The 115859-nt window shown below is 41.5% G+C and overlaps 7 protein-coding genes and 1 long non-coding RNA gene across 10 annotated transcripts; 3 read left to right on the top strand and 5 right to left on the bottom strand.

The window, feature by feature from the left end:
- Positions 1–6706: 6706 nt before the first annotated feature.
- Positions 6707–70010, top strand: LOC126507129 (seminal vesicle secretory protein 3A-like). Of its 3 annotated transcripts, XM_050151322.1 has the most exons (7): positions 6707–6724; positions 20604–20719; positions 61454–61787; positions 65823–65879; positions 67114–67619; positions 67851–68610; positions 69429–70010. In XM_050151322.1, exons 5-6 carry the CDS (start codon positions 67547–67549, stop codon positions 68570–68572), a joined length of 795 nt encoding a protein of 264 aa, XP_050007279.1. In that variant the 5' UTR covers positions 6707–6724; positions 20604–20719; positions 61454–61787; positions 65823–65879; positions 67114–67546; the 3' UTR covers positions 68573–68610; positions 69429–70010. The 3 variants fall into 3 exon arrangements, with proteins under 3 accessions (XP_050007279.1, XP_050007278.1, XP_050007280.1); XM_050151321.1 differs by having other exon boundaries at positions 67851–70010; XM_050151323.1 differs by lacking the exons at positions 6707–6724; positions 61454–61787 and having other exon boundaries at positions 20616–20719; positions 67851–70010.
- LOC126507132 (WAP four-disulfide core domain protein 15B-like) lies at positions 8500–9525 on the bottom strand. The gene is made up of 3 exons (XM_050151326.1): positions 9441–9525; positions 9149–9306; positions 8500–8623 (listed from the first exon to the last, which is right to left on the bottom strand). The coding sequence occupies exons 1-2, from the start codon at positions 9523–9525 to the stop codon at positions 9149–9151; spliced, it is 243 nt and encodes an 80-aa protein (XP_050007283.1). The 3' UTR covers positions 8500–8623.
- Positions 26974–28418, bottom strand: LOC126507128 (seminal vesicle secretory protein 2-like). Its single transcript, XM_050151320.1, has 2 exons — positions 28346–28418; positions 26974–28061 (listed from the first exon to the last, which is right to left on the bottom strand). The coding sequence occupies exons 1-2, from the start codon at positions 28416–28418 to the stop codon at positions 26974–26976; spliced, it is 1161 nt and encodes a 386-aa protein (XP_050007277.1).
- On the bottom strand, positions 42098–43321 carry LOC126506953 (seminal vesicle secretory protein 3A-like). Its single transcript, XM_050150971.1, has 2 exons — positions 43249–43321; positions 42098–43017 (listed from the first exon to the last, which is right to left on the bottom strand). Exons 1-2 carry the CDS (start codon positions 43319–43321, stop codon positions 42296–42298), a joined length of 795 nt encoding a protein of 264 aa, XP_050006928.1. The 3' UTR covers positions 42098–42295.
- On the bottom strand, positions 55775–58672 carry LOC126507133 (uncharacterized). The gene is made up of 3 exons (XR_007593426.1): positions 57688–58672; positions 56502–56820; positions 55775–55921 (listed from the first exon to the last, which is right to left on the bottom strand). It is a non-coding gene; the product is annotated as an uncharacterized lncRNA (long non-coding RNA).
- A 7094-nt stretch (positions 70011–77104) lies between the features above and the next one.
- On the top strand, positions 77105–78358 carry LOC126507131 (seminal vesicle secretory protein 6-like). Its single transcript, XM_050151325.1, has 2 exons — positions 77105–77595; positions 78045–78358. Exons 1-2 carry the CDS (start codon positions 77520–77522, stop codon positions 78356–78358), a joined length of 390 nt encoding a protein of 129 aa, XP_050007282.1. The 5' UTR covers positions 77105–77519.
- Positions 78359–87261: 8903 nt separating this feature from the next.
- LOC126507130 (seminal vesicle secretory protein 5-like) lies at positions 87262–89057 on the top strand. Its single transcript, XM_050151324.1, has 3 exons — positions 87262–87395; positions 87846–88244; positions 88930–89057. The coding sequence occupies exons 1-2, from the start codon at positions 87320–87322 to the stop codon at positions 88202–88204; spliced, it is 435 nt and encodes a 144-aa protein (XP_050007281.1). The 5' UTR covers positions 87262–87319; the 3' UTR covers positions 88205–88244; positions 88930–89057.
- A 7782-nt stretch (positions 89058–96839) lies between these two features.
- Slpi (secretory leukocyte peptidase inhibitor) lies at positions 96840–99206 on the bottom strand. The gene is made up of 4 exons (XM_050150636.1): positions 99007–99206; positions 98230–98391; positions 97615–97764; positions 96840–97057 (listed from the first exon to the last, which is right to left on the bottom strand). Exons 1-3 carry the CDS (start codon positions 99128–99130, stop codon positions 97616–97618), a joined length of 435 nt encoding a protein of 144 aa, XP_050006593.1. The 5' UTR covers positions 99131–99206; the 3' UTR covers positions 96840–97057; position 97615.
- Positions 99207–115859: the final 16653 nt, after the last annotated feature.

Genomic DNA, 115859 nt, shown 5'->3' with positions numbered 1-115859 from the left:
TTTCCAAGGTGGAAGGGAGATAATGTTCTTCTCTTAAGGGTCTAGCAGGGCTGGCCTGGCCTTTCCTAGTTTGTAAATTACGCTGTAGGTTCAGGAAGCAAGAAAGTTGCTGTTCAGAGCCTCGCGTCTCAGCTAGCCATCCCACCTCTCGTATCATGTAGCCAGAAAATTTGAAACACCACTTTTCCAAGTGCTGCTCAGGAGGCTTTCCTTTTGGTCCTATCCACACCATTGCAAAGACAAAGCAAGATAGTGCAATGGACTACTAGCATTATTCTTTCTAGGTTTATGGAAAATTTCATATGCACTATGGGATTTAACATGAAGGTTTATAAGTAATTTTGACATTTCCTCTGTTTCCACTGCCACTCGATACTAGAAACCTGGCTAACTATCTAGGTCTAGTGAGGTCATAGGTCTTGAGTTCTTGACCCAGCCTGGGCTACATAGCAAAAAACCAGTCGGGGAATGGGGGAAGGAAAAAAAAATAAACAAAAAGTAAACTCACAGGCAGCATATAATAGCAGCATATAAGTTAGCCTTGTGGGCTCTGGTAGGCAACCATGTTCCAGTGGATGGTCTTACATTCATTAGCATATGGGCAGTATAAATTTGACTCAGTGGGCTATTAAATACAAAAGGACGACTTGATGTCGGGAAGGGGTGGAGAGGTGGGGAAGTGGATCTGGAAGGAGTTAGGAGAAGGAGTGGGGTGAACATGATGGAAATTCAGTGTATAAAATTCTCAAAGAATAATAAAGTTATTTTATTAAAAAGATAAAACAAACCCCCAAACAAAACAAAAAGATGACAAAAACCCCACTCATATCTTTAATATGAAGATCAAAAGATAAATTTGTTAAAATGTAAACCTATATTAATTGGCTAAGGGATTTGTATGTAATATAAGAAAGCTTTAAATTATTGTATCAAAAATGCAAATAACAGATGCTTGTGGGGATTCAAAGATAAGGGACCCCTAAACGCTGTGGTCATGTAAATCTGTAGGACAAATTCTAATTGGTCACAATAATAAATTAGGGGGTGGAAACTGAAGGATCAGAGAAGCAGAGTGGCTAGCCACTAGAGAGTTTCTACTAATGCTCAGAGCGAAGGGGCAGTTCTGTCTCTACAAATTCTCATATTGAATGCTGTTTCTACAAAACCTCAGACTATATCCTCAGACTGCATCTGAGCTTCTGTCTCTTCTCGCTTTGTATTCCTCTCTTGGCCCAGCCATATCACTCCTGTCTCCACCTCCCTAGTGCTGGAATTAAAGGCATATAATCCCAAATGCTGGGATCACCTTTGTGTGAGCTCTGTTTCTCTTTCAGACAGATTGACTCTCACATAGCCCAGGATGGCCTTGAACTCGCAGATGTCCGGCTGCCTCTGTCTCCTGAGTGCTGGGATTAAAGGTGTGTGCCACCACTGGCTGGCCTCTATGGCAAACTAGTGGTTTAGCTCTCCACTCTGATCTTCAGGCAAACCTTATATGTCAGATCATAAACAAAATATCACTACATAAGTCAAGTCAGTTACTATAAGAATCAATGTGGAAGTTTCTCAGAAACTAAAAGTATATCTGTCACATGAACCGGACTTCCTCAGGAAATTGGATGCAATGGGGACTCATAACATGGAATAATTTACACCAAAAGACAGATGCTTCCCTGGGTGGTGGTGGCATAGACCTTTAATCCCAGCACTCAGGAGGCAGAGGTAGTGGGTCTCTGACTTCAAGGCCAACCTTGTCAATAGCTCGAATTCCAGAACAGCCAGGGAAATACTGAGAAACTCTGTCTTGGAAAAAAAAAATTAACAAAGCCAGATGCTTCATGGTTTTTCCTCATATGGGACTCTAGGTTAATTGTGTGTATGTGTAAAGTAGACAGAGGGCTGGGAGAGTGAGGGTGAGACCTGAAAGGAGACAAAACTGGGTGTGTTCAGGGTGGTATGGCTGTAGACCCCTATACCTTTCTCATTCCTATCTTCCAAGCTTCCATAACAGTTCACTGGGCTTTGAGCACTGAATGGCTTTTTGAATCTAAATTTTCAAAATTCTAATCCTTATCCAGAAAAAAAGAGGAGAAAGAAAGGGAGGGAATGATCATAAATTATAGGCTCAATATCCTTTGTTTATAGCTAGTATCCACTTATGATTGAGTACATACCATATTTACCTTTTTGGGTTTGGGTTACCTCACTCACAATAGCATTTTCTAATTCTACACATTTGCATGCAAAATTCAAGATGTCTTTTTTTTTTAACTGCTGAGTAGTACTCTAATGTGTAAATGTGCCACATTTTCTTTATCCATTCTTCAGTTGAGGGACATCTAGGTTGTTTCCAGGTTCTGACTATTACAAATGCTGCTATGAACATAGTTGAACAAATGCTTTTTAGTATGTTTGAGCATCTTTTGGGTATATGCCCAAGAGTGATATTGCTGGATCTTGAGGTAGGTTGATTCCCAATTTTCTGAGAAACTGCCATACTAATTTCCAAAGTGGTTGCACAAGTCTTCATTCCCACTGGCAATGGATGAGTGTTCCTCTTACTCCACATCCTCTCCAGCATAAGCTATCATTGGTGGTTTTGATCTTAGCCATTCTGACAGGTATAAGATGATATCTCAGAGTTGTTTTGATTTGCATTTCCCTGGTGGCTAAGGATGTTGAACATTTCCTTAAGTTCTTTTGGCCATTTGAGATTTTTCTGTTTTGAATTCTCTATTTAGTTCAGTATGCCATTTTTTAAATTGAGTTATTTAGAATTTTAATGTCGAATTTCTTGAGTTTGTTATATATTTTGGAGATCAGTCCTCTGTCTGATGTGGGGTTGGTGAAGATCTTTTCCCATTCATTAGGCTGCCTTTTTGTCTGATTGACTGTGTTCTTTGCTTTACAGACGTTTCTCAGTTTCAGGAGGTCCCATTTATTTATTGTGGCTCTCAGTGTCTGTGCTACTGGTGTTATATTTAGGAAGTGGTCTCCTGTGCCCATCCATTGAAGACTACTTTCCACTTTCTCTTCTATCAGGTTCAGTGTGGTCGGATTTATATTGAGGTCTTTAATCCATTTGGACTTGAGTTTTGTGTATGGGAATAGATATGAATCTATTTTCATTCTTCTACATGTTGACATCCAGTTATGCCAGCACCATTTGCTGAAGATACTTTCTTTTTTTTCTATTGTATAATTTTAGCTCCTTTGTCAAAAATCAGGTGTTCATAGGTGTGTGGATTAATATCCAGGTCTTCGATTTGATTCCATTGGTCAGCGTCTCTGTTTTTATGCCAATACCAAACTGTTTTCGTTACTGTAGCTCTGTAACAGAGGATGATAATGCCTCCCGAAGTTCCTTTATTGTACAGGATTGTTTTGGCTATCCTGGGTTGTTTTTCCATATGAAGTTGATTATTGTTCTTTCAACAATAATTTTTCACAATGTGAAGAATTGTGTTGGGATTTTGATGGGGATTGCATTGAATCTATAGTTTGCTTTTGGTAGGATTGCCATTTTTACTATGTTGATTCTACCAATCCAAGAGCATGGGAGATCTTTCCATTTTCTGATATCTTCTTCAGTTTCTTTCTTCCACGTTTTAAAGTTATTGTTGAATAGGGTTTTCACTTCTTTAGTTAGTGTTACCCCAAGATATTTTATGTTATTTGTGGCTACAGTGAAAGGCGATGTTTCTCTGATTTCCCTCTCAGCTTCTTTATCATTTGTGTATGGGAGGGCTACTGAGTTTTTTGAGTTGGTACCATATCCTGCCACATCACTGAAGGTATTTATCAGCTGTAGGAGTTCTCTGGTACAGTTTTGGGGTCACTTATATATTATCTGCAAATGATGAAAGTTTGACTTCTTCCTTCCCAGTCTGAATCCCCTTGATCTCCTTTTGCTGTCGTATTGCTATTGCTAAAACTTCAAGAACTAGGTTGAAGACATATGGAGAGAGTGGATAGCCTTGTCTTGTTCCTGATTTTAGTGGAATCACTTTGAGTTTCTCTCCATTTAGTTTGATGTTGGTTGTTGGCTTGCTGTATATTGCTTTTATTATATTTAGACATGTTCCTTGTATCCCTGATCTCTCCAAGACCTTTATCATGAAGGGGTGTTGAATTTTGCCAAATGCTTTTTCAGCATCTAATGAAACAATCATATGTTTTTTTCAGTTTATTTATATGATGATCAGTTGATAGATTTTCGTATGTTGAACCAGCCCCGTATCTCTGGGATGAAGCCGACTTAATCATGGTGCATGATTTTTTTGATGTGTTCTTGGATTCTATTTGCTAGTGTTTTACTGAATATTTTTGCATCCATGTTTATGAGTGAGATTGGTCTGCAATTCTCATTTTTGGTTGAGTCTTTATGTAGTTTTGGTATCAGGGTAACTGTAGCCTCATAAAAAGAGTTTGACAATGTTCCTTCTGTTTCGAACACTTTGAGGAGTATAGGTATTAACTCTTCTTTGAAGTTCTGGTAGACTTTTGCGCTAAAACCATCGGGCCTTGGGGTCTTTTTGGTTGGGAGGTTTTTGATGACATCTTCTGTTTCCTTGCAGTTTATAGGGCTATTTAAATTGCTCACCTGGTCTTGATTTAATTTTGGTATGTGGTATCTATCTAAAAAATTGTTCATTTCTTTTAAATTTTCCAATTATGTGGAGTCCAGATTTTTGTAGTATGACCTAATGATTCTCTGAATTTCCTCAGTGTCTGTTGTTATGTCCCCCTTTTCATTTTTGATTTTGTTAATTTTACTGCCTTTTGATTAGTTTGGACAAGGATTTTTCTATCTTGTTGATTTTCTCAAAGAACCATCTCTTTGTTTCATTGATTCTTTGTTTTGTTTTCTTTGTTTCTATTTTATTGATTTTAGCCCTCAATTTGATTATTTCCTGTCATCCACTCCTCCTGGGTGAGTCGGTTTCTTTTTGTTCTAGAGCTTTCAGGTGTGCTGTTAAGTCACTAATATGAGCTTTCTTGTTTTTTTTTTTTTTTTAATGTGGGCACTTAGTGCTATGAACGTTCCTCTTAGCACTGCTTTCTCCCGTAGGTTTGGAGATGTTGTGCCTCAGTATTGGAACAAGGTGTGTTTCAGAGTCCCACTAAGTTTGCAGGAGGATAGGAGGATTTGGGGGCAGGGTGTGTCAGTTTTTTTTATTTTAATCAATAATTTGTAACCAAATTTTTAAAAAAAGATGTTAAGTATCTGTAACCCATTGAATATAAATGACTAAAACTGATATATTTTTTCCTGTGAAAACAAAAGCGTAATTTTTTCCCAAACTGAATGCATCTTTGACTTTTATTTTAAAGCCAAAGCTTCCCAAAGTATACAGATTACTATCATTTAACATTTTTTTTATTTAAAGCAATATCAGGGCAGAAAAGGGTTAAGGTGGGAAGCTGCTGGCCAGCAGAAGAGACCTTGAGTGTTATCACAGTGAAGAACTTGGCTTAGGAAGAGAAGGAGGGGGAGCAGCACCGGTGCGCACAGAGTGTGTCCTTGGCTGCCAGTGTTTTTGAAAAACAATTTGTTAACTTCTCTGGTCACAAGCTCAGGTTTTCTGTTTCACAAATATGCAGTTTTGTTTTTTTTTTTTTAACCACAAGCAGTCAGTTCCCCACTGCCCCGTTCGTGTGAGCGTGTCTCCCTATAGTAGTCTCTCTGCCCAGCTGCGCATGCGCGCCCCCGAACCGTGGAGGGAGGTGGCCCAAAATCCTGGAACTGATCCAATAAACTGTTCAGGGGGATAGAGGCAGAGGCTCCCTGCCTCATCTCCTCTAGGCCAACAAAGGAAGTTAATAGACAAAAACAAACAATAATGACAGACAACCAGGTACCAGTACCACTTGAGCTTTTTAGAGACATGAACACATAAAACAGAACAACAATGTAGTTTAACAGTCAAAACACAGACCAAGACAAAGAGCTCTCATTCATACCTTTTTAAATCTCTAGATTCAGGGGCACACATTCTTTATATATTTTAAAAGCTGAAGGAATTGCTGTTTCCCTTCCTTAGTACCCTTAACCTTTAAAATGCCTATAAGTAAATGTACAAACTCTAAAAATTTACCCAGTTGTTGATTTCCTACTTTAGTACCTCTGGCTTTTCAAGTATTTTTAAACAAATGTACAAATAACGGTTTGTTATTTCCTTGACCCATAATTATCTTTACATTTAAACTCAAGTTACACTTTTTTAATTTACACCGTGCATTTACTCACTTTCACCTACATGGGCTCTTGAATCTGAATGTATTCTTTTAACCCACAGTGCCTACCATGAAAAGCCCCATGTCCAGCCCCATGTTGGGTGCCAGTTGTCAGAGCCTGCTCCAATCAAACCAGCCGGGGGTATGTGGGTAGGGGTATGAGGATTAAGGAAATGACCAACTGAAAGAAAGCACAGAATAGATTCGGGAGACTGGCAGCTTCCTCTGCACAGCCCCGAGTTTATTTCAGAAATTGCTTATATACAATAGCAGAACAAAGCCCAGCATAGACAGTCAGTATCTAACCATAGACCATTCCTGTCCTTGAGCAAGCAGTTTCAGTTTCTATCTCGATATTCCTAAGGTTTGGCATCAGCAGTATTCTTTCTACTAGAGAGTGTGTTTTCTCGTGGGCAAAATGCTTTTTCCTATGGACTTAGTTGGAACTTTCTCACAGCCCTCAAGGATACTGGACTAAATAGAGCAGGTAAGCTTGAACTAAAATGACTTTTCTAAAAGTCAGAATTGGCTTCAGATGGAAACTGAGCCACACGTGGGCTACCACATATGTGCTATGGATACTAGATCTGGGGAAGTGGATTTTGGCATCTTTGGAAAAACTCAGGTGGCTGTATCCTTACAGGTTTATTTCTAGTTCTTCTGTTCCCCCGTCACTGGTCTGGATGTGTTTTTGTGCCAGTACCATGTCCTGATTCTGTGGCTCTGTAGTTGCTTTCCTTTTCATCTCTATTTAATACATTTCTGCCCTGATCTTTAGTACTTCTTGCCACCCACTGCTTTGAGTTTAGCTTGTCATTGTTTGCCTTGGACCTTGAGGTTCAAGTTATTTATTTGAGGTTTTTCTTGTAATTTTTTGAAGGCAAGCGATGATAAATGTAAGTATTGTTAGAGCTGCCTTAGCTGTATTCCTGAGAGTCTCCTAAATGGTGCTTTAATTTAAATTTGACTGTTTGATGGTTTAAGTTTCTCACCCAATCTTCACAATGACTCACTGTATAAACTATAGTAGCTGCAAACTTGCCTTTGGAATTTCCTTAGCTGCTTTGTAAAGGTAAAGTTGCATTCCCATTTTTATTTTGTCCTATGAGCTCTTTTCTCCCTTATCTCTTTATTTAAGAATGTATTATTCAGTCCCCAAGTATGCTTTTTCTTGCTCTTGACTTCTAGTTTTGATGTGGGATTTCCCTCTGTGTGCTGTGATTACCATTAATGAATAAAGAAACTGCTTTGGACCTATAGCAGGGCAGAACTTAGGTAGGCAGGGAAAACTAAACTTAATGCTGGGAGAAAGAAGGAGGAGTTGGAAAGAAGCCATGTGTGGTAAGCCACAGCCATGTGGTGATACATAGAATAATAGAAATGAGTTAAATTAAGATGTAAGAGTTTGCCGGGCGGTGATGGCGCACGCCTTTAATCCCAGCACTCGGGAGGCAGAGGCAGGCGGATCTCTGGGAGTTCGAGGCCAGCCTGGTCTACAAGAGCTACTTTCGGGACCGGCACCAAAGCTACAGAGAAACCCTGTCTCGAACCCCCCCCCCCAAAAAGATGTAAGAGTTAGCAAACAAGAAGCTAGAGATAATGGGCCAAACAGTGATTGAATTATTACAGTTTCTGTGTGATTATTTTCGAGTCTAAGCCACCAGGCAGTGGGAACCAACAATTGGACTCCTCCAACATAGTTTCACTGATAATATACAAGAAATTGTTTTGATTACTTTTTATTTATTAAGTTTGTTTTGTGACCTATAATGTAGCCTGTTTTAGATAATTCTGCTGAGAACAAAGTCCACTGGGTGGAATATCCTATAGACATCCAAATTAAGTCTATTTGACCTACTGTATAGTTTAACTCTGCAGTTTCTTTTTGACTTTGAATTTGGATGACTTATCTCTTTTGACCAATTTTGTTTTAAAGTCTGATTTGTCAGATATCAGGTTCCCCTGTACCATTCTCACCGTGATGGGTAGCATTGTCAAACCGTGACCCCAGACACACCCTTCTTTCTTTATAGTTATGCGTTTTGTCACATCAATGGAGAGTATATAAGAATTCACCTATTTCTCTCATGAAATAAATTTTTCCTATGTTCTTCATAATTGAACTTCCTTTCTGTTTTGTGTACATTCTTTCAAGTATTTCTTGCAATGCTGTGTTGTAAACCTTTCTGGTTTCTAAAATCCCAGCCTAAGGTAGTTTTTATTCTTAATTGTACTGGAAAATAGACAAATACACAACTCTTTATTCCTTTGTTTTGTATTCATTAACAAATGCTTAACTCTTGGAAGGGCTTGTGAGGACCGAGGAAGAACTGGAGGCCAACTATCCTAGACTGAGACTGTACCAAATGCGTCTTCTCATTTTTGTCTAGAAAGAACAGAGATAAGATGAGATGCAAACTGTGCTGGGGACATGGTTCTGGGTCAGGGGTCACCATGACCTGACTCTTACCATGTGTTCTCTTTCCAGAACACTGAGATGTGCTGTCAGGGAGCTAGGGGCAGACAGACCATGAACGGCTCTACACAGCAAGTCAAGTAGGAAATTATAATTTCATAATCCCTTCATAATTTAAGGTTTAGTGGGAATGCTTTATTGCTATAAGCTATGAGAAGGGAAAACTGAACATAAGAAACATTCAGTGGCAGTTGAGGAACTTAGGGGTAATCTTATTCAGATGTTCTTAGTATGCTGGAAAGGGTGACACCCACCAATGCAATGGTAGCATATTTTCTGAGGAAGGGGGCAATCTCTGGACAGTCTTAATTAATTCAGATGCTCTGATTGCCACACTATCTAGAGGTAGAGACAGTTTGCAGTTCCCTACAAGGCAATGAACTCCACATGGGTTCTAGAAGAAGCATCAAGAATAACACGTCCGGGGTTGCTCACCTAATTCAAAGTATTCCATGGATCAGTACAGCGCTTCTGACAGTAGTAGAAGCAACACTTTTTGGCTCCCTTGCAGCTTATATCACGCTTGCATAGGGACAGGAGAACAAAAGGGCAGGAAAGATGAAACTCTGGGCAGTACCCGGGTTTGATTAAAGCTGTAGAAGAATACCACAAGGTGAGTCTCAGGAGCTGGTGAGCTGTGAATCATGCTTCAGGCATCAATGTCTCCATGGCTTCCTCAGAGGAAAGGCTTTCCTACCCAAGCAGACCCAGGATCACGGTGCCTTACCCCTGTTCCTCCTGAATATAGGCTGAGTCATATTACAGCAAAGAAGGATGGTCACTGCGAGTAGAGAGAGGCTAAGTGGCTTCATCTCCCAAGAAAGCTGTGCAGGTGAACGTGGAGGCCAGGGATGTTTATGTTAGATTCATGGAAGGAGTGCCATCAGAAGGACCTGTGGTTCACAGAGTAGGACAGCAGAATGAGCACCCCGATACAATGTCCTAGTGCCCGAGTGGACCGTCCTTTTCTCAGGGTATCACCAAGTTGGCCTTTCTGTCAGTCCTGCTTCCTGCAGGCCACTAGGAACCAATAAGAGTAAAATACTTCTTCTAGACTGTGCATCAGGATTGACCAATCCCTGGAGGGATGGCTCCATGGTTAAGAGCAGTGGCTGTTTGTTCTTCCAGAGGTCCTGAGTTCAATTTCTAGCAACCACGCTCACAATTATCTATATTGGGATCTGATACAATTTGGTGTGCAGATGTACATGCCGACAGAGCACTCATGCATTAAAAATACATAAATAAATATGTATTTATTTAGTACATAAGACTTTATGGCCAACCTTTCCTTCTTACTGAACTTGCAGAGAAACTGGAACCCCAGCCCTCCCAGCAACCTTCATTGAGGATGTTTTTGAAAGTTTACTTTCCACACATCAACATTTAAGCACCACCATGACATCACAAAAATTAAGGAGAATGGCTTTGCAGTATGATATTAGAGTTATTAAAAATCTCTATTTACATGGAACACAAGATTAACGTTTAATTTCTTAATTTCTTTTTTTTTAAAAAATCTTCATGAATGTGTAAAAATCGCAGTTGTTGAAAATATGAGATGTTTGTTATTTGTTTAGTTGGGAATCTACTTGTGTAGGCACTGACCAAAACATAGCTTTGTATAAAGAACAACAATAATAAAAAAAATGAAGTAAATCAACAGCAAAACAGTTTTATAGCTATGTCCAAGAGACTTAGAACCTAATGTGAAAGCAAAACCTCATCTTTTGAAAACTACTTATTTCTTATTTCTAATTGCGTGTGTGTGTGTGTGTGTGTGTGTGTGTGTGTATGAGCATGTAAGTGCAGGTGCCCAGGGAGGCAGAAAGAGGGTGTTGCATCCTCCAGAAGCTAGAGTTATAAGTGGTTGGGAACTGCTCTTTATACATGCTTGGAATCAAGTTCAGGTCCTCTGCTAGAGCAGTATGAACTCCCAACCATTGAGCCGTCTCTCGACTATATATTTTTTAACTGTAATTTGTGCTGCTGTCTTCAGTCTCTGGGTCACCTTGACATTGGTGACTTGTAGATTTCATTGTAAAGAAAACTTTTTAGTTGGTTTAATGTACCAAAATGTTAAAATGCCACTCTGGCCCAGAGGAGCTCATTTTTAAAAAGTCTGTTATTCCCTGCAGCTTTAAGATGCTCAAATATGGAAAAAGATGTTACATGGAAGGAAGCGACATTGTAATGTTGCTTTAAATTAATGTAAAAAACCTAAATAAAAACTTACCTTGTGAATCTTGTCATACTTAAAAATAGTGACAGGTTATGAACAAATAGTCTCCCCTCCAGGAACGTGTAGTTGGTTGAAACATTTAAATTAAGCTAGTGGTGTATTTCTTGTTAATAGAAAAGTTCGGAAATTATGATTAGTTCCCTATGAACTGTAGAATATGTGAAAAATCTGTGTATGACACAGGTTCATAATTCAATGATTTACTTTGATGGTTTCTACAACAACCCCAAATACAAAACTGTACTTTAGGATTAGAGATTTGGGAGCTGTTCCTTCACCATCACTCTGAGAATCCTGACAACCCACCTGAGGGAAAAACAAACACCGTTTTGGAAGTGTGGGGTTGAACTAAAGCTTTGCAAAGACACAAGAAGACAAAAGAATGTGAATCTCACCAAGCAAAGAGAGCTTTGTAGTGGTTTGCTTGTCATTTTCCCAGTTATGGTCACTTTTTAAAGCTTGGGCAGAGGACTCAGAAGGAACAGAGTGGCCAACCCTCGTGGTCTGAGAAGGAAGCCCCAGAACACACACTGTGGAAGAAAAGCATTGCAAAATTGTCCCCTGACCTCCACAGCTGTGTACCACCTGTCACACCACCAAATGCAAACCAAGAACTGAAAGCAGTATCTGGCTCCATGGTAGTTCTGAAGACCGGGAACTCGCAGCCTCTCTAGGGGAGGATTTTCTCCTCCTTCCCTCAAAGCTCCGACTCCCAGACATGGTCATTATTTTAACTGCTCAGCAGCTCTTAAAAACAGCTCTTCCCTCTGAACACGTCTTCAGTTCCCTTGACTCAGTTTTGGGTCTGTGAAGGTGGCACTATTCTGGGAATCCATCTTTTACCTCAGGTGCTTCAGGCAGTGAGCCCGAATGATGTCAAGAGGGTAGAGTGAGGATGAGATCCCCCCTGAATTTTTTGAAAATCTGGATAATTGCCTAGACATGTACATGTATGTCATGTATCTGTTGGTTCTCACATGTCATGCTTCTGTCTACACCTACATGCATGCTAAGGAAAGATCCAAGAAAACTATGCTAGCTCATCCATGACTGAACGTAACTGCAGCAAGACCATGATGTAAGACTTGGAAACTCGGGGCAGGGGAGACCCCTCAAGCTGGATATACAGGCAGGCACTCTCTGGAAAGGACTTAATAGCTCAGGAAGTTACAGCAAGCGTTGGCAAATAGGTACAGAGGGAGCAGTTCACAGGGAGGCAAGACAGCCTACAGAATGGAAGGAAGACTTTGCCAGCTACACATCTTTCAGGGGATTAATATCCAGAGCATAGAGAGAAGTAGAATAAGTTAAACATAAAAAGCCCTTTAGACCGATCCTCAAGAAAACCAGGACTAGGATTTCCTTAGTGAGGGTGTATAGATGAAGAAGGACTCCTCGCACTGCTGGTAGTAATAAAAATGAAACCAGACACTGTGGGAATGGGTGCTGTGCTGTGGGACAATGATCTTGTGTCCTGTAAAGATTTGTCATTTGTATTGCTTTAATAAAACACTGATTGGCCAGTAGCCAGGCAGGGAGTAGTGTAGATGGGCTACTAGGCAGGGGGATGAGAACAGGAGAATTCTGGGAAGAGGAAAGGTTGAGTCTGCAGTTGTAACCCAGATGCAGAGGAAGCAAGATGAGAATGCTTAGCTGATAAAAGGACCAGGCAGGACAGAAATCTCTGTCAACAGTGATGCATTTCCTCAAAAGCTAAAAATGGGACTATCTTGCAGTCCAGCTGTATCACCAACCATACCCCTTCTTATGTCCACTCTAAGCAATCTGAGTCAGCACACCACAGACACCTGTGTGTTGTTTATTGATGAGCCATTCAGAATAGCCGGAATATGGAGTCAGCCTAGGTGTCTATGGACAGATGTGTGGCAGGTTTTAGTCACACTTCAAAGAAGAATGGGATTATATCACTTGCAGAAAAGTGAGGCAGAATGGGGAGATGAGAATTATGGGACACCTCACTGGAGTTGAATGAGGCCTGTTATCAACTGAAGATCAAGAATCTTAGCATAACTTATAACATTTCTGGGAAGTTTGCCAGTGCAGAGGCAATGATCCTTTCACGCAAATATATTTTATGCTAAAATAGTAATGAACCAAACCATGCTTAAGGCCCAAGCGCTTGTGACCTATATGGCTTTATTCCTAAATAGTTTCTGGGATCCTCACAAGACTGTTGAGTTTACTCACAATAAAGCTGTCCTAAAGTCCATTGTCTCTGTGCAATGTTGTAATCCTGTCAGTTACACTGAGCAATCACCCTGTGATTCCATGGAACCTCTTTGAAAGCTGTGACCTCAAAACCCTCCAAAAATGTGCATGCTACTGAAAGGACTCTTGAAGAGCCCTTCTCATACCATTGGGCGGGTCTTCCTTTCAGAGTGATGTTCTTTCTCCTAGCCCTTAAAAACCTATGCTAAAATGTCCTTGAAATTTTTATTTTATTTTATATGTAAGTGCTTTAGCCTAGTGTGTGGATTACATCATGTACAAGGAGATTGAGGGAGGCATTGAACCCCCTGGAACTTGAGTTACAGATGGTGGTGAGACACTATGTTGGTGCTGGAAATCAAACCTGGGTCCTCTGCAAGAGCAGTAAGTACCTTTAACCACGAACATAGCTCTTCAGCCCCTTGGGGAAAAAATGTTTTTTTTTAACAAACCCCAACTCTGCTTCATACTGGCTTATACTGGAATTCTGTTCTGTGTCAAGACAAGGGTTCAGTTTCACCTGAGTCAAGGTCCGCCAAACACAGAAGGGGCCCCTCAGCTGTTGGAGGTGGCAGTGTGGAGCTGTGTCTCTGTCCTTGCTGCTGTCAGGGATGGGATGGGACCTGCAGAGCTCAAGCCAGACTCAAAAAGACAAAGACAGTGTTTTCTTTTGACAGAGAGCATCAGTAGGAAAATTTATCAAGCAGAAGAAAGAATGTGAGCTTCAAGACAGGTCATGTGGAATCAAGATTTAAAAAATGCACAAGACATAAAACTGGATGCGGGAAGAGACAGAACCCTTGAGGTTGGCAATGAGAGATGACTATGAGAAAGTACATTAACATACTTGCACGGGGAAGACAAAATGAAACTTGTTAATAGTGAGAACTCCATCATGGAGGTAGAAGGGACAGTTTTGCATTTATACCCTTCTCCCGTTCTCATTAGTATAAAATACATAGACAACAAACTGGGAATGAGGAGACTGTATTCAAATGATTCCGTCTCAGACTCATACATCTGTCTCCTGGGTGATTCATATGGTGTTAGCCTCTACATCAATGATAGATGGGCACATGTACTTCCTGCCTGAGTACCAGCTTGTATCACAGCTGCATGACAGCAGCAGTCAGTGTCAGTCTTGAGAGCCACAGAATTCCAATATGCTGCTAAATCAAGTTCAAAGCTCATGGGATTACTTCCTTTCTCCCCTTAGGATGAGCTACCTATGTCAGTCATGGCCTGAGGGTGTCCCCAGGACCACAGTGGCTGCAGTAGTCACAAACATAGGAATCATTTCTCACAGTCTGCAGGGAACTGTTGGACAAACTTCCTACTGAAAGACAATCTCAGATACTGCTAGAATATAAAGACTGGAATGCATACTTCTCCCATTCAAGGTGTGGGTGTAGGGTAGAGATCAATAACAATCAGGGAAACATGGCATTGCCTACTGGAGAAGATAAAATGCCAGAGACTGAATGTAAATATATGGACAGTATTGACTCCACAGCAATGGAAAATAATGTTCAATTTAGAAGAATCGAAATGAACTTCAAGAAAATTAAGAGAAATAATACTGAAATTTATTGGAGAAATTTAGCAGAGTGACTAAAGTAATGCTTTAAAATCCATAGAGAATTACCAAAGTTAGAAAATGTGGAATGATCTTGTGCTGCTGTGAGCATTGTTAGAACTGATCAATCCAAACAGTCTTTGAATTCACAGACAGGTTGCTGGAAAATACAGTCACCATGGAAGAAAGAGCCAAAAAGAAGAGGAATGCTTCCTCCAGACAACATGAAAGGGCAAATGTTTGTGTCAGCGGTATTCAGGAGAGAGCAGAGAAAATCATTTTGTTTTTAATCTTTTGAGGAAACAAGACCAGGAGACTTTGCAAAGCCGAGGAAAGATAAAAACGTCCAGGAGATCAAATTTCTTCTATCAGGGTTATTCTACACCATGAATTATTCTGATCAAAATTCTAAAGATCAAAGATAGAGAGGATATGAAGGCAGTGAGAGAACAGAGGAGTCAGCATAGAAGGAAATTCCAGTGGGAATGGTAGGCGACTTCCCAGAGGCATTGTTCTGGACAGGATGAGATACTTAACGTTTCCAAAGGGAGAAACATGCCAATCAAAAATACTCACCCCACAGACCTATCCTCAGTAAATGAAAGAGATGAAACACCTGTGCAGAAATAAAAACGGAAGGAGGTTGTCTCCTCAAGACCTGTTTTTCAAGAAAGGCTAAAAGGAGTTTGTGAAGCTGAACAAAAAGGTTGTTAATCAGTAATCAAAAATATCCAGTACTTAGAAGCAGACAAGCTAAAGGACAATAACAGAAACAAGAGAACTGAGGTGGCATCACAGAAAACAGACTAACCCACGCTGCCACGAGACAATAAGAGTATTAATATTGTAATGACCTTCCTGACTTGAGGAGCATTGGGCAATCCTTTGGGGGCCTGGATGGAGAAGAGCAGAGGAGGGAAGCATCCCTGGCCCCATCTGTATGTCAAATTTGGATGTCAGCCTTCTGTACCCTTGCACCAGGATTTACCCATAGAGAAGATGTAAGTATCTGAAATATGTACGTAGCATGCTGCTGTCAGTAGAGACCCAAGCAGATGATGCAGACATCTGAATTGAAGGCTGTAGAGTGAAGTCTGAAATGAGATGTGGCACCAGTATAGACAGAACTTAAATAGCGTACCAATCAATTACAACTGAGTCATGTATTAAGTATTAAACAGAAAACACTACAATGTATTAGTACGTTTTTCTCAAGTTCCCATGGAACAGTCTCCAAGAGAGGCCACACAAACACACCAATAAAGTTCAATCTGTTTACAAAGATTGAAATCATAAAGGTATCAATAAGAAAAGGAAGATCAGAAAATAAATAGGTAAACTAACATATGTTCAAATAATAAATTGTCAAAAACATAACTGACCAGAGAAAATGATTTGTAGCTGTGACTTGTGAAAGAGACTATTAACATAGCTCTAAAACTAAGGACAATGTGTGCCCGTGAGATGGCTCACTGGGTAAAGGCGCTTGCTGTGCAGACTTGAGGGCCTGAGTTTGATCTCCAGGCAAATCTATGAACTATCCAGCAGTCTGTTCCCCCACAAGAAAATCCATTCAGGAACTTTGCAGAGCAACCTCAGGCAGTGCAGGGCTCGATCTGAGCTCTTCCATCTACACAGTTTTAACTCCTGAAATGGGGATCAGGCTCTCCCCCGCTGGAGATTATGGGACTTTACTGAAGGTACTGTAGGATTATTATTGGGGAGAAGTAGCACCACTATGCAAGGGATTCTTGTTACTGTGGGAGTAATTATTTTGAAGGAGAAATCAAGGTTATGAGTCACTCTCCTAATGGAGTTTCTGTGGTAGAGACAGGACAGAGGCTTGCCCAATTAACTTTACTCTCAAAAGTGTAAACTAGAAATCAATTTCAGGGAGGTAGAGAGGAAATACTGAATTTGGTGCATCTGACGCCTTTTTACTCTAAATCTCTTGAATATGGATGCCCGTGAGCAGTCTGCTATGGACAGATTTTGGCATGACAGCACCAAAGTGACCTTGCTAAAGCAAAGTGGAAAGACCCTTGCACTGGATTATGGAAAGGACCTCATCTTATATTAATATGTCGTCGAGGACATGTCTGTGCTTTTTTATAGGAGGATGGTGAAACACAATAGCTTCTGGAATGTCTGGTCCAATGTATACAGCAGAAGGATGCCAGCCCTGTTGACATCACAACTGTTGATGACTCCATAGAAGAATTGAAGTTCCTGAATCTGTGTTTCTGACTTTCTTAATGCCATCATGCTGCAGTTTGAGAAGGGAAGGAAGATCATGGCTATTGTTGGTGATCCTAGCTTATTGATGGACTCACTATGCAACTTTCCAGACCTTATTTTAAAGGAACTGAAGTGTTAAGGTGTTTGAGACTGTAGGACTTTTATCTTTTTAATGTGAGATATTGGACTGACTAAGGAAGGGTGTGTTTTTAACAGTGATGTGTTTGTGTGTCAAGTTGACAAGGGGTCAGTTGTTTTGGCTGGTTTGATGTTTCAACTTGACACAAACTTGAGTCATCAGAGAAGAAGGAGCCTCAGTTGAGGAAATGCTTCCATGAGATCCAGCTGTAAGACATCTTCTCAATTAGCGATCAATGGGGCAGGGCCCAGCCCATCGTGGGTGGTGCCATCCCCGGGCTGGTGGTCCTGTGTTCTATAAGAAAGCAGGCTGAGCAAGCCTTGGGGAGCAAGCCAGCAAGCATCACCCCTTCATGGCTCTGCCTCAGCTCCTGCCTCCATATGCCTGCCTTGTCTAAGTTTCTGTCCTGACTTCCTTCAGGGATGAAAGGCAATGTGGAAGTGTCAGCCAACTTACTTTATGGTCATGGTGTTTCATCACAGCAATGGAAACCCTAACTAAGACATCGTGTCTATTAGTCTTTTGGATTTCAGAAAATCTCAGCATAGAACCATCTTCTGGACTTAAGTTCCCCTCTCAACTGAACATGCTCAGTCTTCAACTCACAAAGTTCAAGATTTCTTGAATCTCAGCAATGCCGTCTGTGAAAGAAGACCGGAGCCCAGGACATTTTCTGAACTTTGTAACTGAATTTCCTAGTGTCTTTGGTGGGCACATCTGGTTATAAGGGAACTTTTAAAGAGGAAATGACAGTGAGAGAAATCATGTATATGCTTCAGTTTAGGTTATGTAAAATGACATTTGAGTTATTCACAGTGAGTTGGCATTTATGTAGCAGATCCAAGTATCCAGGAGCAGGAGAAAACAAATATCACCCATCTGTATACCTTGCTTTCAGTTAGGAATTCAACATATTGGTATGCACCAGGACCTGGTCTTTCGTCTGTGGCAGGAAGCACCTTGCTCATTTATGGCTCCATAGTAAAACAACCACTGTTCAGCCTGGAGAAAACGCAAGCCACGCCACAGTCCCTGATTGGACTGAGGGAGGAAGAGGGTTCGTCACCTAGTCACATGGATCAGTTCACTCATTGGGAAGCACATCTATTGCAGAGGAGAGTGGGATATAAAAGCACTCACCCAGTGTTGATGATGGCAGTTCCCTGGCGACAGAGCCTTCTCTGATGAAGGACAAGCAGTGTGCTCCGAAGCTGATCAGGGGCCACCTCATCACATCAAAGATAAGATTGGCAGGTTTCCTCAGAGATAATGGTGAAAGCTTTGCCTAGTCTGAGTGTGTCTGTGGTAGTTTAGAGATTAGAACAAAGGTACAGATATGACTTCCTAACAAGGGTATATCTGATGGATTCAGGAGAGGGAGGGGAGGGGAAGTCACAGACAGACAGAGAAATAGAGAGGTTCCTTTGTGATAAGTTTTAAATCCCTGGTTAATGGGATTCTGCCACCACTGCTGATGTAATAAGCCAATCAAACCAAATTAATAAACCAGGCGGTGGTGACGCACGCCTTTAATCCCAGCACTCAGGAGGCAGAGGCAGGCGGATCTCTGTGAGTTCGAGACCAGCCTGGTCTACAGAGCTAGTTCCAGGACAGGCTCCAAAGCCACAGAGAAACCCTGTCTCGAAAAACCAAGATAAGTAAATAAATAAATAACCAAATTAATAAAACCAGGTATAACCTGAGCAAAGCACTCCTGGGTGACCCTCAGGAGGGTTCAAGAGGAATCACATGGCAAATATGGCTACCAAGCCTTAAGTAGCTTATAGGCGTGGTCTTGAACAGCCCCAAGGCTGACTTTTGGCAGGCTTTCTCAGAGATGGAGTTTGAAAAGGGCAGCTCCAGTGGAGACACTGCTTCAGGTGCTGAGGGTGGGTCTGGAAGGGGACTCTGAGCCACTTTGATCATGGCTCTGCTGGTCGGCTTAAGCACAGTAACCATTTAAGTGTATGTGTGTATACATACATATATATACATTACATATATATGTACATATGTGTATAATGTACACATATATGTGTATCTACATACAGACACGAACACATATATATGAAAACAACCTATGTTACCTTAATGTTCAAGGAACATCAAGCATTTAATGCAATAATGACTTCCATCTGTAGTGGTTGTTGGCTGTGGAATGATTCTTTGGAGCCCTTCACATGATCAGTTACCCAGATAAAAGAACATTATTCCAAAGAAGTCATTTCTGGGCCAGGTAACATGTAAAGGACCTAGCCGTTTCACAGAGTTGCTAGGAAGCCTGCCTGGAACCCATTGCGAAGAGAACAGGTTATAAATATGGAAAACTGGGTTAGAGGGAAGACTCAGCAGTTAAGAGCAGTGGCTGCTCTGCTCATCACCCTTATCAGGCACTCACAACTGCTTGTAACTCCAACTCCAAAGGGATTTGATGCCCTCTTCTGGCCTTCATATGTACCTGCATGCATATGCACATACATGTAAATAAATAAAAAACAATTTTTTTAAAAAAATAAGGAGACCAGTGTATGTAGACTCACTGTCAAAATCAGCCTGTACTGGTCCCTGTGTAGCTCCTCAGTGTTGTGGTAGGGAGGCTGCTTGTTGGTTCCCAGCTTCTCAGCCCCCAAATAATCACACTGAAACTATATTATTTCAAACAGTGCTTGGCTCATTAGCTCTAGCTTCTTAGTGGCTAACTCTTAACCCATTTCTATTAATCTGTGTATCACCATGTGGCTGTGGCTTACTGGGTAAGGTTCCATCCTGCGTCTTTCTCCGGTGGGGCTACATGGCTTCTCCCTGACTCCACCTCCTATCTCCCAGCATTCAGCTTAGTTTTCCCCCACCTTACTAAGTTTTGCTCTGTGCAGGCCCAAGACAGTTCTTTATTAACCAATGGTATTCACAGCATACAGGGAAATCCCACATCACCTCAGTGCTGTGTCTGTGCCCACAGATGCCATGTATTCCTTGGTCAAGATGCCAAGTGAGAGGTGTCCAAAGCAAGAACCATCGTTGCCGCTTCTCTTCAAGGTCAAACACAGCTAACTTTGTAATAAACATCTTGGAAATGAATGCTCACCACTTACCATGCCCCTATCTGTGCTAATACCTACGTCACAAATGCTCTTTAGACTGCCCAAGTCCTGATAGGAGTCGTCTTGCATGAGGCAATGCTGAAGGAAGCTGGGGGAGGGGTGGTGACAAGAATCCAGCTTTTCATCTCTGTGGCAATTTCCCCCAGGTGGACAGTTTTACTTTGAGAATCCAAGAAATGTAGTCTATAAACCCCTACACCCACTGAGCAAGTGATGCCTATGTTGTTTCCTTGACTACTGTGTCTATGTGGGAGCTGAACAAACCATATCTACCTCCTTCATTCATGCTTTCTTTTAGAAAAGCAAATAGAAAACTTAGAGGTGAATGGGAGGTGACATGCCTCTCTGTATTCCTTCATCCACAGGTAGCTCGGGCAGATGACTATGGGTCATTTTGTTGTTGCGCAGTGAGGAACAGAAGGGACACTGAAGAGCTCTGGGTCTGCTAACTGGGTGAAACGAACAAGAGAACACAACTAAGGTGAGTTTCTGGAGTGCCTTGTAAGATGCCTCCAAGTCTGTTGGGGTTTCGTTCTTTGCTTTGCCCTCTATCAACCGATATGCTATTCATTAGAGGCCTAGAGCTCTCTAGAGCTACTGAGTGTTTCTCTAAGACCAGATGCCATTTCTCCCTGGCTAGAGGATTCAGCCTCTCTGGAAACACTATGGGTTGATGATCTTGTCCAGATACTGAGGGAAACACAATAACTATTGTGAAGAAAATGTGAGTTGAAAAGCTAGTGTGGGGGCTGGAGAGATGGCTCAGTGGTTAAGAGTATTGCCTGCTCTTCCAAAGGTCCTGAGTTCAATTCCCAGCAACCACATGGTGGCTCACAACCATCTGTAAAGAGGTCTGGCGCCCTCTTCTGGCCTGCAGGCATACACACAGACAGAATATTGTATACATAATAAATAAATAAATATTAAAAAAAAACTTGCTCCTACAGCAGCTTTAAAAAAAAAAAAAGAAAAGCTAGTGTGGATACAGGGGAGGAGAATTCCTTACACATTGATGGTCTGAGTGTAAACTGTTGTAGCCAATGTGGAACTTAGTATGAAGGGGCCTCAGAAACCAGAAAGTTGAACTAATATATGATCTAATTTTGCCATGCGTTAGCATATACACAAAGGAATCAAAGCTATCATACCAGAGAGATGCCTACACACCCATGTTTACTGTTTGGATATTGTTAATCACCATAGCTAGGATATGGAGGAGCCTCGATACCACCTCCCCCATCAGATGAATGGTTAAAATCTGGTACATATGCACATAGGATTTTATTTGGATGTAAAGAACGAAATTATGTCATTTGCTGGAAATGGATGGAAATGGAAACTATCAAGTGAAATAAGCTGGAGCCAGAAAAACTAAATTTTATTATCCCAGTCTCTCCTCTTTGCGTGGATTCTTTGTAGGTGTATCACATTTCTCAAGGCATTCTTTTTTAATGCACAGTTGCAAGATTTATGCATGTGTTAGTGGCTGCTTCTGTATGAATGTGGAAGCCAGAAGACAACCCCTGCTGTTATTCAGAAAGGCCTTTGAGACAGGTGTTTTCAATACCTGAAGCTTACCAACTAGGCTAGGCCGGCTGTCTTGCAATCCGCAGGGACCTGTCTGCTTTAGCCTCTTACAGCACTGGGATTGCAAGTGAGCATCACCATGCTTGATAGTCTTACATGGGTGCTGGGGACTGAACTTAGATCTGCGTGTGTGTAAGGTACCTCATCTCTCAAGGAATTCTTTTCAAAAGGACACCAGCACTTGGGTCTGGTCACACATACCTGTAATCCTAATGAGATTGGGATGGGAGCATCACAAGTTCAAGGCTGGCCTAGGCAACATAGTAAGACCCACTTTCAGAAAAATGAGGGTCCTGTCAATAAAAATGGAAGGTCAAACTAGTCCTGTATCATTTTGTCTTCGATGGTTACATTTTTTATTTATAGTTAATTTTTTTTCATTCAATGTATTTTGATTGTTTTCCCTCTCCCAGTTCCTCTCAATTCTTCCCCATATCACATCCACCCAGCTTTAGGCTCTTTCTTTCTTTCTAAAGGTTTTATTTGCAAATATCATCACTAGCAAATAGCATCAAACATATATTTGTGGGTAAACTGTCAGTTCAAACTATTATAATTATAATATTATAATTATATATTATATTATAATTATAATATTATAATCTAACCTTGGCACCTGATAGCTCTCTCTCTCTCTCTCTCTCTCTCTCTCTCTCTCTCTCTCTCTCTCTCTCTCTCTCTCTCTCTCTCTCTCTCTCTCACACACACACACACACACACACACACACACACACCACTCTTGTTTCTGAGTGTGATGGCTCATCTTGGTTGTCAAATTTGACTACATCTGGAATCAACTAAAACTCAAGCAGCTGGGCATGCCTGTGGGATTTTCTTGATTGGATCATGTGTTGTGGAAAGATCCATTCTAAATCTGGGCCACACCATCTGGTGGCAGCCCACATAAAAGGACATGGAAGATGGAAACTTTTGCTTTTTGCTTGCTTGCCCTCTCTTTGCTGAGGCACCCTTTCACCAGTATTCTTTGGGATTTCAACATAGACTGAAGGCCAGCAGCTCTTTAGTAACCCCCTTGGACTCCAGTTCCATATCAGGAGATAGCCATTGTTAGACTTCTCAGACCACGGCCTCTCTCCCTGTCTCTCCCCTCTCACCTTATTCATTTTCTCAGTTTCTCAGTGGAGAACCCTGACTAGTGCACTGAATACACTGAGGCTGGCCTAGCATTCGCTACACAGCTGAGGTGAGGAAGATTTTGAGCTTCTGGTCCACTTGCCTCTATACTTCCTGAATGCTGGTATTGCAGGTGTATACATTAGGCTGCAAGCTGAACTTCAGGCCTCTTTCATGCTAAGAAGGCATTTTATCAGCTTAGTTATTCTCAGCCCCAGCTCTGGCTAGTATCTGTTCTTCTCACATGTGAAAATTTATTTATTTTACCCCCAAATTATCTACCTTTTAACAGCCTACTTTTAAAACTAAATATATTATTTATTATCACTTAAGTCATTATGATTAAATAGTAGTTGTAATTTTGTTGATTCTGGACATAATTATTTTCCATTTATAGATTGTGAAAATATATAAGTAATGTACTGTAGATGGAGGTTGCTCATTAGTTTCCTGGCTGCCCAGACCCAAAATAATTACACAGAAACTATATTGCAACACTGCTTGACCTATTAGCTTTAGCTTAGGCTTCTTATTAACTAACTCTTACATCTTAAATTAACCCATTTCTATTATTCTGTGTATTGCCACAAGGCTCATGGTTTACCGGTAAGGTTCTGGAGTCTGTCTCCTTCAGCAGCTACATGGCGTCTCCCTGACTCCACTTTCTTTTCTTCTCTATCTCTGCTTGGAATTCTTGCCTTGCTCTATTCTGCACTGCCATAAACCCAAAGCATATTATTAACCAGTGATTGATAAACATATTTAGAGCATCCAGAGGGGAATGCCACATCAATGTATTTTCGTAATAAAATTATGGAACAAATGCGGGATGAGTATGAACATTCCACAGCTCTTTTGGCTGCATTGGTTCACATCTTGTGGGTGGGACACAAGTTCAATCAGAAAGTGATTGACTGATCATTTGTGCCACCATTACACTAGTAGCCTTATCTTACCAGGCCAGTTTTGTTATTCTAGTTCATAGGTTTCACAGCTAGGTATAACAGTGTTGATGACTTTTCCTCCCTAGTAAGCACTGTGAGAGCTAGTCAATAGGACGAAGCTTCCAGATCAGTCTCAGCTTGATTTCTGTGTGTCCTATGACCCAGGTATGTAGTGTCTTCAGTGGTAGAGTCTTACTTTAACTTTATGGTAAGGGTAACTGTTGCGTCCCACCTCGACCAGCAAGGAAAACGCAACACCCGGAGCTCTTCTTGCAGCAGTTTACAGGACTTTATTCACTTTCTCTCTCTTCCCCCCCTCTACCCTCTCTCTTCTTTCCTCTCTTTGACCCCTCTCTCTCTCTCCCTCTCTCTCTCTTTCTCTTTGACCTCTCTCCCTGGGCAAACCTCTCCCAGCCCTTAAGTAGGCATGGGCTGCCAATCCTGAACTGCCAGGTGGGCACTGCCCATAGGTTCACGCATATGCAGGCAGCTGATAATCATTGCGTGATCATAGCATAGGTCAGACTTTAGCCATCTCAGGAGTTGATTATACATCTCCATCAGGTGTGACACCATGCAGCTCGCTACAGGTAACTAGAAGCAATGGCAATAGCTTGCAATGTTGGGGGTGCCATCCCCGTGGCTAACGGCTCAAAAAGATATAACCCATACCTGGAACAAGGCTTTTTATTTGATAGCCTTTTGTGTCTGAGTGAGGTATTGTTTCCGCTACATGTTAGCTCCCTATATCCATTCTGCTTCAAGACTTCAGCAGAATTCTTGTGTTTTTATCCAGAGAGATACCCAAACCCTTCAAATTTATAGCAAAGGAACCTCCCCCAATGCCTATTGAAGTGACTAAACCTTCCAGAATACAAGTGAAAATGTCTCTGTGGCTGTGGTAGCAGGGGCAAGTCTTATTAAATAACACTGTGTCCTTCTACTTTTTTCGTTAAGTATCAAATGTACTAGTAAGTGATCTGCCAGTCCATTTCCTGGCTGTGGGGCCATATAAGTGTTAAAGCCTTACTTGATTTGACAAAGTTAAAGCAATCGGAGGAAATGTTCCTCTATATAAATGGTAGACTTAAACTCAGAGAGAAAAACAATTTAAATTGAAAGTTGATATATTTCTTATATTGATTGTGAGTTGAACCTTTAATGGCTGAGCCAGCTCTCCAGCCTGAAAATCGATGTTTCTATAACAGAGTTGCAACTGGAAACCAACTTTTTTGGGCCAGTGAACTTTTAATTCTGGTGGTCAGTTTCTGAAGACCCGCTAGAAAAAGTTTTGAGGGATTTTAAAGTTGACTTTAGGCGGCTCACGGGGTGTCAGGCACAGCTCTGGTAGCTTTTTTTCTATGACCCAGACATCTACAGATGTGGATTTCATTGCTCTTTCCCCCAGTGCTACACAGTTGTCTCTTCTTTTTGAAACTGCCCACCAGGAGTGTTCCCAAACCCAGATATTAGCAGGAATCAGACGTCAGTAAACAAAGCAAGTGATGCAGAAAGTTCTCATTTTATTGGAAAGCAAGCATTTGAGGACGCTCCGTGGTTAGAAGTTATACAGAGAGCAAACGTGAAGAGAAGGTTGTACATGAACCAGAGATCTGGGACCATATTACAGGCGGCTTCTGGAAGGCGTCACAGACTTGACTCTGGCGAGGTGAGTCCTAGAAAGAGAAGGGGTAAACAAGGGCAGTCAGAAGTTATGAATGGGTGTCGGCCTCTTTCAGTTCTACCAGAACCAGTTTCTACAAATTAGGGTGCTCAGCCGCTAATGACTCCGACGGTCCTCAAGTGTGTCCGTGGCTTTTGTTGCTCTCCCTTTCTTAATGCAAACAGAGTAGTGAACACTGTCTCTCTGCCCAGGCTCAGGCTGCACTCCCAAGGTTGCAAATGTCTAGCAGTGACCTCTGTATACTTCCTACCTTGTGTTCACTTTTGAACTCGTCCTGTATCACAAACACAGATTTAAGAAGAGAACAACAACAGGAAAAAACCCTTTTACTTTGTTCTTGGAGACTCTCGTACTCATGTACGGTGTATTCTGATTGCTGCCAATCCTGCCATCTTCTCTCTTCTGTTCATCTTGATTAGCCCACTTCTCCCCACAAGTCTCCTTCTCACAATCATGTCTTTTTGTTTCGTTTTATGACCAGCTGAGTCTAACCAGGGCCACTAACATGACCACAAACATGGGACTGTCCAGTGGACTCTACCAGGCTCATCATTAGGCAGACAACTGAGGACAGTGTCTGCCCCAAACAGAGATCTTTGTAATCCTATCTTCTGTCTGATGGAAAAGAAAACTAATCCTTAACCCTGTGGTTCTGGTGGAAAACAGAGGTAACAGGGACTCAAGAACACCCCAGTGTGGAGAAAGATCTGCAATAATACCTTATGTTAATATAAGCAAGAAACCAATTTTTGCCAAGTCAAATTATAAGAAAAAATAAGATTATATCATAAAATGTTAAATATGATTTCATAGGTGGTACATATTTAATAATATAAACTCCATCTGTGTGGGGCTGGAAAGATGGCTCAGAGGTTAAGAGCACTGGCTGCTCTTCCAGAGGTCCTGAGTTCAATGCCCAGCAACCACATGGTGGCTCACAACCATCTGTCTGGTGCCCTCTCCTGGCCTGCAGGCATACACACAGACAAATATTNTTTCATGATGTTTATTTTTAAGGTAGATTTTCTATCTGATTGTGTTCTCTTAACACTTGGTGAAGGAAGAATGTTCACTTAGACATTTGATATGCTTTAAAAAAAACCCTGAAAAATACTTCCTTAATGTCAGCGTGCAGTACCCGTTGTTAACCTGGGTAGTTTACTCTGCTTTTCTCATACCTAGTACTCATTTTTCCAGGGCATGCTCGTTATCTTTCTCAAAATTTGTAACATAATACTTCTACTGATAGGAACAAATGGGTATCAATCCCATGATGGACCCAGGGCTTCCTTATATACCACATGCAAGCATCAGGATAAATATCTCTCCTATTGGTACAAACATACCTTGATATTGATCTTGCGCTTTAGTTGGTCGATGACTGCATTATCCCTTGAGTTGAGTTTGATATAGGTCTGCCCCTCCCTTTGTAAAATAGATATCTTGATTAAAATTTCTTCTTTGTTGATAGTGGTCTTGTGATTTCTTTTTGTACTGTTCAAGATATCCTTTATAGGATTGTGAGCGTTCTTGTCCAAACTGGCGTTGTTGTCCAAATTGGGCTAAATCTTCCTCTGTTTTTACCTGGCTAGACTTTTGTTGCACAGAACTCTCATCATCATTATATTGCTTACGTACTTGTGATAGCTCCTCATTCATAGCAAATCCTTTATGCTTAGTTTGTTGAGAAAAACCTTTTAGGGATTTTTGTTGGCCAAAAGATTTTAGTTGGGTGTCTTGGGATTTTACTTGGCCATAAGATTTTAGTTGGGCATCTTGGGATTTTGCTTGACCATAGGATTTTAGTTGGGCATCTTGGGATTTTGCTTGACCATAGGATTTTAGTTGGGCATCTTGAGATTTTACTTGGCTATAGGATTTTAGTTGGGTATCTTGAGATTTTACTTGGCTATAGGATTTTAGTTGGCCTTCTTGGGATTTTAGTTGACCGTAGGATTTCAGTTGGGATTCTTCACCATAGGATTTTCGTTGACCATAGGATTTTAGTTGGGAATCTTGGGATTTTAGTTGGCCATAAGATTTCACTTGGGAATTTTGAGACTTTAGTTGTCCATAGGATGATTTCAGTTGAGATTCATGGGATTTCACTTGTCCGTAGGATTTCACTTGTCCATAGGATTTGACTTGGGAGTTTTGGGATTTTAGTTGTCCATAGGATGATTTCAGTTGAGATTCCTGGGAGTTTACTTGTCCATAGGATTTCACTTGGGATTCTTGGGATTTTAGTTGGGACACTTGTCCTTTGCGACAAAGTGCAGCCCCCTTTACTCCTGTATGTTCTTGTGAAAGACGCGACTGTGACATTTCACCATCCTGGCCATATACTTGGTGTTTTGTTTGCATGAAAACACTTTCTTCAGCTACATCATCACTGCCTCCTTTGAGCCCATAACTGACATGACCTTTCATAAATCCCGATGAGCTACTAGTGAAGCCACCTTTCGTGAAGCCGCCTTTCGTGAAGCCGCCTTTCGTGAAGCCACCTTTCGTGAAGCCACCTTTTGTTCCTCCTGGTAATTTATAATAAGAATGTTTGTTATATCATCTGCATAGTTCATTCCGAGTCTTATTCCAAAAATTGCCTCATAAAACTGTTGATGTTTCCTACAGGGATTTGGGTTTGGGTAGAGAAGAATTAAGTCTCATCAAAAAGATTGCCCTATGGAAGGAATTGCCCACTCCATGAAGGAGACTCTCCCTGAGTGACTTTCTCTCTAGCTACCATCTCTATACTCACCATACTGCCCAACCACAGCGTCCTGTCTTTCCAGAATGAGGAGCAGAGAGAGGATGAAGACTGAGGACTTCATCTTGTCAGGAAGTGCCTTCACTGAGAAATGAGCTGAGTTGCTCATTTATATCTTCTTTAGCTGGGTGCACCACTGATGTGGCTGAGGCTACAAAAGATGCTGCCCCCCCTTTTTTATTATCTCTAAATGTCAACTTCCTCCCCTCGGCACAGTTGGGGACATTGGTAATGTTCCCAGGGGTTTAGTGCAGGGACGCAATGTTTTCTCTGTCATAGCCTCAGCAAATATTTATCAACCCTCTGAGTTTATCACACACTCTTTGCATTTTCAAACAAAATCCAGACTAGAGTTTTTCATGCTCTGAAGGTAGCCAGGGCCAAACCAAATTTTCCTAGTGACAGTGTAGTGGTGTTCTTTCCATTCTGGCATTGTTTAGCATGCTATCTCAAGAAGCCCACGAAGCTACTTGTTTTACATGGAGTTTTACAGAGCTTCTCATTTACATACAAAGAAGCATTCACATGTGTAGAACAACATAGAAAGAGTTGAATAAGAGGAAACCTCTAATAGAAAGTTTGAAGAATAAATGGAGAGATTGAAGCTGTAGCTATGTGGTAGACCACTTGCCTGTCACGTGTGAGGCTCTTGATTCAAACCTCGGCTCTGGAAAAAAAAATAATCAGGGAACATCAATGCCCAAAAGTAGCTCTGAGCTATATAACTATAAACGTTGATGTGCCAATGTCTATATTTATCTAAGGGAGATATGGGTGCTTGCTTTTATGATTAGTTTGCTCTGCTAACTTTGGTAAGACAAGACCGCCATGGTTGTGATGGTTTGCTAGCGGTGGCATTTTAGGTAGTCCGTGTGTGCAGTGGAATGAGCTTGCGGTGTATCTGGAAGGCAAGGTGAAGTGCAGGGGCATTTGAAAGGGGAAAGTATGAATGGTGACAGGAATCACTATTGGACAAATGAGAAAGAGTATCGCTTTCCTTACTGAATGTACGTCATGGAATCCAACAAAGAATAAACCCCAGTATTTTAATTCAGAAAGCTCCGACAGGAACGTTATCCAGCTGCCCTAGTAGTGGGCTTGTGGTGAACACTTTGCCACCGGTGATGCCACTGGCATCCTGAGACAAGATGGAAGGCTTGCCTTCTTGTTTAGAAGGACAGCTTTGGTGACTCAGACACACCTTCCAAAGGACAGGACTGCGGACATGCTCTTGGGGGAAGAGAACATCCCTGCAGCGTGTTCCGCTTCATACTCCACCATATGGCTGTAGTTCGGGGAGGAAGTCTACTTGAAACATATTTCCAGCCGTCCCACCCAACATTCTGGGTAGTACTGTATGGAAGAGGCAAAGAAAAAGCCAAACTAGGCCCTTACAAAAAGAAAATGCATAAAATAAATGTAACGTTTAAATAAAATGCTTGAGTTGCACTGAGCCACTCTGACTTCTTAGAGAGGGAAGTAACTGTTTCCCTCGGGAGACCAGTGATTGCTTACTGTGTCCACTCAACCCTGTCTCCCCTCCCATGTCTCTTATTTGTTTTAGAGAAATCCAGGAACTTCTTCAGTCAAAGGTAATAAGGACAGGATCTGAAAACTTTGATCATATTTAGGAATTAAGAACAAATATCTTGATAATCTCTTTATGAAATGCAGATGAAACTCAGGAATAATGTCTGTGAACAAAACCCAGGAAGTTGAGGGTCACAGATGCCATGCAATTATGCTATACATACCAGAAGAGTATACATTGAAATGAAAATTTAAATCCAAACATTCAATATACTGGTGGAGAAGGAAAAGAGAAGGGAGCAGTTGGAAGGATAGAAACACAAATGGAGAATAAGACAGACTGATTCTGGAGAAGGACAGTAAAACTCTTGCTACATAGTTTTAAAAAAATACAGGTCATTTTCCTTTTGAAAACATTTTATTAACAAGGATGGCAAAATCCAACTCAGAAGTTGTGAAATAATATGCTTGGGAACAGAAAAGGAAATTTAAGAGCTTTGCTTATATCTATGTAAGAAGTTATTTGGCAACTTGAAAAATATAAGATAAATTATCCTAAGAATAGGCAGAAACCCTAAAGTGTATGAATACCACGGGATTACAAAAGCCCATCCAAAATTACTTAGGCTAAGGTCAGTGCCTGTGTGGAGGGGATGAAGTCCTGGGTGAACGCGCCTCGTTGACATGAGCGTGGCCATGGCAAGGACACCAGTACTTCAGACCCAGGGGAATGGCAAGGCCTTCACTTGGCCCAAGTATGGATGATGATAAATTGTTGACCTTTATCTAAAACCAGTGTGTACAGAAACTACCACGCACGGCTTCCTCATCCAGATGTCGCCAACCTGATACTGCTCCCCTGCAGAGACCTCTCACTGAGATTAGCTTACCTGCCTTTTCCTTCACGCCATATTATAAAATCAATGCACTTGAGTTTCCGCTGGTTGGCGTGTCTTCGTCAGTGTGCATGGCCACCTGATCCCAGATTGTCTAGACTTGTTTCTGTCCTTTGTTCACTTCCAGTAATGGCCCCAGTCAGGTCAGGTCCAAAGCTGTGCAGGTTGCACAGCCATCTATGCTGTGCCTGGGTGTACAGAATCAGTCTTCAACTAGGTGGATGAGGAGTCCTATACTTTAATATGTGTGACATGAAATTTACTATAGTAAATAGGTTTTATTTTTCAACTTCATGCTATTAAGTACACTCATATTGCCAGTGTCTATCTCCAGATGTTTTTCATGATTACAATCCACATCTGTGGTATTAGGTAACACTACATTTCTCTCTCATCTCAGGCCCTCATAACCTATTAACTCATTATGTGTCTAGGAATGTTATCATCCTGGGCACTTATACAAGTGAGACAATACAATACTTATTCTCTCATGTCTGGTGTTGTTTCTAATTTAATATCTTAAAATTTCAATTTTTTAATAACTCAAATTTTAAAAATATTTTTGTCTTATGTTAATGGGTGTTTTGCCCGCATGTATACCATGAGCCAAATATGTATTCAGCGCCTGTGGAGGCCAGAAGAGGGTGTGGATCCTCTGTAACTGGAGTTACAGATGCTTGTTAGCAGCCATGTGGATGGGGTAATTGAACCCAGGTCCTCCAACAGCAACCAGTACTCTTAACTGCTGAGCTATTTCTCCAGCCCCATCCTATAACTCCCATATAATCAGGAGTTTCCAAGTGTTTCAGGACTGCTAACATGAAAGGAATCAGTTGAATCAAGTCAGAAAAAAACCCAAAATGCCAGAAAAGTTATATATTTTTTTAAAAAACTTGGAATTATATTTTTAGGAGTATAAGAAATGAGTAGTTAGATATGTTTTTTTTTTCAGCACAAAAGGAATCAGAAAAATTACAAGTTTATCAAATAAGATGAGAAAAGTACTTCCCGTCTGAACAAGAAGTTTGTAAGTTCCCGGGAGGAAAGCAGAGGTAACTCTGCATAGCATCCACTAGCCTGGCCTGTGCTCATTCATGCTTCCTCCACCACCGACACTCTGATAAGTGGGGTGGCTACCTCCATTTTTAACACAGTCTAAATGTGTCCCAAGTGGCAGACTTGCTATACCCATTGCAACTGCAAACCAGAGCGTCTCTGCAGGCCTCACACAAGACCCCAGCTGGCAACATAGGAGTGATATTGATCACCAAGGAGGAATCACACGTATGAGGTGTGTTATGTGACAGGTGCTCTGCTCGAATCTCTCAGAGCAACAACAAACAGGGAGACTTTCCCCAGATACAGCATCCTCGGTTTTCGCCCAGTCGTGTCCTGGTTCTGCGAATGTCCACTTCCAGCAGGATGTAACTCGCTGAAGCCAGCTCCGTCCTAGCCCTCTACACATGCTCTTTACCTTCGAGCCCTGAGATGGAAGCTGCTGGAATAGTCAATTGAGAAAGGAGATATTTTTAGAATTCTTCTTAGAACTCCTGATAAACTCAACACTGTAGTAGATATCGATAACCCCCTCCCATAGGCACACAAGCGTTGAAGACTTGTTAGTGGGAGGTGCTTTCACCATAGGGAGGTGTGACCAATGGGAAGCAAAGGCTTATTGACCCATACCATGGATGCATAGGAAATGTAGTGATGGTGGCTTAGAGAACATGGTGTTAACCATGACTTTTCCGGGTGAGGATGCCTAAGGTTTCCTGAGCCTCAGTTGCACCGTGGTTTGGATATGATGTGTCCCGAGAAGGATTCGCATGCAGAAACCTTGGTCCTCATTTTGAGGATCCCACCACCAAGAAGGCATTGTGATATAATATCTCTGGCATCATTGGTAAATCGATCCATTAGTAAATTGATTCCCTGATGATATTATTGGGAAGTGATGGAAAAGAGGAATTGAGCCCCAATTGGAGGAAGTAACCCCTGCAAACATGCCTAGGGAGGGTGTACCCACCGGGAGGGTGTACCCGCCCCTCCCAGTATTTCTCCTCCATCTGCTTACTGGCCTGATATCACATGTGAGGAATTTCTCTGTCACATGTCTGCTCACCCTTGCCATAGGCCCACAGCAGTGAAACACCAACCATGGACTGAAGCCTCGGAAACCGCAGCGCAGAATCAATCTTTTACTATTTTAAATCATTTGCACCAAGCTTTTCTCACTGCAAGGAAGGGCTAGAAAATGCAGCAACTTCTTGGGGTCTCTCCGTTTCTCTTGGGACCCACCTGACTGCCACTGTTAGAGGAGCAGACCACCGGTAGCTATAAACGACATTTGCATCTGTTTTTCTAGAGGACCTATGGGACCATTCTGTTGACCGTTCCTCTTTCTCTTCTTGTTCTTTTACGCAGTGGGAGTTCAATTTCCTCCAAGTCCTCCATCCTCCAAAATCTCAATGAAGCTTCTGTGGGACCATTAAGCTGGGATGAGTGTCTCACGATGTTGCTGGACACTGAATCCCTTAGACCTAAGGTTTGAGACCAGGGCAAGAGCCTTTAGACACACTTCTGTTCTTTCCCGTGATATTTATACAGTTTAGGTTTTCTAGATATTCTTAAGGAAAGTACCATACTGTCTGTTAATCTCTCCAAGAGAAAATAAAGTTATCAAAAGCACTTTGAAGTCGTCCCCTTTTCTTCCAGGATGGCCTCCTTTGAGTGTCAAGACGCCATGTTGAGAGCTTAGGCTCCACCAGGTACTACTTTCCTTTTTCATATCACAGGTTTCATCTTAGCAATACATTAATTTTCTATGCTGGTTGTTCTCCTTTTCCCATCTTTGTTTTACTTTATTTAATTAAATCAATTATTATTATTTATTATTAGTTGTAGTAGTAACAGCAGTAGTATTTCACAAACTCTAAGCCCCTTGTGTTATCTGTGTCTTTGACTCAGAGTACTGGACAGGACTTTGTTCTTTGACCCATGAATAAGATCAGCATCATCCTATCTGTTTATCACTAAGCTCAGTAAGAACTGGTTCTTGGCACACAGTAAGTACTGAGCTCACAGGCACTGTGCTCAATGTTAGTCACGCACTCTCTCAGTCTAATCTCCAAGGGCTGCTTAGGGCAATGGAAAAGGATTAGACAGATTCCTAGGGTACCATGTAGCTCCCCTATCTCAGATCTGACGATTGCGCTTTTATCTATGTTCCTTCTTCAGCACAGCACAGGGAATGATTTCTTTGTGGCATTTCCTCACATTCACTTCGAGTACTTGGCTCACCCTCAGCCTCCATTGCCTCGTCTCGTTCTCTTCCACCTCTCTCTGCTGACCTTCCTTCATCCAGAGTCCCTCTTCTGTGCTCACATATACATCTATGTATGAAATTCTCAAAAATAAAAGATTATATGAAGGGAATCTCATTATCGTTCTCACCGGTATGTCCCTCTCTGAGGGTTAAGGATATTGGACATTATTCATGTATTTGCTGATCAGTTGTACTGATCTTCATCTTAAAGCACAATAAAATACCTGTTTTATTTATAAGTGTGTATGCCTGTGTGTATGTATGTGCACCACATACATGCAGAGACCCTCAGAGGTCAGAAAAGGGTGTCAAACACCCCAGAACTAGAGCTATAGGTGGTCGTGAGCCACCCTGTGGGTGCTGGGAACAGAATCACCGAGCCACTGTGCTAGCCCCTCTACTTCTTTGAGAAGTGTCTGTCCAGTTGATTTGTCTGTTTACTGATTGGCTGACTTAGGCTTTAGGATAAAACTTTTGAGTTCTAAATATATTTAAAGTATCAATCCCCTAAGAATTTAGCTGGCAAAGCCTTTTCCTTTTTGTATGCTGTGTTTTCGTTCTGAGCATCGTTTCTTTTGGTCTGCAGAATATTTTTAATCTGATGCACTCCAACTTGGTCAATTCTTGCTGTTATGTTTGAGCTTTTGGAGCTCTCTCCAGAGCACCACTTTCTATGCTCATACGTATTTTCCTCTAGCAGTTGCAGAGTTTCACATTGTACATTAAGATCTCAGATCCATCTGGAATTGTTATTTATTATTTTCCCTTTTTTAAAAAAAGTAGCATATAACATGTTAAGTTTCATTTTGACATTTTATTTCCTTTTGTGTTATAAGAATTTTAGTTGCCTTTTTGTTATCATCTACCCAGTAAAGCCAAACATAAGCTGTTAGTGCAAAGGTATTAGTATTTGCACTACTGAGAAACAAATTATTTTGGTAATTTAGTTCTTTGGCAATTTCACACATGTATAGGATGTATTCTGGCTACATTCTTCCTGCAACCCCCTCTTATCTCCTTTTCAAGTATATCAGCCCCTTCCCCTACCTAACTGTTCCTTTCCCAGAATTGTGATCTTTAGTTTTGCTGTGTGACCCATTTAGTTTAACCAGGGACATCAGTGTGACTATGGGATTAGGACTATCTATTGGGGGCCTGCTGGGGTCACCAGGGGTTATACAACCAAAAGTCATGAGTTCCCGTTCTTTGAATCTACGCAGAGAAAATGGTTCATCAGTGCAGGACAGGGCCCTCCGAGTCCCTCCTACATGCTCGCTGGGCTGTTGGTGGACCCATTCTTGTGCATACCCAATGCAGCCACCCTTAGTTGTTCAAACTTCCTGATTGCAGTGTCTGTGCTACGCCTAGAAGAAGGCATTTCTGAGCCCTTTTCTCTGTCTTCCAGCTCTTCCCCCACCCCATTTTCCCCAGTGTTCTTCGAGCTGTAGAGATACCCAAAAAACTCTAGATGCTATGGTCATTGCTCTTTGTTACCAACCAGAATCTGATGTTAAGACTCCACATGCTTGAGTCAGGGACGTGGAGAACTCAAGTGTTGGAAGGGTCTGAGTAGTTATTGGGAGAGAAAAGTAATCAACGTTGTTGCCAGCAGTGAACTCTGCAAGCTACAGTAACAACTGCCCTAGCAAGATCAACCCACTCTTGTAAGAGTGATATGAATGATGAGAGTAGCCAGCTACCTTCTGCTTGGATTTAAAGTCTACTCCACAGGCTGGGCAGTGGTGGCCCACGCCTTTAATCCCAGCACTCAGGAGGCAGAGGCAGGCGTATCTCTATGAGTTCAAGTCTAGCCTGGTCTACAAGAGCTAGTTCCAAGACAGGCTCCAAAGCTACAGAGAAGCCCTGTCTCAAGACCCATCCCTCAAAAAATAAAGTCCACTCCAAAAGGTGGAACTCATTCCCAGTACTCTTAACTGGTCCCTAAATCTGTGGCTCACTAGATTGTGGACCCTAGGGTAAAACTACTACTAATATTTTGCTAAATGTACAAAGTAATAAATGGCCTCCTAAGTTCTTATCTTTATACCCACAGATCAATGGGTCTCGAGAAGATTCCTTTTTACAGATTATTGATAGTGAGCCCCACAGTTGGCCAGTGTGCAGAAACTAAAAGATGGCAGAGTATTCTGTTCTAAGCAGGATAGTGATATCATACTTCCTACCCCTATAGATCAGGGAACATCTTAGAAGATGGGAAAGGACAGATCCAGAGGTAGTAGGTATCTTCCGTGAAAAAGTGTTTGCCAGGTATAACAGCCCATTACACATATGAACTCACAGCAGCTATGACTATATACATAATACCTGCACAGGATCAAATCAGCCAGAATACCAGCATGGATGGGGGGAGGTCATGATGCTCACCCCTAGATGAGCAACTGTTATCGACTGATGGCTGCAGGAAGAGGGAGATTACATTTTCTCCAAGGATACAGCCCTTGAGAGGCTACCCATGCTGCAGTGGCTCATCATATACCCGTGAATACTAACTGAACTCAGTGGGTTAAAGAAAAGAGCACATGAAGTTGGGAATGTATAGTGGAGGTAGATATAGAAATTGGAGGGAAAAGAAAGGGGATTGAATTTAAGCAAATTCATTATATATGGATACCAGTCATAACTGTGTGTCATACTAGTGTGCGACCTCATTTTGCTGATTACAAACAATCTCATTTCTAAATTTTTCTAATTTTTACTTTCTAGGTCTTAGAAGTCAACATTTCATTTATCAGTAAATCCAATTTAAGATATAACAATTTACATCTTGTCTTCTAATATTGGCCTTCCAATATGTAAATATATTTATTCTATTCCAATAATTTGAAAAGTCTATCTGTTCCACCCTTGGCTATATAATGATGAGGCTGACATGATATAACTCTATGGGTATAGTAGTGGCACACATACCTTAGGGATAACCAACAGCTCTCTAACTGAACTCAAGACACCCTCAACAAGAGGAAAACCACATCTGGTACTGGAAACCTAGCTCACTAGCTATGGTCACTGAAGTCGTGGGCCTTGGGGAAGAACCTACCACCAGTTCGTTATAAGCTGCACAATTACTAACTGCATCCTAAATATTTGTTCTTATAGCAACAGATCAGTAGTCTTCCTCCCTCATCAAGAACATTTTCCCTTGCAATAGATGCAGACCATTACAAAAAAATTGCACAACCACTCAAAATGCAGAGTTGTGGAGCCCAGTGCAAATGAGTACATCTACAAAACAGTTTCTGCACTCAAGAAAGGTCGCTGAAGAGGGGGTGGAAAGATCGTAAGAGCTAGAGGATCAGGGAGCTTGCAGTGAGACTTCATCTCCTGATAATGTCAGAAACTATGTCCATGCACTCTCACCTAAACACCAGCTGAAGAAAGGCAACAATAGACATGCCATATTGGACAGGAAAAAGCCTGTGAGGCCTCAACCGTACACAAAGAACTACAGGTAACTAAGAAATCTGAGAGTGGGAGAAACCAACTGATTATCTAATACCAAATGGTCAGCACTGAAAAGCCATATACAAGTAGCACTGTAAGACTGGGTTGGTTATACTTAGGAATATAGAAGTATATTCATAACAACAATTAAAGAAATAAGAGGCCATGCATTGGAAAGAGAAAGGGAGTATATAGGAGGGTTGAGAGGAAGGAAAGGGAAGGGGAAATTATCTAGTTATGTTACAGTCTCAAAAATAAAAGAACTTAATACATCTACACAAGTAATATATTTCTTTTTTTTTAATGTTTTTTTCGAGACAGGGTTTCTCTGTGGCTTTGGATCCTGTCCTGGAACTAGCTCTGTAGATCAGACTGGTCTCGAACTCACAGAGATCCACCTGCCTCTGCCTCCCGAGTGCTGGGATTAAAGGCGTGCGCCACCATTGCCCGGCTTCAAGTAATATATTTCTACACTAAAGTTGAGAGGCATATGTTGGACATATGCCATTCCAAATGGGAAATTACAAGAAAACTGACTTATATCCACCAAATTTCCAGACTTCTGATGAACTAACACCACTGTGTTCTAAACATTCTAAAGCTCAAAACAATTCTGAATTTTAATATAGTATTGTATTTATTCTTTCATATTATGTATTGATATATTTACCCCCTCTTTCACTGGGGGGGGGGTCCTCCACAGTCCATTCCTAACTTTACTACCTCTCCAAACTTCATGTCCACTTTTTAAATATCTCATAGACTCCATATAATTATGGTTCTTGAACCATCCACTAGAGTGTGGTAGATCTATCAGGGTTCATATCTTTAAATAAAACTAATTCTTTCCCCATGAAGCGAGAAACTGTTCATAGCTCCTCAGTTAGGGGGGTTCATGAGTCCCCTCTCTCCTCTATATTAGCATGTTGACTGGTTGATCTTGTTCAGGTCTTGTCAGGCAGCCTTAGCATTGTGGATTCATGAATGCAGTGGTCCTATCATGTTCAGAAGACATGATTTTAGCATAATCCCAAGATTCAGAGACCATCTTTGCAGGGAGAGAGAAGGGGCACAGAAAGATTTTAAAAACTGGAAGTTGAGGATCCAAGCAGCATCTCTGTTTTGATGCTTTATTCACTGGGCACACAGAGAATGCCAACTCCCCTGGAGCCACGGTTAAGGAGGGACTGCTTCCTGTAGCTAGAGTTATACTTTGAAAAATCAAAAAGATGGTGGTGCAGACTCCAGGTCACATGCCTCTAGGCTTGTGGTGCCAAGAGGTAGGTGTGTTGGTATTTGATCACACTGAGAGTCATTCTTTTCTCTCCACAAGCTTCAAATGCACTTATAAATAAATAAATCAGTTCAGTTTCTGTCATTTTATCACAGAAGTGAGGCAGCCCTACCTCATCTCAGTCTTCTGCTTAGGTGACTTTCTTTCTTTCTTGTGTAATCCATTGAGCTTAATTACATTTGTTTGAATGAATATTAGTCAGGGGGATTAGTTATTGGAACATGGCCAATTTATAAGCCACTCTCAACCCTTAAATGTCCACAAGCCTCCATGAAAGTGGGGTCTCACTGAGGTCTTTGATCCACATGGATTTTACTTTTGTGTAGCATGAGAGACAGGAACCTAATAGTATTCTTTTGCATGTAGACTTTCTGTTTTTCCTTTTCTTAGGTGTATTTTTTTGCCTTTTTGGTTTTTATTGTTTTTTGTTCTGTTTTTCTTTTTCGTTGTGGTTATGAGACTAAGTGGAGAAGGAGGAGCTTTTCACTGTTGGTGGGGTACATACTGGTGCCCCCATTCAGGATCAGTGTGGAGAATCCTCAAGAAGCTAAAAACAAATCTACCAAACCACCTGGCTATAGCCCTCCTGAGCATGTGCCCAAAGGACTCAGCATCCTACCCCACAGTTACCTACTCATTCATGTTCATAGTGACCCTATTTACAATAGCTTAGAACTGGAAAAACCTTAAATATCAATTCTTCAAAAGAAGAATGAATAATGAAAATGTGTTGCATATGCACAATGGAAAGCTATTCAACTATAAAAAAGTAAAACCATGATATTTGAAGGTAAATGGATAGACCTAGAAAAGATTATATTGAGTGAGGCAGTCCAGACCCAGAAAAACAAACATTGTACATCTTCTGTAGTTCCTAGCTCCAAATATTGTAAGTATACAACATGTAGTAACTGCAGTAACCAGAAAAGTATAAAGGGATCATAGGTGGAGGTTGGGGAGGGGTTGAGAGGTAGAAAGAGATAATTATATAACGTGAGAAATGAAAAGATGGGGAGGGGACTCCAGAGGAGAGGAGTGGTGGGGAGAGAGGTCAATGTATCTGAGAAGAAACAAGGGACAAATAACACCAAGGTTGTTTGATAATGCCTCAAGAAATCAATTTATTTTATATTTACCTAAAATTATACAATTTATGTATACATATATATGTTGCTTAAAGGAAGTTAAACTGCTTTGGGTTGACCATGCTACCCATAAAAATCATCTAATAAGAAAACCCCAGTACCAGACATGAAACGCTTCTTAATAATGGTTGGTCAGGTTATTCCAAGAAACTTCCAAAATAATATAAACTATTGATGTTACCTTGGTTACAACAATATAAACTATTGATGTTTCCTTGGCTACCTATCAGAGGTTGATAGCAGAGCAAGCCACTGCACACCTAGGATGAAGGACTCAGACGATCTGAAAAGCCTCTTTCCTTAGGCCTTCTTCACCTCCATGGTACCAGGAAATACCATGTGGATTGCCAAGGAAGGGAAGCAGCTGTACTGTTCTACCAGCTGCAGCACCTAAGAACCACGGTGGTAACGAGCATGGCACGGGATCTGCTGAAGGTGCAGCAAGTGATGCTCACATGCTGGTTGTAGCCCACGTGTGTCTAATTGGACTTAAGCTCACTCTACAGGAGAAAAACCATGTCTGGTTCTGAGAACTTAGGCAACTTCCTAGGCCTAGTGAGGTCATAGAACTTAGACAAGACTCAGTTACCCCCACTTTGCTAGACCTGTGTAAGTCCTCTCGGGCTTACCCTTACACCCACAGATAAGTGTAGCTACCACACCTCATCAAACAAGCCTGTCTCAACAGATGGAGACTGTCCCAGAAACCACCACAACTGGAAACAGTGCAGAGATCAGTGGAACTTGGGAGTCCCATCCACAAAAGTTACTGCACTTAAGGCTCAGGGAACATTGGAGAAGAGGAGGCAAAAAGGTTGCATGAAGAAGTCTGCAGTGAAAGAGTATCTACTAGAAATGGTTTCATAAACAAGACAAAACAATGGCAGTATCAGTGGACATATTAATATTAAAGGGGGAGATTTCACAGGACCCATCCCTAAACAAGGAACTAAGGAAACTGATGACTCCTTGGATAGAAGAATTAGTCTACCCCAGGGATGAGCCTCCTAATTGGTTGTACAAATCAGACTGTTCAGCTCAACAACCACATTCATACAAACAACAAACATAGACTCAGTAAGTTGTATTTATATATTTATGAGCATATATGCATACTCAAAAACAGTAATCAAATATAAATATGATATCAACTTGAGAGTTTGGGAGACATGGGAGATTGGAAGGAGGGTATCTGGAAGGGGATGGAGAGAAAGGGGGGAGGGGAAAATGATAAAATTTTATTTCAGTCGAAAATATGTGTTTTTGAAAAAGCAAATGAAGTCAGATAGGATCTCTTTATTAGTGAGCATTGGTGTGAGGATGCGCCCAGGTAAGAAAGCCTTAGGGGCAGCAGTATGAGTGGATCAAGAGCATCTAGGACGGCAAGGGAGTCGGCATCTTGAAGACATCACGGTCCACAGAGGTCAGGCGACTCCTCTGGAGAGAGGACATAGATAGGCATGCACAAGAGTGAAAACCAGCAGACAGGAAGTGAGTGTGGCCAGGTCCCTTGTCTGCTTGGACCAAATTATGGCCATTTGGAGCCACGACTGGTCACTGGGCCCACAGTTCTGTTGCTTTCCTTCCCTTCACACGAAGTGCCCCTTGATGCAAACATGCAGGTGAGATCCTTTTCCTCCCCGGGGGGAAGATTTCTCTCCTGATAGAGCAAACATCCCCTGGAACGGACCCCTCACCACCCTGGTGCCTCCTTTTTCACAGTTCCCGCATCACAAACAGGGATGGTTCTTAGGACTCATTTACTGCCTTTATTCACAAAGATGAAGCAAAACCCCATGGATCAGTTGTCTCTATAGGATAAGGGAACCCTATATGGGATGGAAGAACACTAATTGGTATGTGAAACAAAAGCACTCATGCTTTGTAACAACGTAGCAAGAAAGTGAGCCATATCCATGGAAAGCATAAGAAGTTACAAAAATACATCTTAAATTTACATGATCTTCTAAGTGCTGTGTGTTCAGAGCAGAATAGCTGCACATGTGCAAAATAAATGTAGAAGAGACTCACTAAGAAGAGGAATTTGAGACACACAGAGAGCTCAGGTAGCTTGCTCTGCCTCTGCCGGGTGCTTGCTTCACAGAGAATGGAGCTCAGCTCCACACACTTTGCTGTCAGCACATCCATTGCTGTGGGCCTCACTACCAATCTCACACTGGGCCCAGGCAGTCCTCTGTGTTCCACCTACAAACACTGGGTAGGTAGCTCTCCCGCCTGCTGAGACACTTACCTCTAATTGTGTCCTGGCCTTGACCGATAGGGAACGTGTTATTCTGTGAAGGCGTCTTGATACAGGATTAACTCTCCGTTTGGACAGTAGCACGTCTGTTGAGCTTGGTGGAAAGGCTTTGTGGGATGAATTCCACCCTGCAGTTGTCCTTGAAACTGCACAAAATACTCATCATAGCCTTGGAAGTGCTGTCTGAAATACGGAAGGAACTCTGCTGCTCTCTTGGCCCAGCCAAGCCTGCTTTTGAGCCTGTGAACCATTTTATGCTGCTGACGCACTTGGGCCTGGTCTTCATCCAGGGCATGTGCTTTGCCCTTGATTTGCTGAGGAAAGGCTTCCTGGAGAGTTTGTGATGCCTGGGAGGATTTCAGAGGGGCTCTGTGGGATTTCAGCTTGATTTGTGATTTCACCTGGCCTAGGGTCTTGAGCTGGCCTGTTTGGGACTTCACCTGGGCTACGTGGGATTTTACTTGTGTTTGGGATTTTATTTGTGAATGGGACTGAAGTCGGGATTTTTGTTGGCTAATCTTGTCTTCTTCATTACAAGCTATGTCTTCGCTTACACCTGTCTGTTGCTGTGAGCTCTGAGTCTCTCCCAGGTCAGCATCAGCATCCTGGCCATACACACGGTGCTTAGTTTGCTCAAAACTGCTTTCTTCAGCTCCATCCTCCTGTGCTCTTCTGGACCCATACTGGAAATGGTCTTTCTGGAAATATACAACTGGGGACGTTTTTACTAGAAAGTGTCCTTTTGTCTCACCTGGTAATTGATAAAAAGAATGTTTGAGTTACACTGTCTGTACAGCCCCCTCTAGTCTTATCCCAGGATTTTCCCCGTCAACCCACTGAGTTACCCACAAGGCAAGTGGGTTTGGGTGGAGAACAGACAACATCCATCAAGATCACCCCGTGCAGGGTTCTTCTCCCTGCCAGAGCACCCCTGTGGACATTCTCCCTGGTGCCTTCCTGCCAGGCGACTCCCTGCACTCACCGTAGATTCCTATCCCAGCTGCTTGCTTCTCCAGAAGGAGGAGCAGAGAAAGGCTGAAGAAGATGGACTTCATCTCACCAGGAGGGGCCTTCACTGAGAGCTCAGTTGACCATTGCTTTATATGTTGCTTGCTGGGTGCATAGATGTGGCTGGAGTCACAAAAGGCCTTACCCGTTCCCACTTATCTGGCATGCGGCCTCTGCCCTCCTCTCAGTAGGAGATATTGTCAATATTCCTAGAGACCGTAGACACATGATGTCGGAGTCTTTGTCTAACCCCACACGTCCCAGAAAATCTTTATCGCCACCTCAAGATCGTCACATGATGCTTCCAGAAGCAATTCCAGGCAGAGATCACAAGAGTGACCTTGGCCTGTCCAAGCTTTTGTATTTCAAATGTGGGGCCTTGCCCACAGTGCACTTTGTTTCCTGCCGTAGAGCAAACATGATGTGTACTTCTGTTTCTTTCCAATGAGATGGACATGGATCTATTTCATCTCAAAGGGTCTATTCATAGGGATTTTAAAAAAGACATAGGGCGATTTATCCCCAGTGCATGAATTGGCTCTTTGGAGTCCATTCCCTATGGAGGGAAACCTTTCTCAGCCATGGTACAGGGAGGAGGGGTTTGGTCCTGCCTCAACTTGATATGCTAGACATTGTTGACTCCCCATGGGAGATCTTACCCTTTCTTTCTTTTTTTTTTTTAAGATTTATTTATTTATTATGTATACAACATTCTGCCTCGATGTATGCCCACACGCCAGAAGAGGGTGCCAGATCTCAGTACAGATGGTTGTGAGCCACCATGTGGTTGCTGGGAATTGAACTCAGGACCTCTGGAAGAGCAGCTAGTGCTCTTAACCTCTGAGCCATCTCTCCAGCCCCGGTCTTACCCTTTCTGAGGAGTAATGGGAGGTTGCATGAGGGGAAAGTGTGTGTGTGTGGGGGGGGACAGGAGGAGGGAAGGGAGCAGGAACTACTTTTGGTATGTAAAATGGGAAAAAAAAGTAAATAAATTTTTTTAAAAAACTAACCATAGAAAGACATAGGAAAGAAGGCAAATTTAAGGATTCCATAGTCATTTTTAGAAATAACTGAGATACTGATTCACAAAAGCAACTCTAAAATGCCTAGCCTTACTAGTGACCTGTGTGAACATTCCCCGGTGCTTTCTTTCATTAGTAGTTTCTTAGTTCCCCCTCCCTCCTCTCCTACTCCTCACACACTCCACCCCCATCTGCTCCTCAGAGAGGGTGAGGCCTCCCTTGGGAGGTCAGCTAAGCCTGATGAGAGCCCATGAGGACAGTATGGTGGGTCATCACCTGCAGGATGGGAGCCGCAGAGACAAGTGCAGGAGTGCTCTGTGCTCTGTGTGTCCATGGAGCAAGCACTGGGGCTGCATCTCAAGAGGGAAGCTGCAGAGGGCTTTTCAAGTATGGGAGAAATTTACTGTGTTTGGCTAGAGACAGGAATGACTGTGTTTGGTTGGAACAAGGAGAAAGGACCCTGGTTTCCTTATTTCATTATTTTCATGAAATCACCTAAAATCACAGTGCCCTCTCAATGAGGGAAAAGTGTTTTGCAAATGAAAACTTCCGTTGTCAGCTGTGCCTATCGCCACTAGTGGATATGTTAATGTAAGAATTCTAAGACTGTATTGAGACTGGAAACCAAGAGAACCTGTCCACATCCTATAAAAGTGCAGTACCCTACAACTTCGAGAAGACCCCCAATGGTTCGTAAGGCTGGCCTTTAGTTTCCCATGCAGATGCGGTGTGGGAAGAGCACAGTAGAATTAACCATCTCTGCAGAGAGCCTGCATGTTCTCACTGCAGCCTGGCGGGCATCTAAGACAAGGCTTGTGGAAAAAGTCCTTTCAGTCTCTCTATCCCCAAATGTAGTTCACTTAGAAGGATGCTGTGTGGAGGGTTAAGGTGAAGTTCACTTGTGTTTTCATGGGAGGAACGGACATAAAGGTACTCAGTCACCAAACAGAACACGAGGATGCTGGCTTTTATCTAGGAGCTCTGAGCACCTGCTAATCTGACCTCTTTGTTCCAAACTGAAGATAACTGAGTCCTCAGTAGAGATGCCAGTCAAAAGATTTGAAATTACCAAGAAGGCAAATCACTTCCCTTTCTTGCTGACTTCTCCACTACTCCATGCCCTTCCCTTGAGGAAATACCTGCAGGAACTCTTCTCTGGAGAGCTGACTTGGAGAAGAATAAGTTAGAAAATGGATTTTGATCACTGATCAAGAACAGTGTGCATCATGCTCTGTCTACAAGACAAAGATAAAACTGAAGAACTCTTGATATTCACAAAGAAAATCAGAAAAAGTCCAATAAAAACTACCAGGAGATCGTGACATCGGAACAGAACTCAATTGCATTTATAATGGGCTGCTGGATCTCAGGATTCATGGCAGTGATAAAGGTAATCACAGGATCTATGATGTCTGAAGAAGAAACATGGCATGCTGACGAAAACCATCTTCATAATAGTGCATCATGAGGAAGGAAAAACCTTAGGACAATTTAAAGTAGAGGACAGAAATGGTGTCTTCATAATTGTTATAAGTACAGACAAATTATACTTCCAAGGCAGAAGAAAAGATGACTTTTAAAATCTTGTCTTCTTGTTAGGGGTCATGTTATATATAGATGCATGGGCTGTTCCTGAGTTCCACAGTTCTGCTGTGATCAGTTATTCTGTAATAGTCTCTGTTGCAAAGAGAAATTTCTTTGCTAGGTGGCAAGAACTACATGTATCTGTGGGTACAAGGAATAATAATATATTATAATATCAAAAAACCCTTTTCTATCTAAAAACATTTAATAAATCTTTATCATTTAAAAAACTGGCAAGTATAAAACTGTGCCCAATGGGAAGTACAGCCTCAGTGCTCCCGCACTCTCCCTCCCTAGGAGCAAGCCCCACCACCTGTGAGCCACTGTAGAGACTGAGAGCCAGGAGTTTGAGGTTGGCAGATTGCTTGACTGCTACAGCTCCCTCTGTCCCACCTAGGGTTTGTTGCAGATCAGTCTGAGCTCTCTGAGCCTAGTTCTTCCTGTTAGTTCACTTGGCTTTCCCAGTCTCCTTCCTCAGGCAGTGTATTTACTACTGAGAAAGAGCTGAAGGCCTCAGAGTTCTGACTCCTCCACCTCCAGCCTCGGTGGAGACTTCGTTGTTCCCACTCTCTGACATACTCAGGATTTGCCCCAGGGCTTGGACATTTGCTGTCTCTAGGTGAAAGTCTTCTAGAGTGAGTGGGAATCTGCCAAATTCACAGGCTAAAAACTCCCTGGCACCTGCCATGGCTCTAATACGCAAAGGAGGTGTGGTTATAATGTAAAGGCAGCTCCAATGCCGAGAACTGACCCTTGAAGCCTCAAGTCCTCGGCTTACATCGAATACCAGCCAGAACAGCAGAAATGACCATGGAGTCCAGCAGTGACTTAGCGTTCCCCCCACATGTACTTGGAAGATTTAGCAGTATAGGATCCAGAAATAGGCCTGCCAAATTCTCTGTCATTTTGAAATGATTTATATTTTTTTATTTCTTTCCTTTTACTGTATTTTTTGTACTGATCATAAAAGAACAAAAAGCTTCATATAAATTTAATAGTACCACTCTCTCCTATATTATCTGTGTTGAGATCATCTAAAAAGAAAATCAACAAAATTCTGCTTAAGCAACTACAGATCAAATATGCCTAATAGACATCTGCACACCTGAAGTTCGTACTCATTATCTGAAGCCATGGAAATTTCTCTAAGATGGATCATGATTTAGGCTCCAAAACCAAGTTTTAACAAACTCAAAAGAATAAGGCACTTTCTTATATCTCATTAGTTAGAAACGCTGCAGAAGCCACAACCACGTAGAGATGAACAATATTCAATTTTCAATGGTTTAGTGAGTTTTTGAGGAAATCTGGGGGAAATGAAAAATTTTCCATAACTACTGAAAAAGCAAGATGCTTTGAGATAAGGCAGAGGCAGTTATAATAAGTTTATAGATATGAGCGCTTGCCTTAAAAAGATAGATACTATCTTATAATGAAACAGAAACCGCAAAAGTACAAGGAATCTGTCAGGAGAACTGATTCTTCGAAAAGATAAACAAGATTGGCAAACCTTTGACCATATTAACAAAAAGTTACAGAGAGAAATTCTAAATTAATAAAAGAAAAAAGGATATTATAACAGATACCAGTGAGACTCAGAAAACCATATTTAAAAACCTCTATTCCACTAAAGTGGAAAATCTGAAAGCAATAAAAAAATTCTTGATGAATTCAACACACCAAAATTCATCCAAGATGAAATCAATTTTTACTGACTCCAAAACAGGAGTGAGATTGAAGTAGTGATAAAAGTCTTCCAATTTTTAAAAAAAAGTGAAGTGCCACAGGAATTCACTGCAGTTTTACCAGAACTTCACAGAAGGACTATCATTAGCATCACTTAAATTATTACATACAATAGAAAGGAAAGGCTTCCAAATTCTTTATATGAAGTCAGTATTACCCTGATGAATGCACGCATGCGTGCGTGTACACACACACACACACACACACACACACACGAGAAGAAAAAGAAAATTGCAGACTTATCTCTCTGATGAGCATAGATCTAAAAATTTTTAACAAACTATTGGCAAACCAAATCCAAGATCATATACAAAAGATCATTCATCAGAATCAAACTGGTTTCATTCTAGAAATGCAGTACTTAAATCAATAAATGTCATCCATCATATAAATAGACTCAAAGACAAATCACATTATTGGCTCCTTTTATAAAATCCAAAGACTCATAGATGACATTTGGGACTTGAAGTTTAAAAACTTGTGTAGAGTAAAGGAAGTGGCCAGTGGAGTGAAGAGGCAGTCTACAGAGTGGAATAAAAATCTTTGCCAACAAAAACAGTACAGAGGATGAGGGTCCTGCATGTATAAAGAACTAAAAAATCTAAACATAAAAAACAACCCAATTTAAAAAATTAAGCTCTGGAATCAGACAGCGAACAGAAGGTGAAATAACTCAATGATGGAAACTATAAAGCTCCAAAGAAATAAACTGAAGAGTGCACTATATGTACAGATGGCCTACGAACATGCAGGCTACATATTGCAAAACTGGCTATCTTAGTAAGAGAAACCCACAGATTCAATGTAATCTTCAAAAAAATCCCAATGTCATTCCTCACAGGAACAGAATAACAGTAATGTAAAATATTTGCAAACCAAGTCTAAGACCATATCCAAAAAGATCATTCATTTTAACCACAGTGGCTTATTGCAATCATGTAGCCTAACATAAAATATAGTTTTATTCCAGTCTCCTCCTAAGGTTCTATTATTGCACTTAGGGTGGTCATTTTCCTCCACAGGGTCCTCAGCAAATCACATTGAAATTATCCTGATATAAAATTGCTTACTGTTTGGTGCTGAAAAAGGGGCTCAACCATTAAGAGCACTTACCACTCTTCCAGAGGACCTGGGTTCAACCACCATCCACGTTGCATGGCCTACATCAGCTTGAAACCCAGTTTTAGGGGGATCTGATGCCCTCTTTCAGGTCTTCTCAGACACACACACACACACACACACACACACACACACACACACACGTCATTTACATTGCTGACTGTGCCTGCTTATTTTTGCACCCTCTCCTGCTCTTTGGAGAAAATTTCAGTGTCTTCTTCATCCACAGCTTGATCTGGTAACTTTGCTCATAGTTTTGGATTTCACATCTTTAATCTACTGTGAAAAACATTTATAGACAATACCAATGGGAAAAATTTTTTAATGAACTCTCCAGAAACTTGTGGACTACAAGTAGCTGGTGATTGTGATGGTGTTATTAGTCCAAAATCCATGGGTGTTAAAGAAACATTTTCGCAGTTAAATGTCATGCATGGAATCAGCATTCCGAGTGTCAGAAGAAGATGTGATCACCGAATTGTTAGTAAGAGGTAAATGAAATTTTCATCTCGAATAATTTAAACATATAACGTAATTAAAATGGATGACATTGTCTAGATAGGTAAACACACGCAAGAGCTTCTGTAGTGTTGTATACAGGATATGGCTGCCAGGGAAACCTGATATCATATGTTCAGTTCTTTGTGCACTCTGAGTTTAAAGGACGGGGTAATGTTTGTGCAACCCTTTTGGCAATTTCTCAGGCTTCGCTTGTTCTAAGCTCTGAGCACAGGACACCGTGCTCCAGCCACCCATGCAGTTCTGTCCCCAGGAATCCTGAATGATTAGGGTCATGAGCAGGCCACTATGTGTCCCTTAGCTGAGTCATAGCTCCTCAGTGAATCTGTGGTAGGATCGCTACTCTGATAGAACCCAATCTTCCTCACCTTGTGGATGAAGAAACTGGAGTCCAAGGAGAAGACCCCTCCAGTTGACTCTGGGAGGCCGAGGCAGAAATGGGCCTGGCAAGTACTCATCCTGATATGACGTCATTTCTCTTTCAATATGATGCTGACCAAAGTGGAAGGATTTAGTACCCTTTCTCAAATCCAGAATATACAAAGAACTAAAAAATAAAATAAGAATAAGAGTAAAACCAAGAAGACAAACAACACAATTGAAAACCAGCTATGGTTCTGAATAGAGAAATTTAAAACAGCTAAGAAATACTTTAAAAGTGTTCAACATCATTAGTGATTGGGGAAATACGAATTGAAACTGCTTTGAGGCTCCTCTTACCCAGTTAGGCTAAGATTAAGAAAACAATTGAGAACAAATGCTCATGGAGATTCAGGGAAAGGAAGAACCCTCATTCACTGTTGGTGAGATTGTAAACTGGTGGAGCCAATAGGGAAATCAGTGTGGAAATTTATCAAAATGCTAAAAGTGGGTGTCTTAGTATTCTGTTGCTGTGAGGAGACACCAGGGTCAAGACAACTCTTAAAAAGGAAAATATTTAATTGGGGGCTTGCTTACAGTTTCAGAAAGTTAGTCCATAATCATCATGGTGGGAGCATGGTGGCATACAGGCAGACCATGATCTTGGATTGGTAGCTGAGGGCTTTACATATTGATCTGCAGGGAGAGAGAGTGAGAGTGAGCAAGAGAGAGAGAGAGAGAGAGAGAGAGAGAGAGAGAGAGAGAGAGAGAGAGAGAGAGAGAGAGAGAAACAGATGAGATTGACAGAAACAGAGACTGATACACACGAGACAGAGACAGAGAGAGATAGAGAGCTACCAAGCCTGAGCCTGCTGTGGGCTTTTGAAAAGTCAAAGCCCACTCCTAGTTAGTATTACACCTCTTCCCACATGGCCACACCTAACCCTTTCCTGACAGTTAATCAAATGGCACATTTTCCTCATGCATTCTTTGGTTGAGGGGCATCCAGGTTGTTTGCAGTTTCTGGCTATTACAAGTAATGCTGCTATAAATACAGTTGAGCAAATGTCCTTGTGGTAGTAGTGTACATTCTTTGGGTAAATGCCCCAGAAAGGTATTGCTGTGTTCTGAGGTAGATTGATTACCAATTTTCTGAGAACCTGCCATACTGATTTCCAAAGTTGTTGTACAAGTTTGCATTCCTACTAGCAATAGATAAGTGTTCCCCTTACTCCACACCCTCTCCAGCTATCATGGGTGGTCTAAGCCCTTCTGACTAGTGTAAAATGGTATCTCAGAGTTGTTTTGATTTGCATTTTCCTGATGGCTAAGGATGTTGAACATTTCCTTAAGTTTCTTATGGCCATGTGAGGTTCTTCTGTTGAGAATTCTCTGTTTAGTTCTGTACCCCATTTTTTTAGTTGTGGTATTTGGAATTTTGATGTCTAATTTCTTGAGTTCTTTATATATTTTTTGGAGATAAGTCCTTTGTTTGATGTAGGATTGGTGAAGATCTTTTCCCATTCAGTAGGCTGCCTTTTTGTCTTATTGATTGTGTCCTTTTCTTTACGGAAACTTCTCAGTTTCAGGAAGTCCCATTTATTTATTGTTGCTCTCAGTGTGTGTGCTATTGGTGTTATATTTAGGAAGTGGTCTCCTGTATTCTTCTACATGTTGACATCCAGTTATGCCAGTACCATTTATTGAAGATGCTTTCTTTTTTATTCATTGTACAATTTTAGCTTCTTTGTCAAAAATTAGGTGTTCATAGGTGTATGGATTAATATCCAGGTCTTCTATTTAATTCCATTGGTCAACCTCTCTGTTTTTATGTCAATACCAAGCTGTTTTTGTTACTATAGTTCTGTAATAGAGCTTGATGTCAAGAATGATGATGCCTCTGGAAGTTTCTTTATTGTATAGGATTGTTTTGGCTCTCCTGGTTTTTTTGGGTTTTTTTTCTTTTTTTTTTGCTTTTCCATATGAAGTTGATTATTTTTCTCTCAAGGTTTGTGAAGAATTGTGTTGTGATTTTAATGGGGATTGCACTGAATCTATAGATTGCTTTTGGTAGGATTGCCATTTTTATTATGTTGATCCTACCTATCCAAGAACATGGAAGATCTTTCCATTTTCTGTTATCTTCTGCAATTTCTTTCTTTAAAGACTTAAAGTTCTTGTCAAATAAGTCTTTCACTTCTTTAGTTAGTGTTACCCCAAGATATTTTATGTTATTTGTGGCTATTGTGAAAAGTGATGTTTCTCTTATTTCTTTGTTTCTCTGGAAGTAGAGGAGCTTTCTGGTGGAATTTTTAGGTTTATTTATGTATACAATCATATCACCTATTAGTTCAAGCATACTGTCTCAGTGGGTGGATCATCCCCTCATGGTCCTGACTTCCTTGGTCATATTCTCCTTCCTTTTCTGCTTTTCAACTTCACCTTTGGAGCTCAGTCCAGTACTCCATGTGGGACTCTGTCTCTATCTCCATCTGTCGCTGGATGAAGGTTTTTATGATGATATTCAAGATAGACATCAGTCAAGGTCCAGTTGAAGAGCAGAAGGAGGGAGAAGATGAGCAAGGAAGTCAGGACCGCAAGGGGTTGGTCCACCAACTGAGGCAGTGTGCCTGTTCTAATGGGAGCTCACCAAATCCAGCTGAACTGGGATTGAACGAGCATGTGGTCAAACTGGATTCTCTGATTGTGACTGACAATGGGGGCTGACTGAGAAGCCATTGATAAAGGCACTGGGACTTGTTTTTACGGCATGTTCTGGTTTTTTGGGGACCCTAGTCTATATGGATGCATAGCTTCCTAGGCCTGGATGTAGGAGGGAGGGCCTTGGACTTCCCACAGGACAGGGTTCCCTGTCCTCAAGCAGGGAGGGAGAGGGAGGAGAGTGAGTGGAGGAGTGGGAGGGGATGGGGAGGATGGGAAGAAGTGTAAATTTTTGAATGGAAAAAAGTGATTCAAATAAGGAAAAAAAAAAAAGGCATGTCTCTGTTGCCGGTCAGCAAACAGAGCCCACCTAAGAAAATGCTACTACCAAGAAGTCATGCTTAACTCTGTTCTTTTCTGTATAGAATTCCTTCTCAAGCTCTCTCAGATTTTATGTGGAAATAGTTGCCCCAAGTTGGCACCATTTTGTAGACAGAGACTGCTTGTTCATTCTCTGCCACCCAGACCTGAATAAGTCACACAGAAACTATATTAATTACAATACTGTTTGGCCAATAGTTTGGGCAAATTCTAGTTAACTCTTATATCTTAAATTAACCCAGTTATATTATTCTGTGTATCGCCACAAGGCTGTGGCTCACCAGTAAGGTTCTGGCTGATGACTAGCAACTGGTGTCTTTGTTCTTTGGCAGCTTCATGGCATCTCCTTGACTCCACCTACTTTCTCTCTATATCTCTGTTTGGATTTCTCACCTGGCTTTACTCTACTAAGCCACTGGCTAAAAGAGCTTCTTTAATAATTGATGGTAATAATGGTAATAAAACATTCATAGCATACAGAGATGAATCCCACATCAGGACACAGTCACTAAGACAAAACGACAGTCTACAGAATGGGAAAAGATCTTCACTAACCCCACATCGGACAGAGAATTAATCTCCAAAACATATAAAGAACTAAAGAAATGAGTCATAAAAATTACCAAATAATCCAATCAAAAATGGGCTACAGGTCTAAACAGAGAATTCTCAACAATAGAATTGCAAATTCCTAAAAGAAATTGCTCAACATTCTTAGCCATCAGGAAAATGCACATCAAAATGACTCCAGTCAGAATGGCTAAGTTCAAAAACACCAATGGTAGCTTATGCTGGAGAGGATGTGGAGTAAGCGGAACACTCCTCCATTGCCGGTGGGAATGCAAACTTGTAAAATGAGAAAAGATTGTATTAAAAAATTCTCCATAAAAAGAAAAAAAACAAAGTCATCTTTATTATGTTGAGGCATGTATGTCCCTTGTATCCCCAATCTCTCCAGGACTTTTATTATGAAGGGATATTGGATTTTGTCAAAGGTGTTTTCTACATGGAATGAGATGATAATGTAGTTTTGTTTTTCAGTGTGTATATGGTGGATTATAGTTACCTATTTACATATTTTGGACCATCCCTGCATCTCAAGGATGAAGTCTACTTGCTCATGGTGGATCATTTTTTTTGTTAAGATAGTAGTTTATTCAAAAGATTAAAAAAGGTTCCAGTCATTAAATTGAAGAAAATAATATAAAATTTCCCCTTGGTTTTCCACAAAGAACAGAGTGGTAGAGCTTTCTTTAAAGTCTCAGAGGAGATTTTAAACTGTTGCACATTTTGGTTTACTTAAACTTACTATTAGAACAATTGTCAACAAAAATGATTTTTGTGATAATCTTGTTTCAATTTTCTCTTAGTGTTGTTTAGTGATTTTTTTTAATATTTCACCCCTACAGAGTTAAAAAAAATTAGTTATTTTTGCCTTTATTGTTCAGAAATTCAGTTTGACCAAGAATACCCTCTGTTATAATTGATTGGTTCTCCCCTGATCAACAGTTGAGACAGTCTCTAAACAAGTGTGTTCTTGGATTCAGTTTGCACACATTTTATTGAGAATTTTTGCTTGTGTGTTCATAAGGAAAATTTGTCTGTAATTATTTTTTTTTTCTTTTTTGGGTCTTTACGTGTTTGGAACATCAAGGTAACTATGGCCTTGTAAGCGGAACTCAGCAGTGTTTCTTCTGTTCCAATTTTGTGGAATAATTTGAAGCACACTGGCATTAATTCGTCTTCTAAAGTTTGATAGAATTCTGTACTGAAGCCATCTGGCCCTAGGCCTTTTTGGGTTTTGAGACTTTTAATTACTGCTTCCATTTAACTAGCGGTTATATGTCTATTTAAGTTGCTCATCTGATTTTGATTTAACGTTGGCAGGTGGTATATATCAAGAAAATTATCCATTTCTTTTAGATTTTCCAATTTGGGTCCATTCCTTTTTTTAAAAAAAAAACTGTTATGTGCCTTTTCTCAAAGAAAAAATTGCTTAATGTATTCCAAAATTATATAATTCTTTCTGAAACCCTCATTGCGTTGAAACGGAAAGTATCAGTCAGTTTTAGTTGATGTGTTCTCCTAATGTGTTCGATTCTGAACCAACGTTTCCTTCATTTATCAGCTGTGACCCCATAGTAACCATATATTCTTATGCGGGAGAGATTGGTGGAACCTATGCGCTCATGTTCCCAACATATCCCGACCCCAAACTTCTGCTCCACAGCTGTAGAAGAACGACCATGTCAGCGCTCTATCTGCTGGATGCATCAATCACCCAAACCTCCTAAGGAAAGAAGGCTGTGATTTGTGTAAAGAAAGAGATGGATATACGCTCCAGGGTCAAGGAGGAGTGGCTCTGATAACTGCAAGAGCCTTGTTCTCATAGCACCAGGGCAAGGTCAGTTGCCATTTTCTCACACTCAGAATTATTGTTCCCTCTCTACCAGGGTGAAATACATCCCTGCCTAAGAACCCCTGTTAGTGAAGTTTGGCTGCAGAATCACAGAAGTGTCCTTACCTTATTCTGTTTCAACTATTATCTTGAAATTAAGTTCAAGGTTATTGTAATAACATTCTATTCATGTAGACACTGGGGATTTAATTTTGGAGAATATGAAGACAGATATTGTTGACAATAGGTGTGTTGCAGATGTGGAACTGGCAACCAACCCCTCATCCATAGCCTTTGAAGTTTTTTTTCTCTTCGTGATAATTTCTGCTGCTGAAAACTTCCTCCCTGGAATCCTCCTTAAATTCTGGCTATAAGGGCATGTGGACATTAGGGTTTGTTCCTTGAAGCCACCCTTTTCTCAGCTATTTCCTAGGTTGTCAGTTTCAAACCCCACTAGGAAAAGGGTCTAGAGGGCATTAGGATTATTAGCTCATAGAGCGACTCGCAGACTGCCAGCACCTTGTATTGTTGGGTTTCTATCTAGAATATTAAAAAACCTGTCCTTTATTATTATTTACCATGGGGATACAGGAAGGTAACTTCCTTAAATTTTGGAACTTTAAGTACAAAAATCCCACCCAGCCCCTAAATGTGACAGAGCTAAGAGGTCTCAGGAGTCAAAAGTTAATGATGCAGAATGTTATATTTTTATTGGAAAGAAATTATCATAATGAATGTGAGATTTAGGATTCTCAAGACAAGCAAGTGTGAGAGGGAAGCGTCGTCCATGGACTGCCTTGGGGACCACATGGGAGCTGCATGAAGACATCCCAGGCTTCGTCTAGGTGGTTTGACTCCTAGGGAGAGAGAGAACAATCTTAAATGTGGAGCGGGTGCAGAGGGGCCAGTGAGGGGGACCCATGTGTCTTTGCTTCCCCATTGTCAGCTGTTACTGCTACTTTTCCTCTCCTCTGAGTCACAAACAGGGACCATTTCGCACTCATTTCTTTCTTTTATCAAGAGAGGAGAGGAATCTGATTCTTGAATGTATGGTGATCTAAAGACGCTCTTCACTATAAAACTTCCAACATGATAAGCAAGAAATTAACCTTTGACAAGTGAAATTGTAAGAACTGATAAGATTATAAACTTATAAATGAAGTGAACTTCCAAGTTTTTTTTTTCTTTCACTTGTTGATTGTACAAGAGAAAACCATTGACAGTACACACTAAGGGTAGGGATTCAGGATACAGTCACAGCCCGGGTGCCTTTAAGCTCTATTCTGCCAGGTGCTTTTCTCACCTTCCTGAAGGTCACACACCACAGCTCCACTGGTGTGCACAGTGGGGACCAGTCCCATAGAATGACCCAGGGAGTGTCCATGCATAACTTCTAAACACTGCATAGGTATCTCCCTCACTAGGGAAAATACTCACCATCATATTGGTCCAGACCCTCTGCTGGTCAGTGAATGTATTATCTAAGACAGGTCTTGAGAAAACCGGCTCTTCTTTCTCTTTACAAATGAACTCTCACTTTCTGTATTAGAACCACTGTGATCCCCAGAGCTAACTTTACTTTTTTTATTACTTGATTCCTCATAGCTTTCCTCACTGGAGGAGGCTCTGTGGTCACTGAAAGAGATATCCGCCTTGTCAAGGGAGTATGATGTAGGAGAACCTAATGCAAACCTCCTCTCCCCCGAGCCTGTTTCATAGCTCTCGCTGGCCGTTTCTTCAGACTGTGAGAATTTTTCTGATAAGAAAAAAAAAAATAAACAGGTTTATTCTCTACCTGTATCTTTCTATCTGTATCTGTCTTTCTGGGTTTGTTGTGAAGTAAGACATTGTAAACAACCTGTGGTTTTGCTATTATTAATTAGTAAATCTGATTGCTCTGATTGGCTCTATCTTGTGGTACAACTTGTCTTTTGTGTTGTCTAGAAACTCCTTGATCTTTTGTCTAGTTAGAAATAGGCTTGATCTACTTGGCAACTGTAGTTAATAATTCATTTGTGTTTTAGTAAAGAAACTTGCCTGAAGATCAGAGAGTAAAACAGCCCCACTGGTCAGTCTTACAGACCAGGCCGTGGTGACACAAACCTTTAATCCTAGTAGCCACCCTAGTTTTCCGTAGAAACTGGGTAGCAGTGGTGCACGCCTTTAATCCTAGCACTAGAGAGGTTGCTAAAACAGGAAGGGAGGGCTCTCACTCATGGTTTTACCTGAGATTCCTAGAGGTAGGATTGCCATTTCAGACTGAGGGAGAAGTAAAAGCCAGTGACTGGTTGTTGTGCTTTTCTGAACTTCGGGCAAGTTTTATTTATTAAAATACAAATAAAATATCACAACATTTGCAACTGTCCTTTGTTCCTCCTCTAATAATCGGCAATAAGAATCTTTGAGTTACATGGTCTCCAATGTTCCCTTGCAATCCCTGCCACCAACTTTTTGGACATCAATTCACTGATATTCATGCAAGAGCTATGGAAGAAGCTATGCAAGACTAGCTTCTCATCAGAATTGAGAGTCCTTGGAAAACAGCATTCTTCAGATCCTAGAGGTCCCTTTTAAAGAACATTGTCTTTGTTGCTTTGCCCCAAGGTCAACCCTTCCCACTTACGTTTGGTTTTCTTCCCAGTGGCTTCTGTCACCAGGAAGAGAAGCAATGCGAGGAGGAAGAAGCTGGCAGTCTTCATCTTGTCAGAAGAGACCTTGACTGAAAGTTGAGCTGTTCCTAATTTATATGTTTCCAAAGTGGGTGTACCTGGAGTTGTATAAGGCACAACCCTGCCCTACTTATCTCCCCCTCTGCTATGCAGGTGGTATTGCCATTATTTCTTGGAATTCTATAAAAGCATATCATATCAGAGACCTTCTTCTTTATCTCCAACCCCAGCCAATCTTTATCAACACTTGTGATCATTACACACAGTTTCCTGCATTTCTGAAAGAAATTCATTCAGAACTGGAGAAGACAATTCTTTCATGGTACAAAGTATCCATACTGTGATCAAACTTTGGGCAGTACAGTATATGGCTCTCTCTGTCCTCATCTATATTATATAAATTTGTGCTTATAATTCCTTCAAGTTAACTTTGAATATATTGTACCTGACAAATAATATAGAGGTGTAAAGACACAAAAAAGAATGAACTCAAGAAATCCAACTGAAAAATTCAATGAGGCCACTAAAAACTCCAATGAAAAGCCTCACCAACAGAATGGATTGTGTTGGAGGCAGGATGTGAAGGACGGAAAACAAAATAAAGGCATTGGATCATTTAGTAAAGAACAATGAGAATTTTTTTTTAAAAAAGAACACATAAATGGAACCATGGGAGAGTTTTTGAGGCACTGAGAACAGATGTAACCTCTGAATTGTGGGCATAGAGGAAGGATGAACAATAACATAGCAAAGCATAGAGAATACATTCAGTAAAGACATAGGAAAAGATACTTTTACTAAAGAGATGCCAATTTTTGCACAAAAGGCTTACTGAACACCAAATAGGAAAGACCTGGAATATATATAATGATATATTTAAAACATTAAAAACAGAGAATGAAGGGTTTTAAAACTAACATAAATGTCAAGTCACATAAAGACAGGCCAACTAGAAAAACATGATTATTCAGCAGGAATCTTTTTTTTAAATATTTATTTATTTATTATGTATACAATATTCTGTCTGTATGTATGTCTGCAGGCCAGAAGAGGGCACCAGACCTCATTACAGATGGTTGTGAGCCACTATGTGGTTGCCGGGAATTGAACTCAGGACCTTTGGAAGAGCAAGCAATGCTCTTAACCACTGAGCCATCTCTCCAGCCCCTTCAGCAGGAATCTTTAGAGCTAGAATGGTCAAGAAAGATACAAGTTCTGAAAGATCACAACTGTCAACCAGACTACTACACTCAGCAAAACTATCTATTAAAGTTGAAGGAGAAATAAAAATATTCCATAATAAAAACAGGGTAAGGGAATTTATGATCACTAAGCCAGATCTACAAGAAGATACTGGAAGGAATTCTCTGGTTTGAAGAGAAAACTGAACACAGCATTAAGATACAGGGAACAAATAAACAACTGTAGAACATTTATCCAAAAGAGGCTAAAAAAGACCATAGGATCAACAAAATGATAGGAAATGATACATGTCTTTCAATAATAACTCAAGACTGTTAATGATCTCTGTGGTGGTTTGAAAGCAAATGGCCTCCAAAGAGAATGGCACTATTAGGAGGCATGGGCTTTATGAGAGTAGGTATGGTCTTATTGAAGGAAGTGTGTCATTGTGGAGGCGGATTTTGAATTCTCATATGCTCAAGTTACCGCCCAGTGTTAACAGTCCACTTCCTGTTGCCTTCTGATCAAGATGTAGCCATTACCATGTCTGTCTGCATGCTGCCATGCTCCCTGCCATGATAATAATGGACCAACATCTAAGTCCATGCTTCTACAGCGTCTGATTCTTTACAGAGACTAAAATACACATTTGAGGAAAGATGGCATCTTCAACAAATGGTGCTGGTGAGACTGGATGTCTAAATGCATAAGAAGGAAAGTAGAGCTTTGCCTCTCACCTTACAAAAAAATTTAACTTCAAATAAAAAACCTCAACACAAGAGCTGGTACCCTGGCCAACCACTGGCCTGAGCTCTGGGAGTCCAGTCAAAGAGAGGGAGGAGGGATATATGAGCGACGGGGGTCAAGATCATGAAGGGGAAACCCACAGAGACAGCTGAACCGAGTTCCTGGGACATCACAGACTCTGGACCAACAGCTGGGGAGCCTGTATGGGACTGAATGAGGCCCTTTGCATGTGGGTGACAGTTGTGGGGCCCCTGACAGCGGGGCCAGGATCTACCCCTGGTGTATGAGCTGGCTCTTTGGAGCTCATTCCCTATGGTGGGATGCCTTACTCAGCCTTGATGCAGGGTGAGAGGCTTGGTCCTTTCTCAACTTGATGTGCCAGGCTTTGTTGACTCCCCATGGGAGGCCTTACCCTTTCTGGGAAGTTTATGGGCGTGTGGGGGGAGTTGAGGTAGGGAGTAGAAGGAAGGGAGAGAGGAGGAGCTGTGGTTGGTATGTAAAATGAATGATAAAAAAAGAACTGGAGCTCAGAATCTGATAAAGGAGAAAGTAGGAGATATTTTTTAACTTAAAGGCACAGGAAAGGACTTTCTGTTTAAGATTTCAGCAGTGCAGGCATTAACATATGGAAATTATTAATTATAATTATCAATTGTAACAATGAATTATTAATAAATGGATTGCAATTAATAAATGGGACTTCATGAAGCTATAAAGCTTCTTTACAGTAAATGACACCATGACTTTGCTGAAGATGCAACCAACAAAATAGGGAAAAGCATACCAGATATACATCTGACATAAGGTCAGTGCCTACCACAGACAAAGAACTAAAAAACTAAACACTAATAAGAACAGGCCCAGAAAAACAAATTTCACATGTTTTTTTCTTATTTTCAAAAGTTAGCTTTGAATCTTGAGATACCTGTGTCCCATTTGGAATAGCAGCAGAGGCTAGGAAATTATTAAGGCACCATGGAAGGGATTTCAAAGGGAAGGAGGTAGAACTAAGAGGTGGAAACATTAAAGAAGAAGCAAGCAGGAGAGAGAGTCTAAATGTGTGTGGACGGAAGAGCAAGGTATGGGGGGAATAGTACAGATGGGTCACTAACACAAAAGACCTCTCAAAAAGTCATATAAGAACCTACTACTGTAGAAGCTTCCTAAAATACACACATACACATATATAAAGAGTTTAAATGGAGTTACCCTATAATAGAACAACGATGTCCCTACTAGACACCACAGAGTAACAAATCAAAAGCCCAGTGTTAGAAATGTTTACCTCTATAGCAATTGTCAGTCACTGAGGCCCCCTAGCTCCCCAGACATTACAAGCAAGTGCCAATGTTCTCAGTTATCTCCAAAACTAGACATAAGACCCTATTGCTGAAGATACCATATACTTGAATCATAGAACATGGGGAATTCAAACCATTGTTGGCCTGGAAGCCTTGTTCCTACTGGCTAGATCTCATATGCTGGAAGGTGCTATGCATACTTCCAGAAGAGAGAGTAATCATCAATCTCACCTAACTGTATTCCCTATGAGCTATAATGATGGGCAGCCTGGCAAGACATGCCCACTGATGCAATGACGAGGCAGTAATCAACCATCTGACTGAGTTTGAGGACCTCTCCACAAGTTGAAAAAACATACCTGGCACTGTAACTGGGCCCAAGACACTGTGGCTAGACACCCCATAAGTTGTGGGGGACAACCTACCACTTTATTCTGCTAAAGAGACAAAGTATTAAACTGACTCCTAATGACTTATCATTTACTTACAGATTAACACATCTTTCCAGCCTTAGCAGAGAAGCTTCCCGTCCCCCAGTAGATGATGATTTACATGGAGACGCACAACTGGTCAAGTCATAGAGAAGAAGAGATGGCATACTGTTTAGCCCTAGATGGGACCTTTCTATCACACCCTCTCTGCCAAAGGCCCAGGGACCCTGTAGAGCCTGGGTCAATGCTAAGAGCCAGAGGCAATGGCAGACTGCAAGGAAACTGTTTTCTGGATCTGGTAGGACCGTTGTACACACAGACTCAGCACTTGCGGCAGCGTGCACAAGGTCTGGAGAAGATCAAGCCTGGCAGAATCCAGGGTGGAAAGGGACGGTAAGCATAAAGCCCCACTTGTTGCTGCAGAGCTATTGGCAGCTGATGGCTGGGGGAGGGTATAGTGAGCTTTATCTAAGGTTGTGGCCCCTAATAGGATGCTCCATGTGGAAGGCCAAAATCTAGGAGTATAAGGGTAACACAAATTGCATTTGATTGAAAAAAAAAAAAAAACAACCCAAGAGATAAGAAAATAACCAGATGGCTAGAGAAGGATGTTAATTTTGATGAAGTTAGGGGAGGAGGTAAAGATGATCAAAGTACATTGAATGAAATTCTCAAAGTAATAAAAATAAGAAAAATGCCACAAGTTAAAATAAAAGGGAATTTATTGTGAATGCATGATACAGTCTCATAGACTAATTAAATACTGGCCACCTAGGCTGGTTCCATAACTCAACCTTCATGCACATTAGAGAGCCATCGGTGTGTAGGTATGTATATAGTATGTTGCTTTTGCCATGTGACCAGGAGTGATATAGCAGGATCATAGATTTGTCCTGTTGTTAGTTTGGGGGTGGGTGGGTGTTGCTTGTTTGTTTTTAGAAACTTCCATACTGTTTTCCAGAGTGGTTGGATGAACTTGCATTCCCACAAGCAGTGTGTGAGGATAAAGACTAAATTTCACAGGCTCTTAAGATGGCATGCAAGCTGCTATGGGAGGGAAACAGTCAATATTCTGGGTGTACGTTTGTACAGGATGTAAGGCAGCATTTGACTTAGCTATCTACATGTCGATATTCAATGTTGCCAGCACTAATTGTTAAAGAGGTTGTCTTTATTAAAGGTGTCACCTTTGTCAACATTGTGGTGAATAGAACTGCATGGGTTTATCTCCGAGTTCTTCATCCTATTCTATTTATTTTGGTTTTTTTTTTTTTTTTGTGTGTGTGTGTGTGTGTGTTTCTATCTTGCTGGGTTTGATTCTCTGGTTCTGCTGGGCAAGTTGATATAGGGGACTTGCTATTGCTCAAGCATTGCTTCTTCTGATCAAGATTACTTTGGGTGCTCAGGATCTTTTAAAACAGGAATTTTAGAATTGATTTCTATATTTCTGTAATAGTATCTATAAAATAAAAGGCCAGGCTATGTAGAACTTTCTGGTCCTTCTGATTGAAGTTTCCAGTGTTTTTCAAGGATGCATATGAATATGTGGGTAACCTCAGAGAGAAAGCAGAAGCAGGGAGAAAAATGTACATTTAGGATCTGGCAAGCATGATTTAAATCATTTAAAAGTTCCATTTGCTACTTATGGGACTTGGCATGTACACCAGATATTAAGAACTCAGTAATAGGAGGAAAAATATGCCCCACATTCATATTTTTTTAAAAAAATTTCCCATTGGCATATTCTCATTGCATATGGTACTGGGTTATACAATGTCATTTTTATATAATTATATCATATACTTTTAGTATCTTCACCCATAACCCCATGCCCTCATTAATCTTATATCTTTCTTTTATACCTGGATTCACTATGAAAAATACACTGGGATCCTAATATCCTGTCTGAGGTTCCATAGTTATCTTTCAGAAAAACAAGCAAACAGAAGAAGAGAACAACCAATGACCAGCCTCGAGAATACTTGAGTTACATCATGTTCCGTGTACAGAATGAGACAGGGAGCCGATCTTCCACTCAGTGATGGGTGTTACCCCACTGAGGGGTGATCAGGAGCCCTTGTTAAGAAATAAGATCAGGTACCCATTGTTCATCAGCCTTGACATTTTTCCTGATCACACAGCCTCACATTCAATGCAGAACAAATGATATCAGAAACTATCTTCTCACATCTAGGACATGATAACTGAGTGCCAAAGAGGAGGCTTCCAGGTTATCTGATTCAGAGAGTGCCCTGTGATGGCGAGTGGCTTTGAATTACGGAGAGCTAACTTCTGAGAAAGGTCATACTTGGTAAATTTAGTTTATCTGAGTTCAGAGAAATGGCTGGTAGCAAGGAGGAACACACTTTAAAATGAAGGGGCAAGACCAAGGAAAGCATCAAAGGAAAGGCCAAGTAAAGGGAGGCAGATGCCGTGCAGTCCACGTTCTTGTCCTTCAGTCTGAAACCAGCCCCCTTCTTCCTCATGGTTTAGCTATCACAGCGCTGGGTTCTGTTCTGACCACGGTTTTCATTGCATCTGTCACGTCTCTCATCCTCTATTACTGACGTGAAGACAACTCCAGCATCCTCAATGTTTAGTTGTTGGGACTGAATAATGGGAAAGAGTTTTCTAAAATCGTTAGTAAATTCAGTGGCAAACCAACGTGGAAACATACTGAGTTTTGTTTTGCTTTGCTTTGCTTTTGTACCTGTTCTGATTATTTTATTGATTTATATGAGCATTCTTGATCTTAAAATAATCTATAGCTGGTATTGGATAAGCAATTGGTGTGCTCTTCCCCGGGGAAGACTATTTCCTCCTCTCTCAGCACTCCTGAATTGCCTGCAGTTCTCTGTATAAGGTTGAGGCATCACGGTCTTTCCCTCTTCCATATTAGTATGTTTATTGTTGTGATCGTTATTTAGCTCCTATTTAGGTAGCCATGTAGGTGACAGTTTATGGGTGTAGCTTGTGACATTACTAGGAGACACAATCTCAAAGCAAACTGTCTGGTCTTCTAGCTCTTTCCATACTCCCTCCTGTAGTGATCCTTGAGTCTTCGGTACAGAAGTGGTCTGAAGATGTATAGGCTGGGACTGAACTCCACAACTCTGCATTTTGATTGGTTATGATTTTCTGTAATGATCCCCTTTAAAACACATGGTAGGGACTATTTGTCAATTTTCATAAACTCAGTGTTTTATTATTCCTAGAAAAGTATTTCTCAGAAAATAAAAAATAATGCTATAATCCTAGGATTTCTGGGTTCTATATGCTCTTGTGAAAGTTAGTATCTCTTTACAATTTCTCAAAACTGTCCAATGTAACACCGAGAAGAATAAATAAAACCACATAAACTCCATTCCTTCCACAGAACCAGAAATCCAAGAATAGAAAAAAGTTTAAATTCCACTTATAAAAATATCAACAAATTGTGAACGTAGTTAATTCTTGTATACAGGACTTTTCCCTTTGTAAAGAATAAAGTAGGGCCCAGAAATGTGTGTGCAAATTAAGGGGAAAAAAGGAAGAGCTAACGTGGAATCAACCTCATACCCAGTACACGGATGTGAGCACGAAGTATCAAAGCAGGTGCTGGAGTTCAACAGGCTCAGGCAACGGTCCTGCAGGCCTTCCCAACTCTGCAGCTGCCACAGCTAATGGCCAATATTGCGACAATAAAACTAACTAAAGTCATTACTCTCTCTATAATGACTCAGTTCTTATCTAACGTTTTGGTTTCAGGAACTCATCCAAAATACCTCATTGCATTTCTCTTTGTCTGAGAATGGAGCTGGTATACATATTTTTAAAATTAATTTTTTGGGAATTTCACACATTGTACTTTGATCCTATTCACCCACTTCACCAGCTTCTCCCAGATTCACTATCCATTCCATAGGCATCCAAATTTGTGCCTTCATTGTAAGCTTTTAAACATTTCTAAGTTCCATATATGACTATTATATTGACATCATTTCTACCATTCCCCCGCCTCTTATATGTCTCCCTTATCGTGACATCTTCTTTAATTATAATTGGTGTGTGTGTGTGTGTGTGTGTGTGTGTGTGTGTGTGTGAAACAGAATATGCCGAATCCATTCAGTGTTGACCATATCTAGCCATGTTTTGGATGGATGTTTTGACTGGATAGCCTATTAGGGGTCTTGTCTCTAGAGAAGACCAATATTGCGTTTCTCAGCAGCGACTCATTTCCTGTAGCTCCAAATGCATGAGTGGAGGGATTGCGAGTCCTGTCTGGACTCCATGGTCATTTCCATCGTTCCAACTGTTATTCTGTGCAAGTTGAGGGCTTGGCTACTCTGAGAGTCAGTTCTTAGCATTGGAGCTGCCTTTGCATCATAACCTTGGCTTCTTGGAGCCATGGCAGGTCCCAGTGACTTTTCATCCTTTGGTTTTTGTCAGGTTCCCGGTCGCTCTAGAAGACTTCTACTGGGAGACAGCAAATGTCCGAGCCCTGGGGTGAGTGACTCCTGAGTATGTCAGGAAGTCAGGGAAGTGAACAGAGTAAGGAAGTCTCCGCTGACACTGATGATGGAAGGCAGTCATATTTTGCACAATGGGTTAAACATGGACATTGATTATTGACCTGTTAAAAAGATCCATTTTCTACAATCATTCTTCTCCAAGTCAGCTCTCCATAGAAGAGTTCCTGCTGGTATTTCCTCAAGGGAAGGACATGGAGTAGTGGAGAAGTCAGCAAGAAAGGGAAGTGATTTGCCTTCTTGGTAATTTCAAATCTTTTGACTGGCATCTCTATTGAGGACTCAGTTATCTTCAGTTTAGAACAAAGAGGTCAGATTAGCAGGTGCTCAGAGCTCCTAGATAAAAGCCAGCATCCTCGTGTTCTGTTTGGTGACTGAGTACCTTTATGTCCGTTCCTCCCATGAAAACACAAGTGAACTTCACCTTAACCCTCCACACAGCATCCTTCTAGGTGAACTACATTTGGGGATAGAGAGACTGAAAGGACTTTTTCCACAAGCCTTGTCTTAGATGCCCTGCCGGGCTGCTGTGAGAACATGCAGGCTCTCTGCAGAGATGGTTAATTCTACTGTGCTCTTCCCACACCACATCTGCATGGGAAAGTAAAGGCCAGCCTTACGAACCATTGGGGGTCTTCTCGCAGTTGTAGGGTACTGCACTTTTATAGGATGTGGACAGGTTCTCTTGGTTTCCAGTCTCAATACAGTCTTAGAAATCTTATATTAACACATCATATAGTTGATGACTGAAGTTGTTTTCATTTGCAAAACACTTTTCCCTCATTGAGAGGGCACTGTGATTTTAGGTGATTACATGAAAATACCGAAATGAGGAAACCAGGGTCCTTTCTCCTTGTTTCAACCAAACACAGTCATTCCTATTTCTAGCCAAATATATCCCATACTTGAAAAGCCCTCTGCAGCTTCCCTCTTGCGATGCAGCCCCAATGCTTGCTCCATAGAGCACAGAGCACTCCTGCACTTGTGTCCTCTGCTCCCATCCTGCAGGTGATGGCCTGCCATACTGTCCTCATGGGCTCTCATCAGAACTACAAAGGAAAAAAAGCTCTGGAGGGTTTCCATACAAGTCAGTAGTAAGGTTAGGCATTTTAGAGTTACTTTTATGTAGCTGTTTCTCAGTTATTACTGAATTTTCTTTGGAATCCTTACATCTGCCTTCTTTCCTGATTTTTTTTTACATCTATGAATAGACCTTTTGAGAAAAAAAAAAAACAGATCTGTGTCCATGTCATCCAGAGAGAAGCAAAGGTGCACATCGTCTTCGTGGTACAGCAGGACACTAAGTGGACCACGCCCCACACTCGAACCACAAAAGCTTGGACAGGCCCAGGTCACTCTTGTGATCTCTGCCTGGAATTGCTTCTGGAAACATCATGTGACGATCTTGAGGTGGCGATAAAGATTTTCTGGGACATGTGGGGTTAGACAAAGACTCCGACATCATGTGTCTACGGTCTCTAGGAATATTGACAATATCTCCTACTGAGAGGAGGGCAGAGGCCCCATGCCAGATAAGTGGGAACGGGTAAGGCCTTTTGTGACTCCAGCCACATCTATGCACCCAGCAAGCAACATATAAAGCAATGGTCAACTGAGCTCTCAGTGAAGGCCCCTCCTGGTGAGATGAAGTCCGTCTTCTTCAGCCTTTCTCTGCTCCTCCTTCTGGAGAAGCAAGCAGCTGGGATAGGAATCTACGGTGAGTGCAGGGAGTCGCCTGGCAGGAAGGCACCAGGGAGAATGTCCACAGAGGTGCTCTGGCAGGGAGAAGAATCCTGCACGGGGTGATCTTGATGGATGCTGTCTGTTCTCCACCCAAACCCACTTGCCTTGTGGGTAACTCAGTGGGTTGACGGGGAAAATCCTGGGATAAGACTAGAGGGGGCTGTACAGACAGTGTAACTCAAACATTCTTTTTATCAATTACCAGGTGAGACAAAAGGACACTTTCTAGTAAAAACGTCCCCAGTTGTATATTTCCAGAAAGACCATTTCCAGTATGGGTCCAGAAGAGCACAGGAGGATGGAGCTGAAGAAAGCAGTTTTGAGCAAACTAAGCACCGTGTGTATGGCCAGGATGCTGATGCTGACCTGGGAGAGACTCAGAGCTCACAGCAACAGACAGGTGTAAGCGAAGACATAGCTTGTAATGAAGAAGATGAGATTAGCCAACAAAAATCCCGACTTCAGTCCCATTCACAAATAAAATCCCAAACACAAGTAAAATCCCACGTAGCCCAGGTGAAGTCCCAAACAGGCCAGCTCAAGACCCTAGGCCAGGTGAAATCACAAATCAAGCTGAAATCCCACAGAGCCCCTCTGAAATCCTCCCAGGCATCACAAACTCTCCAGGAAGCCTTTCCTCAGCAAATCAAGGGCAAAGCACATGCCCTGGATGAAGACCAGGCCCAAGTGCGTCAGCAGCATAAAATGGTTCACAGGCTCAAAAGCAGGCTTGGCTGGGCCAAGAGAGCAGCAGAGTTCCTTCCGTATTTCAGACAGCACTTCCATGGCTATGATGAGTATTTTGTGCAGTTTCAAGGACAACTGCAGGGTGGAATTCATCCCACAAAGCCTTTCCACCAAGCTCAACAGACGTGCTACTGTCCAAACGGAGAGTTAATCCTGTATCAAGACGCCTTCACAGAATAACACGTTCCCTATCGGTCAAGGCCAGGACACATTTAGAGGTAAGTGTCTCAGCTGGCGGGAGAGCTACCTACCCAGTGTTTGTAGGTGGAACACGGGGGACTGCCTGGGCCCAGTGTGAGATTGGTAGTGAGGCCCACAGCAATGGATGTGCTGACAGCAAAGTGTGTGGAGCTGAGCTCCATTCTCTGTGAAGCAAGCACCCGGCAGAGGCAGAGCAAGCTACCTGAGCTCTCAGTGTGCCTCAAATTCCTCTTCTTAGGGAGTCTCTTCTACATTTATTTTGCACATGTGCAGCTATTCTGCTCTGAACACACAGCACTTAGAAGATCATGTAAATTTAAGATGTATTTTTGTAACTTCTTATGCTTTCCATGGATATGGTTCACTTTCTTGCTACGTTGTTACAAAGCATGAGTGCTTTTGTTTCACATACCAATTAGTGTTCTTCCATCCCATATAGGGTTCCCTTATCCTATAGAGACTACTGATCCATGGGGTTTTGCTTCATCTTTGTGAATAAAGGCAGTAAATGAGTCCTAAGAACCATCCCTGTTTGTGATGCGGGAACTGTGAAAAGGGAGGCACCAGGGTGGTGAGGGGTCCGTTCCAGGGGATGTTTGCTCTATCAGGAGAGAAATCTTCCGCCCACCCGGGGAGGAAAAGGATCTCACCTGCATGTTTGCATCAAGGGGCACTTCGTGTGAAGGGAAGGAAAGCAACAGAACTGTGGGCCCAGTGACCAGTCGTGGCTCCAAATGGCCATAATTTGGTCCAAGCAGACAAGGGACCTGGCCACACTCACTTCCTGTCTGTTGGTTTTCACTCTTGTGCATGCCCATCTATGTCCTCTCTCCAGAGGAGTCGCCTGACCTGTGTGGACCGTGATGTCTTCAAGATGCCGACTCCCTTGCCGTCCTAGATGCTCTTGATCCCCTCACACTGCTGCCCCTAAGGCTTTCTTACCTGGGCGCATCCTCACACCAATGCTCACTAATAAAGAGATCCTATCTGACTTCATTTGCTTTCGAGTATTGAAATCTCCATTTCCTACTAGTTTTGGGGCTTGATAGCATCCCTTCAAATGACAGTTCCAAATTGAAGTGTCAGAACATTCTTGTAGCATTACAGATAATAGCAAACACGTGTTTCCCAATAAAGACAATAGTTCGGCATCAGTTGCTTTTAACATGTTTCTATGCTATGATTACGTGTGTGTGTGTGTGTGTGTGTGTGTGTGTGTGTGTGTGTGTGTGTATGAGTGCATATTCTTGCCTGCCAGGTATGCTTACGAAGTTCAGAAGATAACTGAACTTCGTAAAGTAGTTCTCTAAAGTAGATTGGTGCTCCCAGGAGCAGATATATCTCATTGTCATTAAAAAAAAAAAGAGCTCATGTTACTAAAACATATTAAATGCCATATTCTGTAGATCTCTGAAGTGTTTGAAGATGGCCTATCTGTCTAAAATATATTTCTGTTTTACCTTGAAAACATACCTAATATGACTACAAGTTTGATTATAATAAGTGATTAACTACTAACCTGCATTTCCCTATTATCCTAAATAGTTGGCAATATTAATATTCAAGGACTAGAAATTTGCATTACATTGTTAAACGAGTTGTATAGGTACAGTACCTTGAAAACGATTAGAAATGTATGTACTAACAAAGTTAATCTCAAATTTGTGTCAATATGCAAAATTTGTATACAATATACAAAAGTCCAATCCAGTGCAAAACATTTAAAACTAGTAGTCACTTTTTAAAAAGTAGATGAAAAAAATCTACCCTTTTATCTTATTATATCTGTGTTCCCCTTTTTTCTTTTCAAAACAAGAATTTGGATCTAATTTTGTTTAGCTTTGGGTAACAACAAGCAATCCCCCTAAACAATGACAAATATTCATAACCCATTGAACAACAAAAAGCCATCCACCTCATCTCTTGGGAATGTGGGTGTCATATTCTTAAATTTATTTGCTGCTATCTGGGAGCAACAGTAACTTTAGGGGATCCTGAAAAGAAAATATTGAGTTAATTGTCAAGTCCTGCACAGGTAGCAGTATCATTTGCTGTCTAGTCTCTGTGTAATGGGGAAGTGCAGGGCTTGAGTCCTGGCTAGAGTAGTCGGTCAGACTAGATCACCTCAGCTAGCCACCTCAAAATTGTTCTGAGCAGTTTGTAGTCCAAAACCGATCTTTAGGTGGTGTTTTTCAGCTTAGTGGTATTATAGTCATGGAGGAATTGTCATTGTGGGGCCCCATCCTCCTTATGGAAACTTCAAAGGTCGCTGTTAGGCTTGCTCATGGCTCACTGCAGAAAACTGATAGAGACTCAAACCTGAAATCATGTACAGGAAGGTAGGTAAAAAATTTTTGTAGTATTACTTAATACTCTTTATGGTCATACAGGTTAATATAACAAAAGTTTAATATAGATATGTATATATACATATAGATAGATATACATATCATATTAATCTTATATACCTTCCCCCTCTCTGTCCTTCCCCACTTCCTGAGCATATTGTTCCCTCGTGTTCTCCTCCTCCCCCTTCCCTTCTCCCCTCCCCTCTCCTTCCACCCTTCCATCTCCCCCACACACTCCCAATTTTCTCAGAAGATCTTGTCTGTTTCCCCTTCCCAGGAGGATGCCTATATGTTTTTCTTTGGGTTCTCCTTCTTATCTAGCTTCTCTGGGATTGTGGACTATAGGCTGGTTATCCTTTGCTTTACATTTAATATCTACGTATGAGTGAGTACATACCATGTTTTTCTCTCTGGGTCTGGGTTACCTCACTCAGGATGGCTTTTTCTAGTTCCATCAATTTGCCTGCAAATTTCAAGATATTGTTTTTTACTTCTGATCATTGTCCACAAAGGCAGGATACCTGCCACAGAGACACATGCACGTTGGTGTTGCAGCCCTGTTCACAATAGCAAAAGTGTGGAATAGGCCCAGATGTCTACCAAAAAATGATTGACTAGTATATAATTTAGTTTTAATCAATCATAAAGAGAATAAAATTATGTCATTTGTAATAAGAGAGAGAGAGGAACACACAGAGAGAATTGAATTGGATGTCACTATGTTAAATGAAATAAAACGGAGTCTCTCTAGGATCACGAATTATAGGCTCAATGTCCTTTATTTATGGCTAGAAACCAAATATGAGTGAGTACATCCCATGTTCCTCTTTTTGGGTCTGGCTTACCTCACTCAGAATAGTGTTTTCTATTTCCATCCATTTGCATGCAAAATTCAAGAAGTCATTGTTTTTTACTGCTGAGTAGTACTCTAATATTTCTTCATCCATTCTTCCATTGAAGGGCATCTAGGTTGTTTCCAGGTTCTGGCTATTACAAACAATGCTGCTATGAGCATAGTTAAATAAAAGGTGAACCCAAAGAAAGACATATAGTCATCCTCCTGGAGATTAACTTACATCGGGCGATGAAAGCAGACAGAGACCCAAATTGGAACACCGGACTGAAATTCCAAGGTCCAAATCAGGAGCAGAAGGAGAGAGAGCACGAGCAAGGAACTCAGGACCGCGAGGGGTGCACCCACATACTGAGACATTGGGGATGATCTATCGGGAACTCAACAAGGCCAGCTGGACTGGGTCTGAAAAAGCCTGGGTTAAAACCGGTTTCACTGAACATAGCGGACAATGAGGACTGCTGAGAAGTCAAGAACAATGACACTGGGTTTTGATCCTACTGCACGTGCTGGCTTTGTAGGAGCCTAGGCAGTTTGGATGCTCACCTTACTAGACCTGGAAGGAGGTGGGAGGTCCTTGGACTTCCCACAAGGCAGGGGACCTGGACTGCTCTTCAGGCTGATGAGAGAGGGGGACTTGATTGGGGGAGGGGGAGGGATATGGGAGGCGGTGGAGGGAAGGAGGCAGAAATCTTTAATAAATAAATTAATTAATTAAAAAAATAAAAATTAACCTTTGAGAAAAAAAGAAATAAAACAGAGTGATAAAAATAGATACCATATGCTTTTTCTTGCATGGAAATCTTGTGTGTGCATGTGTGCGCACGTGCATGTGTGTGTGCACTTGTGTATGTGTGAGTGCATATACCTAAGACAGGGACAGTAGGGTAAATAAAGGCAAGCAGTAAGAGGTGGAAGAGAACAAGACGAGGCAATGGAGGCTGAGGGTGAGCCAAGTACTCGAAGTGAATGTGAGGAAATGTCACAAAGAAATCCATTCCCTGTGCTGTGCTGAAGAAGGAACATAGATAAAAGCACAATCGTCAAATCTGAGATAGGGGAGCTACGTGGTACCCTAGGAATCTGTCTAATCCTTTTCCATTGCCCTAAGCAGCCCTTGGAGATTAGACTGAGAGAGTGCGCAACTAACATTGAGCACAGTGCCTGTGAGCTCAGTACTTACTGTGTGCCAAGAACCAGTTCTTACTGAGCTTAGTGATAAACAGATAGGATGATGCTGATCTTATTCATGGGTCAAAGAACAAAGTCCTGTCCAGTCCTCTGAGCCAAAGACACAGATAACAAAAAGGAGAATAAGATTGGAAAAAGAAAACAAAATATAACAGGCAAACAAAAATCAAAAATGCAAAACTAACTAGCATGATATTTTAAGAGCAGAATTCAAGGAAATTTGGAAAAAGAATTTCAACATAGAAAATTAATGTAATAATAATGATGAGACTCATGACGTAAAAAGGAGATGGGTACCTGGTGGAAAATAAGTCATAGACATGGTGTCTTCACGCTGAAAGGAAAAAGTCAACCTGAAACAATGAAGAAAGGGAACTTGAGGATGCTTGAAAGCCACAGTTACCAAGTGCTTGGCAAACTAAAATATTGTGTTTGAAATACTAGCTGGAGCAACAATGCAAGAGGAGGAAATCAAAGGGACACAAACTATCCCTATTTGTAGAACACATGATGCTATACACTAGAGATTTCAAAGGTTCTACCAGAGAATATCTAGAAATGATAAAGTATTCTAAAATTAATGAAACCACAAAGACCCCAGATAGCCCAAATAATCTTGAACCAAAAAAACAATGCTAGAAGAATTACAATTCCAGGTCTTAAACTATATTACAGAGCCAGAGTAATAAAAAACAATATGGTACAAGAGAAATGGAGATTAATGGAACAAAATTGAAGACCCAAACATAAGGACACATAACTTCAGCCATTTAGTATTTGACAAAGATGCCGTCAGGGGAATGCCAATCAAAATGACTTTGAGATTTTGTCTTATACCTGTCAGAATGGTTAAGATCAATAACACAAGTGGCAGCTCATGCTGGCAAGGATATAGAATTGGGGGAACATTCATCAATTATTGATGGGACTGTAAAATTGTACAGCCACTGCGGAAATTAGTGTGATGGTTCTTCAGGAAAGTGTGAGTAGGTCTACCTCAAACTCCAGCTATACCACTTGGGTGTATATTTAAAAGACATTTCATCCCATCCTACCACAGAGAAACTTGCTCAACCATGTTCATTGTTGCTTTATTCCTAGTAGCCAGAAACTGGAAACTACCTAGATATCCCTCAGCAAAAGAATGGATAAAGAAAATGTTGTACATTTACACAATGGACTATCACTCAGCAATTAAAAGAAAATGTCATCAGGAAGTTTACAGATAAATGAATGGAACTAGAAAAATCTTTCTGAGTGAGGTATCCCAGACCCAGAAATACAAATGTAGAATGTATCTGCTTCTATGTGGATATGAGCTGTTAAACCAATGAAAACCAACCTACAATCCATAGAACCCGATTTGACTAATATCCACTCCGCAAGATGCAAAACATACCCAAAACTTGAATGGCCAAGGACCAGAGATTAGGTAGCACAGGGACCTTGAGTAAACCCAAATACTACTAGTCTAAAAAAATCCAAACAAACAAATAAAAACTCATAGCAATAAATTATTCCTAAAGATATTCTGTTATACTCATAGATCAATGTTTTGCTCAGCCATCATCAGAGATGCTTCCACCCGCAGCAGATGAGAACAAATACAGAGACCCCACAGACAGACATTATTCACAGAGTGAGAGACCTTGGAACACTTAGCCCTAAACAGGATACCTCCATTACATTCCTCCCCTTAGGGCTCAGGCAACTCCATGGAAGAGGAGATGGAAAGAGTGTAAAAACCAGAGGGGACTGAGGACACCAAGGACACAAAGCCTTCTACACACAGTTGGTCTATGAGCTCACAGAGATGGGGCAGCACGTGCCGGGCCTGCACAGGTCTCTACTGCTCCTCTGCTTAAATATTATGGCTTCCAGTTTAGTGAGGGTTTGTTTTGTTTTGAGGGGATTATTGCTGTTGGGTTTGTTTGTTTGTGTTTTGAGGGTTTTTTTTGGGGGGGGATGGGGTTTTTCATTGTATATAGTCCTGGATGTCTTGGAACTCACTGTGTAGACCAGGCTGGCCCCAAACTCGGAAATTCACCTGCCTCTGCCTCCCAAGGGCATGCGCCACTACTGCCTGGTATGGAATTCCTGAGTGTGAGAATAATTGGGTCTCTGATTCTTGGGTCTTTTCTTAGGCTCTTTATGTTTTAAGCAACTGCAATGTGGTAGTTTTCTTTTTATTTATTATGTTTTATTTTATTATTATCCCTTAGAAGTCTATTTTTTTAATGAGAGGTGGAAAGGGAGTGGATCAGGATGGGATGGGAGGTCGGAAGGAAATAGGAGGAGTAGAGGAAGGAGAAGCAGTAAGGATATATTATGGGAGAAAAAAGTCTCTTTTCAATAAAAGAAATATACATATATATATAATTTATAAACTTTATTATAAGAAACAATGTAAAAATACCACATACCAAAATTGATCAGAAGTCTATGTATCTTAATGAACTTATCTACTATATATTTTGTCATTTCTCCTTCCCTTTCCTTCCTCCAACCTCTTCTATGCCTCCCCCACTCCTAAAATTTATGGTTTCTTTTACTTTAACTGTTATTGTTATGTATATTTGTATAGATCAAATGCAGAGATACATAAATACAACCTGCTGAGAGCAAACCTTCTGGTACTGGGTGACTACTTAGAGGACTCAGCTCTGGGGAAAACTCATTCTCCCTCTCTCAGCCTCCCCCTCCCACATCCTTGATCAGGTCTTGTTTAAGCAGCCATGTTGTTGAAGTGTCATGGCGAAAGTTTGTCTGCCATTGCTAGGAGATCCAATCTCACAGCACCTTTCCTGGTCCTTAGCCCTTACAGTCTTTCTGCCTCTCTTTAGCAATGTTCGCCAGTCTTGGTTGTAGAATTCTGTCACTGATGTGTCTGTTGGGACTCGGCACCCCACAGGCAGTTAGTTGTTCTCTGTGTTCTTACCAGGTGTGATTCTCTGTAATGGTCTCTATATGCTGCAGGGATATAAGAGAAGCTTAGACAGGGATGAGAATTACAATTATCTGGGTATAGGATAAGTATTTAGAATTCAGCTAGGAATGATGCTGGTTTAGCCCAGCAACAGTAGAAGGGTCTTAGTGACGTCAGAAGGGTCTCCTCTAAGATCCATTACCTCACTAGCCCATGTTGAGCAGATCTCCAATACAAAGCATGATTTCTGTCTTGTTGAATGGGCCTTACATCCAGTTAGACAGCTTTTGGTTACCACCAAGATATTAGCGCTGTCACCACACCCTTAGGTTCATCTTGCCATGCTGGTCACTGGTGTGGATCATAGGCATCCCAGTTGTAGTAACAGCTTGCATACCATGCTCTGGTACGGCTTGCTCAGCTGTGTTCACTGCTGCCCATTCACAATAGACAGGAAGCGAAAACAATCAAAAAGCCCTTCAACTGGCAAACAGACAAGGAAAATAGAATACATATACACTATGCAATACTAGTCACCTGTAGGAAAAATGAAATCATAAAATTTGTGGGTAAATAGATGGAACTAGAAATATTATTTCAAGTTGGGTAACCCAGACCTAGAAAGTGCAAGTCCCACATGATCTCTCTAATTAATCTGTGGCTCTTAGCTCTGAATCTTCAGGGGCGAGCATATTACCTGGAGTAACCGTTGAAACCAAGAAAACACAGAATGTGCAATGTGAGGACTGGGAGGATACAAAGAACAGAAGGGGAAACGGTAAAGGGGGACTTTACTGGGGAGGAAGTAAGTACAATACAAAAGGGAAGGACGGAGGAAAAAAACTGATATGTTTGAAAGACCCATACACAATTAGATTATTTCTTGTTTCTCTAAAATGCCACATAAGTGTTTATGTATACCTATACATATATAGTCTAACTGAAGATATGCTACTTGGACTGACCCCAAGAGCCATAGACTATCTAACAAAAACTCCACATTTGAAACCCACATTCAGGTTGTTGGTCAGAGAAGTCCAAGAGGCACACAAAACCATACAGGCTATTGGCTTTGTCTATGGTTGCTTGTAAGAGACAGAAAGGAAGTCCCTATTGCTGAAGACACCATGCACTTTAACCACAGAACTCCAAAGAGGCAAGCTGGGTCGGTTATGACAGCCTCCTCCTGGAAGACATGGTTGAATGTGAAGGTTTATGTGAAATCAACAGAACTTCAGAATTCTATCCTTTATGAAGCATTTCAATGATGGTGCCTTAGAAGACATTCATTGCTGGAGAATGAAGGCATGATCAAGTCCTGTATATTTTTTTGCAGCCTGAAGTCTCTTCCCCACTCTGGACTGAAATATATTTGGGAAGTACAGAAGTTTCTGTGTGATGTTCTCAAAATATAAGGGAAGATTTCGGAGAATGCTCTGATGTGTCCTTGCAGGAAATAGCATCAAGATTCCTACTGAGCAGAGAGAATGAAGCTGACATTTACAGATAAGAAAGGTCACTGCCTTTCCTATCTGCAGGCAAAGCCAGTCAGGAAATATATAAAGGAGAAGCTCAGCTCACCTCTCAACCAAGGCGCTTCCTAGCAAGATGAATCCCACCAGCTTCTTCCTCCTTACATTGCTCCTGGTTCTGGTGACAGAAGCATCTGCAAGGAGACCCCGTGGTGAGTGACAAGTTTGTTCTATGGGAAAGATATTTGAAAAAAATGTTGTCAAAGGGGTCCACTTGGATTCTGCAGAATGCTGTGTTCCCAGGGCTTCTATCCCTGATGCTGACTGAGTCTTTTTTGAGTCTTAGCCATGTTTTACGTGACTATCAGTGATGTGGCAAACAAAATGTTAGTATTGAGGGGCTGCAGAGGTATGTGGGGCACCAGGTAACAAAAGCACCCTCATTGTCAGCTGTGAGGGGATTTGACAAGTAGATCATTCCAACTTCTAACTAGACTAATATTTAGACTAAAAGGTCAATGACAAAACAGCAGCAAGGTAGATCTGAACACAGGTCCATCACCGGAGCTGAAGCACGGGCTCTCGACAGTGTCCCGATGCACTGATCCAGAATATACAGAAGGATGGACATAGGGAGTGAGACATTCTTTTCTCTCCACAGAAAAGTTCTCACAATCATCTGAAGAACATTCTAGTGAAATCTCTGAAGTCGGCGGGAGCAGTGGGGGATCAAGTTCTGCCAATGAGGAATACAGCCGGAGTGAGAGCTCGTGGAGTTCCTTTAAATCAAAAAATCCAAAGAGCAGCGTCAGTGAGGAAGGCTCATGGAGCAGCTTTAAGTCAAAAAGTGCAAAAAGCAATGTTGGTGAGGAAGGCTCTGATGGTGACAGAGGCAGCGAGTCTGCAGGGAAAATAGAGTGGTCTTACACACAGAGAAAGGAAAAGCAACGTTTTGGACAAGAAGTAGCTAAGTAGCTGAAGATCCAGATCAATACAAAGGTAAGGATATTGCTAGGGGAGGAAGACACTCACTCCACGGTTTAGAAGTTGTGCATAAGTACTTCCTGGGCGGTTCAGAGGAGCTGTGCAATGTGACTTTAGGAAAGGAGAGGAAAATGCCTGGCAGAGTAGAGAAAGGCACTGAGCTGTGACTGAGTCTTGAATTCCTACTTTAGTGTGTTTTCAGTCTATTCCCCTTGTATACGCCAACAAGGAAACAAATCTTACTCTGTTCCACATGTACAAGTCCACTTGTCAGGTTGTAATACAAGCTTGTTAATTCTTGGAATTTCGTTTGGCATGACTTTTTTGTGCTCATCATGGAATGAAGTGTTACAGTATTATACTCTTCCCATTCCGCACACCCCTGTTCGGATGCATAGTCTTTCAAAGACTATGGGTTTAAGAATTAGCTTCCATTTCCCTCTCAACGAAACAAAGAGACATATCAGAAAGAAGAGTGCCTATTTGTGACACACTAGAGCTGAAAGTATCAGTAAATTACAGAAACATGGGTGGCCCCCTTCCCCTCTGCCCTCCACTGACACAGTTCACAGGTTGCACTCTTTTCCTTAAGAGTCACCTTGTCTGAATGAAGCCTGTGATATCTTCAGGATGGAGACTCCTGTGAAGTCCCAGAGACAGATCATGGATTTCGATTCTTTCTCATACTTGTTTTTCTTTTTTTGAGGTTCTCAACCTCAGCATTTATTAAAACACTTTCTTTCCAATAAAAAGACAACATTCTGCATCAAATTTTGAGCCTTGAAGTCTCTTCCTTCTTCCACTTATAGGGTGGATTTAATAGTTCCGCAATTAGAGGAAGTGACCTTCTTGTGTTTCTGGTGTGCTCATACACATTTCCTAAACTCTATGTAGAAATCCATTATTCAATAGAAAACACTAAAATTCTGACAGTCACCGTATGGACCCTAAATCTCCTCTTGACCCTATTCCTTGTGGGATTTCAAACTGGCAACCTAGGAAAAGTAAGAAAATACTTCTTTCAATAGACCATGGTAAATTCCCAAGCTACAGGTGCCTCCTGTCCCACCAGCCCACAAAAGTACTTCTTTGCACTTGGTTCAATGATTTTGCTCATGGTTATATATCCTTTTAAGATTCAATGTCCCTAAGTGCGATACATAAAGCATCTCTATCTTCTGCAAAGAGAGATACACAAGGCCATCTGTGGCGATGACACCAGAGGACCGTCTGGCTAGGGAGGGTGTCTTCAAGTGCAAATCCTGTTGCTCGAACACCTTTCTATGAGCTATTTATGAGAAGTCCAGGAGGCAAATAATTATTCAAAAGTAAAACCAACACAATCCGGTGGATGAGGAGTTTTATTTCCATGTGTGCCTTAGGAACACACTTATCTTCAAACCTATCTGCCTTCATTTTCTTTAAAATTAACTCTCCAGGGTCTACATGGATGTTATGTGAATATACTCATTTCAAACCTCATTAGAACATCATGGATGAGGGGCTGGAGAGATGGCTCAGTGGTTAAGAGCATTGCCTGCTCTTCCAAAGGTCCTGAGTTCAATTCCCAGCAACCACATGGTGGCTCACAACCATCTGTACTGAGATCTAGTGCCCGCCTCTGGCGTGCAGGCATACATTGAGGCAGAATGTTGTATACATAATAAATAAATAAATCTTTATTAAAAAAAAAAGAACATCATGGATGAAGCAGACCGAGGCCCGAATATTTCTGTGATTCTGCAGACAAGCATTACTGACAGGCTCTTAGCCAAGGACATGCTTGGTCTTTGTGGAGAGAGGAGAACAATTCTAGGTGTGACCAAATGGCAACTGACCTGCCTGCAACATCATGAGAACAGGGTCTCATGCCCAGAGGTCAGAGCCACTTATATACTTATGCATCCCTCATAGGTAGTAGTTAAAAGTTTTGGGGCCATCTCCTTAATGCACCCAATAAACAGAGAAAACAACATTCTTCTGCAGCTTTTTTAAAATTTTAATCCTTCTTTATTTTTTAAAAAATCTTATTTTACATTCCAATCCCAGTTCCCTCTCCCTCCTGTCCTCCTACTCCCCCCACCTTATCCCACCCCACACCCCATCTACTCCTCAGAGAGAGTGAGGGCTCCCATGGGGAGTCAATAAAGTCTGTCATATCACTTGAGGCAGGACCAAGACCCTCCCCTCCCGCATCTAGGCTGAGCAAGATAGCCCTTGTAGTGATATTTCACTGGCATTTTAGTAAATAAAGCTTGCCTGAAGGTCAGAAAAGCAAAACAGCCACCCTAGTCAGCCTTACAGACCAGGTAGGAGTGACACACACCTTTAGTCCCAGTGGCTATGCTAGTTTGCCATAGAAACCTGCAGTAATGGTGCATGCCTTTAATCCCAGAACTAGAGAGGAATATAAGATGGGAAGAGACAGCTGTCAAGCAGAGTCTCATTCTGAGGGTTTCTGGAGGCAGGAATCACCATTTCAGACTGAGGTAGAGGTAAGAGTCAGTGGCTGGCTGTTTTGCTTTTCTGACCTTCAGGTTTAACCCCAATATCTGTCTCTAGTTTTTTTTATTAATTGTGTTACAATCCCTCCATAGGGAATGGGATCCAAAGAGCCAGTTCATGCACTAGAGATAAATACTGGTTCCACTGCTAGTGTCCCCACAAACTGCCCAAGCAAGATGTGAATGCCTCACTGATAAAAGGTATCAAGCCATATGGTTATCAAGATCAAGAATTATGGGTTAATGTAAGATGTAGAATTAGTTAATAAGAAGCCTGAACTAATAGCCCATTGTATGTTGGAAGTATGTAATTTGCTTTTTTATTTTATTTTTTTGGGGGGGGGCACAACTAGTAGATAGCCTTAAGTCTCAGAAGAGACTTTGAACTTGAAAACCATCTTGAGACTTTGATAGACTACAGGGATTTTTGCAGTTGGACTAAATGCATTTTGCATTATGATATATATGGCTATAAACCTATGGGAGTCAGGAAGTGGGGTGTGGTGTTTTATATTCCTTTATAAGAGTTGCCATTGTCATGGTGTCCCTTTACAGCAATAGATCATTGACTAAGACAGTGAACACTCCAATTACCACTCCTGTATTTTATTAAGATGTCACTCACTTCCTCCAAGATAGTCTTTCTTCACATTCTTAAGGAATATTCAAAATGACCTTTCATTTTTGTATCCATTGTTATTTAAAATTTTGACATAATAATTTTTTTAAAAAGGATTTTTATAGCAGATAGAAGTAAAACATCTAAAATGCTGGCGTGGTTTTTTGTTGTTGTTGTTGTTGTTGTTTGATTGATTGATTTTTGGCAGCTTGACACAAGGCAGAGCCTTTTGGGAAAAGGAAAGCTCAATTGAGAAACTACCCCCACCAGTTTGGCCAGTGGGGAAAGCTCTGGCAATTTTTCTGATTGATGACTGGTGTGAGAGGGCCCCGCTCGCTGTGGGCAAGGGCAGTGAGACTCCTGGACTTATGATCCTGGCGCTGTAAGAAAGCGCAATGGGAAATGCATGCAGAACAAGGCAGCAACCGGTGTTCCTGGGACCCCTGCTTCAGTTTTGCCTCTAGGTTTCTGGGATGAATTCCGGCCCTGGCTTTACTTCACGCTGTGCTGTGGCTGAAGCATGTAAGGGGACATAGACCCTTTCCTCCCCAGCTCACTTTTACCACAGTAGGAACCCTAGGACAGAAGTGAAGCAACCATGCCTTGTTTCCTCCATGCACTCCTGCCTGTGTGTGTATTAAACACATTAGTGGTTAACTCTGAGTCACCAGTTACACACCGGTGTCACACTAAGGAAAGTGATCAAAGCACTTCCCCCCAGTGTCAGATTCAAATGCTCTCCATCCGGCCACCTGTGTCTCCCATCATCCTCACGAAGGGCTTCTGCTCTGTACCTATTGAACTACACAGAAATCATCACCTGCAAAAGGAATGGGATACCTTACAGAAATCTTGAACAAGGGTTTATAAGGGAGTAAGCCAACTGGTTCCAATGAACCAGGATAACAAACAGTATTACAAGCATCGCTGTTTATCAACTAATATCCAAGTGTTGAAGTCAACATTTATGGTAAATATCGATTTTAGAATATTGCTTTAGAATATTCAGCTTCTGTATTTGCTACTCCCAGCAAACGATACACAGGCGCTGTTTTGGGTGAGGCATTAAAGATTATATAACATTATAGCTATGCATTAACTTAGATTGTAAAATGGATTACATGGGGAATCCAGGCCAAGTAAGGTTGTTGATTACATTAGTACCTTAAAAGGATGCTGAGTACACATTAGGATAGTAGTCTTGAGTCATAAGTGACCTCAAGGTACATTGTTGGCTTTGACCGTGAGGTCCAGCAGGAGTTCTGGTCTCTTAGGATGTAAGAGATGTACTTACCATAATGTAGTGCCACATGACTTCGTTAGGTTTCTATAGCTATGAAGAGATGTCATGACCATGGCAACACTTGGTAAAGGACAACATTTAGTTATGGTGGCCTCTTCCGCTTTCGGAGATTTAGCGCATTATCATCATGGCGGGGAGCACGGTGGCATGCAGGCAGACGTGGTGCTGGAGCTGAGAGTCCTTACCTCTTCAAAGGCAGGCAACAGGAAGTCATGTGACTGCCACAGTGAGGGAAGCTTGAGCAAAAGGGATCTTAAAGCTCAGTGACACACTTCCTCCAACAAGGCCACACCTCCTAATAGTGTCACTCCCTTTGGGGGCCATTTTATTTTTCAAATCACCACAACACGTGTTATGAATTCTGTCTCATTGCTTCTGCATGTAACATTCATGTGCCCATACATTGTGAATCCAGGGTATGACTTAGCTTTCTATACTCTTCAACATTTAGACAGATTATATTTCTTAGCTATTCTTCAGACACATGGGTGATTTTTTTAATCTTTTGTAAGTTGCTATGTGATTTTGTGTAGAACTGGGAAAAACATTTAGTTTTTATCTTTTGTTACTTAAACATCTTGTTCTCCAATTTTATGGCTAATTTTAATATTCTTGATGTTTCTTAGCGTCTGTGAGAGCCAAAGTTACGTTTTAAGTTTTAATTACTGTACCTAAGAGACCCATAAAACAAAAACTGCCCCTAATCTGTAAGCCCCTTGCCCAAGGAAAGATACTCCCTGAAATTCTGGGGGCTATTGTTTATGTAAGATAACAAACCACATGTTTTTGCTCCCCTGAACAAGCTTGACCCAACTGCACCAGAAGTGCTCAGTCACATGTAGACAGAAGGTTCAGAGACAGGAGGTAAATCAGCACATGTTTGTCCCTAAATGAACCTGGTGGGTAATACGTAGTCTTATGGGTTGCTTTTATAAATCTCTACAAAATGTGAGTTATTGCCATTTTCTGGGAACCCTGGAATGGACCTGGCCAGTATTTATTTAAAGCTTGCTTCAAGTGCAGTGGTTTTATTCTGACCTGGTGGGAGTGACATCTTCATATGACGGAGTGACGCTTACGTCACCCTACTGGCTTTGATTGCACAATACACTGGCTTAGCACTCCCTGTGCTAAGAATCACACTCTGTGCCTTTCGTTACTTACTTTCAAAATGATCGTTCAGCAAGTTTTACTTATTAAACTAACTGGAACCAGTATGTCTGATTAACGTGTGCTTGCTTGTTTCTGCCCCCTGGGTTGCTGACTCTTGTTTTCATTCTGATGAATGCTTCTTTGAATGACTTCTGGACCTTTTTTTCAAATATGTTCCCTAGATTTTATCTGAACCTCTTGCACAGTAGATTAGATAACAGATTAATTCTTTAATCTAAAAATACAACCCCCCCAAAAAAATTAAAAAAATAAAATAAAAATAAAAATACAACCCAAGCTATCAGGTCCTTGCTTTCACAATCAGTCTCTGCACGAAGCACTCCCTGGAGGTCTCCCAAAAGGAAAGAAGTGGGAGGAGTAGGGGCCAGCAGGCACGGGAAGCAGCGTCACGTCAGGGTGGTTCCACGGTGGTCTAAGAGCTCAGCTAGGGGAGGAATCACTACACGGAGAACAAAGTGAGAACTAATGTAGCAGGGCCACATCCAGGCCACAGTTTTCCTAAAAACATGCTCCCCTCGCCTTGCACACCGTGCTCACTATAGCAGATTAGAATTTAGGAGGAGATAAATAAAAATAAACTCTACCTGTCTTACCTTCAGAACAACCCTGGCTCTGCTGGGACCACCCCAGGCTCACTGCAGGGATGTCCTTTCCTTCTCCTTCTCCTGCTGTGCCCACAGCACAGACTCCAGAACTCACTCGGAGGAGATGACAGGCTGAGAACTTTGCGCATTCCTTGAAGATCATTTTGAGTGCAGCTGTGCAAACATGCCCATGGGAAATTCTCCCCTTTAATGACGTGCTCTGCAGAAACCAGGAAAGTAGAAGGGGGCCGTTGTGAGGGTAGAGGTGTGAATTGTGATAATGAAAATATTGGGGTACAAGTAATCTGAAGGGGGTAATGGAGAATACAAGGAGGGGGAAGATACAGACGTAGAAAGAGGAAGAAGGCAAAATAACAGTAAGGATGCTGGAAAATTCATAAGGAATCATAGTGATCATAAATTCATAGTGATCTAAAAATACAAATAAGTCAGCATATACACATATATGGATAAATTAAGCTTTTCCACTTGGGCTGACAGTTCACCTTCCAAAAACCATAGAGCATCTAATAAAAACTCCAAGACCAGGTATGAGAGGCTCTCTTTTGAGTTGTTGGTTAGGATTCTCCAAGAGACTTCCAAAACTTCTAGTCTTTGGTTTTCTCCAGAAAGGTGAAAGGTAAGCCACAGCATGCACTTCAGACACAGGACCCAGAGACCCTGAACGGAAACTGACACGAAACCCTCCTCCCTGGGGTCTAGTTTTCATGGTATCAAGGTGCCAAGCAAGCTTCCAAAGGGGTGAGTCAACAAATAGTACCTAGGACTGTGATGCTATTAACCACAACGATGACAAGATAACCCTAAGGATGCAATAGTGGCTTTCGTGACTTGGTGGTCACCAACAGCTCTCTAACTAGACTCAAGACCCACTCAGCCAGAGGGAACCATGCCCAGTGCTAGAACTCTTACAAACTACCCAGGCTAGTGAAGTCATGGACCTTAGAAAAGAATCTACCACCACAACTTTACTAAGTCAGCACAGTCCCTAACTACATCCTAAATAGTTGTCCTTCTATCCACAGATAAGTATAGTCCCTACCCCACATCAAGGACAGACAGAAAACCACAACCACTCAAAATGTACAATTGTGGAGTCTGGTCCCAACTGACATCTACAATACAACTCTTGCATCTAAGTTCCAGAGGTCATCCTGGAAGAAGGGGTGCAAAGATTGTAAGACACAAATATACAGCGTTTGCTGTGATGCTGTATCTTCTAGAAATGTCTGAAACCAATATGATTATCTAAACAAGAGCTGAGCAAGGACAACAATAATAGACACGCCAAAGTGGACGGCAGAAACAAAGCCATAACCCTAGACAGAGGTGCAGGGAACTGAGGAACACTGAGATCAGGAGAAAGCTCTCCCCAGGAAAGAGTACACTAGTTGGTTATCCAATCCCAAATATTCAGCCCCCAAAACAGATATAAACAAATCCCATTACACAGACTGTGCAGGTTATATTACAGTATTTAGTAAGATATATGTATGTAATAACAATTAATGAATAAACAGGCCATGAATTTGAAAGAGAGCAAGGAGGGCATATGAGAGGACTTAGAAGAAGGACATAGAAGTGGCAAATGAGGTAATTATATCATAATCTCAAAAACAAATAAAAAATAATTTATAAGAGACAAAAAGTAGTCTAGAGAGACCAAAATTCCAAGAGAAATATGAAAAACTTTACTTTTTATGCCATTGTTAGAAATTTAGCTTGCTACCTATATCCTGCTTACCCATAGGGATATTGAAATAAGTCTAATGTTACATATAAAAAAAACTAAACAACAAAAAAGAAGGCTGAACAGGTATGAGAGCAAGCCAATAAACAGTGTTCTCGCCAGCCTCTTCTTCAGTTCCTGCCTCCAGGTTCCTAATAGAGGTCCTATCATATCATTCATTTCAGATTCTAAGGTATAAAATGAAATAAACCCTTTCCTTCCCCCAATTCGCACACATCTGTGTGCACATGCAGGCAGGCACATACACACACACACACACACACACACACACACACACACACACACGCTGAACATACAGAAAGGCAAGTTTGGAGACTGAGCCAATATAAAGTGTTGAAGAGCATTGGAACATGTCAGCGTTCAATGCTGATGATGTATCTCTTTTTTTTTCTTTTCACCTAATTATTTTTTATGAGTTCATTATGAAGTGTTCAGGCCTAACCTGAGGGCCTTACTATTGCTTGGTAATGGCTCTGACTATGAGATTCTCTACGGACTGTTCAAATTTCCTTTCTTTGGGTTCTCTTTAGCACCATTTCCCTCTGTGTCCTTTCCTCTGCATTCATGCCTTTTCAAATAAAAGTTCTGCGGATGAAGGCCGTTCTGAAAACACAGGGCAGAGCTGTATCTGCGATTGATTTCAGTGCTGGTGTCTTAAAAGAGGTTCCATGCTGGGGAATGAAGGCATGATCAAGTCTTGAATATTTCTGCAGCCTGAAGTCTCTTCCCCACTCTGAAGAAGGGGAAGGTTCTGAAAGTACAGAAATCACTGTGCGTGTGGTGTTCTCAAAGAACAAGGGAAGTTTGCTGGGTGCGCTCTGATGTGTTCTTGCAGAGTTCAAGGGAGCAGTACCAAGACTCCTACTGAGCAGAGAGAATGAAGCTGACATTTACAGATAAGAAAGGTCACTGCCTTTCCTATTTGCAGGCAAAGCCAGTCGGGAAATATATAAAGGAGAAGCTCAGCTCAGCTCTCAACCAAGGCCCTTCCTGGCAAGATGAATCCCACCAGCTTCTTCCTCCTTACATTGCTCCTGGTTCTGGTGACAGAAGCATCTGCAAGGAGACCCCGTGGTGAGTGACAAGTTTGTTCTATGGGAAAGATATTTGAAAAAATGTTGTCAAAGGGGTCCACTTGGATTCTGCAGAATGCTGTGTTCCCAGGGCTTCTATCCCTGAAGGAAGCTGAGTCTTTTTCCCCCTCCCTTTTTTTGTCTTAGCCACACATTTTATGTGACTATCAGAGGCATGACAATCAAAGCACCAGTAATGAGGGTTGCAGGGGAATGTGGGACACCAGGTAACAAAAGCACCCTCATTGTCAGCTGTGAGGGGATTAGACAAGTAGATCATTCCAACTTCTAACTAGACTAAAAGGTCAATGACAAAACAGCAGCAAGGTAGATCTGAACACAGGTCCATCACCGGAGCTGAAGCACGGGCTCTCGACAGTGTCCCGATGCACTGATCCAGAATATACAGAAGGATGGACATAGGGAGTGAGACATTCTTTTCTCTCCACAGAAAAGTTCTCACAAGGGTCTGAAGAACATTCTAGTGAAATCTCTGAAGTCGGCGGGAGCAGTAGGGGATCAAGTTCTGCCAATGAGGAATACAGCCGGAGTGAGAGCTCGTGGAGTTCCTTCAAATCAAAATATCCCAAAAGTGGCTTCAGTGAGGAAGGCTCGTGGAGTTCCTTTAAATCAAAAAATCCCAAAAGTGGCTTCAGTGAGGAAGGCTCGTGGAGTTCCTTTAAATCAAAAAATCCCAAACGTGGCTTCAGTGAGGATGGCCATCTTGATTACAAGACTAGAGGATCTCGAGGAGAAGAAGGAATGAGCTCTTTTAAAAGCAGAATGAAAACTCGGATTGCTGGGAAATAAGGTGTTGACTGGCCAGCTGAAGATCTGGACCAATATAAAGGTAAGGATATGACCAGGTGCCCGAGATGCCCGCCTAAGCATTTCAAAGTTATGCCTGGCTATTCCCTGGGCCATTGTGGAACTGACTGATCCCTACAGCGCACACCTGCAGAGCTGTGGAGTGTGACCTTTGGAGAGGTGAGCAGAGATTGGTACTGAGCTGTGACTGAGTCCGGAATTCATACCCTTAGTGTACAGCATCAATGGTTTTCTCCTGCCCAATCCAGCGAGTGATAAAATTGAGCATATACCACCTGTACAAGCACATGTATAAGCTTTAAATAGAATCTTGTCAGTTCTTGTGCTGTGCTTGTAAAAGTTAATTCCATGCTTATTGTGGCAAAAAAATAGTACAGTAGATGCAATCTCCTCATGTCCACACAGCGCAGTAAGGAGCAATTATCTTTTTCAGAGGCCATAGCTCCAAGAATTAGCTTCCTCTTCCCTCTCAAGAGAAAGAGAGAGAGAGAGAGAGAGAGAGAGAGAGAGAGAGAGAGAGAGAGAGGAAAGAAAGAAAGAAAGAAAGAAAGAAAGAAAGAAAGAAAAATTGTCCCTGCGTGTGACACACTAGAAATGAAAAATAGCAGTACCCTGCAGTAGAGGCAACCACAGAGACCTGAGACTTACAGCAAATGTCCCTGTCCCCTCCCCTGCCCTGCTTCACACATTGTCCTCTCCCTCCCTAGGTGTCACTGAACCGAGAGAAGTCTGTATTATCTTCAGGATTCAGACTCCCGCCCTGGGTTTCACTTCCTTCTCACGCTTGTTTTTCCTTAAGATTCCTAACCCTGAAAATATTCAAATTTAATCTTTTCAATAAAAAAAGATATTACTCTGCATCATTTTCTCCTGAAGTCTCTTGCTTCTGGGGCGAAGGGTTGGTGGGACCCCTGGAATTAACAGTTTCACAAGTAACGGATGTGGCTTTCTGTGTGGGTCTGGTGAGTCACAGCTAGAGACCCCTGATTCAGTAGAACACACTGGGACTGCCAGTCACTGCAAGCACCATTGACCCTAATCCCCACCGGATCCTCTTCTTAGTGGGGCCTCAAACTGACAACCTAGGAAATGTCAGAGAAGACATGTTCCAAGGTTCAGGGACATTGCTGTCAGACTGTGTTTTCCAGTAATACTGTCAGAAGCTACGCCAATAAAGTCCCATCAACACAGCTGTCTAAACATAAGCTGAACAAAGACAACAATAAACATGTCAAAGTGGACGGTTCAAAGCTCAGGGAGCCTCAACTAAAGGATGCTGAGAGTAGGAGAAACAGTCTTCACCACAGGACAGCACACCATTGGTTGTTCAATAGCAAATGGTCAGTCCTGAAAACATACATATGAGTAACATACATAACTAGCAGGATGCACTTAGCAATATATGTGCGTGTACATATGTGCATGGAATAACAATGAAAACAGGCTACATATTGAAGTAGAGCAAGTTAACCAATAAAAATAAAATCTGTTGAACTCACAGAAATGGGCTGGAGGTATAAACAAAAGGTTCTCAATAGAAGAAATAAAATGTCTAAGAAACACCTGAAAAAGTACTTATCATCCTTAGCAATCAGTGAAATACAAATTTTCTCACCCCAGTCAGAATGGCCAAGACCAGCATCACAACTGACAACAAATGCTGGTGAGGTTATGGCAAAAAAGGGGCTCCTCGTTCACTCTTGGTAGAAAGGCAAATTGTGAAGCCACTCTAGAACCCAGCATTGAGAATTCTACCACGATTTCTGTCGGGTCCATTCCAGTCAGTCGGTAAAGTTTAAACTTCCCTTTTTGAATCAACTAAGAAACCTTTTATACATACGTCTTTATTTTTTTTTACTCTGTTTATATGGTAAAAATATCCGTTCTAAGATTAAACTCCCTGTAGGGGAATGTAAAGAAGATAAAATAACCAGAATACAATCCAGCTCTGCCTCCAAACGATCACATGTGCATCCAGTAATTTCTTTTCTACCAAAACCAACCCCCTCTCAGCTTCAGCTGACAATTTTCTTGGACTATTTAAGTCAGTACCACCTTGTAAGGATTAAAACAAATTACTGAGTTCTTGAGTTGTGAAGCCAATTGTGGGTCATAGCCAGTTAATGTCTCCCAGTTGAAAGTCATTAAGAGTCCAAAACTGATCTCTCCTGATTTGTACCTTTTGGGGATGAATTTTTTGTAAACCTATTTTATATTCCAGGTAATTAATAAAATGTCCTCTTTGTGTTTTGTCAGGCGCAGTTTGTTATCCTCAACAAGGCAAAACTTTCTTTACTTCTTTGAACATTTCTTTAAAGTATCCACATTTAAATCAGTTAGTAAGATATCACCCACACAATGGTAAATCATAAATTGAGGAAACTGTATGTGAATCCTTTGTCTGTCATACAAAATAATGGCACAGATGGAGCTGTTTAACACCTCTTGGGAGAATCTTCTATTGAAATCTCTTAGCAGGCTGAGAGTAGTTAAGAGGAGGCACCATAAAAGCAAATTTTTCTCTGTCCTTTTCTTGTAAAGGTATAGTGAAGAAACAGTCTTTTAAATCATTAACTCTAACAGATTATCCTTTAGGTAATAGAGAAGCCAGGAGAATTCCAGGCTGTAGAGAGTCCATCAGATGAATTACTTTATTTACGGCTCTCAAATCTGTCAGCATTCTCCATTTTCCAGATTTCTTTTTAATAACAAATACAGGAGAATTCCAAGGACTGGTAGATTCTTCTATATGTCCAGCATCTAATTGCTCTTGTACCAGCTGTTCTAAAGTCTGTAATTTTCTGATGTCAAAGGTTGTTGTTCCACCCAAACAGGTTTGTCAGTTAACCATTTTAAAGGTAGGGCTTTTAAAAGATTAGCAGCTGTTGTGCCCTGGTTATGTGTAGCCTGAATGGTTGCAGACTATTCTTTACAATACCTTTTAATATTTTCCCAAGAAACACACATTGATTTATGGTTTGTTTCCAATAGTTGAAGAATGTTAATCTGAGTATTCCATTGCTGTAACAAATCACATCTCCATAAATTTATTGCTATATTAGCCACATACAGCTTTAATTTTCCTGTCTGTCTTTCTTACCCTATACATTTAACCCAATTCACACTTTGTTTTATCCAAGATAGTATTTTAATCCCTGAATGCTGAACACATGCATCCTGAAGAGGCCAGTATGGATGTCAAGATTCTGTGCAATTATTATTACATCTGCCTCTGTGGCTACAAGAACTCAACTACAAAGTCATTTATTCATGCCTTTGGTCTTTGATAATGTATAGAAATCTGCCAAAATATTGACTTTATGGCTGCTCCTGAAGTTTTTGTTTTTTTCTTCTAAAACTGTACTATCATCCAGAGAAGTATGTTTTTTTTTTTTTTTTTTTGCAATATGCACTATGTTCCTTAATTGCTCTGGGAGAGGAGTTTACCCCATGGTGACATGATGTGGGATTCCCCTCTGTATGCTGTGATTACCATTGATTAATAAAGAAACTGCTTTGGGCCTATAGCAGGGTAGAATAGAGCTAGGCAGGGAAAACTAAACTAAATACGGGGAGAAAGAAGGTAGAGTCAGGAGATGTTATGTAGCCCCTGCCAGGGACAGACACTGGAACCTTGCTGGTAAGCCACAGCCACGTGGAAATACACAGATTAATGGAGATGGGTTAAATTAAGATGTAAGAGCCAGCCAATAAGAAGCTAGAGCTAATAGACCAAGCAGTGATGTAGCTAATATAGTTTCTGTGTGGCTATTTCGAGTCTGGGGAGCAGAAAATTAACAAACAGCCTCTGCCGACAGTAACAGGGAATGACTGAACCAAAGCTAGCATGAGGACTCACCAGTTGCCCCCCAAGGCATTTCCCAGTGTTAAATGGCTGGCTTTCTTGTCCCTTGTTGATCTACATTCATTGATCCAATTTCTGCATTTGCTACATCTTCCACATACTCCAGAAGGTGGAACCTTCTGTTCAGGTTATCTCTAGAAGAGACATTTTTTCTAGGAATGCCCTGCCTACCATTCTTTTTTAGATGACCTTGTTTACTACAATTAAATCGTTTGACATTTTGGGTTTTGGTTTTTCCTCATGCCTTTGGAAATCACCTGTCCTATCCAAGCATCATCACGGTTATGAGACCCATTATTGACTGTGTGTGGGACCCATTCCTCTATGGCTACTGATCTTATCCTTAAAGGCCCATTATACTTCTTCATTGTGTATTAGAATTTTCAAAATCCAAGGATTCAATTAATATTCATCTAACTTCTGAATATGATACTATTATATTCATCTTTGCCATAATTTATTGCAGACTTCCTTCTTTTGGGCCTTGTATAACTTTGGTAAATGGCTCAGCCTTCTTTCCTGATTCTTGGATCCTGTTTCAAGCATTTAAGGCTGCTGTACAGCATGGGGACAAGGTGTGATCATCAAATGTAGTTTGACTATTCACATCAGCATGATTTTATCTTGGGAAATCTTATAACCTCTAACCTTACCTTGCTGTTTGAGGGCCTTAGCTTCTTCTCTCCCATAAACTGTTCCATTCCAACTGAGGACCATATTACAATACTGCTGTAACTAAATCTTTACAGTCTTTTGGAGTAATTTTATTCTGAATAAACCATGTATTCACCCTCACATAAGGTGAATGTATATCATGGAAAACTATTGCTTCCTTAAATCTCCTTAAATCTAACATTTCCGTAGGATCCCATTTAACTTCTGTGTGGCCTTGGAGGTAGCTGTTGTCTGGTGTTCTTTCTTGAATGGTAACTGAATAAATAAAGGTTAGTTTCTGTTTTGTTTTGTTTTGTTTTTGTATCAAGTCAGGGTTTCTCTGTGTAGCTTTGGAGCCTGTCCTGGAACTCACTCTGTAGACCAGGCTGGCCTTGAACTCACATAGATCCGCCTGCCTCTGCCTCCTGAGTGCTGGAATTAAAGGCGTGCACTACTACCGCCTGGCAGGTTGGTTTTTAAAATAACCTTGAGTCACTCCTCTCTGATTCTATGAGGTGATGGGAAGGTTGACTTTCCTCTGAATTCTGTGTCTGAACACTTTTTACTATTAGTTTTAATAAATTTTTCTAAGGCATGTAATTTATCAATAGTGGCTTTTCCTAAGGTTTCTAAATTTTGAAAAGTAATCTGTTCTAAGGTTTGTATGTTATCTATCACCCTTCTATTCTCATCATCAGAAAAATTTTCTAAAGCTTTTATCTTGTCAGTAAAGATTGTATTATTCTCCTTAATAATCATCTGTATGACTTGCATATTATCAGTTACCTTCTTGTTCTCTTCATTGGTAAATGTTATAAAGCCTTTATCTTGTCAGTCAAAGCTGTATCATTGCCAGGTGTGGTCGGGCAGGCCTTTTATCCCAGCACTCAGGAGACAAGGGCAGGGAGATCTCTGTGAGTTTGAGACCAGCCTGGTCTACAGAATGAGTTCCAGGACAGCCAGTACTACAAAGAGAAACCCTGTTTCTATAAACCAAGAGAACCTGTATTTTTCTCCTTAGTAACTATTTGTAAGGCTTGCGTACCATCAGTAGTAGCTTTTTTCTAAAGCCTGTATCTTTTCAGTCAGTCTCTCATATGTGGCACCATTATCAAGCCACTTTTAAGGATAAGATATGAATTGAAAGACTGATGACCACTAGGAGCAAAAATGTATTGATCCCAGTTGTTTACTCCTCAGTTAGTTTTCCTAGCATCCTATGCGCAGTAGCAGCGTGCAGGGTCCTAATTCCCTACGCTGTGATATTCCCAATCATTGACTTGGGAAAGGTTTTAAGATTGTCTTTTTCATATGCGTATGTGTGTATGTATATGAGTGTGTGTGTGTGTGTGTGTGTGTGTGTGTGTGTGTGTTAGCTTAGCTTACTCTTTTAAGGTTCCCAAGTGAGTTTTGATCCTCAGAGAATTGGGTTGTCTGGGATGTAGTCATGATGTTTGACCAGCAGGTGGAGTGTCGTTGAACTGGCTGAGTCTCCCGAAGGTATTCAGAGGTAGTGACGGTGTTTGACCAGAAGGTGGAGCAAGTGCGGCACCAAAGCAACTCTGGCTCAGCTTGCTGAGCACAAGCTCAAAGATTCTAGACCAGATATGGAGCATGCCTCAAAGGCGGGCTGTACCTTGTCTTGGTGACAGAGCCATGTACTCTCCTATGCACCTTTCCATCAACGGTGGCTCACATGGGTTTAGCCCTAGGTCTCTTGGCTTTCTTGTCTCTTATTCTTGATCATCCAAGCAGTGTCAGGTATGGTTTGCATCATGGGGAGTGGATCTTAATCAAATCAGACATTGGTTGGTTACTCCCATAAGATTTGTGCCACCATTGCCCTAGCATGTCTTACAGGCAGGACAGATAGATCAAAGCTTTTGCGGTTGGTTTGGTATCTACTTTTCTCTTTCGGTAACCTGCAGAGTGCCTTCCTGAATATAGAGGTAGAGGTTCCATGTAGCACCATGTAGCTTGCCTGGTTCAATGAGTTGTGTGGTGCTGTCTTCAACAATGGGGCCTTGCTTTCAGTTTGTGAAGAACAACCCATTGCCTCAGTAACAGCCTGGGTTGTTTCAGGATTTCCATGAAACCCGCTTGGCCAACAACTCAATTGAAGGCAACACAGTCTTGATACTGGAAGCCTCATTTGGTGACAAGAGATGGCTAGTTGGCATTTCCCCCTAGCAGGGATATCCATGTGGCCCTGTTAGTTCCTTCCTCTCTACTTAACCTCTCTGAGTCTCTGGATTGTACATTGGTTGTCATTTATTTAACGGCTGTTATTCACATATAAGTGAATATATACTATATTTACCTTTCTGGGTCTGAGTTACCTCACTCAGGATGATTTTTTATTTGACCATTTCTGATGCCCTATGGAGCCCTGACAGTGGATATGCTTATTAGCTTAATTTAATATTCCATAGAGTGTACAGATGTTAAAGCACCACAGCATCCTCTATCAATATGCACAATTATAACTTACCAATTAACAACTAGCAATATATTATAATCCATAAACACACATCATTCTAATTTATCAATTTCAAAAGAGCAGATAGAAATCAAGCAGGTAATTATGGGGAAAGAAACAAAAGCTAAATAACAGATTGCTGTTCAATTCCGTAAGCATTCTCAGTACTTTATTGACCAGGAAATTTGTACCATTTGTTTCTTTGTTTGCTTACATCTGTTATGTCTGATTGGTGATTAAAATGCTCCAGAATTCTATATAGGGCATATGTCCAGAAGCTTTGGTGAATCTCAGGTGTCTAGAGCTACTGCGCATTACAAATTTCCATATAAAAATGACAAGATTTAAGATAGGCATACACACACACATAACCCCAGCACTTAGGACAGAGAAGCATAGACCATCAGAAGTTTGGGGCCAGCCTTGGGTACATTAGACTTTGTCACACACACACAGAGACAGACAGACAGACCGACACAGACACACACATAAATTTTAAAATAGAAATAAAACATGACCGTTTAGAAGCTTTCTTCCGTATCATAGCACACCCTGTTGGTGTAGCATCCTGCCTTGCTTCAGACATCACAAACGTTGCTGGAGAACAGTGTTAAATCCTTGCTGTTTCCAGCCTCAGTGCGAAGTTCACTGGAAATTCAGCTCAACACATGTTTGTGAAACAGTCTCGGGTGTGTTCATTTCTGGTCTTAGTCTTAACGCAGCAATCACACGCACAACAAACTGCTTAAGGCATCTTAAAACTCGGTGGATTCTAACTTCAACATTTACAAAGCATCATCACAACCGTTCTCAGAGCTGTCGCTGGCTCATAACCACCTTGTCTTCTATGATCTATATGCAGTCAAACTCTACAAATGGGCAGGGTATACTGGGGAGCTGGTCAGTGACTAACAGGCATGAGGAGTTAGGTTTGGATCCCTAGTATCAACGTAAAAAGCTGGGTGTTGGGTGCACGTATGTATAACCCCAGCACTTGGAGACAGAGACAGGCAGATCCTCAGTGCTCCTTGGCCAGCAACCTTAGCCTAATTGGTGAGCTTGTGGTTCAATAAAGAGACTCTGATCAAGGTGATTGGTAGAAACAGGAAGACACATGATGTCCTGCTCTGTCCTCCAAAAGCACATTCAGGTGAGCACACCTACACACACATATACCACGTTATAATTTTTATTAACACCAGGAAGCAGAAAGTAGCTGTGATGTGTGAATGTGCTCTGGTCAAGAACTGCTGCTAGTAACACACACGTTTCACCCCTCTGCACCCTCTGCTTCTTACACACGCTTTGCACACTTCTGTGCCCTCTGCATATCACACACACTTTGCACCCTTAGTCACCCTCTGGTGTCCTATACATTGTAAGAAAATGGTTTATTTCTCTTGCCACTTTGGAGATTAAAAACATGATATTTAGGAGGTAAAAAAAAATCACTTTCCGAACGCCACAGAGTCTGTACTGTCAGATTCATAGTGTAAGTTCAAGACTGCCCAGACCCGGAACCCTCATCCATCTCCTCCATAAATGTAGAAGGAAGCTTCATCCCCAAGACTTATTGATCCTTGCCACACCCATCTCTTCAGCGAATCACAGAGCCAGGGTGTGCTTAAAGAAATAAATGCATTTATTTATTTGCTCTCCAATGGTATTTCCTAAAAGCCTCCTGAATGCTGAGCGTATATCAAAAAGAACTGTTGGTGGCAGAAGCAAACCCTCTCGACAGGACGCATGCCTGAGAGTCGGGGAACCTGGGAGCAGAGAAGTTTCCAGACCACACAGAGCACAAGTTGAGAGCTGTCTTCAAATGTCAGGAATCAGACTACAAGAGGAAATAAGATAAGACCTTTAATATACGAACCAACCAAATCCTTTCCGTATGGTCCTCCATAAGGAAGCCAGCTGAGAGAGATCAAACAGTGGAGCTGCAGTTGAGAGGAGCTTGACCTTGAGCTCAGGAGAATGAGCTCGAGTCTCACTTGCATTGTGAAATTCCAAACTCAGAGCATTGAACTAGGCAATCCTCTAATAACATCTCTTCTTTCTGCTTTGACCCCAGACACCATGAAGTAAACAAATTGGATAACAAATAATGTTTACAGTGCCTTGCAAACCCTTTTTAACTTCAGGATTTCCGTTCTGCAGGTAGAGAGACTCAGAAAGTCATTTGTCCATGGCTCTTACCCAGACAGCCTACAGTAGGCTCAAAGACACAGGCAATCCTATGTCTTTCCCTAAGATATATGGGAAAGTGCCTAAAAGGACAAGCCACACAGCTCTTGGTTAGAGTCTTCCTGCCCATAAGCCTTGACCTCCAGAGCCTAAAGCTGAAAAGGGCTGAAGAGAGACAAGACCTATCCACCCAAGCCCACTCTGTACCTTACTGTGGGGGAAGGCAGATTTTCCCACACATGCCCTGGCAGCACTTAAAGTTGCCATCGCACTGGCCATCCCTCTCACACTTATTGGGAGGATTCAGCATCAGACATCGTCCTTGAATCTTTGGGCACCTCCCAGGCTTTGTCCTCACTGGCAACAGAAGAACCACAGGTCAGATGTGTTAAGATTTAGGCACCACATTGTGTTTCTTTTACCCATCCGCTCCAGCCCAAGCAAGGAAGATCATCCCCACTCACCCCTCACTTCAATCACCTCCTCCCAGATATGTTTCAAGAAACAGCACCCGGTTCCTCTCTAGCATCTGGCCTCTGGTCAATGCAGGTGACCAGCTGTGTGGTACTGAAAGGCTTGATGGCTTGCAGCAAGCTGTCTGAATGCCCAGATGATTTTTTTCCCAAAACCATTACAGAGTGTCTGCTTCAGACAAGTGGTTTCACCTGCCAATGGCAGCATGATGCCTTAGCTGACTGATGTGTTGCACTCGACAGCTCTTAGAAACAAGGATTTCTAGGCAGACCCTTCACTCAGCCCCAACCCCTTCACTGCTAGGTCTTGAGGTTCATTCCTCTCCCCCACGTTCCTCTGCTGGCTCACCTGGTCTGCGGATGGGAAGAGGATTGAGGCATTTGAAACCACAACGAAATTGGCAGCACCTCTTCTCCCCAGGGCATTGCCAGTCAGAATCACACTCTGGTTTCTCTCTCCTAAGGCACTTGGCGGGCTTCTTAGAAGGGCAGGCTCCAGTTTTGATAGCATCTAAAGAAAATGTCAAGAAGTTAGGAGAGTATGGAATATCTATCAAAATTCCTAGATAAAGACGACTTTCCAGAGTTTAGATCCTCATCCCAGTAGCCCACAGCTACAAAGAGAGATATCTGACTGATCCCGAGGAAAAAACAAAGCAAATAAACAAAATGACTGGCTTGGTCAAACAAGACATGTAACCAGGAAAAATCGCAGACTGAGGCGATCACAGACTGGCACAGGGTTCCCAGGCAAGTTTTTCCACCTCAGGGCTAAACTAGATTACGCAAAGACAGAAAGGGAGAATAGGAATAATGGAGACAAAGAGAAATAAATATGGAGAGAACAAACATGTGAGATGTTGAGAACTAAAGCCAGAGGCAGAAACGGAAAGGCTAAAGGACAGAAGCAGACATAGAGTGAGACCTGAGCTCACAGGATGGCCGAGTAATAAAGAGAGAACTTCTATTGAAGCCTCATGGACACCTCAGAATCCAGCCAGATATGGATGCCTCCAGAAGGTCCAGAGGAATCTGGCGAACACTCTACAGAAGAGAGCCCACTCAACCCCAGCAGCCCTCACACCCTGCACTCTGGGCAGGTTAGACCACTCTAACCCCTACTCACCATTTTTGCCTCCTTCCACAGTCCAGGATGCCAGGATCGCCAGAGCAAGAAGCACCGCGAAAGGGAAGAACCTGCTGAACTTCATGGTGAAGGCAGAGTGGCTCCAATGACCAGTGCCAAGCATCACCCTTTATATCTTTACCAGTGGGCGTGGCTGCTATTGGGCCCTCCCAGCTGCTATTGCATAGTCAGGAAGCTTAGCCAGAGAACAAAAGTCTTGATACTACAGCAGTGGACAGTAAACACCCTGTTTCAGGCAGGACCATGCGGCCAGCAGAGGAACTACCAGAGTTAAAAATGAAAGAAGTTGTTTTGAAGTTGTCCTCACAGGGACATTCCAGGAGACCACCTGAGCCTTGAGCATTGCGAAATCTGAAAGTCTGATGCCCTTTCTGGTAGAGAAGAGCAGAAAGTGTGAGTCACAGAAGGGCCACCAGGACCTGAAGCTGAAACATAGGACATGGACTCTCAGCTGAGACTGTGCAATACACCTCTATTTCTCATATTCCTGGACTTTCTGGGATTTTGAAACTCTAACCTATTGCTCAATGCAAATTTCTCCTCAAAATACAGATGACACATGGCTCAAACCACCGACATTTATCTCTGCCAAATTATTTGCACCGCTGTTTGCCCAGCGCCTATTCCATGACTGAAACATGGGAAGCAAACCCTAAACAAATGAAAGTTGTACCCGGAAGGGCCTTGCCTTCCATAAATCTCTTGGAAGATCAGTTTCCTAGGCGTGAAATGACTTGGGACTGGCCTGAGACTAAGAGTTTGAAATGACCCTTAAACTAATGAATAAATTGCATACTTTGCTACAAGAGATCTTTGACGTGGGTTGGAGTAAAGGGACGGAGTCTCTCACTGTAATCACTGTAATCAGTATGGACCTGTGGTATCATTTGAGTTGTTAAAGGAACTCTTCCGACCCCTAAATCCTCTATGGGCATCAGACATGAGCAAAACCTATGGTTCCCATGTGTTCAGCCCATTGTGCATGGTACCCAGTGTGTACAAATTGCTACTAATTATTAAGAAAGCCATCATTCTCTCTAGAATTTATTCCAAACTTCCCTACCTACAAAGTTCGAGTCTTGCTTCAGCCTCGTGTGACCTTTTTATATAAGTTTCATGTATGTTCACTGCATTTATATGATTTATCTCCTCCCTCTATTCCCTCCAGCCTCTCTCCACCCCCAAATCCCTCTCAAATTCTTGGCCTCTTTTTCTTTTTCTTTTTTTTTGGTGGGGGGAGAGTATGGGGAGTGATTTTAAGACAGGGTTTTTCTGTGTCACAGCTCTGTCTGTCCTGGAACTCACTCACGCTGTCCTCGAACTTACAGAGATCTGCTTGCATCTGTCACTCAAATGCTGGGATTAAAGTCATGCACACCATCACCCAGTATTGACCTCTTTTTAATTATTACTGTTTGTGTATAAATGAATAGATATATTAATACAACTTGCCAAGTACATTCAGTGTTGTTCATGTGTATACACGTTTTTAGGGGTAACCACTTGGTATTGGATAAGCCATTAGGGGACTCATCCATGGGGAAGATTCCTTTCTCATTAATTGCCATCATTCCTCCAAGGAAGTTTGTAGAAATTCAAACAGACATGAAAAGGCTATGTGTTGAATGGTGGGCTCCACAAAGTCTTCTCTAATCCGGGTGCCAACTGCCAGCAGATCCTATGATGCAGAAATTGTTCAGTGGTTTAAAGTTTGGTGCCAAAGAAAAGGTGAGAAAGCTAACATGCACAGAGTAACGATAGTCCGCAGTATGTATTAACTCCTATCTAGGAAACAAGCAAGATGTCAAGAGAGGACTGGAAGGCCTGACCTCCAGCTGTGGACACTCTTACAGCTGGTCGGGGTTTGTTCTCACTTTCTCCCCCACAGCCCTTGGACTTCCCATTCTCCGCTTCTTCCTATCTTCCTTAGTATCAAGAGAGTTTTCAGAATTTTCAAAAGTATTTGTTTCTTGAAGAGTCAAAATGAGAATTCTACATCTAGATCTTTCTCTTTGTGACTAATGATGAATTGTATGACTATTTGAAACCAACTCCTTCCATCAGAAAGAACCCTGTAACCAACCAACAATGTTTTATTAAAAGGAACCTTAAGCACTATCTGGAGAATAACCAAGGGTCCACAACTATAAATCCTGAGCCAAATCCAGCAGACTTTGTTGTTAGATGTATCTATTTCAATGTGTATGGATATTTTGCCTACATGTACGTCTGTGCACTTCTTGTGTGCCTAGTACCTGAGGGTGCCTGAAGAGGGCAGCCAATCCCCTGGAACTGCAGTTCCGGACTCCAGATTCAGTTGTGAGCAACTGTGTGAATGCTAGGAATTAAACCTAGGTCTTCTAGAAGAGCAACCAATGGTCTTAACTGCTGCACCATCTCTCCAGCCTTCAGTGGGAGATAGATGATAGATAGATAGATAGATAGATAGATAGATAGATAGATAGATAGATAGATAGATGATAGATGGATTATATTTTTATTGGATTACTGGAACATAGCCATAAACTCATTCATTCATTTACAAATTGTCGATAGCTGTTAGTCTCCTACGATGACAGAATAAAGTTAGTTGCACCTGAAATATTTACTACAAAATCTAAAATAACTAACGTTCAATACTTTACAGAGATGTTTTCTAGCCTCCAATTTAGGTCAAACTCTCAGCTTGTAGTAAAGAAGTAGGAGACATATAATCCCAAGTTGCACGATGAGTTAATTCCAGAACTTAAGACAGCTTCTCTAAAACAAGTGAGTCATTCCTAAAACCTGTTAGGTTACGAACACATCCTCTTATAACCCTATCTTAACCTATGATTGATTCACTAAATTAACTTTACACACTCTCTTGGCATTTATTTAACTCTCTATGTATCTATTCATTCATTCACACAAAAATAACGTAACAATTGCTTACCGCGTACCAGGAGCTGTAACTAGGTCCTGAGGTTGCACTGAACAAGACGCATTGGGCAATCCCTCACAGTCATCAACAGCCTGAACGTTCAAGTCAGACGTGTCTGAGATGTAAAATGACTGGACCTCTTTCGGCTCCTGTTACTCAGCTGTAAATGGGAACGTTGCTTTTCCTGCATGGGACGGAAGTGATGGGAAGTAGCTGTAAACCCCACAGTGGTAGACGTTGTTTTACAGCTGGGAGTCTGCAGACACTGGACACACAGGGAGCTCTCGGTGTCTAAGCAGAGACTCAGTGCTCAGGTGTGGACATTGTGGCTGTAGTCCTTTTCTTGCTCTGGCCATTAGATGCTTGACAAAATCCAGTTCCATCAATGCTCGGATTCTGTCTCTCTGAAGAACCCTGAGTATACAGTTCCTAAAGCATCTCTTCAATGCTGTTCACATCTATTATTCCTCAGGAGGTGCATTGTCTTTTGGGGCCTCGGGACACTGGCTTCAAAAGAATATTTCCAGGGCCAGTAGTTTGGTTCTTCCTTGAGGTTCATCAGTGTCAGAATGGGAAGAGGACCCTGGCAGCAGATGGTGCCTAGAGCAGCAGGTCATTGTGAGGACTTCGTTCTTCTGTGAGTGTTCACGTGCCTTTGGGGGAGCAACCTTAAATGTGCTTTTAAAACTCCATGGCAGAGCTGGGTATGGTGACCCAACCTGCAATCCCAGCACTCAGGAAGGGTAATAGTGAATTGGAGGTCAGCCTGGGTTTTAGAAAAGAACTCTGGATCCAAGAAAATGAATAATCCAGGTGGCTCACACCTGTAATCTCAACACTTGGGAGGCTGAGGCAGGAGGGTCACCACAAGTTGACCAGTCAATAGCTACATAATCAGTTTCAGGTCAGGACTACAGAGCAAATTTATTTGTTTATTTATTTACTTATTTATTTATTTGCCTCAATAAATAAATAAACCTAATAAAGAAAACTAAGGAAAGAAATTAATTTTTTTTCTTCTAAAAAGAGGTCATCACATTTTCATTTTACAGGCAAAAGGAGATGATTCTAGGGATTTGGGAGGATGCTGCTCCAGGAATCGCCTCCTTTTGCCCGCACCCCAGGATGCTATCTGTCAATAAATATGAGGTGTGTGTGTGTGTAATGTAATTTTTGAAAAAGGACAATTAGAAAGGCCTCTGAGTTGAAGTGCATTGGTGGTTTGGGAAACCCTGGGAAGGAGGTAGAAGGAGCCACACCCAGCCATGAGAAACTGGTTGAAGGGGTGACCACCAAGCTGCAGCACAGGAGGCCCCAGAGGCACTGGAAGCTGATTTCAGACACTGGAAGGGACATTGAAGTTTTCAGAAACTGGATGTAAGTAGTTCTCAGTTAAATCCAGATAAACCAACTTTCCTTTGTAGATGAAGCTACACCTCGGAAGTTTAACCACTTCCAGTATGCCCAGTCTGAAGTATAGAATGTCAAAAGGGTAGCTGTGATAAAAATTCATGTTTTCAAAAAGAAACATGAAAAGCAATAAGCATGTGGTCACCAACCCTTGGAACATGTTATAGCCTATTAAGTCAAGGATGTAAGCTCTCTCTCTCTCTCTCTCTCTCTCTCTCTCTCTCTCTCTCTCTCTCTCTCTCTCTCTCTCTTCCTTTCTCTCTAGTGATAGAGGGACTTCCCTGTCCTGGGAATCTATACATTCCAGTTCGACTCTTAGAAGCCTCTCCCTCACCTACCTCCATGGCCACATCTCTGAGTACTGCGAAGAATGTACCTTCTTTGAGGGAGGCAGGCAAGGGTGCACCTTTCCAGAAATTCACTTCCTACAGATGAGTAGAACCTGGAAAATGACATGAGCAATCAGTGGCTGCTGTTGGTAAAACCTGAATTGCTTGTTTAGTTGGATCCTGGTCAATTTAATTCAAGTGAAGCAGCCACATTCAGAAATTGTGCTGAGTCTGGTTTCTGTGATTCATGGTTTTCAACTACAAATGTGCACTTTTTTTAAAACTCTGTACCTTTCAAAGTTTACCCTCCTTCCCTGCCTCCCCCCACCTCACCCCATCCATTCCTCCTTCATTGTTTCTTTTCAGACACAAGCAGGCATCCCATGGATATCAGTCAGCCATGGTGTATCAATCGCACTGAGACTAGGCTCCTCGTCTTCTATTAAGATTGGATAAGGCAATCTGGTAGAAGAAATGGGTCCCAAAAGCTGGCAACACAGAAACAACCCATATTCTCATTGTTAGGAGTCTCACAAGAAGGTCACATTACACAATTGTAACATATATGCAGAGAGCCTCGGTCAGGCTCTCAGGTTGTCGTTTGGTTTCTGTGAGCCCCTATGAGCTCAGTTAGTCGATTCTGTGGGTTTTCTTGTGGTGCCCTTGACCCTACTGGCTCCTACAATTCTTTCTCCCCCTCTTCCACAGGATTACCCAAGATCTGCCTAATGTTTTGCTGTGGGTCTCTGCATCTGTTTCTATCAGTTGCTGGGTGAAGCCTCTCTAACGACAATTAGGTTAGGTATGAATCAATGAGTGTAGCAGAATATCATTAGGAATCATTCCATTGACATTTTTGCCAGCCATGTTTGGTATAGAACTAGGATAGCTTAGTTCTCTAGAGTATCCCTCCTCTGGGTTCTGACCCTTAGGGGTGAGCTCCCTCTCAGGGTACAGGTCTCCAACTGTGACAGCCATTAGTTGGTCATGCCCACAATTTCTGCGCCATCTTTACCTGGGCCCATCTTTTAGACAAGACAAATTGTAGTTCAAGGAGTTTGTGGTTGGGTTGGTGTCTCAGTCCCTCCCCCGGAAGTCTTGGCTGGTTACAGGAGATGGCCAGGTCCGGTTCCACATCCCCTGTTGCTGGCAGTCTTAGTTAGGGTTCCCCTCGCCGGTTCCTTCAAGTTTCCATTGCTCTGGGTTTCTAACTCATCCCTTAGATGCCTCCAGATTCCAGTTGTCTCTCCCAGTGCTCTCTCCCTTCATCCTCCCCCACACACCTGATCCCTCCTGTTTCATTCCCTGATGTGGGAGTGTCATATATCAATCTGTTGATTTCATTGGTTAAACAATAAACAAACTCCTTGGCCCTGATAGGTTAAAACATAGGTGGGAGGAGTAAACAGAATAGGATGCTGGGAGGAAGAGGAAGTGAGCTCAGACTCGACAGCTCTGCTCTGTGGAGCAGAGACACCATGCTCCTGTCTCCTGAGAGATAGCTCTGCTCTCTGAGAGACATGCGATGAAGCTCTTCCCGGTAAGCGCACCTTGGGGTGCTTACACACATTATTAGAAATGGGCTAAATTAATATGTGAGAATTAGCCTAGAAGAGGCTAGATAGAAATGGGCCAAGCAGTCTTTAAATGAACACAGTTTGTGTGTTGTTATTTTGGGCATAAGCTAGCAGGCGGCTGGGGTGCTGGGAATGCAGCCCCGCCGCTCCTATTTCTACACTTCCCCATCCCCCCTTCCAGGCCCTTCCCTGCTTCCATTAGTGATGTCTGTTCTATTGCCCTTCATAATGAGATGCGTGCAACCCCCTCTTGAGCCTCTCTTGTTGGTTGGCTTCTCTGGGTCACTGGGTTAAGCATGGTTCTCTGTCAGTGGTCAAGCCAGAGGAGCAGCCTGTGGCAATTGACTTCAGGGGATCTGCATGCAAGGCACTGATGGGGATGTCGGATAGGCAAGGCCCAGAGAGTCTCATTCTAAAGATGTCTCTTGTTGCTGCTGTGTCTTTATATGTTTGCTCATGCCGTTTTTCTCTGGTATCTGGCATGGTGTGGATGGGCCTGGGGAGATCCCGGCCTGAGAAGGATAGAAAAACGAGACAAGGAACTGTCTGTCCCACTACCAGTTTTTCTTGAGGAGCCGTATAGACTGTGGCTTAGGCTAATGATTAAAAACTGAGTCCCAGAAGTAAAGTTTGCTCCAGCTCTTTTAGTCTTGATGTTGAGAGATGTGCTCACAGGTTTTGGTGTGCATTATAATAAAAAAAAGCTTTAAATATGACCTAAGATTAGGTTAATACATTTTTGTTAATGGCTTTGAGATAGAAAAATCTTGAAAATAATTTTAAAAGGTATACTCTTAATAGTTGAGGAAGGGACTCGTTGAGGTCAGGGAGCAGGCTGGCTATTGCTGGCTAATCGCTAGGATGGGTTGTGATCACCAAGGGTGATTATTAATTCCTGATATAAATACTATTGATGAATGGGTATGGGCCCTGAAGATTTAAAGTACAGCTGACTGGTTGTTTTTTCATATATATATATATATATATATATATATATATATATATAGATACATATATATATGTGTGTGTGTGTGTGTGTATATGTGTGTGTGATTCTTTTAAGATCCATCATAAAAATACCTTTTTAAATAAGTAATAAAGTGATTGATCCTTTCCTTGTGACTCCAAAATGCAACCTGCAAGTAAAAGAATTGACTGAGAAAAATACCTTGCTTACTTGCTGACACTCTGTTAATCTATAACAAGTTGTTTGGGTATAAATATATGTGAGTTCTTGGGACAACTTGTTTTTCACCTGTAATGTGTAAAATATTTAATCATGTAAGGGAGACAGAAAACATGTTGTTTTTACTTTTACTCACTGTAATCATTCACTCAAAAAGAATGTAACCACCTTGTAATGTTTCTACTCCTTGATATATTCTGCTGGGATATATAAGCTATAGGGGAAAAAATAAAGACACGAGAGAAGGAAAACACCAGGAAAGATGTAGAAGGAAGACATCAAGAGAGACAGAAGGGAAACATCAGTGTAGAAAAACAAACAGAAAGGCATAGAGTAGAACAAGCAACAGTAAGAATAACAAATGGCCTACTCTCTAGGACCTAGTCCCTGGAGGCACATCCCACACCCAACTCCCACCCAGCGAAGCCCCAGAAACCTCGGAGCAGCCTCCCCACACCACAAAACCACTCTTCATGGCATCTATGACCACCTGAGCCTTGGCCCCGCCCCCACCTTGAGAGGTGAGTGTCTAGATCACCTGCTTTAATTCCCTGCCCCTAGAGGTACATCCCACACCCTACTCCTACCCGCCAAAGTTTCAGAGATCAGGGGGCAACCTCCCCACATGCCCAGCCATCCTGCATGGCATCTGAGACCCTCAGTCTTGGGCCCACATACACCTGGAGGAGCTTCAGAACCTTATCAGTGTCCATCAGAGGCACAGACCCACATGCACCTGGAGGAAGAGGGACCCCCCTGAAGCACAGATCCCACCTTTACCCATTGAAGGAAGAGACGGGCAGATGGCAGTGTAAGAACACATTCAACAACATAAAGACCAATATGGCACCACCAGAAACTAGTAGTTATACATCAGTAAGACCTGAACATCCCAACACAGACAAAGCAGAAGAAAACAACCTTAAAATAATTTTATGAAGATAATAGAGGCACTTAAAAAGGAAATGAAAAATTCCCTTAAAGCAATTGAGAAAAAGGCAAACAAAGAGGAAGAAATCCCTTAAAGAAAGCAAAGAAAGTTAAGATAATAGTGAAGGAAATGGTTCAAGACTTGAAAACTGAAATAGAGGCAATAAAGAAAACACAAACCAAGGGAATTCTGGAAATAGAAAATCTGGATAAATTATCAGGAACTACAGATGCAAGCATAACCAACAGAATACAAGTGATGAAAGAGAGAATCTCAAGTGTTGAAGATACAATAAAGAAAATAGATTTATTGATCAAAGAAAATGTTAAATCCAACAAACTCTTAACACAGAGTATCCAGGAAATCTGGGACACCATGAAAAGACCAAATCTAAGAGCAATAGGGATAGAAGAAGGGGCAGTCCAGCTCAAAGGCACAGCAAATATATTCAACAAAATCATAGAAGAAAACTTTCCCAACCTAAAGAAGGACATGCCAGTGAAAGTGCAAGAAGCTTACAGAACACCAAATAGACTAGACAAAAAAAGAAAGAAAGAAAGAAAGAAAGAAAGAAAGAAAGAAAGAAAGAAAGAAAGAACACAACTCCTTGTCACATAGTAATCAAAACACTAAACATACAGAATAAAGAAATAATATTAAGAGCTGCAAAGGAAAAAGACCAAGTAACATATAAAACCAAATCTATCAGAAATACACCTGACTTTTCAGTGGAAACCATAAAAGCCAGAAGGTCCAGGGCAGATGTGCTGCAGCTACTAAGAGATCATGAATGCCAGCCCAGACTACTATACCCAGCAAAGCTTTTAATCACTATAGATAGAGAAAACAAGATATTCCATGACGAAACCAGATTTAAATAATACCTATCCATAAATCCAGGCCTACAGAAAGTACTAAAAGGAAAACTCCAACCCAGGGAAGCTAGCTACATCACAAAAACACAAGCAATAAATAATCCCACAACAGCAAAACCCAAAGAAGGAAAACACACACACAATACCATCACCAAGAACAAAACCAAAAATAACAGGTACTGATCATTAATATCTCTTAATATCAATGGTCTTAATACACCTATAAAAAGACACAGACTAATAGAATGGTTACAAAATATAATCTATACCTTCTGCTGCATACAAGCAAAACACCTCAACTTCAAAGACAGACATTACCTTAGAGTAAAGGGTAGGGAAAAGATTTTCCAATCAAATAGACCTGAGAAACAAGCTAGTATAGCTATCTTAATATCTAAGAAAAGACTTCAAACTAAAATTAATCAAAAGAGATAGAGAAGGACCTTTCATATGTATTACAGGAAAAATCCATCATGATGAAGTCTCAATTCTGAAAATCTATGTCCCAAATACCAGGGCACACACATTTGTAAGAGAAATATTACTAAAGCTTAAATCAAACACCAAACCCCACACACTAATAGTGGGAGACTTCAAGATCCCACTATCACCAATAGACAGGACTGCCAGACAGAAATTTAACAGAGAAATAAAAAAGCTAACAGAAGTTATGACTCAAATGAGTTTCACGGACGTCTATAGAACATTCCACCCAAACACACACAAAAAATATCTTCTTATCAGTACTTCATGAAATCTTCTCAAAAACTGACCACATATTAAGTAAGAGAGAACAAATCCCCACAGATTGGAATAATCCCCTATATTTTATCAGCTCACCATGGCTTAAAGTTAGCATTCAACAACACTAATTACTGAAAGCCAACAAACTCATGAAATTGAACAATGCTCAGCTGAATTGCCTTTGGGTCAAGGAAGAAATAAAGAAATTAAAGACTTCCTAGAATTCAATGAAAATGCATGTGCAACATACTCAAACTTATAAGACATGTTGAAAACAGTGCTAAGAGGAAGGTTCATAGCACCAAGTGCCTGCATAAAGAACCTGGAGAAATCTCACACTAGTGATTTAGCAACACACCTGAAAGTTGTAGAACAAAAGGAAGCAAACTCACCCAGGAGGAGTAGACACCAGGAAATAATCAAATTGAGGGCTGAAATCAATAAAATAGAATCAAAGAAAATAATACAAAGAATCAATGAGACCAAAAAAAATTGATTCTTTGGGAAAATCAACAAGATAAATAAACCCTTATCCAAACTCACCAAAAGGCAGAGAGGGAATATGGAAATTAACAAAACCAGAAATGAAAAGGTGGACATAAAAACAGGTACAGAGGAAATCCAGAAAACCATCAGGTCATACTTCAAAAATCTGGACCCTACAAAATTGGAAAATTTAAAAGAAATTAATGATTTTCTAGATAGGTACCACACAGCAAAATTAAACCAAGAACAGATAAACAATTTAAATAGATCAATAAACCCTAAAGAAATAGAAGCAGTCATCAAAAGTCTCCCAACCAAAAGAAGTCCAGGGCCAGATGGCTCAGCACAGACTTCTACCAGAATTTCAAAGAGCTAATACCAATACTCCTCAAATTGTTCCAAACAATAGAAATAGTAGGGACTTCCAAACTCTTTTTACAAGGCAAAAGTAGCCCTTTTACCTAAACCACACAGAAATTCAACTAATAAAAGGAATTACAGACTCGTCTCCCTCATGAACATAGATGCAAAAATACTCAATTAAATACTGGCAAACCGAATCCAAGAACACATCAGAAAAATCATGATCAAGTAGACTTCATCCCAGAGATGCAGGAATGGTTCCACATACAAAAATCCATCAATGTAATCCACCATATAAACAAACTGGAAGAGAAAACCCACATGATCATCTCTTTAGATGCTGAAAAAGCCTTTGACAAAAGCCAACACCCTTTCATGATAAAGGTCTTGGAGAGATCTGGGATACAAGGAACGTACCTAAACATAATAAAGGCAATATACAGCAAGCCAACAGCCAACATCAAACAAAATGGAGAGAAACTCAAAGTGACTCCACTAAAATCAGGAACAAGATAAGGCTGTCTACTCTCTCCATATCTATTCAATATAGTACTCAAAGTTCTAGCTAGAGCAAGGCAACAATAAAAGGAGATCAAGGGGATAAATATTGAAAAGGGAGAGTCAAAATATCACTATTTTCAGATGATATGATAATATACATAAGTGACTTCAATAATTCTACCAGGGAACTCCTACAGCTGACAAACACTTTCAGTAATGTGGTAGAATTCAAGATTAACTAAAAATAAAAATAAAGGGGCCAAGAAAAAAATCAGGGAAACATCACCCTTTACAATAGTTTTAAGTAATATAAAATATCTTGGGGTAACTAATCAAAAAGTGAAAGACCTATATGACAAGAACTTTGAGTGTTTGAAGAAAAATAATGAAGATATCAAAAAAATGGAAAGATCTTTGTTGGAGGGAGGTAGATTGTTGGTTCCCGGGCCGCCCAGCTAGCTTAGACGCAAAATAATTGGACCAAGTAGTGATTTAAATAATATACTTTCTGTGTGATTATTTCAGTTCTGGGTGGCCGGGATGAACAAGCAGCTTCCTACAACAGATCTCCCATGCTCTTATATATAAGCATATTACACACATTTTGTCCCTGTCTGCACCCTCTGCGTATTCTACACACCTTGCACCCCTTTGCACCCTCTGCAGTTCCATACACACTGCATTCTTCTGCACACCCTGCACATTACGCACACTCTGTACCCCGTTGCAACCCCTGATGCCCCTTTCATTGTACTTAAGTGGTCTCAGTTAACGCTTTGAAGGTTAAAACATGGTATTTAGGAGGTAAAGTCACTTTTCCCAATGTCACAGCATCAGTACAGTTAGATTCGTAGTGTAGATTCAAGAGTGCCCACACCTGGTATCGTCATCCTTCTCCTCCATGAGTGTCGAAGGAAGTCTCATCCCCAAGCCTACCCTTATTGATTCTTCCCACACCCATCCTCTCAGTAAATCACAGAGACAGAGTGTGCTTAGAGAAGTAAATGCGTTTATTTATTTGCTCTCCGGTGATATTTCCTTAAGACCTCCTGAACGCTGAACACGTGCCAAAAGGAGCTACTGGTGGCAGAAGAAAACCATGTTGACAGGATCCAAGCCTGGAAGTTGGGGAGCCTTGGAGCAAAGAAGTTTCTAGAATAAACAGAGCACAAGGTCAGAGCTGTCTCCAAACATCAGGAATCAGGTTAAAAGGGAAAATAGGATAAGAACTTCAACATAGGAACCAACCAAACCATCTCCATAAGATCCTCCATGAGGAAATCAGTGGAGAGAAACTAAAAGCAAAGCGGGGCTGCAGTGGAGAGGATTTGTACGTCAGGAGAATGAGCTCGAGTCTCATTTGCATTGTGAAATTCAAAATTCAGAACACTGAGCTAAGCAATCCTCTAATTATATCTATCCTCTGTGTTTTGACCCTAGACACCATGAAGTAAACAAATTGGATAACAAATAATGTTTACAGTGCCTTGCAAACCCTTTTTAACTTCAGGATTTCCGTTCTGCAGGTAGAGAGACTCAGAAAGTCATTTGTCCATGGCTCTTACCCAGACAGCCTACAGTAGGCTCAAAGACACAGGCAATCCTATGTCTTTCCCTAAGATATATGGGAAAGTGCCTAAAAGGACAAGCCACACAGCTCTTGGTTAGAGTCTTCCTGCCCATAAGCCTTGACCTCCAGAGCCTAAAGCTGAAAAGGGCTGAAGAGAGACAAGACCTATCCACCGGAGCCCACTCCATACCTTACTGTGGGGGAAGGCAGATTTTCCCACACATGCCCTGGCAGCACTTAAATTTGCCATCGCACTGGCCATCCCTCTCACACATATTGGGAGGATTCAGCATCAGACATCGTCCTTGAATCTTTGGGCACTTTCCAGAGTATAGATCCTCATTCCAATAGCCCACAACTTCCAAGAGAAATATCTGACTAACCCCAGGCGAAGAAAAGAAAACAAAACAAGCAAGCAAAAATGACAGACTTGGTCAAGCAAGACATGACCAGGAAAAATCACAGACTGAAAACAAAAGGCACAGCGTGCCCAGTCAGGTTTTTCCACCTCAGGGTTAAAAGGGGAGACAGAAAAGACGGAAGTGGAGAGAGGAATAATGGAGGCCAAGATAGATAAATATGAAGGGAACATGTGAGATCAGTTGATAACTAGGCCAGAGGCAGAACGGAAATGTTAAAGGACAGGAACAGAGATAGAGTGAGATCTGAGCTCGCAGGATGGTTGAGAATAATGAGAGCATTTCCATGTGCCTTGAAGCCTCATAGAAACCTCAGACCCCAGAAAGACATGGGTTCCTCCAGCAGGTCCAGAGTAAGTTAGAATACCTTAGAGAAGGGAGCACACTCAAAACTACCACGAGCCCTCACCTCCTACATTCTAGGCAGGTTGGGACCAAAGTAACTCCAACTCACCTGTAACTAGAACTATTCTCCATCCTGTTCGTTCCCTGGACCACTTTTTCTCTGTCCACCTGTTCCTGAAGCTGCTCATGAAGTAACCACTGTGAGGCTTATTATCAGTTACAATTGTTTGGCCATGTCTTAGGCTTCTTTTCTGAGTAGCTATAACCTTAAACTAACCCATTTCTATTAATCTGTGTATTGCCACAAGGCTGTGGCTTATTGGGGCGGATTGTTACTCCTTCAACAGCTACATGGTATCTCTCCTCTTTATCTCTATTAGGATTTCCTGCCTGGTTTTACTCTATTAAGCCATTGGCCAAAACAGCTTTATTCAACAACCAATAAGAGCAACACATAGACATAATGACATCCCACACTATCTCCCCTTTTCTGTCTAAATGTAAAGGAGGGTTTTAACTTTAACATAGTAAAATTACACATACAAAACAGTTATCAAGCAAGAATTACAGTTATAATATTTAGTCTACTTGTTTTAGGAAAAAATTAAAGAAAATATTCTATCATTTATTTTATCCTTGTGAGTCTAAAGCTTCGTATCTAATTTATCTTTTATTATAACTAAGGAAAACTATAACTATCTATCTTCAACTCTATCAAAGACTCCAGAAAGATATATTACCTAAGTAAACAGGAGTTAAGTGCATTGTAAGCAATTTCCAAATTTTTAGAAATGACAGACATCTTACAGCCTGGACAGTCACCCAAAGTTCTTTTGCAATAATGGGGCATCCATCTTCAGCCTATAGTGCCATAATATCTGAAAGACTTTTCAGTGACGTGCAAGAAATTAGATCTGTTTTGCCTTGTACTGGCAAAGTTTGTCAGTTTCCTTTTTTTGGTGTCCTGAAATGTGTCACCATTTTTATCTCCTTCCACAGTCTGGGATGCCAGGATCCCCAGAACAAGGAGCCCCATGAAAGAGTAGAAACTGTTGGACTTTTCAGTGAATGCAAATGACTCAGATGACCAGTCCCAGGCATCACTCTTGTGGCTCCAGGGGAGTGTATTTGGACTCTCCCAGATGCTATTGCATAGGCAGGAAGCTTAGCCAGAGAACAAAAGTCTTGATACTAAGGGGGTAGAGGGTAGACACCCTGTTTCAGGCAGGACCATGAGGCCAGCAGAGGAGCTACCAGAGAGTTGAAAATGAAAGAAGTTGGTTTGAAGTTGTCCTTAGAGGGACATTCCAGGTGACCAATCACCTGAGCCCTAAGCACTGTGAAATCTGAAGGCCTGTTATCCTTACTAGTAGAGAAGAGCAAAAAGGGTCAGTCACAAAGGGCCACCAGGACCTGACGCTGAAACATAAGACGTGGATTCTCAGTTGAGACTGTGCAATGTACCTCTACTTCTCATGTTTCTGGACCTTCTGAAATTTTGAAACTCTAACCTCCCCCCAGCCCACTGCCATCCACTCCTCAGAAAGAGTAAGGCCTCCCAATGGTGAGTCAACAAAGCCTGGCACATTCAGTTGAAGCAGAACCAAGTACCTACTCTCTACGTCAAGGCTGAGCAAGGCATCCCACCATATGGAATAGACTCTAAAGAGCCAGCTCAGGCTCACATGGGGGAAAACAGGAGAAGGTGAGGGAAGGGGAACTGTATTTGGTATGTAAAATGAATAAAAAATTTTTTAAGTATAAAAGAATTCATCAGACTCCCGTTACCTTACAACCTGATGCTTTGTTTTTGTCCTTCAAAGCATTCAATATGTATTTGCAAAGTTGGTTAGAATATGGGCGCATTCTATAAACATTACAAGGAATTTTTACAAAGATTAATTATTATATTAAAATAATTTCATTTTCATTAGTGAAAATATAAAATGATACTATATTCCATATTTTTTCTTTTTAATCTTTTAACTTTTGGCATTATGTTATAATTACATTTCTTACTCGCCTTTCCTCCCTCCAAACTCCTCCATGAAGCTTTCCTCAGTCTCCATCCCATTAATGGCCTTTTTTTTTCACTGCCATTGAATGTCTTTATGGATATGGATATATATCCTAAATATAATATATATATATTCCTAAATATGACCTTACACTCCGCCCAAATGTAACTAAATAATTATGACATAAAAAGAAACTCTAACCTATTGCTCAATGCAAATTTCTCCTCAAAATACAGATGACACATGGCTCAAACCACCGACATTTATCTCTGCCAAATTATTTGCACTGCTGTTTGCCCAGTGCCTATTCCATGACTGAAATGTGGAAAGCAAACCCTAAACAAATGAAAGGTGTACCCAGAAGGGCCTTGCCTTCCATAAATCTCTTGGGAGATCAGTTTCCTAGGCATGAAATGACTTGGAAATGAGATTGTTCCTGGGATTAAGAGTTTGAAATGAGCCTTAAAATAACGAATGAATTGCATCCCTTGCTACAAGAGTTCATTGCTGAGAGCTGCTGAGAGCAAAGGCTTTACCAGGGCTACTGAGAATCTACAACAGATGACAACTGATATATATAAGTTCAACCCACCGAACATACAACTGTCTGATAGAGAGAATCTCACGAAACAAGCCTTACGGGACCATTGTCTAACTGGACAAGGGGAGAAGAAAAAGAACGAATTAATAACTTTACACTGGGTGCTTTGTAATGGAGGACCAGTCAAAAATGGAGATGTGTAAGCCACTGTTTTTACAATACTGTAAACATTTTATAATACTGTAAACATCTTTTACAATACCATCATTACTGCTGTCACAAAACCATAACTGCAATGAAAAGCAGAGACCGAGGCAGAATTCATGAATCAATTCACAAAATATCCACTCAACCACTTCTCTAAAGCCACGGAGATGAGAACATTCAAAACAACATGGCATCACAAATTGGCCTCTGGTGCTTCCAGGTCATCAATAACAAAAGGATAACAAAAGGCCACAGGACATCCCCAACCCTATGCTCTTGCTTCATCACTTCCTCCTGTTGGGGCAACATAGCCTGAGGACTGCCATCGAGAACAAACAGCTTCCCCATTCACCAGTGCTGAACTTCCCCTGGCAATACAACCCATAATTGTAGCCATTTTCTGGCTT

The sequence above is a fragment of the Alexandromys fortis genome, unplaced genomic scaffold, assembly GCF_014885135.2.
Source record: "Alexandromys fortis isolate MF-2015 unplaced genomic scaffold, M_Fortis_MF-2015_v1.1 scaffold_27, whole genome shotgun sequence".
Taxonomy (NCBI): domain Eukaryota; kingdom Metazoa; phylum Chordata; class Mammalia; order Rodentia; family Cricetidae; genus Alexandromys; species Alexandromys fortis.
This window is presented reverse-complemented; position numbering and strand designations above follow the sequence as displayed.

Coding starts and splice junctions, on each gene's coding strand:
- LOC126507132 (XM_050151326.1), bottom strand. CDS start 9,525: ATGAAGCCACTTAGCCTCTCTCTACTCGCAGTGACCATCCTTCTTTGC. Junction 9,307..9,440: donor TATATTCAGGAGGAACAGGG/GTAAGGCACCGT, acceptor ATTCTTCTACAG/CTTTAATCAAACCCGGGTAC.
- LOC126507128 (XM_050151320.1), bottom strand. CDS start 28,418: ATGAAGTCCTCAGTCTTCATCCTCTCTCTGCTCCTCATTCTGGAAAGA. Junction 28,062..28,345: donor CGCTGTGGTTGGGCAGTATG/GTGAGTATAGAG, acceptor GCTTCACGAAAG/GCGGCTTCACGAAAGGTGGC.
- LOC126506953 (XM_050150971.1), bottom strand. CDS start 43,321: ATGAAGTCCATCTTCTTCAGCCTTTCTCTGCTCCTCCTTCTGGAGAAG. Junction 43,018..43,248: donor AGCTGGGATAGGAATCTACG/GTGAGTGCAGGG, acceptor ATCAATTACCAG/GTGAGACAAAAGGACACTTT.
- LOC126507129 (XM_050151322.1), top strand. CDS start 67,547: ATGAAGTCCGTCTTCTTCAGCCTTTCTCTGCTCCTCCTTCTGGAGAAG. Junction 67,620..67,850: donor AGCTGGGATAGGAATCTACG/GTGAGTGCAGGG, acceptor ATCAATTACCAG/GTGAGACAAAAGGACACTTT.
- LOC126507131 (XM_050151325.1), top strand. CDS start 77,520: ATGAATCCCACCAGCTTCTTCCTCCTTACATTGCTCCTGGTTCTGGTG. Junction 77,596..78,044: donor ATCTGCAAGGAGACCCCGTG/GTGAGTGACAAG, acceptor TTCTCTCCACAG/AAAAGTTCTCACAATCATCT.
- LOC126507130 (XM_050151324.1), top strand. CDS start 87,320: ATGAATCCCACCAGCTTCTTCCTCCTTACATTGCTCCTGGTTCTGGTG. Junction 87,396..87,845: donor ATCTGCAAGGAGACCCCGTG/GTGAGTGACAAG, acceptor TTCTCTCCACAG/AAAAGTTCTCACAAGGGTCT.
- Slpi (XM_050150636.1), bottom strand. CDS start 99,130: ATGCTTGGCACTGGTCATTGGAGCCACTCTGCCTTCACCATGAAGTTC. Junction 98,392..99,006: donor TGTGGAAGGAGGCAAAAATG/GTGAGTAGGGGT, acceptor CATTTTCTTTAG/ATGCTATCAAAACTGGAGCC. Junction 97,765..98,229: donor TCTTCCCATCCGCAGACCAG/GTGAGCCAGCAG, acceptor TTCTGTTGCCAG/TGAGGACAAAGCCTGGGAGG.